Source organism: Polypterus senegalus, chromosome 3 (assembly GCF_016835505.1).
Source record: "Polypterus senegalus isolate Bchr_013 chromosome 3, ASM1683550v1, whole genome shotgun sequence".
In the NCBI taxonomy this organism is placed as follows: Eukaryota; Metazoa; Chordata; class Cladistia; order Polypteriformes; family Polypteridae; genus Polypterus; species Polypterus senegalus.
The window spans coordinates 302,335,020-302,479,198 of NC_053156.1; the positions used below are offsets into that span (position 1 = coordinate 302,335,020).

At 39.4% G+C, this 144,179-nt stretch overlaps 1 protein-coding gene and 1 pseudogene across 1 annotated transcript; both read left to right on the plus strand.

Annotated features, from left to right (window-relative positions):
- Window positions 1-23,243: 23,243 nt before the first annotated feature.
- Window positions 23,244-24,220, plus strand: LOC120526722 (annotated as a pseudogene).
- Window positions 24,221-45,568: 21,348 nt separating this feature from the next.
- LOC120526376 (cytosolic phospholipase A2 zeta-like) lies at window positions 45,569-114,880 on the plus strand. Its single transcript, XM_039749509.1, has 17 exons — window positions 45,569-45,696; window positions 71,737-71,928; window positions 74,586-74,624; window positions 76,530-76,650; window positions 79,359-79,495; window positions 87,278-87,503; window positions 90,370-90,490; window positions 94,181-94,321; window positions 94,548-94,601; window positions 96,067-96,165; window positions 98,702-98,743; window positions 99,075-99,110; window positions 101,760-101,789; window positions 104,385-104,492; window positions 107,473-107,663; window positions 110,198-110,354; window positions 114,488-114,880. Exons 2-17 carry the CDS (start codon window positions 71,885-71,887, stop codon window positions 114,631-114,633), a joined length of 1,692 nt encoding a protein of 563 aa, XP_039605443.1. The 5' UTR covers window positions 45,569-45,696; window positions 71,737-71,884; the 3' UTR covers window positions 114,634-114,880.
- Window positions 114,881-144,179: the final 29,299 nt, after the last annotated feature.

Consider the following 144,179-nt stretch of genomic DNA (forward strand, 5'->3'; position numbering starts at 1 on the left):
GGGGCATGACATAGCAACATAAAATATGTAAAAAGTGAAGACGGCTGCATATCTTCTGAAGGTGCTCTATATTGTCACGCTTGGGTCACAAAGTTGCACAGGAGAGCAGAGAACATTTTCCAAGGAATAAAAACTTTATTGCTGCGCTGGCAGTTACAAACAAGTCCTTTTCAGAAGCGCTTTGGCCCAACAGGAAACAGCTGTCAAATCTGACCACCCAATCCTGGATCAAAAGAACACAAAGTCTTCCTCTCCAAGTGGGTACAGCGGATCGGAAGCAGCGGCCAGAGCAGAGAGGGTCTTGGGGAGAGAGGACAGGAGAGTGAGATATTAAGATGGCCATGGCTCGCTTTTAAATGTTCAAAGCCCCATGCAGATCCCGCACAGAGGAGGGGGAAGATTGTGCAAGAGTGTATTTATTTCATTGTTTAAGAGGGAGTTTCTGAAGAGAGGCCATGTTCCCAAGTGGCAGTGTTCACAATAAATATCTTATATATAAACATCTATGCGTGGAAGTGTGTGTGTCTGTCTGTCTGGTACCAGAAATGCGAGGTGGCCCAGAAGTGTGAGGCTACAGCATGAAGCTGAAAGAGTCAGCAAGTCAGCCCCAAGTTAACGAGTGGGAAGAAGAAAGACGTATAAAGCTACAGCATGAAGCTGAAAGAAAGTGACTCAGTCCCCAAAGTGAAACCGTCAATGAAAGAGAAATGAGAGATAAACTCCTTAGCCGCTGAAAGACAAGAGGGGGCGAGAGCATCCACAAAACAAAACTGCCGATTCTGCATTTCAATTTTTTTTCTGACAACTTCAATAGTTTCTATGATCCCGGGCTTTTTACAGCATATATATATATATATATATATATATATATGTATCCATCCATCCATTATCCAACCCACTATATCCTAACACAGGGTCATGGGGGTCTGCTGGAGCCAATCTCACCCAACACAGGGCACAAGGCAGGAAACAAACCCGGGTAGGGTGCCAACCCACCGCAGATCATAGATATATATATTATATATATATATATGTTTGTGCTGTGGGCGGAGAAAAGGCTTCCTCTGCATCACTCTCGCATACAGCATCTCCTTGTGTAAAGTGCGCCGAATGGTTGAACGATGCACAGTGACTCCATCTGTTGCAAGATGATGTTGTAGGTCTTTGGTGCTGGTCTGTGGGTTGACTCTGACTGTTCTCACCATTCGTCGCTTCTGTCTATCCGAAATCTTTCTTGGTCTGCCACTTCGAGCCTTAACTTGAACTGAGCCTGTGGTCTTCCATTTCCTTAATATGTTCCTAACTATGGAAACAGACAGTTTAAATCTCTGGGACAGCTTTCTGTATCCTTCCCCTAAACCATGATGGTGAACAATCTTTGTCTTCAGGTCATTTGAGAGTTGTTTAGTGACCCCCATGTTGCTACTCTTCAGAGAAAATTAAAGGAGGAGGGAAACTTACAATTGACCCCCTTAAATACTCTTTCTCATTATAGGATTCACCTGCGTATGTAGGTCAGGGGTCACTGAGCTTACCAAGCCAATTTGAGTTCCAATAATTAGTTCTAAAAGTTTTGGAATCAATAAAATGACAACGGTGCCCAAATTAATGCACCTGCCTGATTTTGTTTGAACAATTATTGCACACTCTCTGTAAATCCAATAAACTTCACTTCACTTCTCAAATATCACTGTGTGTGTCTCCTATATGATATATTTAACTGACATTTTTTATCGTTAACAACCAACAATTTATACAGGAAAATAATGACTATTAACAAGGTTGCCCAAACTTTTGCATCCCACTGTATATAATATATTTATCTATATTCTGTATACATATATATATTGTGGAATGTACTAAAAAACAAGACAGACACACTCATAAAGTTTTGGGGTGGTAGCCCTGTATACTGTAAATATGTTTCAGTCAGTTCCTTTTTCCATAAAACATAAAAGACATTGAAGGTAGGGAAGACGGACAGTTTATAGGGGAGGACCGGAAATTAGAATGTGGGATGCTGAGTAAATCATGATGTATTTTGGTAGTCTAACATCATCGATGGGGAAGCAGAGGGAAGAATGGGACCCGGAAGTGTTGTCACTTTTCGAGTCGTCTGGGCAGTTTTATGGCGGTGGTGTGTCTGTCTTTCTGAAGAAACAAAGAAAGAAAGGTTGGTACGCTGCTGTTGTCCCCCAACAGGACTTGTTGTGATGCAAATCGGGTCCTTAAGCTGCTCCCCAAGCACTCGTGCGTGACAATATATACATATAAAATCTTACCCTGAAAGACTAACAACCATGACACTTCTGACATCACTTCTGGTTTCTACCCACCTGGACCCGCCTCTTCCTGCTAAGAACCTTATTCACTAGAAGCAACACCATCTTAATCAGTCTACTTTGGAGACTTGCATTCTCACAACATTTTTCTTTTTCAAAGCTCTATACCTTGTGTCTTGTTTGAATAAATGGGGTTAGCGTTTTAGCGATTTATCATCTCCCTTTGTCTTTTTCTACACCATACACACACACAGTACCAGTTATTTGATAGGTTATGGTCATTTTAGCAATGTCCTTCTGATATCTTGTAAGACATAATCATTTTCCTGTTGTTTCAGTGCAGCTGAACTACTTTCACCAGCAGATTGCACCTGGTAGTCCAAGTAACATGACAGCCGTATTGTTTGTTTTCTCCATTCACTTTCCTGATGTGACTACTACCAGACAGCAGTGTACGTGAATCGATTATTTTTATTCATTTGATTAATTTTATTGATTAATAGGATTTGAGGCCGTGGCTCATATGGAAACTCTGAGAGTGGTTGTTCTCCTGAATCAGGCACTCAAGGACATCGGTGGAAATTAAGGGGAAGTGCATTTAATACTAAAACAAACTACCGACACATGGAGTTGAAGCAGAAACCTTGGGAACCTTTAAGAAGAATCTGGAGGAGATATTGGGAAAGCTTAGCTATCAACTAAACAAACGAGTGACAAATGGACCGAAGAAGGTGAATCATAGGGCGTATGAGAAAATGAGGGCAACCATTAAGAAGGATATTAGGGAGGCTAAAGGCAGTTAAAAAGAAATATAGCAGATAAAGTAAAAGATGACCCAAAGAGATTCTTTCAGATTTTAGTAGTAAAAGAAAAGTCATGTAGGAGGTGAAGTACATCAGGAATAGTAAAAAGGGAATTAAAAATACAGACGGTGAAATTGCAGATGCTCTACACTTGAAATTTTTCTGAGGTCTTCACATGTAAGGAAATGGATAACCTCCCACTGGTAAATGTGACTACTAAGAAGGTACTGAGGGATTTGGAAAGAGTAGAGGGAGAAGTGCTGCTCAGATTAAATAGGCTGAAATCAAACAAATTACCAGGACAAGATAATATTTAAGCTTAAGGAGGCTAAAGAGTACATATATGAACACATATTTTTTTATGAAATTCAAAGGACTGGAAAATGGCGATGGGACGATGCGGTTCGCTCCATGCTCCCCCCCGACTTCCAGGAGCTCTTGAACCCGACACTGTCGGTAATGTCACCGAGATGAGCTGACAAATGAGGACAATTCTCAAATGAAGCCAGGGGATAGTGCAAAAAGTGCCAAGGTGCTTTTGTTAAAACAAGCAGTTGTTTCCAAACAAAGTTCAGTGTTCTAAAACTAAGTACATATATAAATCCATAAAATCCAAAGCAGTGAAACTAAAAATCAATAAATAAATCTTTTAAAATCCGAGGTTAGAATCAGAAGTTAAAATGCAGTCTCTCTCATTACTCTCTCAGCCCACCTCCGTCACTCATTCTCCCCGGCTCACCCATTGCTCCCGTAGCCGGCGGAGACCCAATAGCCACAGGCTCCTTTAGGCCAATCTCCATCTTGGCTGCCTCCAGGCATCACGGCCAGACCGTCCGAGGTCAGCTCTCCTCCCTTCTTCCTTCACGCTCACGTAGTCGCTCCTCAGATCCATTGGGAGGACACCTGCCTTGCTCACCCCACTTCACCAGAACATTCAGTGGATTGGACTAGCCCCTAGAGCGCCACAGCCAAACGCTCCTTCACGGGGCCGCAGTTCGTGCTATCTCTTCCTTCCAGGTGGCCAGATCATAACTTCCATTCATGTCCTTTAACCTCCTGCTTTCTTCTTTTCCTCGATCCATCCCTGATTCTTTTCGTCCTGGTGCCAACCCATATATATACCCCCGCGTCTCCGTGGGTGCAGCACCTTAATCACACACTGCAGAAGGCCAATGAAGTAATTGAGAACGATCACACCCACACATGCAGGTGCAACTTGCTCCAACTACCTCATTAACTCCTCACAGTCGTGTAATCGTACCCACGAAGAGCAACATGGCTCTATGGATTTAAAGCTTGGAGTGTTTTTTTTTTAAAGCCGCGGACCCACTATACCATAGGTGAATGTTTTTGTTTATGTATAAAAAGGGTTACCAGACAGATCCAAGCAACTATAAGCCAGTAAGCTTAGCATGCATTACAGAAAAATTAATGGAAAGAATTAAGGATAATTAATGATTGAGCAGCACATGGCAATAACAGGTGTTTTATTTAACAGTCAGCATGGGTTCAAAAGAGGGAGGTTGTGTTTTACCAACATGCTGTCATTCTATGAGGAAGCTAAAAAAGGATAAGACCATAGTGGAGCATATGATATTATTATTCATCTGGACTTTCGGAAAGCATTTGATAAAATGCCACATGAGAGGTGGGGTATCAAGCTAATAGAAGTGGTAGTTCAATGTGTGGTTTGAAGATGGATGCAAAATTGGATGCAAAAAGTACAGGGTGATGGTGCAAGGAACCTCATCAGAATTGGCCAAGAGTGGTGTCCAGCAGGGGTCAGTGCTGGGGCTGGTATATATTTTTAATATATACTGCATATAAATGATTTGGATAGGAATATTAATAACATGCTGGTTAAACTTCCAGATGATACCAAGTTAGAAGGATTGTCAGGTTATTTGGAATCAATTATATCATTACAGAGGAACTTAGACAGTTTACAGGCTTGATCTGTGAACTTTAATATACAGTAAGTAAAAGTATTACATGTAGGAAGTAAAAATGTTAGGTTCGAATACACAATTATAGGTCTTAAAATGAAAAGTACAGCTTACCAGAAGGATTTAGGAGTTGTAGTGGACTCAACACTATCAACTGGCAGACAGAATTCAGAAGCCATTAAGAAGACTAACAGACTGTCAGATTATATAGCGCCCTGATGTGTGGAGTACAAGTCACAGGAGGTTCTGCTGAAGCTTTATAACACACTGGTGGGGCCTCATGAGGAGTACTGTATGCAGTTTTGGTCTCCAGGCTACAAAAAGGACATAGCAGTGCTAGACAAAGGTCCAGAGAAGAATGGCATGGCTGATTCTAGGGCTACAGGGGGTGAATTATGAGGGAATTTAGAAAGAGCTAAAACTTTTCAGTTGAACCAAAAAAAGATAAAGAGGAGTCACAATTCAAGTGTTTAAAATTATGAAGTGAATTAGTCCAGTGGATCAAACTGTGACTTTAAAATGAGTTCATCAAGAACACAGGGACACGATTGGAAACCTGTTAAGGGTGAATTTCACACAAACATTAGAAGTTTTTCTTCACATAGAGAACCACAGACATATGGAATAAGTGACCACGTAGTGTGGTAGACGGTAAGACTTCAAAACTCAACTTGATGTCGAATCAAGTGGATAGGACTGGCAAGCTTTGTTAGGCTGAATGGCCTGCTCTCGTCCAGTTTGCTCTAATGTTCAAATGAATGGTCACCTCTCGTTTGTCAAACTGCTTATGTTTCTTATGTTCTTCTGCTCGCATCACAAATATATCATTTAATAATTTATACCTTATTGTGTTTACAAGTTACTTGTGAATGTTTTGAAATCTCTTCTGTTTATTTTTTGTCCAGTACCTCGAGATTCACTGTGTGAAGGAAACTTAAAATCCGATATACCATTCAACTCATCTTGATGTCTAGTTATGCAAGATGATGAACTTTTTCAGATTCCTCCCTGTTTTTGTACAGTACCTCTAGACCTGAAAAGTCCTCATTTCTAGACCATATGTTGTGCAGGAAATTAAACCTTTATGATAAAGAATAAACCAACAACTGTCTACAGCAAAAGTGATCAGAAGGATTTGCAGTTGTGCAGGCCACACCAACCATGCAACAGGGGTTCACACCCCAAAGGGATACAAGGGGTCAAAGTTAAAGAACAAAGTGAGCTGTAATACAGGCATGTGGGGTGTTGTATGCTATTTTGAGGTTCAAAATATGATCATATTTTTGATATTCACTTCTTTAGTAGTGGTCCAAGCCCTCCAAGGGCCTCTCCCAGAAGATTAAAAATGACAATTTAAAACATCAGCATTGGGGATACCATTTTAGACTATTTTAAGGACAGTGATTATGAATATGATGTGATTTTTGATTTTTTTTTTATCTAGCAATCTGTGAGCCACAATCAGAAGGTAACACATGACAAATTTCTATTAAAATGGTGAACATTTAAACTGAAATACACATTTTAACATTGCAAATATTTGATGCAACTGTTTTTGGTGATTATGTATTCCTATCTCATGAAGTTAATCAATACATTTCCTACAAAGACTCCAAATTAGGGCAGCTTATGATATATAGAGCGAGAAAGAAAAGAGTCAAATGCAAGAAATGGTTTGGGGTACGCCCGTGTCCCCATATAATGGAAATAAATTAAAGCAAAATTATCCTTTTTACAAAGGTGACAATGATATCTTTTCAATATAGAACTCTTTTAAAATGGCTGAACTTATAAGGATATAAGGATTCCAGGCAGGAAGGGGTGGGTTCAGGAAAGCAGGCAATTGAAATGATGTCAGCGTTAGAATGGCCGTCATTCTTATGTTCTGCAGAGGGAGGAAAAAAGAAGGGGTAAGAACACAGCGCCAACCCCTGGTTCAGTGTGTAATTACCATGACCAAAGTCCTTAAGCAGCTCCCAAGTGTGCATGGTAGACAACTTGAGGGCTTGTCTAGTGCTCATTCAAAACTGAGTTGAGGGTTGGCGTTGTTGCCTAATGCTTCTCTTCCTTTTTCCCTACAGATCAGATGACCAGCAGTCCCAGTGATGTCACTTCTGGGCCAAGGTTACCCCACCCCACCTCTTCCGGTCTGCCTTCTTCTTAAAGGGTTCCATAGCCGCTTTCTATCTGTTGCCTCCTGTCTGAAAAGACCTCCTGCAATTTTCAACCTTTTTGATATTTTTTCATTAATTGTATGGGATTCACCTGCAAATATAATTGATTATAAATTTAACATGATGCTGAGGGACACAAAATTGTCCCGTTTAGTACAAAAAGCAAGACAAGGTATAATTAAAATAAGACAAAACATGAATAAGAATTGTGCAATTCTTTTGCAGGTAGTGATTTGTTCACAAATTTTGGCTTATCGTTCACAAATGAATCAGAATTGTGCAACTCGTTTATTCAGGTGTAATGATTCAGTTTGAACCCAAAAGAATCAATAAATGACACATACAAAGAGCAATCAGTGAGCCGTCAGAAAGTGGGCTCTGAAGTAAAGCTGAAAACAAAGGATTGTTAGAAATTCAAATTTTGTTTATTTTAAGGATTAGTTTTGTGTCATTCATTCATCCATCCATCCATCCATCCATTATCCAACCCGCTATATCCTAACTACAGGGTCACGGGGGTCTGCTGGAGCCAATCCCAGACAGCACAGGGCGCAAGGCAGGAAACAAACCCCGGACAGGGCGCCAGCCCACCGCAGGACACACACACACACCAAGCACACACTAGGGACAATTTAAGATCGCCAATGCACCTAACCTGCATGCCTTTGGACTGTGGGAGGAAACCGGAGCACCCGGAGGAAACTCATTCATTCATACCTCACCCCACATATTCCATTTCAAGGTCGCATGTCTTTGTAAGTCCACCGGAAGTGACCACCGCCATTTTGTAAACCAGCAGGGCTTCCTTTTAACCCCACAGGCTGGACTGCTTGAACGAATGGTCAGGTTCTGTTGGACCTCAAGGTTTAGGGCTGTGGTGTGCAGTCGTGCTGATTTCCAAGAAGCAGTACAGTAAGTGAAATGAAAGTGAGTATTTACAGGAATACGCCTCAACACTGAGAGAATGCAGCAAAAGGAATGAGGGAGGGGAGTGCAATGAAACTGAAATGAGTTTACAGGAGTCATCGCTGGAGGCGCACAGTAAATATTTGAATTCTTTTTAAAGCCACCTGAGCTGCAGAGCAGGTTTGTCAGGAGCAGTGCAAGCAGATGGAAGAGGTGGTTTAAACTTGAGCAGCCTGAGGCGTGATGACTGTTTGATGATGGCGTTTAAAGCTGGTGTGCTACAGGGCCCTGAATGAGGTGGGCATTTACATTTAGTACTTTTTGCACATTTTGTAACCTTTGATAATAGAAAATTCTTTCATCGTTTGACAGAGGCCAGTCAGTCATTCTGTGGTGGCCACTTGTAATGGAAAGGTGGCTGTTTTATTGACACACTCAATTTTCCTACAAGAGTGAGAAGGACCTTAAATGTGATATCAAGGCAAGAACCACCACTGAAAGAGATGCCAGCCTATCACAGGGCACAACTCCATACTTACTCAGCTTAGAGGCAGTAACTCCCCTAACATGTATGGCCTTCTGTTATATAGTGTCTTTCCAAGTAAGCACCTTTGTTAGATTTTATACCACACAGATCTGTGAAAATATGGGGATTGGGGGCTTGGTGTTGGGAACTTGTTCCCTCAATAAATCAAATGATCATTTTTGAGAGTGTGAGTAGAGTATCCCACTGTCCCTCCAACAAATCTGGCACATCCATGCCCTTCAATACATGTGCTTCTGGCTTTTGGGTGTGGAATTTGTACAACATTTAGAATTTGTTTCATTTTCTAGGCTTTACCGTTCTTTCCATTTTAGGCTTTGACTTTCAGATTTTATTTGGGTTTGGTCAATTCTTTTAGTTTATTATCTTCATCACTTTGATGTCAAAACTCCTTAAATTCCTTTGCACCTTATTCATTTTACTCTGATGGAGATATTCTTTCCATTCCTTTTTTTACTTTCATTTTTAACTATTTTTAATTAGATGTAATTGTTGTCCATCCATCCATTATCCAACCCGCTATATCCCAACTACAGGGGTCACAGGGGTCTGCTGGAGCCAATCCCAGCCAACACAGGGCGCCAGCCCACCAGAGTTAATTGTTATTACTTTTTCAATTTAATGACAGCATTTTTTGATTTTTTTTTTAAGTCTTGGCTTTCCTGTTTTGGATTCCAGAATACAAATCAGGGCTGTCATCCTAAGAGAAGAGGAGATCAAAAGCTGGAGGGAAGGAATGCGGTCAGCACCAGTCATCCCATTAGGCAACATACACATTTAAACATCCTGGTACTTTACTGGCACTTACTACGGTTCTTTAATGGGTTGTGTGGTTCCATTGCTTGACAAAGCACCGTCTTATTCTGGGAAGTGTTGGCTGAGGTCTCCAGAACTCTGACTGTGTTTGTTGGACAGATGTGATTGTTTTTCATTATGTTGATTGGTTTCTACATGTTAGTAGAGTATTGGGATACACAAAATAACATGTAAGGCATTTCTCAGTAGTTGTCTGTATTCTGAAAGAGCAAACACATCTTTCCTGGAGGGGTTTGAATTGGTTTTTGGGTGTGATGTAATTTCCAATTCAAACATCTGACTTCCGAAGCAAATCAAATTCAGCCATTGTTCTAGTAATAGTGAAATGACAAAGGTGATGATTATGCATAAAAACTTCATTCTGGGGCCACTTTTAAATGAGTATAATGTAACAAAAGCCTTGTGGAAACGTTTAAAGCGGCCATTCAATGGTCTTGTGAGTGAAAGGCTGATGTATTACATACAAATGATTCCTTACAGAATTTCAATCTGTTCATAAATGACGGCAGTTCGATGTAATTATGGCTGAGCTAAAAAGACATACACAGAAACCATCCATACATTTACTGTATATCAGAGTTGACTTTTTTACTGTTAAATACAATCTTCTGTATTTGCTTATAAATTGATTATATCAAATGGCTTACATTCTTCTGCCTTTAGTACTATTAGAAAGCATTTCAATTAAAGCCTCTTGATCTCCAACCCAGTCCCGTTGCTACTTCTCTGGCAGGACAAGTATGGATGAGTGAACCAGTATAACTGAGTGTAGCAGAACTCAGACTCTGAGATTCTGTTTATCAGTAACTTGGAAGGACATGAGAAATGCCCACTGATCCCATACTATTTGTAATTAACGGTGTATTTAAGAAGTGTAATCAACAGCTGTAATTCTGTCATCTCCTTCCTGGTACTGGATAACTCCATGCATCTTTCAATAATGGCTTTCTTCCCATCCTGAAATGACTTCATGAATTTGACTTTGACGCTTATTACATACTCAGATACTACTTGCTGCTCCAGTGTAGCATCTTTTCAAGCTTAGGCGACTTGTAAGCTTTGACATTATCAATGGTTCTATTAGTGAGGGGGTTGTGCCCTCATTTTTTAAACCTGTTGCGGTGCGTCCCTGTCTAAAAAAGGCAGAATTAGATCCTGGAGTTTTAGCCAATTTTCACCCGATTTAACAATTGCCATTTCTGGCTAAAATATTAGAAAGAATTATTTATAATCAATTGGTTGATCATCTTAACTCCAATAATTTATTTGAGATCTACCAATCTGGCTTTAGGCGTTATCATGGTGTTGAGACGGCCCTCCTGAAAGTATTCAATGACATCTCTATTATTACTGACTCCTTCTCCTCCTTGGCCTGTCCGCTGCCTTTGACATCATTGACCATGAGATATTGCTGTTGCAGCTTGACTTTTAATTCCTCTTTTTCGTCTACTTCTCCTCTTAAATGTGGTGTTGCTCAGGGATCAATTTTGGGTCTTATCTTATTCTCTATATACCTTCACCTTATTTGAGGTATTTTTAGGAAATTTAACATTTCTTTTCACTGCTATGCTGATGATACTCAGGTTTATATTCCCGTCTCCAACTCTGCAATGAATCAACTCCACAACTGTCTGTCTGAACTAAGATCCTAGATGGCTAATAATTTTCTTAAACTGAATCAAAATAAAACGGAGGTGCTTATAGCAGGTCCATCAGCTAAAGCCCAAATTGGCCTTGGACTTCTTGGCTATTTCTCTGTCTTTTGCAAACCTCAAGTCCGCAATCTTGGTGTTATCTTTGACAGTAACCTCTCTTTTGAAAAACAGATTAATTCTGTAGTCAAGAGTTGCTTTTTCCAGCTTTGTCTTTTAGGTAAGATCAAGACTTTTTTTTATCTTCTAGGGATCTTGAGAAAGCTACTCATGCTTTTATCTTCTCTCACCTCAATTACTGCAACTCGCTGTATTCTGGGATTAGCAAATCCCTGATATGCAGGTTATAGTTGGTCCAGAATGGTGCCTCTTGCTTTCTGGTTGGAACAAGAAAGTATGACTCTGTTTCTCCAATATTAGCTTCTTTACACTGGCTGCTGCCTGTCAGTTTTCTAATTGATTTTAAAATCTTGTTGCTACTTTTTAAATCTTTACATGGGCTCGCTTCTGCCTATTTATCTGAATTGTGAACGGTTTAGGGGCCCTGTAACTAAAAGCTCGACCTCCCACTATTATTTTATTAATCCTTGGAATCATCTCATCTTGAGATCTTAATGTGCGCTCTGGTTTTTAAGTCATGATAAATTCAGACAAGTAAGCCAGACCTCGGCCATTTAATGCTTTATATGTTAAAAGGAGGATTTTGAAATCTGCCCTAAACTTAACCAGCATCCAGTGTAAGGATTTAAGAACTGGAATTATGTGTTCATATTTTCTTGATCTTGTAATAATTGTAATAAACCAGTGGCCAGTAATTACAAATTCAATGACTCACAAAATAAATGCTAAGAACAAAACCCCTCAGGCAAAGCTGGCAGAAAAAGGAACGCTCATTTATGTAAAAAGCAAACCCTTGGAGGCCATGTAAACAGAAAATAAAATCAGAATGACACTGGTGTGTGAGGAACGAGTGGGCAAACAAAGCACACGTCAGCAAGCACACTATGATAATAATAATAAATATTATGGTAAGTAGTAGTAATGGTGGCAAGAACAGTAATAATAATAATAATCCTTTTGAAGGAATGATGACTTGCCTATGTTTGCATCCACTGTGGCCAGGACAGGCTCCACCACAATCTTGAAATTGATTAACTGGCTTCAAAGACGTATGCATGTCTAGGGCCTTCAGAATGTAGTCAGACCCCTTCTCTTCTTCACATCCTTTTGTTAAAAACCTTGTGCTAAAATGATTTAAATTAATTCTTCCCTACATCAAGCCACATTCAATACCTCACAAAGAAAATTAAAAGAACGCTTTGGTGTTCATGAAATTAACAACAGGTGCACTAGAGGGGCAACAATGAGATGACCCCCAAAACAGGAATGAATGGTTTAACAGGTGGAGGCCACTGACATTTTTCCATCCTCAACTGTTTTTTCACTCATTTTGCATTTGGCTACGGTCAGTGTCACTAATGGTAGCATGAGATGATACCTGGACCCTCTAGAGCTGCCACAGGTAGTTCAACTTCTCCAGGATGGCACATCAATATGTGCCATTTTCAGAAGGTATGCTGTGTCTCCCAGCACAGTCTCAAGGGCATGGAGGAGATTCCAGGAGACAGACAGGCAGTTACTCTGGGAGAGCTGGACAGAACCCCTCATAGAAGGTTCTTAACCCATGAGCAGGACCCACCAGTATCTGGTCCTTTGGGCAAGGAGGAACAGGACGAGCACTGCCAGAGCCCTACAAAATAACCTCCAGCAGGCAGGCCACTGGTGTGAATGTCGCTGACCAAACAATCAGAAACAGACTTCATGAGGGTGGTCTGAAAGCCCGACGTCCTCTACTTGTCACCGTGGAGCTCGATTGGTATTTGCCATAAAATACCAGAATTGGCAGGTCCACCAGTGGCACCCTGTGACTTTCACAGATGAGAGCAGGTTCTCCCTGAGCACATGTGACAGACGTGAAAGGGTCTGGAGAAGCCATGGAGAACATTATGCTGCCTGTAACATTATTCAGCATGAATGGCTTGGTGGTAGCTCAGTGATGGTCTGGGGAGGCATATCCATGGAGGGACGCACAGACCTCTGCAAGCTAGACAACAGCACCTTGGCTGCCATTAGGAATCAGGATGAAATCCTTGGACCCATTGTCAGACCTATCCTGGTGCAGTGGGTCCTGGGTTCCTCCTGGTGCACAACAATGTCCTATGTCATGTAGCGAGAGTATGCAGGCAGTTCCTAGAGGATGAAGGAATTGATACCATTGACTGGCCTCCACGCTTGCCTGACCTCAATCCAATAGAACACCTCTGGATGGGACATTATGTTTCAGTACATCCGACACCTCAGACTGTCCAATAGCTCAGTGATGCCCTGGTCCAGAGCTGGGAGTTGCTGCAATGATATTTTGGCAAAATGGACTAGCCTGCCATATCATTTTTTTACTTTGATTTCCGGGGTATCGTTGAATTCAGCCCTCTTTAAGTTGATAATTGTCATTTCCATCAAATGATGTGGCATCCTTTCATTCCTAATATGTTACCCAGTCCATATCAGCAGAGATAGCCAGCAGAACTTTTTTTCAATTGAGATCTGATGTGTTTTCAAAGTGTTCCTTTAATTTTTTTGAGCAGTTTATATTCATCATAACTCATAGTGATGGGCTTTTCAAATCATTTCACTGATTCCATTCATTCAAACTACCTGTGTAAGCGAATCAATTCTTTTGATTCATTCATTTGATTACTTAATAGGATTAAAGAAATTCATACATTATTATATATATATATAAAAACTATATATATATATATACAGTGGAACCTCGGTTTACGAGTAACTTGGTTTACGAGTATTTTGCAAGATGAGCAAAACTTTTTAATAAATTTTGACTTGATAAACGAGTGATGTCTTGCAATACGAGTAGTATGGATACACTCTGTCTGCTGAGCGTTATGTGATCACATCTGAGCTGATGGTTCTTCTCTCTCTCTCTCCTTATGAATGATCCGAATGATCCTTTATTGTCATTGTCACAAGTACAACGAAATTAAAAAGATGTCTCCGGTCAGTGACTTATCACATATATAACAATAAAGAAAACAGGTAGAACTAAACAAACAATATAAACAACATACAGTAGTGCGATTTACATAAATTAGTGCATACATAAGTACGTAACTCATATAGCTATTTGTGACCATTTCTACTTTTAGTGGCATTAAGATGTGCTATTGCAATTGGGTAAAAGCTATGTTTGAGTCTGTTTGTCCTTGCGTGTATTGCTCTGTACCGTTTTCCTGACGGCAGCAGTTCAAAAAGGGAATGACCAGGGTGTGAGGTGTCCTTTATGATGTCATTGGCTTTCTTGAGGCAGCGGGAGCCATGTAGATCTTCTAGTGTAAGGAGAGGGCAGCCGATAATCCTTTGGGCAACGTTGATGACTCCCTGAAGTGCTCTCCTCTGAGCCACTGTGCAGCTAGCATACCATATGCATATGCAGTATGTTAGGATGCTTTCTATGGAAGCTCTATAAAAGCACACCAGCAGTCTCTGTGTGATGTTATTCCTCCTGAGTACCCTCAGGAAGAACAGTCTCTGTTGGGTCTTTTTCAGCAACTCAGAAGTGTTCACGCTCCTGGATAGGCTTTCCTCTATGTTGACTCCCAAGAATCGAAAGTCTGCCACCCTCTCCACACAGTCACCGCTGATGCTAAGTGGTTGAACTTCTGTCTTCTTTCTCCTAAAATCTATTATGAGTTCTTTTGCCTTTTTAGTATTTAAGAGGAGGTTGTTATCCTTGCACCAAGAAGACAGCTGCTCCACCTCATCTCTGTAGGCAGACTCATCTCCCCCAGATATGAGCCCCACCACAGTAGTGTCATCTGCAAATTTCACAATAATGTTGCTCTGGTGGGCGGGGGTGCAATCATATGTGTAGAGAGAGTAGAGCAGCGGACTAAGCATACAGCCCTGAGGTGACCCAGTGCTGAGGCTTAGAGTTGGTGATGTGTGACGGCCCACTCTCAATAGTATTGAATGCAGAGCTATAATCTACAAACAGCATGCGTACATAGGTTCCTTGCTTCTCCAGATGTGTTGTAGCAGCATGGAGTGCTATGGCTATGGCGTCCTCAGTAGATCGATTTGCTCTGTAAGCAAACTGATACGAGTCAAGGCCACGGGGTAGGGCTGCTGTAATGTGATGACGAACCAACTTCTCAAAACATTTCATTGCCACTGGGGTGAGTGCCACTGGTCGACAGTCATTAAGGCTAGAGATCTGAGGTTTCTTGGGCAAAGGTATTATAGTGGAGGTCTTGAGGCAGGGTGGAACCGTCGACTGTGCGAGGGATTGGTTGAAGATCCTGGTGAAGATCTCAGCCAGCTGGTCTGCGCAATCCCTTAGTACATATCCTGGTATGCCATCAGGGCCAGCCGCCTTCCTCGGGTTTACGTCCCGCAGCGTACGCCTCACTTCATGTTCCTCCAAGGTGGTGATGATATCATCATGGGTTGTGTGGTATTTCCTTGCCTCTAAAGCATCCGGTGTAGTGTCCTCAAAACAAGTGAAGAAGATGTTTAGCTCCTCCGCCAATGCTAGGTCACCTTCAGCAGCGCCTAGGTTGGTCTTGTAATTCGTCAGCTTCTGGATACCCTGCCACATCAGCCAGCTGTTCTTGCTTTCCAGGTGGCACTCGATTTTCCTCCTATAATCCGCCTTGGCCACTCTGATGCCTCAGGTTGGCTCTTGCCATACTATAGTGGACACTGTTCCTGGACCTGAAGGCGTTATTCCTCTCCTTTGAAAGCTGTCGAACTTCCCAGGTCATCCAGGGCTTTTGGTTAGGGTAAACCCGGATGTATTTGTCCACTGTGACAGTATCTATGCAGTGTTTAATGTAGCAAAGGACACTGTCCGTGAATATTTCCAGGTCTTGATGTATGAAGATGTTCCAGTTGGTTTTATCAAAACAATCCTGCAGCTGTTGAGAGGCACCCTACGGCCATGAAGTAACAGTCTTTGTGCTGACCGACGCAGTTTTCCTGATGGCGGCATGAACAGGAATTAGGAGCAGGGACAAATGGTCAGACTGGCCCAGGTGGGGTAAAGGTCTGGGCCTGTAGCCATTCTTGATGTTAGAATAAACTTTGTCCAGAGTATTACCGCCCCTAGTGGCACACTTTACATGCTGATGGAAATTAGGGATTACTATTTTTAAATCTACATGATTAAAATCCCCAGCTATAATGTGTACAGCGTCCGGGTATTTACTCAGTTTGTTACTAACAGTTGCATGCAGAAGCGCTAACGCCGCATTAGCATTCGCATCTGGTGGTATGTATACAGCTGTTATTATAATGACGGTAAATTCCCTTGGCAGGTAAATAGGCCTGCATTTAACAGTCAGATATTCTATTATCTTGCGCGCTCGCCCAGCACGTCTCTCTCTCTCTCTCTCTCTCTCCTTATCTCGCTCGCTCAGCCCGTCTCTCTCTCTCTCTCTCTCTCTCTCTCCTTATCTCGCTTGCCCAGTGCGTCTCTCTCTCTCTCTCTCTCCTTATCTCGCTCGCTTGCTCGCCCAGAGCGTCTCTCTCTCTCTCCTTATCTATCTCGCTCGCCCACCCAGCGCGTCTTTCTCTCTCTCTCTCTCTCTCTGGCAATTGTCTCCTATTCTCCATCTGAGTCTGTGTGCCTTACTCATATAGTCAACATCTGTTTACTACAGCATTGTGACTGTGTGCGCTGTGAAGTGCGAGTCCCCATCTTGCTCCCCAAAACACGAAGCTGAGTCTCAGTACTTTAACACCAGCTTTATTCAGCTTGAAACAGCAACAGCGCTGTTATTTATTGTACCGGGATCTTTATAATATTCCTTGTATGACCCATTGACGACAGGCGCTTATAGCATGTCTGCAATCTTTTTAAATGCGCTTATACAGCGAACTGCTACAGCGCTGGGAGACTGTGATTGCTTTGGGGTGCTCTTCCCCGTGTTGTCCCGTTGGGTGGAATCCCAAATGAGTTTAGAAACTCACACCAGCCATGATTCTTTATAAAGGTAAAGTGCAGGTTAATTTGTATTATGTATTTTACTTTATATTTTATATTAATCATTTTTATATGAATAGTTTTGGGTTGTGGACCGAATTATCTGAGTTTCCATTATTTCTTATGGGGAAATTCGCTTTGATATACGAGTGCTTTGAATTGCGAGCACGTTTCCGGGACGAATTATGCTCGCAAACCGAGGTTCCACTGTATATATATATATTGTCACAGGAGGCTGGGGCCAGACCCAGCCAGGATGCCTGGAAGGAGGGGGAGGCAGTCAGTATGTCCCCCAGGCCACGAGGGGGCAATCGCCCTGGATAAGCAGGGTACCACGGGGATGGAACAAGGAGGCCCAAGTCTCCTAAAGTTGCATTTCCACCACACCTGTGAAGGTGGGGGAAGATCCTTCCAGCAACACCCGGAGTGGTTCCGGGTGCTCATGCAGCACTTCAGCCACACCAGGAAGTACCACCAGAAGATCGTTATCAAGCACCTGCAGCACATCCGGGTGAATATAAAAGGGGACGCCTTCCTACAGTCGGGGACCTAGAGTCGGGAGCTGGAGCAGGACGAAGCTACAGTGACATGAGAGAGAAAGGCGGCCTGAAGAAGACACTGGGAGAGGCCCGTGTTGGGAGTGACTGGTGTGGGAGCACCGTGTGTTGTGTCGTACTGTGTTTAATAAATGTGTGTTTTTGTAAAGTGCTGGTGTTTGTCTGATGATGTTCAGACCCATGCTCACAACATATATTCTGTATATATATATATATATATATATATATATATATAATCTTCATTTAGATCTCGATCTTTGTTTGTCCGTGAATTCATGTTCAACCGACACGGTATCCTTCAATAAGGGAACGCACAAAAAGGGCTGACCTCAATTGGCATCGAATAAAGGGAAACGCAACAAAATTATTACACAAAATTTATTAACCAAAGGCAATGATTGAACATATAAAAAGGCGAAAGTAAGAATATCAAAATATCTAATTAATTAACACTAGAATTACCAGAGCCTACGAAAAAACTCGTAATTCCGTCCCACCTTAAACTGCTTCTTAAATCCCTTCACACCTCTCCGCCAGCGCCCTTTGTCTTCTAAATGTGCTGATAAAGAGAAGCTGGAGCAGCCGGCTATTCCATCCCCACCAATTTAGAACGTGCACGAACTTCTCTCAGCTCAGGCCTTGATTGAGTATCTGGGAGTGAAGTGGAGTTTTAGAGTGAAATAATAGATCGTTGTTTGGAACACACGCATTTCATGTCTGTTCGTTTCTACAGTAATCTGTGTCAACACATTGTTAAAACAGAAACTTTTTTTATATTCTAGTAGTAGATGACAAAATGTAGGCATAAACTATATAATGTATGAAGCCTGAAGTCCAAATAGCAAAGAAACATGTTCACAAGAATAACACAATTGCACTTTTATTCAAACATATAACTGCAGAAAGAAAAAGCCGCCTTAACATGCGACATTGACACCAGTTTACTATAACTGACTCCGTGGTTCAATAGATACAGCCCCGCTTGAATCAAGGGTCACGGGTTCGATCCTCGCCCTCCCTTTTGAGAAGTAAACTGTTCTTAGTCTTACTGTTTTAGAATAAAACCATACATTTGATTTCAGTCTGTAACAGCCGGTGCAATGTATGATCTTTGTAAAGGTTAGCTTTTTTTTTTTATTCACTTTTCATCTCTCAGTCGCGTTCAGAATCAATCCATACAACCCCATCTGACACGGCTGTTTTCACTAAAGACGCGCTATAGCTCTGCAGTGTACCACGATGCATACTAACGCTACCCCGGTTCTGACACACAAGCGCTGGCGAAGCTGCCTTCTTCGTATCTCACCGTCACTTGCTTTTCTTTTTATTCAGTTTTATTGAGTGTTCCTGCCAGTCCCGCATGTTGCTGTATGCTTTTCTTTTGCACCCAGGACATGCAGAGGAAAGAATGGTAAAGACCAGTAACTTCGGCGCTATATGCAATCATCAGACACTCCCCATCTGCCCGTGTCGTTCAAACACAGGAACATATATTGGTGTAAAAGTATAACAAAAGTGCACTTTTATTCAAGTGCACTTTTTCCATCGCCTTTTCCTGTAAGAAGCAGTGTACACACTTCTCTCTATGCTGTGGTTTCTATTACACACCTGAAAGAAAGACAATATATGTGAAAATATAATCGCACTAATGCAATATTATTTGAAAACGAACAGCGTCAGATCGGGTGTGAATTTATGCAGGAACTGGAAATTCTCTGATGCGGACCTTCCCCCAGGGAAGAAAGTACAGTGTCAGGTGCTCATTCAGTGTAATAGAAACCATAGCACAGAGAGGTGTGTACACGGCAACAAGTACACGTGTCGTAAATGTAGGAAGGACGGTCCTTGGGTGTGTGGGAACTGTTAATATTTGAATGTGATGATTTTATATAGCACGGAATGAAAATCTGCAGTTCTTAGCATTGCACCATGCAAGATGTCATATCAATCGCCTACTGTAACTTGCTTTCTTTTTTCTTCGGTTATACAGGTAGTTTTGAATAAAAGTGCACTTGTTTTGTTTGCGAAATGAAGTGTCTGCGTGCACTTTTCGTGGCATTACACGTGTATTTTTTGAGCATGCCCGTTTGAGCAGTATAAAAGTATTGAAAAGTATAACAAAACAACGGGCAGATGGGGAGTGTCTGATGATTGCATATAGCGCCGAACTTACTGCTCTTTACTATTCTCTCCTCTGCGTGCCCTGGAGTACAAAAGAAACAGAATACAGGCGCTATAGCTCTGCTGTACCACGATGCATACTAACGCCCCCACCGGTTCTGACACACAGGCGCTGGCGAAGCTGCCTTCTTCGTATCTCACCGTCACTTGATTTTCTTTTTATTCAGTTTTATTGAGTGTTCCTGCCAGTCCCCGCATGTTGCTGTATGCTGGATATGTTCACATGTATTGTCTCTTTCTTTCAGGTGTGTAATAGAAACCACAGCATAGAGAGAAGTGTGTACACTGCTTCTTACAGGAAAAGGCGATGGAAAAAGTGCACTTGAATAAAAGTGCACTTTTGTTATACTTTTACACCAATATATGTTCCTGTGTTTGAGCGACACGGGCAGATGGGGAGTGTCTGATGATTGCATATAGCGCCGAAGTTGGTCTTTACCATTCTTTCTTCTGCATGTCCTGGGTGCAAAAGAAAAGCATACAGCAACATGCGGGGACTGGCAGGAACACTCAATAAAACTGAATAAAAAGAAAAGCAAGTGACGGTGAGATACGAAGAAGGCAGCTTCGCCAGCGTTTGTGTGTCAGAACCGGGGGGGCGTTAGTATGCATCGTGGTACACTGCAGAGCTATAGCGCGTCTTTAGTGAAAACAGCCGTGTCAGATGGGGTTGTATGGATTGATTCTGAACGCGACTGAGAGAGTGAAAAGTGAATAAAAAAAAAAAAAAGCTAACCTTTACAAAGATCATAAATTGCACCGGCTGTTACAGACTGAATCAAATGTATGTTTTATTCTAAAACAGTAAGACTAAGAACAGTTTACTTCTCAAAAGGAGGGGCAGGATCGAACCCGTGACCCTTGATTCCCAAGCGGGGCTGTATCTATTGAACCACGAGTCAGTTACAGTAAACTGGTGTCAATGTCGCATGTTAAGGCAGCTTTTTCTTTCTGCAGTTATATGTTTGAATAAAAGTGCAATTGTGTTATTCTTGTGAAAATGTTTCTTTGCTATTTGGACTTCAGGCTTCATACATTATATAGTTTATGCCTACATTTTGTCATCTACTACTAGAATATAAAAAAAGTTTCTGTTTTAACAATGTGTTGACACAGATTACTGTAGAAACGGAACAGACATGAAATGCGTGTGTTCCAAACAACGATCTATTATTTCCACTCTAAAACTCCACTTCACTCCCAGATACTCAATCAAGGCATGAGCTGAGAGAAGTTCGTGCACGTTCTAAATTGGTGGGGGATGGATTAGCCGGCTGCTCCTAGCTTCTCTTTATCAGCACATTTAGAGACAAAGGCGCTGGCGGAGAGGTGTGAAGGGATTTAAGAAGCAGTTTAAGGTGGGACGGAATTACGAGTTTTTTCGTAGGCTCTGGTAATTCTAGTGTTAATGCATGAACTTCTAAGCGAGACAAATATTTTCCAATCCTATATTCATTGCATTTCCAAATGTGTTTCCCGTTGATAGTTTTATTCTTTCTGAATGTGTAGCCTTCGACTACGAGTAGATCTGCACCTTTGTTGCTCATATTACATATATATTACATATTCCAGAGCCATTTGAGCTAAATTATCTACGAACGCATTTATTCACCGTGCTCAATTGAGGTCGCCATTTTGAAGCTCGCCTTTATTTACCCGCGCCTTTATTCGCTGCGCCCAATTGAGGTCGCCCTTTTGAAGCTCGCCTTTTTGTGCGCGCCCTTATTAAATACAACATATAAGTTGGACACACGTCTGTGATTTTCTATCAGTCAGCGTTTGGAGTTCAAGAAAGAAGCATTGGTTCTTCCTTACTCTTTCGATTGCCACAAAGCAACCTGCGAGATTGGACGTGTGGTGGAACTACTGTCGACATGAGCATCTGTGTTCAAATCACTGGTGACACCAATTCTAAAAGGAACTGCACTTTTCAGTGCAAACAACCCAACTACCCTTCTCAGGGCAACAAAAACTTCAAAGTCCACCTTGAGTGGCAAACAAAGACTACCTTGAGTAGCAATCTTGCCTCGAGTAGAAAAAATGAAAATGAAAAGAAACGAACTTGATGAGGAGAGAGAAGAAAGGTTGAGAAGAGATCCTGAGAGGAAACGACAGCGGCGTGAAAATGAGACGGACTGTGAACAGAGTCAGAGACTCTCAAAGCAAGGTCAAAGACCACCAGTTGGCAGAGGAGACCAAGAGTCACCGTGAACAAAGGCTGGCGAGGCAACATGAAATAAGTCAGCGAAATATTGCCAGAGAAAGCGAAAACCGACGTCTACAAAGGATGGAATGACAAAATCGTAGACGTAGACAAGAGTCAGACAGTAAATGGCAACAGCAATTAACAATGCAACGTGAAAGTGACCAACGACGTTTAGCTAACAAAACCGACCAGGAGAGAAATATTAATTAATTATTTAATATTATTATTAAATAGGCTTCAAATTCGACGTTCTATGTACCAAATGTCAAGACAACCACAACCTGAACTTGAAGGAACTGCACTTCGCCCATTCAACGAAACTGATGTTCCTGAACATTATTGCGGAGCAATGACAGAAATATGTCAATATTGTCAATCAACTAACTGTAAATCCGAAAGACCAAGTGATGGCAAATTTACATCTTGCTGCCATAAAGGAAAAGTCCAACTTCCACCATTGCATGATTATCCAGAACTGACGAAACAATTGATAACAAATACCCATGAACATTCCAAAAATTTCAAAGACAACATACGTTCATACAACATTGCTCTTGCTTTTGCATCAATGAGAGCTCAAGTTGAACACGTAGCGGGACGGGGACCGTACTGCTACAAAATACATGGACAAATCTATCATAAAACCTCGACTTTGCACCCACCTAACTGTAAACCAAGAAAATTTGCTCAGAAATATATTTTGATTGTGGAACAAGCACTGCAACAACGCATAAGAATTTTAGAGAACGCTGGCTGTTTACCATCTGTAATGGAAAGTCTTGGTAACATTTTGAACGAAATAAATCCGTATGCGAAAGCATACAAAATGATGAGAGATTTTGAGCAGGAAGAGATTAACAGAGCCAGGGAGGAAAGGAGACCAGAACGAGAAGTTTACATGTGGATCCACCGAGATAAGGCAAATGATCAAAGACGTTACAACGCTCCTACAGCAAATGAGATAGCAATTGTATTTCGAAGCGGCTATGGTGAACCCCCATTTGAAAGAGATATTTATGTCCACCCAAAGAATGACCAATGCAAAATATATCAATCTTAAGTCAGCACTGTGATCCCATGACTTACCCGATTTTGTTTCCATATGGGGACAAAGGATGGATAAGCGGAACGAAATTGGTAGGTGCTGTCAAGCGAGAAAACTTGACGCACCTCCAATATTATGCTTACCAATTGGCGATTCGAAATAAGTTCAAACCTATCTTCAGTGGTGGAAAACTATTCCAACAGTAGGTGGTGGATGCGTATTGCAAGATAGAAGCTAATCGAAATTACTTCCATAGATCAAATCAACCTCAACTCAGGAGCGATAAATAATCTACAGAGAACAAAGATGTAAAGCCTCGTACTATCTGTATTTTGCCTTCAACATTTCAAGGAAGCCCTAGAGCTCATCAGCAGAAATTCCAAGAGGCTATGGCCATCGTACGCAAGCACTGTGGACCTGATGTATTTATAACTATGACCATGAATCCAAAGTGTCGTGAAGTAATAGAAAACTTGAAGCCTGGAGAAAGACCAGAGGATAGACCTGATCTGGTTGCAAGTAGTTTCAAGGAGAAACTTACAGCACTACTGCATGACTTATTCATGAACAAAGAACTTGGAGCGGTGATCGCTCATGTTTATGTAATAGAATTTCAAAAAAGTGGCTTACCACATTGCCACCTCCTGTTTTTTCTCAGACCTGACGATAAACCAAGAACTGTTGAAAACAGACCCGGTCGAAAACCCGAGATTGTATGAAATCGTCAAGGCGACTATGGTTCATGGCCCTTGTGGACACTTGAACATGACAAGCCCACGCATGAATGAGGAAAAAATATGTTCCAAACAATATCCGAAAGATTTCAGTGAGGAAACCAAGCCGAACGTTGATGGTTACCCAGTGTATCGCAGGAGAAACAATGGGAGAAAAATTAAAGTTGGAAAGTTCACAGTGGATAACCACTGGATCGTTCCATATAATAGGTACCTAACCCTAAAGTACAACGCACATAATAATGTAGAAATTAGTGCAAGCATTAAAAGTGTGAAATACTTATTCAAATATGTTTACAAAGGACATGATTGAACTAAACTAAAATTCGATTCAAAGGAAACACAACTTCACTGGGATGAACCTTCAAGGTTCCTCGACAGTACAGTAGATACATAAGTGCATCTGAAGCTATGTGGAGAATACGAGAAAATAAAATGCACCAACAGTCACACACAGTAATTTGACTTGCAGTACATCTGCCAAACCAACAAAGAGTAGTATTTCATGAAGGTAAAGAAGTTGAAACTCTTGAAAGAGAGGCCGGATGCAGAACCACATTGACAGCATGGTTTGAATTGAATCAAACAAATGAGTCTGCACGGCAATATCTATACCAAGACATACCAAGTCACTTTGTGTTCAATATAAAAACAACTTCATGGACTCCAAGAAAGAGGGGCCACAACAATGTTATTAGCAGATAGTACTCTGTCAGTCCTTCTGATATGGAGAGATACTACTTATGGCTGCTCCTTCTGCATGTAAGAGGTGCCCAGAACTTTGATGATGTAAAAAGTGTTGACGGATTTGTTTTCAAATACGTTCAAAGAAGCAGCCCAAGCGAGAAGCCTGTTAAGAGACAATGCTGAATGGGAAAGATGTTTGACGGAAGCCGAACTCTTCCATATGCCAAGCAAGCTGAGAGAGCTGTTTGGAATTATACGTGCATTGTGTCATCCAGCAGACCCAGCGACATTATGGGAAAAGCACAAAGATGCAATGACAGAAGACTTCATGCGAAGTCATCCTGCACCTGAAAGCGAACAGCTTGCTCTAATTGAGATTGAAAGTATTCTCAAACTTCATAACACAAGTTGTGCTGACAAAGGATTACCTGTACCAACTATGGTGTCGACACCTGAGATTCCAATCTTTCACATTCATGAAGAGGCCTGGTTAGCCGAAGAACTGCTTTTCCAGTTAAACCCAGAACAACTTAACGCATACCAACAAATTATGACTGCTGTTGAAAACCCACAATTACGTGAAAGGTGCTTCTTCCTTGAAGGTCTTGGAGGAAGTGGAAAGTCGTTCACATACAACGCTTTGGTACGTGTCTTGAGAGGAAAAGGAATCAACTACAAATGTGTAGCTTTGACTGGTATCACAGCGGAACACTTGCATGATGGAGCTACCACATACTCTACATTTGGGGTGCCATTTAAAATCACTGAGACTTCGACCTCAAATATAACAGCAAGATCGTTCAAAGGACGAAGCCTTATTAACACTCAAGTGATTATATGGGACAAGTGCTCAATGGGGTCGACACATTTGTTAGCACTGATCGATAGATTGCTCAAAGACTTGATAAACACAACTGAAACTCCATTTGGAGGAAAGGTAGTGGTTTTGGGTGGACATTTGTGCCAGACACTTCCTGTTGTAAAAAGAGGCGACAGAGCTGCAATTATTGGAGCCTGTATTAAAAGTAGCCCATTATGGCAATATTTCAAAAAAATTTCATTTCATACAAATATGCGAACGGATCCTGACTAACAGGCCTTTGCTGATTGGCTTCTAAAACTTGGAAACGGTGAACTGTTGAACAGTGACAACTTAAGTACTGAAACTGTCGAAATTCCTGAACAATGTGTAGTTACGGGAGACTTAATTGACAAAGTATTTGGAAAGACAATTAAGTTAGAACAACCAGAAAGATTCAAGCACACAGCTATTCTATGTCCTAAGAATAAAGACACCTTGATGTTGAACGATCAAGCACTTAGACGTTTAGAAGGCGAAGCCAAAACATACTTCAGCGTAGATGAAATAAAACTCACACAGAGTGGCGATGACGTTAACTACCCAATTGAATTTTTAACTTGTCTAACTGCGTCAGGATTGCCACCACACAAGTTGACACTGAAAGTTGGAGCAATTCTTATGTTGCTTAGAAACCTGAAGACGAAAAAAGGACTGTGCAATGGAACACGTTTAATAATAACTACAATGCTTCAGCATGTGCTTGAAGCAAAAATTGTTACCGGAAAACATGCAGGTGAAACTGTACTAATTCCAAAAATTGGCCTCGATATGATGGACAACTGTGAAATGCCATTTCACATGCACAGACGATAGTTTCCCATACGACTAGCGTATGTGATAACTATCAACAAGTCACAAGGACAAACCCTCGAGGTTGTTGGAATATGTCTTTCAGAACCAGTGTTTTCACATGGTCAATTGTATGTTGCCTTCTCCAGAGGCAAAGGCTTTAACAAAGTAAAGGTAAAGATTTTGAGCACACAGACACAAGGCAAACTGCTTCCTGATGCACACAAATATTTCACACAAAATATTGTATATCATGAGATTCTGGACACAGAACCTATGGAGATGTACCTTACTGACAACTTAGCCGACATTGATTGGGACAGTATTGATGACATATGTCAGGGATGCCAGGGGCAACGACCCAGCCGGGACGCCGTGAGGCCAGCCGGGACGCCGTGAGGGACCGGATGTGGGTCTGCGCCCACCCTGGATCATGTGCAGGCCGCCGCCCTGGTTGCTTTGGGGGCCACGGGTTGAGGGCATGGAAGCCCCACCCTGCAGGGGCCCGTGGTCACCGCCAGGAGGCGCCCCAATGCTTTGGGGACCTGTTACCTCAGCACTTCCGCCACATCTGGAAATCCTGGGGGGATGATTTAAAAGGACGCCCGGTGAGCTGCCGGAAGAACAGCCAGCACTTCCGCCACGCTGGGGCGTGGCCAATGGGGGAGTGTCAGGAACACCTGGAGCTCATCCAGGACATGGATAAAAGGGGGCCGTCACCCTTCATTCAAGGCTGGAGTCGGGTAGAAGAAGGACGAGGCACGAGAGGAGTGTGGAGGCGGCCCAAAGAAAGGCATTTAGTGTTGGCCAAGACTTTGAGAACTGTATTGGGGTTTGGGATGTGCACGGACTGTGTCTGAGTGACATTCAATTTGTAAATATTGTAAGTAATAAACACGTGTGGTGATGGAAATCAACATGTCCGCCTTTCTGTGTCCCGGCCGGGTTCACACATAGTAGATGTCATACAACATTTTGAAAATCAAGAAGAACCTAGCATCCCAACATGGCAAGACTATAATTTTGAAGGTCTCGAAGACGATGCAGAAGACGCCGCTTATGATTAACCATCCATAAGTCGTGCGAAGACAACCAGAAATGTTCCTCCACCACCACATAATTACTGTGCGACGAAAGGCCCAGTTCACGACTGACAGCCGCGTTTAAACAGGGAGCCCTTCACAGACAACTTTGACATGCGCAACGTATTTGGGCGCACATGGCTACTGTATATATATATATATATATATATATATATATATCCATCCATCCATTATCCAACCTGCTACAGTAAACCCTCATTTATCACGGTTAATCCGTTCCAGACTCTACCGTGATAAATGCATTTCTGCGAAGTAGGATTCTTTATTTATAAATCAAATATTTTCGCAGTTAGAGGATAGAAAACCTGCTTACGACCTTCTAAATATGTTTTTTAACATTATTAGAGCCCTCTAGACATGAAATAAAACCCTTTAGTCAAAAGTTTAAACTGTGCTCCATGACAAGACAGAGATGATAGTTCTTTCTCACAATTAAAAGAATGCAAACATATCTTCCTCTTCAAAGAAGTGCACTTCAGGAGCAGAGAATATCAGAGAGAGAGAGAGACACACAAAGAGAGATAAGCAAACAATCAAAAATCAATAGGGCTGTTCGGGCTTTTAAGTATGCGAAGCACCGGCGGAAAAAACAGCTGCAAGGAAGGGAGCAATGTGAAGGTAGTCTTTCAGCATTTTTTACAAGAGCATCTGTATCCTCTAGGCCAGTGTGCGAACACCCCCTCTGCTCACACCCCCTCCATCAGAAGCAGAGAATGTCAGAGAGAGTGAGAGAGACAGAGAAAAGCAAACAATCAAAAATCAATACGTGCTGTTCGAGCTTTCAAGTATGTGAAGCACCGCATGTGAAGCATATCGTGTATCATTGAGTTTTATTTAATACGTAATACGTGCTCTGATTGGGTAGCTTACTCATCCGCCAAAAGCATCCCTTGTATGAAATCAACTGGGCAAACCAACTGAGGAAGCATGTACCATAAATTAAAAGACCCATTGTCCGCAGAAATCCGCGAACCAGCAAAAAATCCGTGATATATATTTTGATATGCTTACATTTAAAATCTGCAATGGAGTGAAGCTGCGAAAGTTGAAGCGCGATAAAGCGAAGGATCACTTTATATCCTAACTACAGGGTCACGGGGGTCTGCTGGAGCCAATCCCAGCCAACACATGGCGCAGGGCAGGAAACAAACCCCCGGGCAGGCCGCCAGCCCACCACAGTATAAATATATATATATATATATATAGAGAGAGAGAGAGAGAGAGAGAGAGAGAGAGAGAGAATTATATATTTAACATGAGAGATTTTAACAAAGGAGGTCTTTAATAGCATTTATGTTAATCCAGAACATTAAACTTCTAAATACCAATTAAAGCAGTCTCCAGTTTTTTTTATAGTTTGGTAATCATTACCCCCCACTCTTGCCATTCCATAAATAAATGTCAACATGCTTTCTTCATACCAATAAGAGTTAGCTCTTGTCTGGTGACCCTAAGCTAGCAAGCATTAATCACTTTTATCACTTACATAGATCATTAATTGTCTTATCAGTAACTTCCTGTCCTTGAAGCTCCAACATATTCTGTACCTATAAAGGTACAGATTTGGTTATCACTTAAAGAAAATAACTAGTATGAAACTATTTAATATACATAAAACACTGTTCATTATCTATTGTTAAAGAACAACATGTATTTACCTACAGATAGGATTTAAAGTTAACAGATAACATAATACAATAATAACTTAGTGTGTAATAGTAATCAATTATTAAATAAATAACTTAATAACTTAGTATTAGAGAGTTAACTAAACAGCATCATGTCCTTCTAGAAACTTTCTTTATTCAAGGTGCAGATGAACTGTGGATAGAAGCTCCTCCTCAGTTGCTCTGAAATAGACTTCATGCACCCATAGAGTTCACTTGGCTGCAGAACAGAGAAGAGGCCATTGTTGGGATGCCTGGTAATAATAGTTTTTTTGCCCAGATCTGACATGGGTTGGTGTAGATGTCCAGAAAATTAGGGAGCACATACCTAGTTACTGTATATGTTCAACTGACCACACCACTCCTTGTGGTCTTGTTGTAAGTTATTCCCAAACCAGACAGTAATATTACTTATCAGGATACTTTTGTTGGTGGGTGATGTATAAGTTCTTTAATATCTGGGAATGCATTCTAAAGTCCCTGAAGAGTCTGAAGTGATAAAGACATTGTTGTACTTTCTTCACCAAGTTGCCGATATGTTTGGACCAGGTCAGGCCCTCTGTGATGTGGACACAGAGGCATCTAAAACGGTCCACCTTCTCTTACTGAATGCTGTTAATTCTGAAGGTTTGGTAAAGCCTCGCTGTTTTCACCTACTGTACACAGTCAACTTCTTTGTCTTGTTGACATACGTGAGTAAAGTGTTGCCTCAACTACAGTGTGACAGACTCTCCACTTCATTCAGGCAAGCCTGTTCATTGTTGTTAGATTTCAGGCCAGCCCCAGCTGTGTCATCAGCAAACTTCACAATGATGTTAGAGCTGTGCGCAGCCATGCAGTGATATAACAGAGGTCTCAGCACACAACCCTGTGGAGCCCCTGTGCTGGGTGAGGGATGATGAAGTGTGGCCACTTACTTGAAACACCTGGGGTCTGCCTGTCAGGAAGTTAAAGATCCAACTGCACAATGAAATGCTTAGATGCAGGTTTCTGAGCTTGGTAGTAGAGGGGACTATTGTGATAAATAAAGAACTATAGTCTATAAATAGCATTTATTTGTAATTTCCTCTCTTTTTGTCCTGATGGGCCAGTACTGTATAAATGATCAAAGTGATAGCATCCTTTGTGGATCTCCTGGAGTGATATACAAACTGTAACAGATCCAGTTCTTTTTGGCAGAGAAGGTCATGTGTGATTCTTGACTAACCTCTCAAAATACTTCATTGCTTTAGGTGTTAGTGTGAAGGGATGATAGAAAAAGGTTAGTTATGATTTCTTAAGCACAGGGAAATGGTGGATGTTTTAAAGTAAGTTTGTATGATAGAGAATCCATCCATCCATTATCCAACCTGCTATATCCTAACTACAGGGCTGAAGCCAATCCCAGCCAACACAGAGCGCAAGTCAATAAACAAACCATGGGCATGGCACCAGCACACTGCAGGGCACACACACACACACCCACACACCAAGCACAATTTTGGATTGCCAATGCACCTAACCTGCATTTGGACTGTGGAAGGAAACCGGAGCACCCAAAGGAAACCCAGGCAGACACGGGGAGAACATGCAAACTCCACGCAGGGAGGACCTGGGAAGCGAACCCAGGTCTTCTAACTGCGAGGCAGCAGTGGTACCAGTGCACCACCCTTGACAGAGAATCCGTGACAAGTAAATAAACCTGTAAATGCATCATCATCAGGTGTTAGGGCTAGAGACCTGGAAAAGCAGGGTGAACTGTAAGGGCCTTAAGGGTATCATTGTGTAGAGATGTCTCACCCTTTAACTTGGATGTCCACCAAAACCTACCTCTAGATATAATTAAAGCAGAATTGTCATATGAGTGACTTAAATATTTGTTTTGTTACTCCTCATCATTTCAGGTATGGTGTGCAAAGTGAACTGCCAGTGCTGTATGCCATTAGAAGAAGCCTTTGATTTCAGTCTGTAACACCCAATGTAAAGTTTTGCTACCTGTAAAAGATATTTCTGAAGGTGATATAAGCAGACACACAAATGCTAGTGAATCATGTCTTCTTGGTATCATGTTGTCACTTGAATTTTTCATTATTCAGTTTTATTCTTGAATAAAAGCATTCTTGTTTAATTATACCTTTGCGAAAGTGTTTATTTTATATTCCAGTAACCACTTGAATGAGATCAAAACTGTCTCTGCCTCTCTCACACATGCACACACACATTCATACAAGAAAATGTCACATTTTGAAAACGCTATGCCATTTGAGCATGAGTTGTCATTTGAACATGACCTTTTTTCAGTCTTGCCTGTACTCCGCGCTATGGTACATGATACTAAAAAGAATTCTTCTGTTTGGGCGCATACACCATCAGCAATGGCACTGCCATATCTAAACACTAGCATGGCAAATTACTTGCGTACTAAAGTGACTTTAGCTGCAGATGGAAGTCCCATTTTACTTTATGGTGCCTGGCAGAGTTGCATTGAGGTGCGGAGCAGTCTACTAGCCAGGGAAAGCACTGTGAAGAAGCTGTCTGTTGTTACTGTTCTACCTTTGTCCAGTCTGATAGCGGTTATGGGACATCGTATCTTTGATTGCCGGTACAACAAATAGTTCTGAGCAAGCATCAGCCACAGCTCCATTTGTGGTCATCACTGCTCTTATGAAAAGAATGGAGAGAAACGGCATCAACTAAGATAGGGAGAGGCAAGTTGTTGTACCACGTGAACGTCACTGAGAGAATAAAACTGAATAATAATAAAAAAAAAACTAACTTTTACAAGTAGCCAAAATTTACACCGGGTGTTATAGACTCCAATCAAATGTATGTTTTTATTATACTATAATAATAATAATAATAGCAGCTCACTACTCAAACCCACAACGTTTTGGTTATAAAGCAGCAGTTCTTACATTTGCACCATCCAAGAATACGTATGAACTTTCTGTTGATTGACATTTCAGCTTGGGTTTGTAATTTTTTTTGGGTTATATTCTTGAATAAAAGCGCACAAGTTTTTTTGATATTTAGACTAAAGTCTTCACTAATTATACACTTCACGTCATTATTAGTATAACATAGAAAAAGTTTCTGTTTTAGGTATGTGTTCAGAATTTCTTGTCTCACATTTTCTTTCATCCTACACTTACACAGATCTTTGTAGACATGGAACACGCGTGAAATGCATGTATTCCAAATAACGATATACTGTATTATTTACCCTATACAACTCCAGGCACCTCACACTACGATAAAGAGACTTGAGCTGGGAGAAGTTTGCTACTGACTTCAGCTCCATCAGGTGTGGGGTGGGATAGCAGGCTGCTTGCTGCTTGTTCTGATCAACACATTTGCAAAACAAAAGACGCTGATGAGGAGAGGTGCGAAGGAATTTAAGGTGGCCCGGAATTACAAGTTATTTTGTGGGCTTCAGGGATTCTAGTGCTAAACACTCATTGACCACAGATAACACCACTGATGATGTGCCATAGCTTAGCATCAGTAGATGCATCTCCAAGATACACAAGCTAACCATTCAACATCATGAAGGCAGAGTGGTGGTTTTGTGTCTAAGAATCTGCGCCAGAATCTGGAAGGTTGTTGGTTCAAATCCCGCTTCTGACAGAAGAGATCGAACTCTGTTGGGCCCTTGAGCAGAGCCCTTAACCTGAAAACTGGTCCAGGGGCAATGTATAATGGCTGATGCTCTACTCTCTAACCACAAAAAGTCATGCAAAAAGACCATCAAAGTGTATCAAATCAAAATCAAAATAAATAGTGCAGCCTCTGAAAGTCATCAGTCAGTCATTCTCCAACCCGCTGTATCCTAACACAGGGTCATGGGGGTCTGCTGGAGCTAATCCCAGCCAACACAGGGCACAGGGCAGTAACCAATTCCAGGCAGGGCACCAACCCACTGCAGGCCTCTGAAAGTGATATTCAAAAATAAGATCTGCAAAATATTGGAATATTGTATGTATAACATTTGGAGCTGACAACAGCCAAGTGCCTGCATTTCAGAACAGGTAATCCACCTGACGCTAAGTATATTCACGCACGGCCAGTACTTGGATGGCAGACTATTAAGAAAATGCTTGGGTGGCTGCTGAACCCCTGTGTTGGGATCACAATGTCCACTGCAGTTTTGAGGACACGGTGCTGTGTCTCTCTATGACTCTCTATGGTCATTAAAGATCTCTGGAAATCCTTCATAAAGCACAGGGTGTATCCCATATGCTCACCACGGCTTGGTCATTCTGGCCCCCTAATCACCACTGTCTCTAACTGGCTAACTGTCTCTCTCATCCATTTACCAGCGCTTTGAGCAGTGAGAAAAGCGCTATATACTGCAAATGTAATGTCTTCTTCTTTTTCTTGAATAATGTAATGCTTAAGATAGTGCAAGGAAAAAGAAGCATTTATCTAATCCTTTTCAATTTAAACAAGTAGAAAGTACAGATAAAATGATTGAAGTGTTTACAATTATCTATGGAAAAACAGGTGGAGCTTTAAAATTACTTTTACAACAAGAACATGGTATGGAAGAAAAAAAAAGAATATATTAGCATAAATAACATATTAGCATAAATAGCCATAAAAGTAATTAATAGCTTCTAAAACATTAGATTTAACATAAATTAGAATGTCAAGCAAATAAGATATGTCAAATCAAATAGTTAAATAAAAAATATTAGTCATATTGCATTTTTTAGTTAGGCTTGAAGCAGAATTACCAATTTGGGAAAGGAAGGACAGAATAGAAAGAGAATGACACACAGAAACTATCGAGGACGGAAGAAGGGGGAACATGGACACCTATCGTTCAAAGGTTAGGAAGCTGAGAAATGATACCAATGATATAATATAGAAAAATGGTCCTGGTAGGCACGTGAGAAGCCAGCTGGAATAGTGAATCAACAGAAACAGCAAAAGGCATTGCTACTAACAAGGTCAAGATGATTTAATCCATGAAAAATAAAATTAGTATATTCATGTACTAGTAAAAATAAATATAGAAAACTATATTAGCATAAACCTTTGTGCACAAATTAATGCGAGTCAGGCATGCCAAGCAAATGATTAAATAAAGGTGCATGCCATATTTCTTTTTAATTAAAGCTTAGCTTCAGCCACCAAATATGAAATAGCTTGAAAACCAAGGAAGGGGAAATGATAAGAGAAAGCCCAAAAAAGGAAGAAGAGAACATCTGCTCAGCCTAGGCCAATCATAATAAGCAAAACAGAAACTAAAGATGGACAATAGACAGTAAAATACCGGAGGCCAGCTGCAGGGGGAAGTCAAGAGATAATAATGATTCCCATGAGAACTCGAGGTATCGGCTGGCAAGGTGCAGAGGGGAGCCAGAGAGAACAGCAAATGAGCTAATTTGAGCGAGGTTGGAGTGATAAGAAATTACTATATAAGTTTTGAGTTCTGAACTGTTCGGGGCTCAATCTGATTTGGCCGAATTGGGTTGAGTCCGTGTTATTGTTTTATTGCAATAAAGCTATAAACTCATCATCCAGGAGGATTCAACAAATGGTTGGTTGAAGTGGCTCCTCAATCCCTATGTAAAGAGATTTGAGCAGTGAGAAAAGCACTATATAAATGTAATGTCTTCGTCTTCTTCTTGAGTAATGTAATGCTAAAGATAAAAATATATTTATGCTATATTTATATATATAAATAAGCAATTATCTAATCCTTTTCAATTTAAACAAGTAGAAAGTACAGGTAAAATGATTGAAGTATTTAAAATTATGTATGGAAAAACAGGTGGAGCTTTACAATTACTTCTGTAACAAGAACATGGGGACACAGCTGGAAACTTGTCGAGGGTGGATTTCGCACAAAACTCAGCAAGCTAGCTCACTGTTGTGCTGTGAAATAACCAAATGTATTAAATAATGAAAACAACTTTTTATGGCATTGAATGCAAAATCAGCATTTCAAGCTGTTTTTCTTCACACATAGAACCATAAACACTTGAAATAAGTGGCCAAGTAGTGTGATGATCACTAGGACTTGGAGTCCTTCCCATCTTGAAAATGTTATTTTGGAGAAATTAAGTGAATACTGGTGATGAGCTGGTGGGGCTGAATGGCCTGTTCTCATTTTATGTTTTTAGTTCTTCCGTGTGGCCTGTTGATTAAACAGAGGATGTGGATGAGGAAACACTGCCTCCTGGTGTTCAGAAAACAAAAAAAAGATTACCACATTTGGCATATGCAGATAGTGTTGGCTATGCCTGACCCTGTTCACCTGCCAAGGCTGGAACATCCATGGAGGCTTTGCAACAAGAAAGTGGTGCTGTTTCATAGTTCCACTTTAGAAACAAATAATGAAACTACAGTCGTGGCTTGAAGTTTGGAGAATAACACAAATATTAATTTTCACAAAGTTTGCTGCCTCTGTTTTTATGATGCCAATTTGCATTTACTCCAGAAAGTTATGAAGAGGGATCAGATGAATTGCAATAAATTGCAAAGTCCCTCTTTGCCACAGAAAAATCCAGATGCAGGAATCTGTGCGTACTCCAACTTCCACGTTCTTCCGCTCCATAAATCCCCCTCAGTGTGAAAACTAACGCACGTGCACGCACTTGCTGTCCCGCCCCAATTCCTCCCAGAGTTATGCCTCTTTGAATATGCAAATCAATATAAATAGCCCTTAAGCTCAGCGTTCTGTGAAAAGACAATGGGAAAAGCGCAGGGGAAAATATAAGAATTTCAGCGACTACCAAGTGGAGGCAAAGGAAAAACGTACTATTTGTTGATTTAAACAATGGTATAAACAACAAAAGGAAGCCGATCGCGTCTTGGAAAAACTCGAAGGCTCAAGTTCACAAAGTCGCACAGTGCCCGAAATAAAAATGAAGTTGTCAGATATCAAAGTCGCTGTGAAAAGGCGAGTCGTAGCCCAATGTCTAAGTGTCATATGAAAGCTTATTAGGGTACAGAGAAAAAAAAGGCACACGGTGGGGAAAAAGCACGAAACGTCAACTTCAATCTCGAAATTTCCACTTTAATTATGTAGTTTAGTTTATCATTAAAGTAGATCATCATAAACTTCATCTTCAAATTATTTAATTAAACAGTTTCTCAAATCACATTGTAATTAAAGCAGTAAGTTAAATGCTTTGTTTTGTATTTGATCTTGTGCTCTATGTGTGTGAATCACTACACGCTTCCGCTTTCTCTTTCTCCGACAGGACACAGAATCCAATACATTCGTGATATTACAGCTCTCCGAATAAATAAAATACTGAGATGTATACATGATATCTTTTTCATGATGATAGGATTTAAATCATGTTATTAAACAGGGGAACACGGTGCATGATTGTGCACAACCTTCGTTGAAATTATTGTAGCAGTACTGTCTCTTTCAAACGTACTAGCCTCCAATTCATGTCCTTACTTTTCTTTCTCCAAATACCCAATCGCCACACAATCAGCTCTGCAATAGATGTTAAGCCATTTGTAAGCTTACAGCGACGATTCTTGAAAACTTTTAAGGAACATCGAAATATCTTTGCAGTACATGTTTAATTATTCTATCCATCTATCCTTCCAGTGTCGCGTCAGCCCCAGTAAGAATGCAGCACAAGGTAGGATCAATCTGTGAACTAGCTAGCACTGTGGAACCGTGTCCTCACATGTTTAATTATTAACAATACAGATTAGTTTAATGAACTTAAAGTTTCATCTAAATAATATAATCAATATATTTTGCTGCATTTCATCTTGAAAATGATATCGTCATCATATGTAAATATGCGCTTTATAAAGTGGCGCAGGTTGTGCGATATTATAACTATAGTGTAAGTTTACAGTGGGGTGATTGTACTTATAAGTACAAACCGTTCTACAACGAGCACTTGATTGGCTGCATTTAAAGTTTTTGGGATTAAACTGTTTTGAACCGCGAGGTCCATACAGGAAAGGCTTTGAAACATTTTGCCGTGGCTGAGACAGCGTATGTTTGATGCTGTTTACCAATAATTCTCTTTCCGATAAGCTGCTGCTGTGATTCCCAACTCAGAAAACAGTGATATAAATACTCCAAGTGGTGCAGTGAAAGTAATATGGAAAAAGATGATCTGCTGTGGCAACTCTTAACACTAGAATTACCAGAGCCAACGAAAAAACTCGTAATTCCGTCCCACCTTAAACTGCTTCTTAAATCCCTTCACACCTCTCCATGCGCCCTTTGTCTTCTAAATGTGCTGATAAAGAGAAGCTCGGAGCAGCCGGCTATTCCATCCCCCCACCAATTTAGAACGTGCACGAACTTCTCTCAGCTCATGCCTTGATTGAGTATCTGGGAGTGAAGTGGAGTTTTAGAGTGGAAATAATAGATCGTTGTTTGGAACACCGCATTTCATGTCTGTTCCGTTGCTACAGTAATCTGTGTCAACACATTGTTAAAACAAAAACGTTTTTTATATTCTAGTAGTAGATGACAAAATGTAGGCATAAACTATATAATGTATGAAGCCTGAAGTCCAAATAGCAAAGAAACATTTTCACAAGAATAACACAATTGCGCTTTTATTCAAAATATAACTGCAGAAACAAAAAGCGCTAAACCGCGACATTGCCACCACTTTATTGTAACTGCCTCCGTGGTTTAATTGACTCAGCCCCGCTTGGAATCAAAAGATCACGAGTTGATCCTCGCCCCTCCGTTTTGAAGTAAACTGCTCTTAGTCTTACTGTTTTAAAATAAAAGCATACATTTGATTTCAGTCTAACAACCGGTGCAATTTATGATCCTTGTAAAGGCTAGCTGTTTTTTTTTAATTCACATTTTTATTCTCTCAGTCGCGTTCAAAATCAATCCATACAACCCCATCTGACACAGCTGTTTTCACTAAAGGCGCTATAGCTCTGCAGTGTACCACGATGCATACTAACATAAACACCCCGGGTTCTGACACACAAACGCTGGCATAGAGAGACATTGCTTCTTACCGGAAAAGGCGATGGAAAAAGTGCACTTTTGTTATACTTTTAAACCAATATATGTTCCTGTGTTTGAACAACACGGGCAGATGGGGAGTGTCTGATGATTGCATATAGCGCCGAAGTTACTGGTCTTTACCATTCGAAGAAAGCAGCTTCGCCAGCGTTTGTGTGTCAGAACCCGGGGGGGTGTTTGGCGTTAGTATGCATCGTGGTACACTGCAGAGCTATAGCGCGTCTTTAGTGAAAACAGCTGTGTCAGATGGGGTTGTATGGATTGATTCTGAACGCGACTGAGAGAATAAAAATGTGAATTAAAAAAAACAGCTAGCCTTTACAAGGATCATAAATTGCACCGGTTGTTAGACTGAAATCAAATGTATGCTTTTATTTTAAAACAGTAAGACTAAGAGCAGTTTACTTCTCAAAACGGAGGGGCGCAGGATCGAACTCGTGACCTTTTGATTCCCAAGCGGGGGCTGAGTCAATTAAACCACGGAGGCAGTTACAATAAAGTGGTGGCAATGTCGCGTGTTTAGGCGGCTTTTTGTTTCTGCAGTTATATTTTTGAATAAAAGCGCAATTGTGTTATTCTTGTGAAAATGTTTCTTTGCTATTTGGACTTCAGGCTTCATACATTATATAGTTTATGCCTACATTTTGTCATCTACTACTAGAATATAAAAAACGTTTCTGTTTTAACAATGTGTTGACACAGATTACTGTAGAAACGGAACAGACATGAAATGCGTGTGTTCCAAACAACGATCTATTATTTCCACTCTAAAACTCCACTTCACTCCCAGATACTCAATCAAGGCATGAGCTGAGAGAAGTTCGTGCACGTTCTAAATTGGTGGGGGGATGGAATAGCCGGCTGCTCCGAGCTTCTCTTTATCAGCACATTTAGAAGACAAAGGGCGCTGGCGGAGAGGTGTGAAGGGATTTAAGAAGCAGTTTAAGGTGGGACGGAATTACGAGTTTTTTCGTTGGCTCTGGTAATTCTAGTGTTAAAGGAGGCAGCTGAAAGAAAAAGAAAAAGGTGCAGTGAGAGTAACAACGCTAAAGCAGTTATGGTATTTGGAATACTATGGCTGTTCCCTGGACCATTATATTGATGCAAGTTAATTACAATCAGATGCATTACACTAATAAACAATATGCAGTTAGTTTCAGTGTATTTATAAAGCCTTGGCAGGAATGTGGATTTAAGAAATAAAGGATAACCACACAGGAACAGTAGCACTGCTTTGACGCTGGGTGCCGCCAGTCTGCAAAACTGAGTGGAGAATTTGCATATGACAGGGTATGAGGTACCATGGAAAAGTGCGTGGCTTTACGCCAAGTCTAGGTTTTATACATCGTGATTTGAACGTGGAAAAGTTCTTATGCAACATTTCTGTGCGTACGCACCATTCATACATGATACCCCAGGGATTGTGGAATACCCTTTGGATTTACAGAGCAGAGGACAGATCCTGGCAGTGATTGGCAGGTGGCCCTGCCTCTTGGGGGACCACCCAGAAAAGACATGGGACAACACAATCAACTTAGAGACAAGATCAAAAAACAATGAACCATTGACCTAATCAACAAACGCAACATTAACATAAATAAATGGTACAAATTAAATGAACACAAAAGACTTTGAACTCCAAGCTGAAACATGACATGCAGAAAAGCAGTGGAACTCAGCCCTGTAGAGATTATACTTGAGTTTGCCAGGCATTCCAAGGTGTTTCAATGATTATGTTTATCTCATTTAAAATTGTCCAAAAGTGTACCCGGGTCAAGAATCGTACTCCAGTATCACTTGGTCATGTGTTCTGGGAACGCATTAAATTATGGGCTAAAATCTTTCTGCTCCTAACCCATTAACGGTTATGTGGCAATGTGCGACCACTAAATTTAAGTTAAGGAAACCTTAAACTGAACAGCATTACTTATAAGGGTAAAGGTTTGGCAGCGTAAATGATGGGCGCTTACCATTTGTGTGTTAGAAGCACTGCCACATGAGCGAGGGGCCGTCTAGCGCTGTGAGGTGCGGTGAGTCTGGGTACATGTGGAGCTGGTATAATGGCCAGTACGGGCACCTCCTCACGTGTTCAGTTTAACACGCCAGTGTCCTCACAGCCTGCCCAGCGCAGGCGGTTTAAGGTGTGGCATGTCTGAAAGAAAAGCCAGCATTGGCTTTTGTAACCAAGGTTGAGGCAGAGATGGGGATCCCATATAGTAAATAATTGAGATTTATTTACAGTCGGCATGAGATGTGCATGCTTTTTTTTTTTGTAAATACACCATACTTTCATTTTTTGTTTTTATTTACTTTTTGAAGGAGTGTCAGTGCTGAAGGACTGTGAAACCAAAGCCCTCCTGACACTACTGTGTTTTTGTTGTACAGCACCTTTCACCCTTCATTTTTGTTTATGTCTCTTCTCTCCTATCAGATGTTCAGAGTGTAGGCTGGGACCACTTTCCCACTACACAGGATATCACAGGCTATATCTGATGAACTTTTGGATGACATTAGAGTGCATAAGATAAATTCATTGTAATAACCTGTAGCACACAGCTAACACACAGATTTCTCTACTGGAAAAATCCCAGCCCACCTTCTGTACCTCATTTGGTAAGCGATGTTCTGCATCATCTAAAATTATATATTTTTTTTCCAAAATACTAATACAAAAAGTCAAAAACCCATTCATAGTAGAAAAATGCAACAGTAAAGCTGATTTTATAATGTCCACTTCTTCTTAATTAGTCCTGGGGGGGGGTCCCCCAGTTACCACATTGGGTGGCTCCTCCCCCTTGAAACTCAGTCTTAAGAGCGTGTGGGGCAGAAGAAAAATAACACTAATCGATATCTTTTTACTACAAATCAAAATTGAAACAAAAATAATTCCTAAAAGCCATAATATTACATAAATACAAATAAAAAACTAAACAGAATTAATAACAGAATCTAAAAAGGTAGAATTAAATAACAACATAAAGACTAAATACAAATAATAATAATAATAATAATAATAATAATAATAATAAGCTAGAGCCAGGGCAGCCCATAACCATTATAAATGGAATTATGGTTCATGGACTTTGTAATCCCTGGCAGACATTAACTCCTGGGGCACTAGCTCTGTGGTCACCCTGGTCCATTTCAGGTTTGTTTGTGTGTCCTTTTGTACCTTTATTTGAGATGTTGCCCAAAGTCAAATCCACCAATTTGCCTGCAGTTTCATGATGTCTGCTGGATGTTCTATTCAAAGTTTGTCTTTACTCTGATCACCATCTTATTAAATATACTCAGTAAATATAAAAAAGGAAATCAAAACCGGTTATTTGTAAGAGACAGTAGAGCTTGGCAAACATTTCTGTTGACAACTCTCTGTTGATTGTCAGCCACATTTGTTATTTTAATTTGTGACTGTGAGCAGAAACTCCTCGTCTTCAGGAACGGTAGATATAAAATAATCTTGATAAACCATGGGAAAGCACCTGAAGAAGCTTACCTGTACATCTGGGTGAATGGCAGAATTTAACTTTAAAATTATGTGTACCACAAGTGTGGACTGTTCCAGCTGGGGGGGTAGAGTGGCCCCACCTTCCTACCAGGATAACATTGACCATAACTGACCTCCCAAGCAACATCCTGAAAATCATCCTCAAACCATCAAACCAAACTATTCCACACAACCGATTGCCATTAGCAAACCAAGACCATCCTCCACAAAAAAAAAATCACCCTCAAGGAAACCATCCTCTGCAACCAAAATGCACAAGGGAAATCATCCCTGAAATCAACCACCTGAGGCACAGGGAAAATACCCAAATGAGGGGCAAAACCCCTCTGCACCCCCAGGGTACAATCAACAACCACCAACCTGTGAAGCTCCATTTCTCCATAACTTAAATATCAGCAGAAATGATCCTTTACAATGGACCTCACATGCATCTGCACACCAACATACCTCTCCAAAACCATCCTACAGAACTTAAACACAACCCTCTCTTTCCCCAGATATCGTCCTTCTGTAACTGAAAAGCCCCTCTCTCCTAAAACCATCCATGAAAAAAGAGTCCATTTTCTGCAAATGACCGATCCAACCCACTTCAGAAACTTTCATCTGCAACAGAAATGAACAAGTGGAAACATCCCTACAAATGATAACCTGATACAAAGAGAAACTACTCAGATGAGGGGCCCAATGGATACCATCAACCGCAACCAACCTCTCAAGCTCCTTCCAATAAAAACCAAGATACCAGTGGAAAACCCATTCACTACAATCAACCTCACAAACATCCACAACCCACCCACCTGCCAGATACCATCCTCCCTTAACCGAACAGCAGCTCCCCACATGGAACCCATCCACATAAACTGGCCTCCTTCATTAAACAAACCTAACCAACACAAATGATCGCCTTTAGCAAGATGAGACCACAAACCTCAAATGATCAATCAACTGCCATCTCAGAAACCATCCTCAACAATGGAAACACACAAGAGAAACCATCCCCAGAAATGACCACCTGGGCCAAAGGGAAACCACACAAGTGAGGGAAGGAGGATGAGATAGATAGATAGATAGATAGATAGATAGATAGATAGATAGATAGATAGATAGATAGATAGGAAATGAGAGAAGACAGACAAAGAAATACTACTACCTCTGCAGCTTCACCAACGCTTCTCCATCTAAAAATTGTGCAGGCAAAGGAAAAAGCACATTGGAGAGCAGTAATAGAGCAGCCATGAAGGGAGAGTTTCAAAGCTGAGATCCAGACCTGGAATGGTGTTTTCAGCGTTACTTCAGTGCAGAAAGACAGACTAGGGATTGGTACATCTGCAGCTGCACACAATGAGGTTCTCCTGCTCACTTTTTATCATAAGAACATAACACAAGAAACGTAAGAAAATTGACAAAGGGGAAGAGACCATTCAGTCCATTAAGCCCGCATCCTGATCAACAGATAACTCCACTGAAGTGCAGGGTTTAACACCTCTGCTGTACTTCATAGAATTCAAAATCCCAGTGGCACCACCAAACAGTGAATCACACAAGACCCCTACCAATGTGCTTTTGTCACCGGCCACAGAAACCGAAACAGAAATGATGACCACCTTGCTGTTTTTAAGTGTTATGTGTTGTTTCAAGAAGTTGGAAGTGGTGGCTGGGGACTACAGCTTTGAAGGGAAGGCAATGTAACGGTGCTGACAGGCTTCATCAGCCAGAGATGAGTCACCAATTGCATGAGCTGGAAACCCATTACCAGCGCCAGGTTTGCCCATTAAAATGTCAAGCTTGCAAAGTTGCAAACAGAATACCATCCAGTGTGGCAACAGCGTAGCAGCACTATTAAGAATAGTAAGCCACTTAAGAGGGATATGTAATGGGCAGAGAGAATCCATTCTGGCACTTGGCACTGGTGCCACAATATATACAATATACTGTATACAGTATATGTAAGTACAGTACATGTTTATATATGTAAATATACTGTATGTGTCTATATACACACATAGTGTTTGATATTTTACAATATTTGTTCTTATGATTTTGTTTTCAGTAACCTTATGACCTGATGTGGGTAGAACCCATCCCTGAAGCTACTGGTGTGAATGCCAATGAGGAGGAGTAAGAAAAGTGGCCATGAAGGATGGCTGAGCTCTTCACTAGTCCTGTTTACAAGTGTTGTGTATGTCAAGAACAGCACAGTGCCAATTATATTCTGTGCTACCTTCACAACCCACTGTAGTGCCCCACAACCCTGGACTGAGCAGGTGTTGTACCAGGATGTGACTCCACTGTGTACCTATAGATGTGTGTGGGAACAGATGGAAAAATGTCAATAGATGCCTGAGAAAATGGAGACAAGGGTGAACATTTTTGACAATAGATGAAACGCCCAATTCAGTTTATCAGTGATGGTCAACAACAGCAGCCCCCCTCCTTGCCACCCCATATCCCGATGTTGATGGCAGTGTGGTCTTCCTTCTGAGGTTTCTATCCAGCCTCTTGCTTTTGCTGGGCAGATTATTGTCCTGGCACCAATGAGTTAACAGACAGGACTCTTCTCTTTAAGCTGTTTGTGATGGTAATGTAGGGTGGGGTCTGAGTAGACAGCTCAGCTGATGTCACCAGGACATGGCATATAGAAGCAGTCTCTCTGCATGGCCAAGACCAGGGGTCTCATTTAGCTAAGAAGAAGCTGCTTCTAAGGACCCCTCTAATCTGGACGACATGTGTTCGTGGATGACCACTGGCAGTTACCACACTGCAAAGCTAAAAAACTGACCTGGCTTGTGTTGGAAGCTAACAGCAATACACCATCTCACCATTGTTGGTAATCAGATCTATGATGGTGGTGACATCAGCTGATTTAATGATTGAGTCACACAGTCATAGCAGGGGGCTTAATGCACTACCGGTGGAGGACCCCTGCTGAGGGTCAGTCTGTGCATGTTGAAGTCTATTTGCTAGAAAATAACACAGGGTGACGTGAAGTCCTAATCTAAAAAGTTTGGTGGACTGCATTTCACTCCAAAAGTGTAGATTATAAACAGGGCTTTATTGTAAGAGTATTTATTACCCAGATGTGCCAGGATAGCATGAAGTGCAAGGGATATGGCTTCCTCTGTCGACTTGTTCAGATAATATGCAACCTGGAGGTGGTCTGGACATTCTGGAATATTCTGTTTAATGTGTCCCAGTATCAGTGTGTCAAAGCACTTCATCACACAAGGCTAATGTAGCAATGCTATTTAACTTAACCCAGACAGTAATGGGGAAAAATGGAGTAGTTTGGCTCACTCAGACAAAACCAGTCTCCATAGTCATATAGTGGGTAACACTGCTGCCCCACAGATACTGTAACTTGGGTTCAGTTTCTTACACCTGCTGGCTGCATGTTTGTAGTTTGTGAGTTTTCTTTCTTTAAACCCAAACACCCACAGATCAGGTTAACTGGGCATGTCCAAATCAGCCCCAGTGTAAGTATTATCATGGGTGGGACCCTGAAATGAACTGGTCCAGCTGAGGCCTTTGAACTGGGTTAGTCCTTATGCAAACTTAATTAAGCAGGTTTTAGAAGGTTTTCTTTATATTGATGTTATGGCAGTATTGTGTCACAATAAAGAGTCTCAATCAGGACACCATCAGTGTGGAGCCCCCATGTTCTCCCCGTGTCTGATTGACTGAAGTCTGCTATAAGGATATTTTCCTATTAAAATCCACACAGCCAGAAGCCCTCAGTTGTCACATTACCAATTTATAAACTTTTACATCTCGTCTGTTTTCCCTCATGTTGGATGTTTGCATTTCTGTCAGCTTCTCCAAACCAAACTGCACATGTTTGGCATTGTGATGGATATGAGCTTTTTACCATAATCGCTCAAAATACACATTATGATAATTAAATTGAGGGCGACCTCTCGACTTTTTCTTTGAAAAATTTGTCCTGCTTAAAAATTGGAGACAGCACCCTACCTTGGAGGCAAAGTGCCAATTTTGTTTTCATTATGTTTTATATCATATTGGCAGAGAGTCAATATTCAGAAGCAGCAAGAGCCTGAGGGCCAACGCGACCAGGAAGCTCCTGAACTGCCCTCTCCATCGGGCGTTCTATAAAATGGACTTTCACTCAAAGAGGCAGAGAGCAAGCAGACCTGACTGCCGATGCTGGAGAGACTCCGGACCTGAGGAACCTGAAGAACCCGAGATCAAAGGTCCATAAGATTATTTTATTACTTTTGACATTGGGAAATTATGGCCCTGGCATTGTTGTGGTGACATATATTAGCTTATTCATTGGGGGTTCAGCTTGATATACCTGTGAAACACCTGATTAGCTCTGATACTTTTATTTTTTAGATGCTCTGTGAGCTATAAGCTGTTCATCTGTGCTGCTGTGTTGTAGTTGTGTGTCTCCTCTTTAACTTGTAGTTGAATTTGATGAGTTATAATGTAATTAGGGTTAGGGTTAGGGCAGCCCAGGCAGAGTGGTGGCTCTGAGGCTAGGGATATGCACTGGCAATCGGAAGGTTGCTGGTTTGAATTCCGTAAATGCCAAAAGGGACTCTGCTCTCTTGGACCCTTAACCTGCAATTGCTGAGCACTTTGAGTAGTGAGAAAAGTGCTATATAAATGCAAAGAATTATTATTATTATTAATTGAGGACCACCTTGCAGCTACTGTTGTCAGCCCTGCATTACTGAATGTTCACACTCTAATAGTATAGCATAGTATTGGATAGTATAGTATAATAAACCAATAGTATAGTATACAGTAGAGTAATTCAGCATAGCATAGCTTAGTGTAGTACGTGTATATAATATTGTAATACAGCAGAGCAGTGGTTCTCAACCTGTGAGGCGGGCCCCCCAAGGGGGGCGGGAAGTAACAAAAAGGGGGGCGTGAAGATGTGAAAAAAAAGAAAACAAGAATCAAAAATATAAAAAAAAATCTGTTGAAACCAAAACAAATTAACTTAAACTAATTCTGATACTAGAACAATAAATATAGAGTTAGATAAAAGTTAAGAAGGTATAATAAAATATACATCTACATCTCCATGTGTGTGTGTATTTTAGATATTTCAGCTCTCCTCACAAATTTCAAAGACATTCAGATTGCAGATAATTGGTGTCTTTGATTGTACAGTAGGCTGTGATTGGCTCGTGTTCCACCAACGTTTGGTCCTTTGCTTGCACCCAATGCTGCTGGAATAGCCTCTGTCCTTTCCCTCTTCATCTTAAATTGGAATAAGCTAAATTTAGCTAAATGAGCGAATTTGTGTCCCTAGTGATGGACTCTTTCAGGGCTGCTTCCTGTCTTGCATTCAGCACTGGTGAGGCTGGTTGTGGTGCTCCAGGACCCTAACACTGAATTGAGCAGGTGTATGTAGTGGATGCCGAGATCTAAGGAGAAGAGAAAAATGTTAAGTTGTAAACATGATTTGTAGACACCATTGACATCACCACTCTCAAATGCAGGAGCTGCTCCTGGTGCGAACTGCAATCAATGATGGGAAAGAACAGTTCACCTGTTGGGTCCTCAGTGTAGGGTACAACATATTAATCCCAGCATCCAAAGAGAAGCTAACCGACAACACTGAACTGGTCCTGTGTGTGTGTGTGTGTGAGTGTGTGTGCAGGCAAGTCCAGGGGGCAAACTTACAGCGTCACTCCAAACACTTATTATTATTATTATTATTATTATTATTATAGCATCTTTATTAACTTCCATAAAATAAGACAAAAAGCTTAGCTAAAGCCAAAGCAAACAGGTGTATAAAAATCATTAATGCTTCCTCCTGGGCTTTCCATCTTTTATTCTAAGTGTACTTGGTATATTTGCAATATTCTTAAATTCCATCTTACTTTTTATGGCAGGGAGTGGCTACAGGTGTAACAAGAGCTCAGGACAGGGCACAGAGGCACATTTACAGTTTCTATTTAACTCAGCCTGGGCTACACGAACATCAGGAGCGTACCTTGCAGCTGAAGACTCTTATTTCATATCCTCAGTTACCCTCACTTCTCCCACACTAGTGACATGAGTACAGCACCAACAGCAGACATTAAATCCAATATCACATCACACATACAGTCTCCTTGTGTGTGGGGGGTTTTGTAGATATTTCAGCTCTCCTCCCCGATTTCAAAGACATGCAGGCTGCAGATAAATGATGACTTTATTTATGTGTATGTGTGTTCAGGCAAGGTCCACCACTCACAGGTCTACCACTCTAGTATTTGTTAGGATGCCCATAACATGAGAAACACATAGAAATGCTATCAACAGATGGTGACACACTGGTTACTGTTGTTCAAGTACGTGGATATCAAAGCAAATCTCTTTGCAAATGTTTCATTCATTAGAAATTTGCAATAAAAGACACTTTGTTACATTCTTCTGACTTTGGGTTGCATCCTTTTCAGTTTTGTTGCAGAGTAATTTGTTTTCCTGCGTGTTTAAGATTTTGGGTTCATCTCCTGATTTTTTCACTTGCTTTTGTGGGTTGCCATATTCTTTTCCACTCTGTCAGAACATTCACATCCATAAGAATGGACTTTGCTGGGCGCCTGTAGAACTTTGTGTAGTGCAGATGAGATGTCCAGGCTTCCCTCAGATGTTGGTGGAAGTAAAGGCATTGATGAGGATATTTGACGATAGCCAAGATTTGTTTGTGGTCATCAGTGAAGATCATCAGTACTGATGAGTGAAGTGATTTGTGGATAATTAAATCTGCAGTAAAAATCAGTGCTGCAATTCACAAAAAACAAATCACTTAACCATCCATCCATCCATCCTCTTCCGCTTATCCGAGGTTGGGTCGCGGGGGCAGCAGCTTGAGCAGAGAGGCGCAGACTTCCCTCTCCCTGGCCACTTCTTCCAGCTCTTCCGGGAGAATCCCAAGGCATTCCCAGGCCAGCCGGGAGACATAGTCCCTCCAGCGTGTCCCGGGTCTTCCCCGGGGCCTCCTCCCGGTTGGACGTGCACGGAACACCTCACCAGGGAGGCGTCCAGGAGGCATCCTGATCAGATGCCCGAGCCACCTCATCTGACTCCTCTCGATGCGGAGGAGCAGCGGCTCTACTCTGAGCTTCTCACCCTATCTTTAAGGGATTGCCCAGACACCCTCATTTCAGCCGCTTGTATTTGCGATCTCGTTCTTTCGGTCACTACCCATAGCTCATGACCATAGGTGATGGTAGGAGCATAGATCGACTGGTAAATTGAGAGCTTTGTCTTACGGCTCAACTCCTTTTTCACCACGACAGAACGATGCAGAGCCCGCATCACTGCGGATGCCGCACCAATCTGCCCGTCGATCTCACGCTCCATTCTTCCATCACTCGTGAACAAGACCCCGAGATACTTGAACTCCTCCACTTGAGGCAGGATCTCACCCCCAACCCTGAGAGGGCACTCCTCTCTTTTCCAGCTGAGGACCATGCTCTCGGATTTGGAGGTGCTGATTCTCATCCCAGCCGCTTCACACTCAGCTGCGAACCGATCCAGAGAGCTGAAGATCACGGCCTGATGAAGCAAACAGGACAACATCATCTGCAAAAAGCAGTGACCCAATCCTGAGTCCACCAAACCGGACCCCTTCAACACCCTGGCTGCACCTAGAAATTCTGTCCATAAAAGTTATGAACAGAATTGGTGACAAAGGGCAGCCCTGGCGGAGTCCAACTCTCACTGGAAACGGGCTCAACTTACTGCGGCAATGCGGACCAGGCTCTGACACCGGTTGTACAGGGACCGAACAGCCCTTATCAGGGGGTCCGGTACCCCATACTCCCGGAGCACCCCCCACAGGATTACCCGAGGGACATGGTCGAACGCCTTTTCCAAGTCCACAAAACACATGTAGACTGGTTGGGAAAACTCCCATGCACCCTCCAGGACTCTGCTAAGGGTGAAGAGCTGGTCCACTGTTCCGCGACCAGGACGAAAACCACACTGTTCCTCCTGAATCCGAGGTTCGACTATCCGACGGACCCTCATCTCCAGAACCCTCGAATAGACTTTTCCAGGGAGGCTGAGGAGTGTGATCCCTCTGTAGTTGGAACACACCCTCCGGTCCCCCTTTTTAAAGAGGGGGACCACCACCCCCGGTATGCCAATCCAGAGGCACTGTTCCCGATGTCCATGCGATGTTGCAGAGACGTGTCAACCAAGACAGTCCTACAACATCAAGAGCCTTAAGGAACTCCGGGTGTATCTCATCCACCCCCGGGGCCCTGCCACCAAGAAGTTTTTTGACCACCTCGGTGACTTCAGTCCCAGAGATGGAAGAGCCCACCTCAGAGTCTCCAGGCTCTGCTTCCTCATTGAAAGGCATGTTAGTGGGATTGAGGAGGTCTTCGAAGTACTCCTCCCACCGACCCACAACGTCCCGAGTCGAGGTCAGCAGCGCACCATCCCCACCATATACGGTGTTGACACTGCACTGCTTCCCCCTCCTGAGACGCCGGACGGTGGACCGGAATCTCCTCGAAGCCGTCAGCCTCAGCAACAACCGAAGCCGCATTCCGCTTGGCCTTTACTATATTGACAGAAAAATCACGAGTGAGTAACGTTTCAGTTTATTTCTAAGGTGCCTGCTTTTTGTTAACAGTAATTCACCTGCCACTTCACACACAAAATATGGAGAAAGTATAGTAATTATGAAAAAATTTTGACTTCGAGATTTTGATGAATCTTGACGTTTTAGACCTCCCCAAGTCCGAAAATACAGTTTTTGGAATCATGTGTGTGTGTGCTGTGGTGGGCTGGCGCCCTGGCTCCAGTAGACGTGATTCTGTGTTATGATATAGCGGATTGGACAATGGATGGATGGATGTGTGTGTGTATAAACATGATAACTCAAAAAATCGCTACTAGAGAGAAGAATGAAATTTGGCATGTGGTTATCACAACAAAATTGTAGATCTGTATTAACTTTTGGGCCCAATCCATCAACCAGAAGTTTTACTTTACCTGAACAAATACTTCATTTTTTTTATATTCATGCAGCTGCAGAGTCTGATTTATTCAACTTTACATTTATAATGATTGTTCAATATATTATTAATTTGATTTGATTTGTTGTTGATAGTTCTTTAATATACAGTATATAATCATTGTTCTGCGGTTTATTCCTCAAATATCTATCCCCATATCCGAGTACACGAGAAAGTCTAGGGGAGATCACTCCCGATTTTTGTAAATAAAACGGTACTGATTGTGAGAATGACTAGGTCATCATTCAAGATCAGCATATTGTTACTGACCAATCATTTATGCTTTAAAAATGTCGTTTTAACAACGAAGCAATACAAACCATTGTTAAATTCCTCAGTTGGCAACGTCTCTACTGAACTCCAGGCAGGTAGGCTAAGAGAGTCTGCCAAGTGATGAAAAGCTAAACATACTAATGTGTTTTTGTGTTTATGCTATATTTATTAATTTATCTTTTTTAGTTAATATTCATCATTCTTAATACCAGATATTGTGAAAATAATCCAATAGCAGAATTATGTTTTAAAATATCTGTCCCCATTTTTTCAATGTTTGTCTCTTTCTCAAAATAGATAGTTGAAATCATTGTATTCTTTTTGTTCTTAACATCTGCATATCATACATTAGAACATTAGAACACTCTAGACGGCCATTCAGCCCAAGAAAGCTTGCCAGTCCAAGCCACTTATTTCTTCCAAGAAAACATCAAGTCGAGTTTTGAAAGTCCCTAACATCTTACTGTCTACCACATTACTTGGTAGCTTACTACAAGAGTCTATTTGTGTAAAGAAAAACTTCCTAATGTTTGTGAGAAATTTACCCTTCACAAGTTTCCAATTGTGTCCCCGTGTTCTTAATGAACTCATTTTAAAATACAAGTCTCGATCCACTGGACTAATTCCCTTCATAATTTTAAACACTTCAATCATGTCACCTCTTAATCTTCTTTTGCTTAAACTGTAAAGGCTCAGCTCTTTTAATCTTTCCTCATAATTTAACCCCTGTAGCCGTGGAATCAGCCTAGTCGCTCTTCTCTGGACCTTTTCAAGTGCTGCTATGTCCTTTTTGTAGCCTGGAGACCAAAACTGCACACAGTACTCAAGATGAGGCCTCACCAGTGTGTTATAAAGCTTGAGCAGAACCTCCTGTGACTTGTACTCCACACATCAAGGCGCTATATAACCTGACATTCTGTTAGCCTTCTTAATGGCTTCTGAACACTGTTGGAAAGTCGATAGCTTAGAGTCCACTACGACTCCTAAATCCTTCTCATAAGGTGTACTCAATTTTCCGACCGCCCATTGTGTATTCAAACCTAATATTTTTACTTCCTATGTGTAATTCTTTACATTTACTGACATTAAATTTCATCTGCCACAAATCTGCCCAAGCCTGTATGCTATCCAAGTCCTTCTGTAATGATATAACAGATTCCAAATTATCTGCTAATCCACCTATCTTGGTATTATCTGTAAATTTAACCAGCTTGTTCCTTATATTCCTATCTAAATCATTTATAGATATTAAAAATAGCAGCAGCCCTAGCACTGCCCCCTGCTGGTCACCACTCTTAACATCGGCCAGTTCTGATGAGGTTCCTCACACCATCACCCTCTGCTTCCTGTGTTTGAGCCAATTCTGCACCCATCTAAAAACATCACCCTGAACTCCCACTTCTTTTAATTTGATGCCCAACCTCTCATGTGGCACCTTATCAAATGCTTTCTGAAAGTCCAGATAAATAATATTATCTGCTCCACTTTGATCATATCCTTTGTTGTCTCCTCATAAAACACGACCTCCCTCTTCTGAACCCATGCTGACTGTTCAGAATAACTCATGTCCTTGCTAGGTGTTGCTCAATCTTATCTTATATATTGCATACCAGGGATTTTTCCTTCCTCCCTGCGTGGAGTTTGCATGTTTTCCCCGTGTCTGCGTGAGTTTCCTCCGGGTACTCCGGTTTGCTCCCACAGTCCAAAGACATGCAGGTTAGGTGCATTGGCGATTCTAAATTGTCCCTTGTGTGTGTGCCCTATGGTGGGCTGGCGCCGTGCCCGGGGTTTGCCTCCTGCCTTGTGCCCTGTGTTGGCTGGGATTGGCTCCAGCAGACCCCCGCGACTCTGTAGTTAGGATATAGTGGGTTGGATAATTGATGGAAGGATGAATTTTTCCTGCCTTGCAAAGCCCCCTAGTATTAAAAATGATAAAATTGTGTAAAATTGTTCATATTCAGTACCTGGTTTTGATTATGCTTGTTTTTATCAGACAAAAACAAAACCAAATAGTAAATTCCTTTAAGCCGACTGAATGGCTTCTGTGCATAATGGATTAATGCTTAATGGCTTCTGTGCCAGTTTATTTTAAATTAACAACATGATAAGGACCTGGGCATCATAATGGACTTATCACCATCAACATACAGACAGTGAATAGAAGTGATTGAGAAAGTTAACAACAACATTTATTTCTATAGCACATTTTCATACAAAGAATGCGCTCAAAGTGCTTTACAAAATGTGCAAAAAATAATTACAAAAATAAAAAACAAGGTAAACTTTGACAAGAATAACAATGAATAAATAACATACAAAAAATAAATAGTACACACTTATTTAAGACAGATATACAGGTAACCGCTTCACATTCATGACAGTTAGGGATGTACGACCTCTTTGAATTTAAATTTGTTTTAAGCAAGTTGAACTTCAATTCTTTTTCAATTTATTGCATTGCAGATAACCTTCACAATTCTTAATACTGTAACCAAGATGAGAAGCTTCACAAGCCCAGGATGAGTCGTCCATTGTAGTCTAACATGATGAGAGGCAGAGGTTCCTATGAATACAGCAAACCTGCAATGGCAAGCAGCCCATTTAGAGATAGCGAGCCACCTAAATGAGCCGTTTAAACAGTAAAGGATCAATTCTGGCACTCAGCGATCCAAGAGGGGACATGATTGAAAGTAATGAAAGTAATTCCTACCCTGGAACCCACTTGTTACTTTAAACGAAATTCTGCAACAAGAACTGGTTAAGAGCAGTTGTCACATAAATGTTAGAATGTTTGTCTTCATGGAAAGAACAACAGAGAGGAGAGAGAGAGGGAGAGATTAGGAGCAAGCGCTGATACAGTGCATTGTCACACCAACCACATGACAAACCAACTCAGGATCCAGATTAGGACCTGAGTGCAGCCATGCAACGGGTGACACCTCAGCACCACACCAGTTCAGATGGAGTGGAACAGTGTGAGGTTTTTTATGGTGGCTGAAGTGCCAATTCTGCCACCAACCCCCAATTTTTTGCCTGCAGGTTGGAGGGCCTACATGTTGGGATGGATGCAGATTAACATCATACCAAGGAATCAACAATTGCAGGTTAAGGGTCTTGCTCAAGAGTCACTTTGGCATTTACGGGATTCCAATTGCCAGTGCAAATCCCTAGCCTCACAGCCAACACTCCACCCAAAAACCACAGACAAATGGAAAAATTAACAAGAAGTGTGGTGGAGAGAAGAATGTTAGAAACCTTTAAATCTCAGCATGATGTTGTTTTAGACCATCAAAGTGAATAGGAAGGTTAAGTGTGATGCAGGGCCAATTCTTGTCACAATTTTTCCAATACTATAACATTCAGTCCATCATGACACCTAAACTCCTCTTATAACATAATAATAATAATAATAATAATAATAATAATAATAATAATAATAATTAATTACACTGGTCTACAAAAAAATATTTTTTCTTTGCTTCCAGGAACTTCAGAGCATCTCTTTATTAAGTTTTTTTATACTGATTTCATACTGTATTTGAAATCAGAATTAAGCTGGCACATCAGGTTTTTGAAATACACATCATTGATGTTTTGACACTTTTGAATATCAATATAATATATCAACATGATATCTGGAGTTTGGACTCTGTCCCACCAAACTTGTTTTGATATGTTTATTCTAAAAACAAACCAGAAGACGATACCAGAGACACGTTAAAGCATATTTATGTCGATTTACCTCCATATAAAAGTGAGGTTAGCATGCCCAAAAATGTAGGAAGCACTCACTTTTGTGCTTGTACTGCACATCCATCTCTCTTTGCAAGAACCAACAGTAGTCACCCATCATGCTCGGAGTGAATTTTCCTCCGATATCAGTTTTCCATCACCTTTATATCTTGATGAAATCTTTCCCCATGCTCATCTCTGACATCGCTTAGATTTGGTGGAAAAAAGTCGAGATGAGAATATAAAAAATGCGTCTTCAGTGACATTCTGGCTCCCGTAACCTAATATACTTTCAGCATATTCTCCACAAGCTCAGTATAATTCTCTGCTCTGTGACAGTCAAGAAAATTCTGGACAACCTGCACGAATGAGGGTGCTGATTCAGTTGGCTTCAGTTTCCTTTTGAACTCCTCGTCAAGCATCAGCTCACAGATTTCAGCGCCAACAAAAACACCTTCCTTAATTTTGGCTTCACTCTTCTCGAGACCAAAATTATTTCTTAAATGATGAAACGCATCACCTTTACTGTCCAGTCACCCTAGTTGTCCAAGACCTGGAACACCATAACTATAAAATGGGACATGCTGGATGAAAACATGTTTCATATTTGGAGTCAGCAAGTGAAATTTGTTAAAGTACAGATGTCACAGAGGAGTACACAAGTACTGAGGAGTCAGAATCCCAGTAGCAAAATGCTTGTTGACCAGTGTTATAGTTATTTAGTGATGTTCTCACTGCTCAAAGCACTTTTCCTAGACAGTGAAGAGCCATATCAAACACCACCAATGTGTAGCACTCACCAGGATGATGCAATACCAGCCATTAGTGCACCAGTACATTCATCACACATTAGCTATTAGGTGGTGAAGCAGCGAGAGGTAATTAGCCGAATAGACACAGGGGATTATTAGAGGCCCAGAATGGCCAAGCCATGGTGACTAATCTAGCCAGGACTAGCTACTCTAGCTACTCATTTTGAAAGATGCCCAGGGATCGTTTATAGCCACAGAGAGTTAGGACCTCAGTTTTACATCACATCCAAAAGGAAGTGCCATATTTACAGCACAGTGTCCCCATCACTGCAATGGGGCATTGGGATCAACACACAGACCACAGGGCAAGACCCCACCCCCCATATGGTCTTCTCAGCAGCTTTTCCATCAGCAACCAAAGCTTTTTCTAGATGGTCTCCCATCTATGTACTGGCTAAGCTCAAACATGCTTAGCTTCAGGTGAATGATCTGCTCTAAAGCACACATGGTGTGGCTGCTGAGAGATTTTCACAATTCAAACCTCGCATTGTGTATTCATATCAAATATTTGTATTTCCTGCATGTAATACATTACATTTACTTACATTAAATTTCATCATCTGCAAAGTTCTGCTGTAACAATTTTGCTGATTCTTCATTTTTGGCCCTTCCTCCTAGTATCATCTGCAAAATGAACCAGCTTCTTGATTATATTCGTATCCAGATCATTTATGTATATTAATAAAAGGTAAAGTACCACTTCCGGCTATCGGAAATAACCCAAAAGTTGATAGAAATTTTTTTTTTTTTACCTTATATTTGTATGCAAAATTTGGTTGACCTAAGTGAAAGTGTACTCAAGTTATCGTGTTTATATATTGACACACACGTGCACATGAGAGGCAGCTTAAGGGCTTGAGTAAGGGCAGCGCCGAGTCATACCGGGATGTGGCAGAGTGCACTGACTCTTTTTCTCCCTTTCCTGCAGACCATTCACGGGAGATTCCACCTAGTCCTCTTGACGTCACTTCCGAGACCGAGCCTATGGAAGGAGTCCTTGCTGGCTCCGGCTCCTGTGATGTCACGTCCGGGCTCGAACCTATGGCTGAAGACCTTCATAAGCCTGGCCCCTTTGATCTCACTTCCTGTCTTCCCCTTTCAAAGCCTCCACCTTTTCCCTATTCCCTCAGTTCTGTTTTGGACTCGGTTTTGTGCACATCAGTGCTGTATACATTTTTACGACTTTGCAGCCAGGATACCAATTACACAGGTGAAAACTTTCTATGTCTCTGAGTCAAGTTTGTGACAATACACATACACACACAGACAGACACACAAATATAATTCCAAAATGGTATTTTCAGACTCAGGGAGGTTGAAAATGTCAAGATTCATCAAAATCTCAAAATGGAATTTTTGGAGGATTCCAATACTTTCCCAATACCTCGTATACGAGAAGGTAAAAAGAGGAGACCTGAGGGTCACCACTTTTAACATCACTTAATTCTGATATGGCTCCACTCACTATAACCCTTTTCTGATTGTGTTTTTTACATACCTACAGAACACGCCCTGAATTCACTCTTCTTTTTATTTGTCCACTAACCTTCCATGTCAGACATTCTCAAAAACCTTCTGAATATAAAGATAAATAATCTTATATTCACCTTTCTGATCATCTTCTTGTGTTGCTTCTTCATATTATGGCAGCATATTCGTGAAACACAACCTCACCCTGTGGCTTGTTCTTGGTTGTTAGAATATGAAATTATTCTTTTGAATTACCTGTACAGTTATATAAATAATGCAGATAGTTTTGTAGCCAGATGTGCTTTGGGAGACTTGATATGTTTAACTTTCCCTTTAAGCAAACTCATAGCAGCCAAAATAAGCAGTGTTATGTAAAATGCCCAACAGCCTTATTTAGATTAGATTTAGATTAGATTAGATAAGCTTTATTAATTCCAAGGGGAAATTTAAACACATACAGCAGCAGAAACATAAAAAGTAAAGATACAGACTCATAGGACAGATAATACAATCAATCAGTTAATCAAGTAATTAAACAAACAGTAAATGTATATTGTGCAAAAATTGCAAAGTCAACATAAAGATCATTTAGTCTGGGATGTTGGGAGTAAGCATTGAATTGTCTGATAGCAATGGACAGAACAGACAAAATGGACAGGCACTTCTTAACATATCATTGTGAATGCGTCGGGGGCTAAAAGTGATCCTAGAGAGAACGTAGAGAGGATTTTCATGATAGCACAGCTGCAGAGTACACTACAGAGCTTCCTGTGTTTAAGCGACACAGGCATGCTCAAAAAATACATGTGTAATGCCGCGAAAAGTGCATTAATACACTTCAGTTCATAAGCATTGGTACGAGAATGCAGTCACAAATATAGTGCGGACACTGTGTACTTGTGACTTTAGGCTGTAGGAAGTAAGTAACTAAGTCCAAATAAATAACATTTGATCTAGGGTAGCGTGTTGTTTTTCTGCAGTTATATTTTTGAATAAAAGCGCACTTGTTCTGTTATATCTGTACCTTTTGTAAAAGTGTTTCCTTGATATTTGGACTTCAGGCTTCACACATTATAAACTTTATGTCTACATTTTGTCAATTATTACTAAAACATGAAAAACGTTTCTTTTTTAACAATGTGTTTACATAGATCAGGGGTGCCCAATGCGTTGATTGCGATCAACTGGTAGATTGGAAAGGTAGTGCAGGTAGATCGCGTTGCATTCAAAAAAAATTTTTTTTAAATGTTAGTCTATCATATGTCCTCCCTATGGCATTTGCCACTTGATTGACATACAGGGCGGCCAGTCTGAGATCTCTTTTCTTCTAACACACTGGTCATCCCGCATACACGATCAAACACGTGAGCTACTGCAAAACTCCGGCAGTCTAAGTGATCTAGTTAGCCTTCCAATTTATATCTACTAAAGAAGGGATTTAAAATAAAATGTTGTTTATGGGCTTGATGTGGAATTGGAAGAGGATTTTTTTCTCTCACAATGTCACAATCGAAGTGCGTTTGTCTGATCTGTCAATCTATCATTGCTATTCCAAAGAAGGAAAATGTGGAAAGGCACTTTCAAAATGTTGATAAAAACTACGTAACTGACTTCCTTCCGTAAAGCGATATGAGAAAGAGAAAGGAGAGGGAACTAAAATCGCAGTTGAGATGCAATGGAAGGCGTGTGTGCAACTTGACAGCATACGCTACAGAGCAGATTGAAAATAGTCTGTCAGACTTTATCTAATGGAATAAAAGTAACGATTCGAGTGTTGCCCAATGTAGCGGAGTAAGAGTAGTGTTTCTTCTTCACAAATGTACTTAAGTAAAAGTAAAAAGTATGATACAGTAAAACTTCTCTTACTGTAGAAGTACAATTTTTTTAAAAAAGTCACTGAAGTAAATGTAACGGAGTAAATGTAACTCTTTACTACCCACCTCTGGTACTCAGTATATATACTGAGTATATACAGAATATACAATATTATATAAATATATATATATATATATATATATATATATATATACAGTGATCCTCGCTATATCACGCTTCGACTTTTGCGTTTTTTTTTCTCATACACGCTAACGTCACTACGCATGCGCTTTCTGAGAACTTTTATCTAAGCCCTACGATGGCTCCTAAACGTGCTGCTTTTTCTAAGCCTTCTGACAATAAAACTAAGCGCCGGAGGAAGATGCTTACTATCCAGGAGAAGGTGAAACTCTTGGATATGATTAACAATTGCAATACCCTATAAAAGCCTCCTCACGCATATGAAAAAACAGTGCCAGCAACTGCCTATCAAGATGTTCTTCAGCCGTGCACCCAGACACCCACTGCCTAGTACTTCTTCACTGAAGACAACAACGCATCTGCTGAAGATACTACACCACCTCTGAAGACTCTCCTACTGAGGTCGTGCCTTCATAGGTTAGTGGTTGTGTGCAATTAAATGCACAGTACAATAATCTACTATATAAAAGCGTTCGGGATTGTCCTTCCGTCCCGTGAGTGCAAAGCGTAGCGGTATTCCGCTTATTACAGACTTACTACTTGCGGCTTGAGGTACGAAGCGACGTGATGTGAGCAGAGTTCTAGTGCTCTCATCGTTCCCTTGCTTTTGTGCGCGATGCGCTGGAAAAATAGACAAGATTATTTCTCTGGAAATAATTAATGTTGATGGAGTACAAATGCCTCACCGCGTAGTAAATATCAGGGGAGATGGTGCTTGCTTATTCTCATCTATAGCTTATTTAGTGCATGAAACTCCGTCTTTAGCGGTACAGATTCGGGCTGACATTGTATTTGGACAGGCACTTGAGGGGATAAAAAAAAACTTTTCGGGAGATGTTATGAATAGGCACTTTGATGTTCTCATTCTCTACACTTACATGCCTGATGTACACATGGAGCGCACAAAAATTGAGGATAAAAGTCGGTCGCCTTAAAAGGCGAGTGCGCCTAGTAATATGATATTTGTAACGTCTAATATGTCTTATTTTCTCTTATTTTGTCTAATATATTGGGTAATACGAGTGTAATGGTGACTAAAGGGTGTTATTTCATGTCTAGAGGGCTCTAATAATGTTAAAAAAAACGTGTTTAGAAGGTCGTAAACAGGTTTTCTATACTCTGTGAAAATATTCGATTTATAAATAAAGAATCCTACTTCGCGAAAATTCATTTATCATGGTAGAGTCTAGAATGGATTAACCGTGATAAACGAGGGTTGACTGTATATATATATATATATATATATATATAAAATATAGCATTTTTAATGTTGGTAGATCATTTTGACCTTGTCATCTTAAAAGTAGCTCACAAACCAAAGTGTGGGGACTCCTGACATAGATCATTGTAGACACGGAACACACATGGTAAGCAAGTGTTCCAAATAACGATATAGTATTTATAAAAGGTGTGATTTTGCTTAACTTCTCACTCTATACAACTCCAAGCAACTGACATGCAGGTAAACAGACTTGAGCTGAGAAAACTGTGCGCCGGTAGGGGATGTGATAGCAGACTGCTTGCTGCTTATCAAGATATTTAAAGGACAAAAGCCACTTACAGAGAGGTGAGAAGTGATTTAAGGTAGGATGGATCTATGAGTTTTTTCATAGGCTCTGGTAATTTTAGTGTTAACACTAGAATTACCAGAGCCTACGAAAAAACTCGTAGGTCCGTCCCACCTTAAATCGCTTCTTAAAACTGTTCTCACCTCTCCGCCAGCGTCTTTTGTTAATCTAAATGTGCTGATAAAAGAAAAGCTGCAAGTAGCCGGCTATTCCATCCCCCCACCGACTTAGAACGTGTACAAACTTCTCCCAGCTCATGCCTTGATTGATTATCTTGGAGTGAAGTGGAGTTTTAGAGTGGAAATAATAGATCATTATTTGAAATACACGCATTTCACGTGTGTTCCGTTTCTATAGTAATCCGTGTAAACACATTTTTAAAACAGAAACGTTTTTCATATTGTAGTAGTAAATGACAAAATGTAAGCATAAACTATATAATGTATGAAGCCTGAAGTCCAAATATCAAACACTTTCACAAAAGGTACAAATATAACAGAACAAGTATACTTTTATTCAAAAATATAACTGCAGAAAAAAAGCCACCTTAGCATGCCACATTGACACCCACTTACTACAGCTGTCATGGTAGTTTAATGGTATCAGCAGCTGACTAGTATTCAAAAGGTCATGAGTTTGATCCCACACGATTCAGTCTTGAGAAGTAAACTGCTCTTATTCTTACTATTTTAGAATAAAAACATGCATTTGATTTCAGTGTGTAACATGTAATTTATTATACTTGTAAAGGTTAGGTTTTTTTTATTCACTTTTCATTCTCTCAGTCGTGTTCAGGATCCTTCCCTACCCCTCCCCCCATCTGAGAATGCTGTTTTCACATAAAGTGTACTTGTGACTGCATTCTCGTACCAATGCTTGCGAACTGAAGTGCCTGCGTGCACTTTTCGTGGCATTACACGTCTATTTTTTTGAGCATGCCCATGTCGCTCAAACACAGGAACATATGTTGGTGTACAAGAATAAAAAACAAGTGCACTTTTATTCTAGACTATAAGTGAAGAAAAAATAAAGCAAGTTACAGTAGGCGGTTGATATGACAGCTTGCGTGGTGCAATGCTAAGAACTGCTGATTTCCGATCCGTGCTATATAAAATCATCACATTCAAATATTAACAATTCCCACACACCCTTCCTACATTCACGACATGTATACTTGTTGCAGTGTACACATCTCTCTGTGCTATGGTTCCTATTACACTGAATGAGCACCTGACATTGTACTTTCTTCCCTATATAAATAACATTTGAGTATAGCGCGTCTCCAAATAAATCACATTTCAGCTATAGCGCGTCTTTATGTGAAAACAGCAGTATCAGATGGGGGGTGGGGGATCGTGAACGCGACTGAGAGAATGGAACTGAATTTAAAAAAAAAGCTAACCTTTACAATTATCATTCATTTACACTGGCTCTTACAGACTGACTGAAATCAAATGTATGTTTTTATTCTAAAATAGTTAAGTACATGCAATATTATTTGAAAACGAACAGCGTCAGATCTGAGAATTCCCTGTAATTTGCAGCTCTATTCATTATCTCAAAATACCACGCACATTCACAGTAATTCCCAGTTATGTCCACCACTCACACCCACGCCCACAACCATACAGAACTGATCCCACATCAGAGAATTTCCACTTCTTGCATAAATTCACACCCGCTCTGACGCTGTTCGTTTTCAAATAATATTGCATTAGTGCGATTATATTTTCACATGTATTGTCTCTTTCTTTCAGGTGTGTAATAGAAACCACAGCATAGAGAGAAGTGTGTACACTGCTTCTTACAGGAAAAGGCAATGAAAAAAGTACACTTGAATAAAAGTGCAATTTTGTTATACTTTTACACCAACATATGTTCCTGTGTTTGAGCGACACGGGCAGATGGGGAGTGTCTGATGATTGAATATAGCGCCGAAGTTACTGCTCTTTACCATTCTCTCCTCTGCATGTCCTGGAGTACAAAATAAACAGCATACAGCAACATGCGGGGACTGGCAGGAACACTGAAATAACTGAATAAAAAGAAAATCAAGTGACGGTGAGATACGAGGAAGGCAGCTTCACCAGTGTTTGTGTGTCAGAACCCTTTGGGGGTGGGGGGTGCGTTAGTATGCATCGTGGTACACGCAGAGCTATAGCGCGTCTTTAGTGAAAACAGCCGTGTCAGATGGGGTTGTATGGATTAATTCTGAACGCGACTGAGAGAATGAAAAGTGAATTAAAAAAAAAGCTAACCTTTACAAGGATCATAAATTACACCGGCTGTTACAGACTGAAATCAAATGTATGCTTTTATTCTAAAATAGTAAGACTAAGAGCAGTTTACTTCTCAAAACAGAATAGTGCAGAATCGAACTCGCGACCTTTCGATTCCCAGTCAGTAGCCGAATGTATTGCGCCACGGAGGCGATCATAATTAGTAGGTGTCAATGTCGCATGTTGTGTTATATTTGTACCTTTTGTGAAAATATTTCTTTGATATTTAGACTTCAAGATTTCATACATTATATAGTTTATGCCAACATTTTGTCATCTACTACTAGAATATAAAAAACGTTTCTGTTTTAACAATGTGTTGACACAGATTACTGTAGAAACGGAACAGACATGAAATGCGTGTGTTCCAAATAACAATCTATTATTTCCACTCTAAAACTCCACTTCACTCCCAGATACTCAATCAATACATGGGCTTGGAGAAGTTCGTACACGTTCTAAATTGGTGGGGGGATGGAATAGCCGGCTGCTTTTAGCTTCTCTTTATCAGCACATTTAGAAGACAAAGGACGCTGGCGGAGAGGTGTGAAGGGATTTAAGAAGCGATTTAAGGTGGGACGGATTTATGAGTTTTTTCGTAGGCTCTGGTAATTCTAGTGTTAATTCCCTGGATTTTTTGTTATCATTTGCTGGGCTTTTAAAGTAACAACTTCCTTTTAGTATCTGACATGCCTTATGGAAACAGTAGTATTTCAGCAGTGACATTAAGTTTATTGGATTAACAGAAAATATGTAATATGCATCATAATAAAATTAGTCAGGTGCATAAATTTGGGCACCCCAACAGAGATATGACATCAATACTTAGTTGAGCTTCCTTTTGCAAATATAACAGCCTTTAGGCACCTCCTATAGCCTTTGATGAGTGTCTGGATTCTGGATGGAGGTATTTTTGACCATTCTTCTATACAAAATCTTTCCAGTTCAGTTCACTTTGATGGCTACCAAGCATGGACAGCCTACTTGAAATCATCCCATAGTTTTTCAATGATATTCAAGTCAGGGGACTGTGACGGCCATTCCAGAACATTGTACTTCTCCCTCTGAATGAATGCCTTGGTAGATTTCGAACTGTGTTTTGGGTCATTGTCTTGTTGGAATATCCAACCCCTGCGCAACTTTTTGACTGATGCTTGAACATTATCCCGAAGAATTTGTTGATATTGGGTTGAATTCATTCGACCCTCGATTTTAACAAGGGCCCCAGTCCCTGAACTAGCCACACAGCCCCACAGCATGATAGAACCACCACCAAATTTGACAGTAAATAGCAGGTGTTTTTCTTGGAATACAGTATTCTTCTTCCGCCATGCAAAGCACTTTTTGTTATGACCATATAACTCAATTTCTGTCTCATCAGTACAAAGCACTTTGTTCCAAAATTAATCTGGCTTGTCTAAATGAGCATTGGCATACAACAAGCGACCCTGTTTGTGGTGTGAGTGCAGAAAGGGCTTCTTTCTCATCACCCTGCCATACAGATGTCCTTTGTGCAAAATGCACTGAACAGTAGAACGATGTACAGATACATCATCTGCAGTAAGATGTTCTTGCAGGTCTCTGGAGGCGATCTGTGGGTTGTTTGTAACCATTCTCACAATCCTGCTCATATGTTGCTCCTGTATTTTTCTTGGCCTGCCAGACCTGCTGTGTTGGTTTATCATCAACTGTGCCTGTGGCCTTCCATTTCCTGATTCCATTCCTTACAGTTGAAACTGACAGTTTAAACATCTAAAAGCTTTTTGTAGCCTTCCCCTAAACCATGAGACTGAACAATCTTTGTTTTCAGATCTTTGGAGAGTTGCTTTGAGGATCCCATGCTGTCACTGTTCAGAGAATAGTCAAAGGGAAGAAAGCACAACTTGCAATTGACCACCTTAAATACCTTTTACCACTCATGATTGGACACTCCTGTCTATGAAGTTCAAGACTTGATGAGCTCATCCAACCAAGTAATCAGCATTGAGCAGTGACAGGCATTCAAATCAGCAAAATTACAAGGGGACCCACATTTTTACATAGCTAGTTTTTCACATTTGATTTAATTTCATACAACTAAATGCTGCTTCACTAAAAATCTTTGTTCAGAAAACACAGCAGTACTCAGATGTTCCTAGGAAATGAAAGACATACCACTGTTATCTTTTTTGTTGAAAGTAAATTATTATGCAGACTGAGAGGGGTTCCCAAACTTTTTCATAAGACTGTATTAGGTGGTAAAGGGATAAGAGAAATAATGAGCCAGTTAGAGTCAGAGAATGATTAGGGGACCAGAATGGATGAGACTTTCATGCGCTAAATATTGGGATACACCATGCCCTTTATGAAGGATTCCCAGGTATCTTTAATGACCACAGAGAGTCAGAACCTTGGCTTTACGTCTCATCCGAAGGATGGCGCTGTATTTACAGCAGTGTCCCTGTCTCTGCACTGGGGAATTGGGATCCACACACAGATCACATGGTTGGCGTCCCATGCTGGCGTCACCAACACCTCTTCAGGCAGCAACCCAGAATTTTACTAGATGGTTCCCCATCTAAATGCTGGCCTGATCCAAGCACACTTAGCCACAGGTGGATGACCTGCTTTGAAGTGCAGGTGATATGACTGCTGTGTGTCACAGGGTAAACTCAAACACAAACACCAGAGCCAGTTCAACAACACCAATCCACCTCAGTCATCAAAGCAAAACGCTAATAATTTTTAATGAAGTGCTTTATCTTGACATTATCACTTCTCCTTTCACATTAAATGTATCTACCTTTCATTTTTGTTGGGCTTTTCCAACTAATTCACACATCTGTTGTGAAGACATGATGTTCAAAATAATATGAGAAGATATGTGAGCAACACATGTGACAAAATGAATGATGTACATCTGGACAGTGGCACAATGTGGCAGCATCAAGTATAAAAAGTAACTGAGATTGTGACTAAACACCCAGCCTGACCCTTTGTGGCAGGCTGCTGTAAGGACAGAGTCTGAATTCAGCCTCAACTCTGGGAATGTCTGAGACTGGTGTAAAAGAAGATAATAAAACAAGAAAAAGGCTTAGAGCACGTGATGGCAAATCTTGTTTAATGGGCAGCCAGTTGGGCCAAAAAGAAAACAAAATAAGAAATGAAAAGAATAAGATGGTTGCTTCATAGTGCTCCTGTTCCAGAACTCCATCGTTCACATATTTGGGTCCAAGACTGAACACTGGCTTCTGACATTGGAGGTTACCTGTCCTCATTGGAAAAATTTTGTAAGACAATGGGTGTCGATTATAGTGCTTCTGGTTAATTTGGGTAAATTACCAATGGTTAATATTATATTGGTTGGCAGTGTGGTGTAGTGGTAGAGGCTTTGCACATAGGATTTCAAACCGTGAGTTTCGGATCCCACTACCGACACCACTGTGTGACTGTAAGCAAGTCACTTCACCTGTCTGTGCTTCAATTGGAAAAACAAAAGAAACGGAACTAATCAAATCTCACATATGATAACCCACCTTGGTATGAAGTATCAGTGAGGTCACTGGAGCTCCTTAATGATGAACATGTGTTACACTATTGTCTATGAGGAAGACATTCCTGCATTACATCACTTCCTGCTGTTCCACATAACCTGCCTTTCATTGATGGTCATGGAAGTTTTACAGGAAAGTGTATTCTTTTGAATTGAAATGGGTAATCAATAGAAATAATATGAAATTTGAATAAATTAATATTATTATTTATAAATTAAGATTTTCTTTTATGTCGTTCACTCAAGTACAGAATTTCTTTTTATGTTTTTCATCAGTTGTTTATAATCCACCTTTAATGCAGATGATAGGTAGAGAAAACTTTATTTGACCTCTGGGGGAAATTTGGCGAATATATAATAAAAGTAGTATTTGAGCCGGATATACATAAATTGCCAGTAACCCAGTTTTCAGCACCATGGCTTGGGGCTGGAGGTGCATCTTTTATGAGTTTTACTGAACTTGCTCTTTCTATTTCACACCATGATCATGTCTCATTTTTCTGTTCAGGACACTGCTCCATCTTCAATCGCCCATCCACCCTCTGTTAGTGGTCTGTCAGTCATTTCTACTGTGTGCTTCTTTTGCATAAAGCTCCTTGAAAGTGCAGTGCAGAGCATGTACATTGGTATAATATTAATATGTATCAATAAAAAAAAATGTATAGACAATTAAAAAAATGTGTCAGCTATTTTTCTTTTTTCTATAACATCCCCAAATTTCATTCATATCATTTAAAATATTTTTGAGATTTTGGGGTATTTTATTTTTCTGAGGGTTGGAGTTCACCCTTAACTATTGTTATATCAAAATGTCCTTTCTTAATGGATACCTACAGGTGTAGATGTGCCATCCTGAAAATTTTTAACTTTTTAACTAAACAGGAAATAATGAGTGAGTAATTTAGTCAGTCAACTTTGCTTTATATTCTGTATAAAGGGACTGAAACATTTCACAGTGCATTTATTTATTTGTTCATTTAATTTTGAAATATGAAAAATTATTTGTTTATAGTGTAATTTATCTTTATAGAGTCCTTTTCAGGCCAGCCAGCACTAAGTGTTTCACATTGAACATACTGTATATACCAGAAAGAAAGAGGTCAACATAAATAACTTATTTTAAAGAAAATAAGACATAAAAGAGAATTCCAAATAACAATCTAGTATATTTAAATAAAGCTGGACAATTACAATAGGCCCTCAAATAAGATTTAAAAGCTGCCATTAAATCCTCTGATCTAATGCCCAGAGGTTACCTATTCTACAGAAAATTCTCTTATGAAAATTAAATACATTGGGATATTCCCAAAGAATATGTGGACACTTCTTTCAGTATAAGGTAACATATATGTAGTTCAAGTATATTTTAGTAAAACACAATATACAGTACTTAATATATAAATAAGATATATTTCTCTTAAATTACTGGAACATTGCATACTTTTTCATATAATATAACATATATGTAATTCCAATATATGTTGTTTAAATGACATTACAAAATTTAAGGAAATATTTGCATTAACTCTTTCAGGGCTGTTGTCGACTTTTGGCAAAGGGAGGCGCTGACGATAGTAATCAACTGTAAACTGTGACAAAACCAACCGTTATGTTTTAGTTGGACTCTTGTTGCTAGAAGGAAAGTTAGCTTTACTGGTTTGACCGAGATTTCCTGCAATTAGAGTGAGTAGCAAGATGCAAACAATGGCAAAAATGGCACTGATATCTGGTGAGAGATCAAAGCGAATGCTTAAAGAAATCTACTCCGTGGACAACATTTTGCCTATTAACTCTGAACCGGACTATGACTTGTCGGCCTCCGATTTTGATACAAGTGATCGAAAAATAAATGTGAGGTTCCAGCTCCAGCTGATTGGTCCCCAGCTATTCATGTTGTTGAACAGGTTCATGTAGCAGACACCCCTACGGCAATTTTTGCCAGGGAGAACTGCCACTTAACAATGATGAGGTAAAAACCAAACTGTAATGTAATGTACTGCGGCTGTGACCGCTGCTGCTGCCCCAGCCACACGAAAACAGCCGGCAGCAAGCCTGACGCATATTCTTGGATAGCATGCAGCAACAGACGTTTTATGTTGATTTCTGTGTGAAACAATTGCTTTTCAGAAACAATGTTTTTTGGAAATAAAATTCAATCCTCAAAGAGTTAATATATTGCAAAAATCACATTTCCATATATTGTTTATAGGACATACAATATACAGTATACAAGATAAAACATTTTTTACTTGGACAATACTTAGTCTTCCCGATGACTTAAATTTATTTGAACTCCTAATAACTCACTAAAAGCAGTTGAAGTAGGCAGCGTCTTTCACAAATGTATGGTTCAATTAACAACTGTGTTAATAATTGGTTTAGATACAATTTGTGTTGTGTCATAGTGCAGTTAAGTCTAGAATATGTATCAATACTGTAAGCATCATATGAGATGGATATTTCTGATTGCAGGTAAATATTCTTTTTAAAATCTACTGCAATTAAAAAAATGCCAGGTATGTTGAAATATAAACTAAGGTAACACTCTAGTTTAGGTACTACAAAAACAAATCATCAAATTCATTTACTGTTATGTTACAAGATCTTAGCTAAGTCTTCCTTTAGTCTTCATGACACTAAAATTTCAGTAGATTTGTTATTCATGTCTGTGCTTGTGGCGTATTGACATGCTGGTAAAATGGCTTATTAATGTAAAGGATTCCCAGGTCTTATACTAAATATGGAAGCCACCTCAGACCACTCAAAATTGATCTTTTGTTAGCAAGAAATATATTTTCATGTTTTGCAAAATATATTGCATTACACAAAAACACCAATAAGTTACACATTTTACATTATATTTCTTTATATATTACAATATCTTATAGATATTGTAATATATTTGTCCTTTAAGTGTATTGTAGCTTGTTGTATTTGTTATCACTGAATAGAAATGTGTTCAAATGTTTATGTTTAATTTCCATATAAAATATTATTCATTCAATTATTTGATTTAGTGGATTTGTGTCTCTATCCATGAGTGAGTGTGGGTCAGGCCAAGACTGGGTGCATTCCTGGAATCCCCACCTCATCAATGGTGTCAATCTGAGCAGCACCAGACCACTACAAACCTATCTTAAAATATGCAAATATTGGTGAAAAAATATATTTTTGGGTGGTGCAGTGATGCCTTGCAATAAGGCGACCAGGGTTCACATCCTGGGTCCTCCCTGTGCTGGATTGTGCACGTTCTCTCCATGTCCATGTGGTTTTCCTCCAGTTTCCTCCCACTGTCCAAACACATGAAGGTTAGGCGAAGTAGTGGTGCTAAATTGGCTCTACTGTGTCTTTGATGTGTACGCATGTGTGTGTGTGTGTGTGTATTCACCCTGTGAGGGACTGGAAGCCTGTCCAGGGTTTGTTCCTGCCTTGCGCCCCATGCTAGCTGGGATAGGCTCCAGCACACCCCCATGGCCCTGTTCTGAATGACAGGAACATATTTTTAAAAAATATATTTTACATGTATTTCATTTTTATAAAGGAGAATGCTTTATCACCTTTCGTCTTTAATGCAATCTTGTAATCTAATCTAATATTAGCGGTCTCACACTTTGATAAGGTATCAGTCATTCATTGACATGTGCAGGAGCTTAAATCATGCAGGCATTTATAAGTAATCAATACAATTTAAAAATGTATTTTAAAATGAATTGGAAGCAGGTGGCGGAATTACGCTTTGTTTGTTTTGTTAGTGTATTTCTCGAGCAGTGTAATTATAACTTCAGTGAAAACAACATTTAACTGGGAAGACCTATAACAGATTAGAATTCTATGCAGCAAGGAATTCGAAAACGAACACATTTTAAATGAGATCGTACATGCAGTGGGGTCTCCGTGGATTACAAAACCAGTCTTGAGACGCAGGAGGCAGCATAGAGAAAAGACGCAGAAACTGGGCTCCTAGCTGACGTACAGACAGGACTAAAGAACACTCCTCACAAGCCTGCGCTGCCTAGCATTTACTATACTAATTCCAGTTAGCTCATGAATAAAATGGAAGAATGTTGAATTATCAAAATAACTGAGACTTGGATGCATACGGGGATCCCTGATGAAGCTATCGTGCTAGAAGGCCGCATGCAAGACTGTGCTGACATGAGGAGTGGGGGGGCTGGTGCTGTGTATTTACTCTGATAATATGTGGTGCACTAATGCAACCATCATAGTCAGGCACTGCTCACCAGATTTAGAGTACATGACAGTAATATACCGCCTTTTTATCTATCATATATTTCATAGTCGTTATTATAGAGGCGGTGTATATTTCACCAATCGCTAACACCAAGACAGCATTAGATATCCTGCTAACAGCAAGCAACATGATACAAACTGTTCACTCTGATGGGATTTTTTATCATAGCAGGAGACTTTAACTAAGTAAATTTGAAGCAGTCCTCCTTAAATTCTACCAATATGTGACTTGTTCTATAAGAGGCCAAAACACATTGGACAAAGTTTACAACAAACTCCCTCACTTAGGTTAGTCCAACCACTTTTCTCTCACACCTGCATACAGACCTCTATTTAGCAAAAGAAAGCCAACGGTGAAAGTCATCCATACCTGGCCAGAAGGGGTTTCCATTTGACTCCTGGACTGCTTTGAGTGCACACACTGGGACCTATTTGCACAATAAAACATGGAGGAGTACTGTGCACATCCACTGTTCTGTTTTATATACGAGGTGAGTATAAAAAATAACCAGGCTGATGCCATAAAATATTTTATTATTTCCAAATTTTCTAAATTTACTTATTCCATTGCTCAAAGCAGTATTTAAAGCCTTCTTCTTTGAGTCCTTTCATGGCAACCATTGTGCCATTGCGTTGAATGAATATGTTGAAGATTCTGTTTTTTTTTTTATATTGTATGCACTATTTTGGAGACACAAAATTCTTTTTGTACATACAATACAATACAATACAGTTTATTTTTGTATAACCCAAAATCACACAAGAAGTGCCGCAATGGGCTTTAACAGGCCCTACCTCTTGACAGCCCCCAGCCTTGACTCTCTGAGAAGACAAGGAAAAACTCCCAAAAAAACCTTGTAGTGAAAAATGGAAGAAACCTTGGGAAAGGCAGTTCAAAGAGAGACCCCTTTCCAGGTAGGTTGGACGTGCAGTGGGTGTCAAAAGAAGGGGGTCAATACAATACAATACACAGAACAGAACAAATCCTCTTGGAAGAGTTAGGGAGTGGCAGCAGGCGTGTGCATGTGCATTACTTTCATGCTGACCGGGATTTATGTAGCGGAAGAACGTGGAAGTTAGCGTTTGCACAGATTTATGCATCTGGATTTTTTTGTGCGTACGAACATTTCCGCTTTTGTCCGTACGCCATGTTATAGTGTGATTTCTACACACGCCATTATACATGAGGCCCCAAGTATGGAGTGTTCATAAAGTTGTTTGTTTCGTAATTTGAGTAATAAAAAAGGATTTGAACAGTTTCTTAAAAAGTGATTTTTTCTTAAAAAACTGAATGCACTTTTGTATTGTTTCCATTTTAGGTACAGGCCAAGTGACTGAAGTTTCTAGAAACTGATACCTGCCTTGTTTCAGATTACTTTATTGAAAGCCTCTTTGTAAACTGACCAGTTGGCTGGAGGTCCCAATTGTTGATTTCTGCAATCAAAAAGAACCACCACAAGTCGACCAATGCAAGACATGATGTCCCAGTTCTTCTCCCTTATTATAGGAAGGTAAAGTTTCACTTAAGTGATTTTCAACCCAAGATGACTGTTAATGTAAAGCAAACATATGGCAAATAGGAAAATACTTTTTTTATTCATTAAGGAATACTAAAATACAAATGCAGTCCACTTGGGACATGTTACGAATTAATTTTTTTCCGTGAAGAATACATCTTATTTTAGACTTGCTAATTTTTTATTAGGTTTTAAAACGTATTTTTACTTTAATTTTGTTCTGTCATACAGTATTATTTAAATAAGCTTCTAGCTTCTGTTTTGTCTCTAAAGCATCTTTAGGATTACAATTACCTACATTGTCATCGTATTTGGCAAACTGGGTATCGTACTACCAGAACACTCCTGGCGGCTCAACAAAATTTATTCACATGACAGGTGTTTTGTCGTACAGAGTCATATGGTGACCCTATTCTCGCCTTTATATTCTTCATTGTGTAGACTTAATCAAAAATAAATAAAACCAGCGTTCCTAAAGCTTTTCAGCTACAAAAAAAATGGTTTGTTTATCTTCCTTGCTCTTTAATCATTATAACAAGTAAAATGCTAATTCCAAAAAATACAGACATACAAAATATTTTTTGTACTTACTGTATATAAAACATATAACTCAACCACAAGTAGAAACGTGTCTGCAGATTTTTTTTTTTTGTTGTTGTTTGTTTGGTTTTTTTCGCTAGATATAAATATAAGAAAAACACATGCAGGATTAATCCATGTATTCCAGCAAGGATGAAATGTCTTAAATCTTGTGGCAAAGACACAGACTTCACCAGAAGTGAAGCACAATTTGTTTGAACTTCTTTCCAAGTTCATAAACGATTTCACTCATCACTACTGATCACAACATCGCGTCACAACCAAGTCAGTAATGATTTTTAGGAAACACAAATGCAAAGTGATAGCAGAAATGGAACAAAAATTAAATAAAATTTAAAGCATGGAAAAATCACAACAGGGTCTATGGCATTAATGACCTTCATGAGATGAATTAACCTTTTCCTTTACTGTGTGTAAAGTGAATGTTAACACTTTCAAGGCAGGTGCTGACAAAAGTCGACATGAAGAGTAGAAGGCCGGTGTCAACAAAAGTCGATATCCGTGGGTAGAAGGATAAATGCTGAGGAAAGTCGCCTAGGATGAATTAATTAGTTTTACTCTTTATTGTGTTCATAAGATTTAATTTTTTGTTCAACATCTCCGACTAGAAAACCCTCACATATGTTATACTATTCGTCTTGTCATGATGTCCAATTATGTAAAACATCCATCTTTTTGCAGTTTCTCCTTGATTTGTTTTGCCCTATAGAGCTGAAAAATCCTAACTTTTAGGCCATTTAAGGACCATATTTTGTACAGGAAATTACACTCTTTTGATAAAGAATAAACTAATAGGTGTTTCAGCACAAATGATCAGAATGATTTCAAGTTGTGCATTCCACATCATCTGACCCCAGGGGGATATGAGAGGTCAAAAATTCCTCCTATTCAAAAAAGTGAGAAAACATTTGATTTGAAAATATAGGCATGTAGAGTGTAGAGCATGAAAATAATCACATTTGTCATATTTGATTTTTATTTTTGGTGGTCCTAGCCCTTGTTGAGCCACACTGAGAAGATTAAAAATGACAAGTTTCAGTCATAAGCATGTAGGGTATCATTTTATACTATTTCAAGTGAATACGAATGTAAGGTTATTTTAGACTTTTCTTCTTTTACTAGGGATCTGTCCCTCTATGGACTTCTATCAGAAAGTGAAAAAAGGACAATGGCGAGAGTATTTAGACCTCAAACATTTAAACTGAAGCGCACATTTTAAAATTTCAATTATTTGACATAGCTGTTCTTGTTTATTATATTCTTCTATGTGATGAAGTTAATTGTCTCATTTCTTATGAACACCCTGGATTAGGGCAGCATACACTAATTCAGACTATTTAAAATACCAAATGACAGACACACACATCATTTTGTTTGGTGTAGTTGCTCTGAAATGTTGAGCCTCAAGCAGAGGAATTTTTAACTATAGAAGGGGTCTTGTTCACAAGTGAAAGAAGAAGGGAGTTGGAGATTGACAGGCAGATCTGAGCGGCCTCCACAGTGATGCAGAGAAACCCTCTACTGGTCAGTCATGGTGAAAGGAGGATTTACTGGCCGATCTGCGTCCCTGTCCTCATCTTTGGTCATGAGCTCTTGGTAGTGAACAAAAAAATTGAATCACAGAAATCCAGAAATGACTTTTCTTTGCAGGGTATCTAAGCTCAGCCATAGAGATTGGATGAGGACCACAGACATTCAGGAGGAGCTCAAAGTAGAGCCACTTGATTCTGATTAGGAGCCCTCCTGGATGCTTCCCTGGGGAGGTGTTTCGAGCATGTCCAACCAAGAGGAAACCGCTGTGCAGACCCAGGACACACTTAACAGATTATATCTCCCAGCTGGCCTAGCGACACCTTGGTATCCTCCCTCAGAAGTTGGAGGAGGTGGTGGGGAAAAGGGATATCTGGGCATCTTTGCTTAAATTGTTGTCCCTGTGATCCAGACATGAATGACTCACATAAAATGAATGATTGGCATATGAGTGAATAAACAATGCACATTTTTTTGGATTTGTTAAATGCACCCTTTGCTTCCTTTGTTGTCATTTTTAGGAAAAAGAAAACTGATCCACAACCAAACTCTGATCAGAGGTGAGTACAAGTCCAAACTTTATTCTTTGTTTTATGTTTTGTAGAAGAGAGCGTATACTCCTTGACATCAACAAAACCTTTGATTTTCCTTTTACGTCTCTGTATCAGTGCCAGTTGAAGCCCACATGAAGCCCTAGGCACAGAGGACGTGCACCACTTTTGTTACCCAAACAGTACCCCTCATTATCTATAGTGTAGGAAGTGGAGGCAGTAAGGTCCAAAACACATGCCACTTGAGTTACATAAATGGCGTCACTCGATTTCCATCATGTGCTTTCAGTATTACTAGACTTTGATGACCAAGGTGGGGGTGTCCCACTTGCTGTTCATATCACATGCTCTGTGAAAAACACAACATAACAGCGTCACTCAGAGTCTGTAGCATGCTGTCTATATTATTAGTCATCGAGGGCTGGTGCGGAGTGTCCCCCTCGGTGTTTCTGTAGCAGTCGCAGTCTTCTTCTTCTTCTTCTTCTTCTTCTTCATCTTATTCTTATTCTTCTTATTCTTATTCTTATTCCTATTCCTGTTAGGGGTTGCCACAGCGGATAATCCTCTTCCATATCTTCTGTAGCATGCCACTTGATTTACCAAAATAGTATCCATTGGCTGTTCACAAAGCAGACGTAACAGAAGCAAACACCATTATATAAGCTGCACTGTAGGATCAGTTTATATACTTTAAGCTGTACACTCCACAAAGTGGGGTTTTTATGTTGCCAGCAAAAATGCCTTTGCTTGAAGAAGAAAAAATATGAAAACATGTTTTGAGTTTGCCCAACAGCATGTGGCGGACTTCCCAAACACATGGAAGAAAGGGTTTCTGGCCGGATGAGAATAAAACTTAACTTTTGGCCATCATGAGAAATACCATGTGTGGTGCAAACCCAAAACTTCACATCACCTTGAGAACACCATTCCTAAACTGTAGCATGATGGCAATAGCATCATTCTGTGGGAACAGGAAAACTAGCCAGGATTAAAGGAAAGATGGATGGTACTAAATACATGGGCTATTCTTGAGGAAAAACTTCTTAAGTCTGCCAGAGGTTGGAGACAGGAACGAAGATTCACTGTCCAGCAGGACAATGAATGACCCTAAAAATACTGCTAAAGCGACACTGGAGTGGTTTAAAGAGAAAAATTTCAAAGATGTGGAATGGCCTTGTCAAAGCCCAGACCTCAATCCAGCGAAGAATCCGTGGTATGATTTGAAGACCGCAACACAACCCACCAAACTTGAAGGAGTTGGAGCATTTTTGCCTTGAGGAATGGGTGAAAATGCCAGGGACACCAGATGTGCTAAGGTAATAGAGACGTTCAACAAGAGACTTACAGCTGGAATTGCAGCACAATGGGGCGCTACAAAGGAGAGACTTTTGCACCTGAATATCTATGCGCACTCAGAATTTCTGTTTATTTTTGTTTTAATTATTGTTTCTGTCACAATAAATAATATTATGCGCTTTCAGAGTGGTAGACATGTTGTGCAAATCAAATCATGCTAACCCACCAAAAAAATCCATTTTAATTCCAGGTTGTAATGCAACAAAACAGGACAAACTCCAAAGGGGATGAATACTTTTGTAAGGCACTGTATCTGCCAGTACTGTTTGAATGCAGATCTACTGATCACTTGTTCAAATACACTGAAAAAGTCAACAATTTCCAAAGCGGGGACATTACTTTTTCACATGACTATATAAGAAAAGGTGGACATTAATTTAATGCCATTGTTTGGTGCCTGAAGAAAACAGTTTCCTATATATTACCTGCTTCCTATAAATTGAATAACAAATATCTTAAACATGCCAAATCTTCCTTTTTCACATTTCCTCTTGAATTTGCAATAATTACACACCACTGTTGCTTCAAGATTCCTTATGAAGTCTTCTCCTATTTTAGCCAACAGGTGCGCTTCTCAAATCACCTTTCTGATGGAGAACTCTGTGCAGTAGACGCCCGAAAGACTCATGCCGCTCAAGCCCTGGGACGACTACTGGGAAGAAATGTCTCCAAAAGTGAGGTAAGAAGAGATGGACAACCTCCGGAAATATTTGAAGGCCTTTCCAAACCTCTCATGTAGTGTTTTTGGCCTTATTATGGACCTTAAATAATCTTCATATTTTTATTATGGGGTGGTTTTAAGGATTCAGCTTTCCGAGTTTGAATTGGCATATATTCCCCCATGACTCTGGGGGCTTTCCTCTTGGACACTTAGATGCCTCAAGAACAGTAAACAGTCGGCTAGGGCGAGTTTGCGTTTCACTAATATACTGGATTTCTATGATGAAGCAAAAAAAGGAGATGATCAGAGAACTGCATATAAGATCATTTGTCTTGATTTTCAGAAGGCTTTGAAAAAGGCCCCACATGAAAGGTCAGTAATCAAAAGAAAAAAAAAAGAAGTGGACAATCAAGACATTGTGTAAAGTTCATGCAAGTTGGTTTAAATGCGTGAAACAAAGGGTTGAGCTATAAAGAATTAGGTGACGTTAAAAATGATGTCCAGCAGTCATTTCTAGGGCCTCTGCTGTTTTTAATGAACAGAAAAAATCTTGACAAGAATATAAGTAACAAGCTGGTTAAGTCTGCAGATGACAATAAGAATTTGTAATCTGTGAAATCATCACAGAAGAATGTGGACAGCACACAAGCTTGGGCAAATTTGTAGCAGATGAAGTTTAATGTCAGTAAATGTCAAGTATGTAAAAAAATTTAAATATTACACATTGGAAGTAAAAAATTTTTGGTTTGAATACACAATAGGAGGTCTGAAAATCAACGGTCCGCTTTATGAGAATGATTTAGGAGTCACAGTGGACTCTACACTTTCAACATCCCGACAGTGTTCATAGGGATTTGTACTCCACACATCAGGGCGCTATATAACCCGACATTCTATTTGCCGTCTAAATGGCTTCTGAACGCTATGCACTAATACAAACATCACCCTGAACTCCCACTACTTTTAGTTTGATGTCTTTATCAAAATTTTTCTGAAAGTCCAGATAAATAATATCACATACCTCCACTTTGATCTTACACTTCTGTTTCTTCCTCATAAAATTCCAACATGTTAGTAAACATGACCTCCCTTGTCTGAACCCATGCCGACTGTCCAGAAAAAACTCCTGTACTTGCTATTTACTGCTCAATGTTATCCTTAATAATTCCTTCCATTAATTTTCCTGTGATGCATGTTAAGCTTACTAGGCTGCAGTTGCTTGGATCTGCCCAGTCACCCTGCTATTTTCCAGTCCTTCGGAATCTCTCCAGTGCGCAATGACTTCCTAAAAATGTGTCAATGGTTTATATCTATACTCGCTAGCCTCCTTAAAAACTCAAGGGTTAATATTATTTTGTCTTGGTGATTTGTTTGATTTCAGCCTATTTAATCGGAGCAGGACTTCTCCCTCTACAATTTCTAAATCACTCAGAAACTCCTTAGTAGCCCCTGTTACTGTTGGGAGGTTATCCAATACCTCAGTTTTGGAGACCTAAGAAAAATTCTTATTTTGAGCATCCACTATTTCACTGCTTGTACAGTATCTTTCCCCTTTCCCTATTTCTATTCCTGATGCACCTCACCTCCTCCTTGACTGTTCTTTTAATATTAAAATACTGAAAGAATTTACCAGCACTAAAAAAGTGCCAGTCTTTTGATCATCTGCCACTTACTAACCAAACTATGTCTTACTTTTACCACAATTGTTCTAATTATTGAGAAATTACCTTTAATTAACCCCCCTTGCCATGAAAGCAGCAATCTTCCCCACACTAGGTGCTCTCTTATTATTTCACTCACTCTAAATAAAAGACATTATATTAATGTATAAAAACACCAAATAAAAGAAAAGTATAACACATATAGCAAAGTCTGGATATAAAAAATCTTAAAAATGCTTACTGAAAATCAGAGATGTCAAGGTGTCGTCCTGGGTGGATTTTGGTTTAGCTGTTGTTGTTGTTCATAGATTATGTTCTCCTATGTTGAGATAAAATCTCTTCCATTGCTACCTCTGTCATTACCCTTCTGTCGTCACCTTCTATTGTCTCTTGGACATGCCATATTTATTTTAAAATATCATCCAGGACATGTGAAATTGCACTAATTTGATTGGCTGGCTGTCTTTATGATGGATGACTCTGCTCAAAGTCTGTTGACCTTTCTTCCGCACCTCATACTTCTTTCCTTCCCCAGGTTATGTGGCGTCTGGTACTTAAACTAATGAATAGAGATACAGTTTTAAACCAACTGAAACAAATGAACTGAAGTTATAATTTAATAATACAATAAAGGAAGAATGTATGAGAGAGATATTCTGTCATTGTGAATTGCCTCTGTAGCCAAGCCGCTTTTAAGAGTCCTGTAAATTCTCCATTCTGGTTTGTCTGTGCCAAAATGAAAACTTAATATAAGAAGTCTGAAATTCAAAAATGGATGATTTTCTACTCCAGGACAACTGCAAAATCTCTAAGGCATCCAATTATTATTTCCAAGACACTAGCACAGTCGTAAACAAATGTTTTTCATTGCATATTTTAATGAGGTGACAAATATGATCGTACAGTCAAAGCAACGGCCAAAGTAAAATTCTGTAAGAGAATCTGAAGAAATCCTGAAGGTTTGACTGCCATGAACATTTTTTCAGACTTTTGTTGTAGATGTCCTCTGATAAGCTAATCCCATTTATTTCAAGCACTTGAACCCTGTTTCCATTTTCTTGGCAGGTGCCCACCGTCGCAGTCCTGGGCTCTGGAGGGGGTCTCCGTGCCATGATTAGCTTTCTGGGCTCGATGTCAGGATTCCACGAGGCGGGATTACTGGACTGTGTGACGTACCTCTGCGGAGTGTCAGGATCCACATGGTGAGGGCGCTGGTGTGCTGCTAAAATTCCACATGTAGATTAGTGACGGGTAACACAATTCACTTTACTGATTTGATTTCCTTTTTTAACTTCCGTGTTAAGTGAATCAATTGCTTTGACTCTTTTGATTCATCAGTACAGTGGGTTTGGTGGGGCAAAGGAGAAACAACAAAATTTATTTCTATAGCACATTTTCATATAAATGATGTAGCTCAAAGTGCTTTACAAGATGAAGAAAATGTGATAAAAAATTAGGCAATACTAAATAACAAGGAATAAAATAAGGTCTGATGGCTGGGAGAACAAAAAAAAAACTCCAGAAAGCAGGAGAAATAAAAACAAAATCTGCAGGGGTTCAGAGGCCAAGAGACCATCCAGCCCCCACTTGGGCATTCTACCTAACATCAATGATCTCAATCAGTCCTCATGGTTTTCAGGCTTCACTTGGAAGAATTTGATGATGCTGGTCATGTGGACATCTGGGGCCTCATGTGTAAACTGTGCGTTCACACAGAAATGTTGCTTAAGAATGTTTCCACGTTCAAATCCACAATGTATAAAACCTAAACTTGGCGTAAAGCCACACACATTTCCACGGTAGCTCATACCCTGTCGTACGCAAATTCTGTGCTTGGTTTTGCAGACTGGCGGCACCCAGCGACAAAGCAGTGCTATTGTTCCTGTGTGGTTTCCCTTTCTTTTTCAGATCCACATCCCTGACGCGGCTTTATAAATACACTGAAATTAACTGCATATTGTTTATTAGTTTAATGCATCTTATTGTAATTAACCTGAAACAATATAATGATCCACAGAATAGTCAAACTACTCTAAATACAATAGCTGCTTTAGGGGTGTTACTCTCACTGCACCTTCTTCTTCTTCTTTCACGTGCTCCCGTTAGGGGTTGCCACTTTTTCCATATTACTCTCACTGCACCACCCGGAGTATTTATATCACTGTATCTGGGTGTAAATCACAGGAGTACAGCAGCTGATTAGAAAGAGAATCATCGGTATACAGCATCAAGCACACGCTGCCTCAGCCATTCGCTATTTGAAATGGTCTCATCCGACAAGCGCTTCAGAGCCTTTCCTGTTCGGACCTCACAGTTCACAAACAGTTTCATCCCAAGAACTATAAACACATTCAATCAGTCCATCAAGTGCTCCTTGTAGAATTGTTTGCACTTGCAAGTTTACAGTGAGGTAATTGTACTTATGATACAGTTATAATGTTTGACAACCTTAGCCACTTTATAAAGCACATATTTACATATGATGACAATATCATTTTTAAGATGAAATGCAGAAAAATACATTTATTATATTATACAGATAAAACTTTAACTTTAACTACACGGTTTGTTCCTGCATCGAGCTGTATTCTTGCTGTGGATAGCGTGACACTGGAAGGATAGATGGATAGAATAATTAAACATTATGAAGATATTTTAATGTTTCTTAAAAGTTATGAAGAATCGTCGTTGTAAGCTTACAGATGGCTTAACGTCTATTACAGAACTGATTGTGTGGTGATTGGGTATTTGGAGAAAGAAAAGTAAGGACAGGAATTAGAGGTTAGTAAGTTTGAAAGAGACAGTACTGCTGCAATAAAGCATTTCATCGACACAACGCAGCAAGCATCTTGTGTAAGACATGAACAATCACTACGCCACCATGTTCTCATGTTTAATAACATGCTTTAACTCCTATCATCATGAAAATGATATCACATATACTGTACATCTTAGTATTTTAATTATTCAGAGAGCTGTAATATAACGAATGTAATGGATTCTGTGTCCTGTAGGAGGAAGAGAAAGAATGGAAGCACATAGTGATTTACACACACAGAGCACATAGAAGATCCAATACAAAACAACGCATTTAACGTGCTACTTTAGTTACGATGGGATTTGAGAAACTAGTAAATTAAATGATTTTAAGATGAAGTTTATGATTTCTACTTTAATGACATAATAAACTACGTGATTAAAGTGGAAATTTTGAGATTAAAGTTGACATTTCTTGCTTTTTTCACACTCTGTGCCTTTTTTTTTCTCTGTACCCTAATAAGCTTTCATATGAAACTCAGACGGTGGGCTACGCCTCGCCTTTTCACAGCGACTTTGATATGTGACAACTTTTTTTATTTCACACACGGTGCGACTTTGTGAACTTGAGCTTTCGAGTTTCTCCGACACTCTATGTCACTCAATCAACTTCCTTTTGTTGTTTATGCCACTGTTTAAACCAACAAATAGTATTTTTTCTTTGCCTCCACTTGGTATTCACTGAAATTCTTCTATTTTTCCTTGTACTTTTGTCTTTTGCCTTCTCATAGAACACTGAGCTTAAGGGCTATTTATATTGATTTGCATATTGAAAGAGGCGTAATTCTGGGAGGAGTTGGGGCGGGGCAGCAGGCGCATGCACATGCGTTAATTTCCATGCTGACCGGGGTTTATGTAGCGGAAGAACGTGGAAGTTGGTGAACGTACAGATTTATACATCTGGATTTTTTTGTGCGTAAGTACATTTCCGCTTTTGTGCTTACGTCATGTTATAGTACAAGTTCTCCACACGGCGTTATACATGAGGCCCCTGGCCTTTAATCCATCAATGTTAAGATTGCATGGTGCCCTGATCAGGTGGTGATGGCGTAGATCGGCACCACAGAAAACTGGAAAATGAACAGCAGAGAAAGTATGGGTTAGTACGGATTGCAGAGCCATGAAAAAAACAATAATTAAATGCATATGCAGAATATCAGGGTTACACTAAAATGAAGCTATGAGAAAGCCATGTTAAACTAATGGGGTTTTAGCAGTTTTTTTAAAGTGCTTCACTGTATTAGCCTGGCGAATTTCTATCGGTAAACCCGTATTCAAGATTTTAGGTGTGTAACAGCAGAAGGCTGCCTCACCATTTCTTTTGAGTTTAGCTCTTGGAAGTTTAAGCAGACACTCATTTGAAGATCTAAGGTTATGATTTGGAGTGTAAGGTGACAGGCATTCCAAAATATAGGATGGAGTGAGATTATTGAAGGCTTTGTAAACCATAAGCTGTATTTTAAAGTCAAATCTAAATGGCACAGTTAACCAATGCAGTGACATCAAAACTGGAGAGATGTGTTCAGATTTGCTTCTGCCGCTACGCTCCAGTTCAAAGCACAAAAACAGTGAAGGACCAGTACAGCCTAGCAGCCCACTTTAAGCCCTGGGTGCAACACAAGCTGGGAGTGATGGCAGGCCTCGGTCAGTTTAAACACTTGCTCAGCTCAGTAAAGGAGACCCCCATGGACATAACATACAGGAGGTGGACACTGCAGTGCTTGTTAGTGGGCTGCTAACCCACAAGATTGAATGTTAGTCTAGCACGGCACTCCCACCACATCATCTGCTCGACTAATATGTCATGTAAAAGTAAAAACGAAAGTCGAGCAGAAGCAAGACGCTGACTAAACAGAGTACCGCCAGTAAAGTTCTATTCCAAGCACTGGGACATTGCATGTGATTCACAATATAATTATTTTTCACTTGTGCCTTTCTAAACAGAGTTTAAAATGTTCAATTCAGTGCAACCTGTAAAGGTCAATAATAGATTAAAGCAAACCACAAGTCAGTGTTGACTGCTTTTGAAATAAACCCTCCAAAACTTTGAGATGGCAGCAGATTGCAGATCAAAGCTAGACATTCAAATTTGACTGAAGCTAACATTTGCACCAGATGTGCTACAACATGAAATTATATTTATACCACAAATTCCTATTATTCCTTCTACCTGTTTGAATTGTGGGAAGCAGCGTGGACACAGACAGGCAGGTATCGTTTTAAGTACCACAACACATTTATTTACACAACTATTTACAAAGTTCACACACAACCCACTTCACCCCAAAGTCCAGGCCTCTTTACACAATGCCTCTCTTCACCACCTCCACTCCTCTCCACTGAGCTCTTGCCTTCTTCCTCCCGACTCCAGCCATCAAATGGAGAGAGGCAGCCCCTTTTATACACACCCGGATGTGCTCCAGGTGTCTCCTGATGAGCTTCTGTTGCCCCTTCCTGGTGTGGCGGAAGTACCGGCTGCACATCCGGAAGAACTCCAGGGTGTTCCTGGTCTTCTTCCCAGCCATACCCTTCCAGGTGTGGCGGAAGTGCTGAGGGCCAGGGCTCCATAGGTATTGGGGCACCCCCTGGCGGTGGCCATGGGTCCCTATAGGGTTGAGCTTCTAAGCTCCGTTCCCGTGGTCCCCAAAGCCACCAGTGCGGTCGCCCCCTCCTGGTCTGGAGGAAGTGTAAGCCATCCTCTGGTTCTCCTGGGCGTCCCGGCTGGGTTCCACCCTCAGTCACTCGCCACAGAATTCAAAAGAATACGGTTTCCTGTAAAATTGTATTTCCATCAGCCATCAACAAAAGCCATAGTCAGCCAGTAGGAGAAGCACAAATCGATCTACAGTGCAAGTGTTTTACTCCTGGGCAATTCTATGTAGCACGTTCAAGAGTTAACAGCTTCAGTGAACTGCTTATATTAACCTGGGTTAAAAAAATATGAAATTAACAAATATCTCAAACAGAAAAGCACTCAACTAGCTACATAATACCTGTGATACATTTGATTCACCGCACTATGACTGAGGCCATTCCCTGAGGAAATTTCCTGGGGAAAGCCAACTAGCACAGCAAGTGTAAAAATAAAATAGAACTTCAGAACTACAGAAATTCAACAGAAGACACAAATGAACTCACTGGCCGCCTCATTTTATACCCCTCATTCCATTAAATAGGAAAGACACTATATGATTGCTAGACAGAAAGACAGATAGATATGAAATGTACTATATAATAGATAAATAAATAGATATGTGAAAGGCACTATGTGAGATAGATAGATAGATAGATAGATAGATAGATAGATAGATAGATAGATAGATAGATAGATAGATAGATAGATACTATATAACAGGTAGCTAGGTCATATGAATTGTGTTACACAGGTGAAAACTAGACAGAGCAGAAAGGCACTATATAACAGACAATAAAATGTGTTGATCGCTAATGGCTATATAGACAAGAAAGGCACTATAGAATACATCAATATCTATTTGGTAATGCACTATATAACTGATAGATAAGAGCTAGATAGACCAGAAAGGCACTACATACTAGAAAAATAGACAGGAATTGCAATCTGAAATTCCCACTACTGACACTGAGTGACAATAAGTAAATCACTTAACCTGCCTGTTCTCCAATGTTGTATAACTGATCACAGATGATAACATAGACAGGAAAGGCACTATAGTTTATAAAGATAGGAAATGTATAATATAACTGACAGCATATACAGTATCTGGATAGACAGTAAAGAAATACTACATAGATAGCTAGATAGGCAGTGCACTACGTAACTGATAGATGCCTGACATAAGGGGCACTACATAACAGACTGGCAGATTGTATTGCGTAGGGTTAATATGATGACCTTAAATGCAGTGAATATATCTGAACAGAGAGAGACACACACACACACACACACACACACACACACACACACACGCGCGCGCACACGAGAGAGACAGACACACACACATGCAGGCCCGCGAGAGAGAGACAGATACACACACACAGGCGCACACATGCATTGTTGCATTGTTACTTTTCCTGGTTGTTTATTAAATTTTCAAATGTTCATTTTTTTCCCTGTGCTTAAAACTCATTAAAAAAAGTGTTTTTAACGAGCGGGTCGTAAGCCTATAGTGTGAACTCTTGCAGTGTTAGTTTTCTCTGTTGTTCAAGGTTTTCTTAGTGTTATTCAATGTTTTTACATTTAGTTTACTATTACGCTGTGCATTCAATGGTGTAGTTAACTATATTTGTGCTTAAAAACTTAAAAAAATATATATTTACATACAGTTCATACGGTCTGGAACGGATTAATTGTATTTAGATACAATCCTATGGGCGAAATTACTTCAGTTCACGACCAAATCGGGTTTCGATCAGAGTTTTGGAACAAATTATGGTCGTGAACAGAGTTTCAACTGTATTATTGTCAGACAAAATTACAGGCATTTTACGGAAATACAAACCAGTATTACTGAGAAAGAAAATTAAAGGCACACAATACAGTGACGCATATTACAGCCACATACGAGGTCCCTTGCCATTTAATAGAGACTGTTCATACAAATGTTTATGCACTACTGTTCTAGCGCCCATTATTTTAATGGGCTTAATATCTACACTGTGAGTGGAAAAAAACACACCAAAATGTTTTTCATCACATCTTCAACAATAGTCGGCCGATTTTGATAAAATTTGGAACAGTGTATAAACTTGTGAGTAATTAATACAACTGTTGTTGGAAAACATATTACATACACTTTGTATCAAACATTAAGTAAATCAGCCGATTATTGTTGAAGATGTGATGAAAAACATTTTGGTGTGTTTTTTTTCCACTCACAGTGTAGTACCAATATAATTATACAAAATGCCACAGAAATGGACTAAAACGACTAATCTTAGACAGAAATTTGTATATTGAGCAAAAAAAGAACCAAAATCACAACAGAAGTGATATCTAATTAATTGAAGTGAAATTGGGAATTACAGAAAAAACATCAGTGAAATGAGAATATTTGAGCCATTAAGACCAAAGACTTGACAAGTCCTACAATAGAACAGAACTTGTGTGAGGATCAGATTGATGGACAAGCTAAACCATTGAATTTTTTGGATAAACGAAGTTCAAGAGATAAAAGAGATTTTCTGTTTGGATAAGCAAACCAACAGTCAGCCTACTAGATATGGTTGCATACCAGAGAGTTGGCAAAACCAGTAAAGTAAATCAAGTCATTAAGTGGAAATTGTACCAAGATAAACAGAACAAAATGCAATAGTCAGACCAAAGTGGAGATCCTTATCCAAAATGAATAAATAAATAATGATGATCACACACAGCACACACACAGGCTTTGCATGTGTCTGATCGCTAGGACACCCAGCATACTGCACCAACATTTAAAATAGCTGATATACAATGGCATCACATTGATATCTGAGGTCTAGTAGCAGCCACCCACACAACAGGTAAACAGTATGGGCACCGCCATTATAGTTGAAACCAACTGGCACCAAGACAAGTGAAATGAATCTGACAAAAAGCATCAAAATGATGTTACCAAACATGACATGAAAGCAAACAATAACTCAAAAGTAATGTGTGAAAATCAAAAACACCCAATCAAACCACACTGATCTCTGATGGAGCCAACAGAAGCTAACTTCATGGTCAAACTTTGATCACACATTCCTCAAGGAGTCAATAACCAACTTCATCTTCACCAGTTCATGCCTATTCTTGTCTTCTGTGCCTGTGGCAAGGTGCTGCACAGGATGGTGAGGGTTGAGCAGGACTTGCCGTGTTCAGAACCAGTGACTGCTCGGGTAAACCCAGGAGATTCCTTTAGCTCAGCTGATAAGAAACAGCTTCTGAAGGCTGCCATAATCCAGATGTCATGGATTTACACCTGGCCACCATCTGTTACCGCAATGCAAATCAATGAACTGAGATGGCTCGTGGTGTGTGTGAGTCCACATCAATACAGCACTGTTCATCTTAGCAGCTTTATTCTCCTCTTTCTGTTTAGCCTGCATTTTGATTTACAATCATATGCCTAAAAAAGGCAAATCATGGTGTCTCCAACTTTCTTTGTCTGTTTTCATTGCACAGATATCTTTCACCTTTTCACTTTAATTTTTGTATTCTTCAGGGCAATCAGTTCATTGTACGAAAATGCGGAATGGTCCAGTGACTTTGCTGCCACAATTAGTCAAATATGTAGTAACCTTGAGGATGCAAATTTTGATTTTGATGATATCATCGATGTCCTCAAGAGAGAAGAGCATCTCCTGAAAAGGCTGGAGGCAGCTGCTTACAAGGAAGACTACTCAGCCACAGACCTCTGGGGAACGGTGGTTAGCAGAGTTCTTGGAAAGGTAACTTCTGCCATGAGCATGTTTGGTGTCTTCTTGAAATTTTGATCTTATCACATGTAGCAATTACTGAAACAACTAAATTACATTTCACATACAGTCTAGCAAAAATTGTTTTGTCCACCATTTCACTATTGGGCTATGCAAAACTTATTAAAATTAGTTTTATGGAGGCAAAAAGGAAGGAATATTCTCCCTAGGGGTTATTCACAATCAAAAGAGATATTTTTCTTACTGCCACCCACATCTTTCACAGTTACTTCCATATGACTTGACGATTTCTCATCTGCCTCGTGCACTGCCTATCTGCACATTCACAACACTGGTTTTGCCTCTCATTCCTTTTTTTTGGGATCAAAAGTAACATCCTTGGTGCTCCTGTACATTAATGCCATAAGCCAATCTAAGCAAGTTTCCTTCCAGATACTCGCAAATCGATCTTAGCACAGGGGAAGAGCCTCCAAAGTGCTTTCAAGTAGCTGTGTCCCCTATTTCTGAGCTCTGCACTAGATTAATTTTTGAGAAAACAAGGCCACAAACAAGCTAAAATGAATGTGCTAAGAATGCAAATTACAGTTGCTACGCAATTTAAAATAAGCTTTTTTTTTGAAGTGAAAATCAAACGTTTTACTGTGAATTCAGCTATCAGTACAGACTTATACTTCTGTACACTTGTGGTGGACCTGCTATCATTGATTTCTGCTGATCAGGGTTGTCATTCCAGGACAGGTGTTCCCTTTCAACCAATCAGTTTAACAGTTAGCCTGTGACATCATAAACTTGGAATGGAATGTGCTAAGGCATACGATTGTAATGGTTTCGTTATCATTATGATGTTGGTGTAAAGGATCTGTCATATAAACTGTAAGGTGCCCTTTGTAAACGAGAGGGGACCCAAAATTCTTAGAAATTATTAAATTAAAACTTATCATACAATTTACACCAATTCCATTTTAGCCACCACTTGAGACGCAACACAGTTGGCCCTGCACTTCTTCCAATTTCCTGTACTCATTTTTTGTTAAAGTGTCTAGAGCCTCCTGTGATTTGTTTCCAGATTTCTTTCATAGTGGCGAATATCCTTGATCAGTGAAATTCACCAAAGCATTTTTTGCAGCAAATGTGCTGTGTTCGCCAAGTAATTTCCTGTAAATTTGGTGTGTGGCTGCTTAGGTGAACATTTTTTTTTCCAAGCAAACCATGGAGCTTCACAAGCCCAGCATGACATCACACGCATGCACAACACTTTCATTCATACGTATTGTAATATTGTTGCCAACAACACGGCAATCACTGAGTCACAAGCACACAAGCTAGTGAAGCATTTGACAGCTTTGCACAATATTTTTGCTATCTCTAACTGTCTCTTCACCAAGGGGAAACCGAGTTCTTCCACTCACGGTCATTTCAAATCAACCCACTCTCCGGTTCTTCAATTGCTGTATGTGGGCCATCAGTAAACTTAACAAGATAAAAATGAGATACAAAGCTTCAAACATTTAGAAACACTGTCTAATTTCCATCCCACATGGATAAAAAATAAATAAATGAGAAGTATGCAGTGTTTTTATTTGAGGGGTACATTAGTTCAGGGGTTCTCAAACTTTTGGACGTCAAGTACCACCTGAGGTTAAGTGAGTTGCGTCGCGTACCACCCGCACCTTGTTGAAAGGGAGGGAGAGCTATAAGGAGGGGAGTTTGGGTCTAAACCGCCACAAAATCTGAATAAAAGTTAAAGAATTGTAAGAAATTATGCATAAAATTAATGAAAAAATGTATGCATGTACATAAATTGATAAATTCCGCCCCGAAACTAAATCCTGCCTTCGGCCTGTATGTGACGCAGTTACCGAAGACGAAATGGTATCTCTTTGTGCTTAGATCTAGTGACTACGATGCGATACAGCGGCAGTGCACGTATAACCAGCAGTTTCTGTGAGGCAGAGTTACCGAAGTCTAAATAGTGTCAGCGTTGTGCTTTCATCTAGTGACCAAAAGCTCAAACAGTGAAGAAGTAGAAGTTGACTTCCCGAAACGGAATTATGGTAGCGTTAAATGAACTAAATACTGATTCGAATAATAGGATTTATTTATTCAGATGACGAAATTTCACACCACACTAAATTTGGGAATCCACGTATTATTGTATTTAAACAGTTTCATTGTTTTTTGCTCACAACAGGCTTGTCACACAGGGTTTTGCACAGATAAATAAAATTTCAGGGACCGCGACGCGTACCACTGGTGGGAACCGCTGCATTAGTTGACCATAATGAGAATATTAGGAGTACTGCCTCCAGATATATAACACTGATCCCTGTGCGCTGACAGAGAATGCTGCGTGGCTAATTATGCATGCCAGCTACAATCCCCAAACAAGACTTAAAGGAATCACCCCATTAGAAAACATGGGGCATGCTGTGAAATAATAAAAACTAAAGATTTAATACTATTTACAAGGAATTTCATTCTGTATAGTACATAGAGCAACTAACTTGTAGCTAGAATAGAAACTGATTGTTTGAAATGGCTCCAACGCAAAAAGGTGAAAAGAAGGAGACATGCCACACTGCTGTAAAGACCTTTAGTGTTCTTGCAGGATGCCAGATATGACGTGTCAATGATTGAGATGCGGCTCGACACTTCCACTCACATTTTGAAGCCACACAGGTATCAGGACTACCCACCATTCCATGGCATACTGGGCTGCTGTCACCACTGAACACAATTCTTTTGTCTTTTCCGCTGACCTGATTATTGTAGAAAATGCAATTACATTTCCTCTCAAGTTAAATGTGATCGCTATCCCTCATGTGCAACAACGTGGACAGGTTGTAACAGAAGAATAAAACATCATGTTTATTTGCAGGAACACAATCAAAAACTTTCAAAGCAGCAAGAAGCCGTCAAGAATGGGCACAACCCCTACCCGGTGTACGCCGCCATCAATAAGGAGTACTTTGACTGTGACAAGAAGAATAAACACCCAGGTGATTCAATATACGTCATGAAGTATCCTAGCATGCAAATATTCCCATTATTTTAAATATGTACTAAATTATAACACAATTGTCAACATAGTCATAGAATCTGAATGAGAACATGGTGTGTTTTTTTATATTTATTACCTATTACTGCCGGCACGGTGGCGCAGTGGTAGCGCTGTTGCCTCGCAGTTAGGAGACCTGGGTTCGCTTCTCGGGTCCTCCCTGCATGGAGTTTGCATGTTCTCCCCGAGTCTGCGTGGGTTTCCTCCCACAGTCATTGGTGATCGAAATTTTCCTTAGTGTGTGTGTGTGTCCTCTGGTGGGTTGGCGCATTGCCCGGGATTTGTTCCTGCCTTGCATCCTGTGTTGGCTTGGATTGGCTCTAGCAGACCCCCGTGACCCTGTGTTAGAATATAATGGGTTGGACGATGACTGACTGATTTATTACTACATTGACTGTTAATTTTGGTTTATTGTGTTTGTGAAATGATTCTTGACTTGTCTCATGTTTTTCATTGTGAATAATTACAAGTATTAATTATTTTTCAAATAATTTGTTTGTTTCTTTTACCTACAAATGCAGTAATTTTGTCTCATGATAGCCAGGGAGTTACGTGTATCTATTTAAAAATTTGTGCAACAGAACCATAATTATCTGAGTTTGACAGATTCTGATAAAAACTCAATGCATCATTTCCTTATGTCTGTCATGCCCAGTGGACAAAAGATTTCAGAGGGCGACTGAACGAGAGGGACATAGTTCAAAAAGCAAAGTGAGAGTCAGAACCTGGAGAACAACTCTCAGTAATCAAAGCCATGAATCGCGAGAACAAAATTGAAGTCAATAAAGATCACATAGAGTTCAAAAACTGGAGAAAGAAAACAAAGACAAATTGTTAGAAAGGTTTGAAAGGTTTTGGAATCCATGTAGATAGATAAGGAAATATTCCCTTTGATTATCTTTAATCCTGTTGCGTCATTTTTGTCAGTCTCACGACATCTGAGGACGTGCCCACTCTGGAATGGTCCTGGCAAAAGGAATCAACAATAGCGGTGCAATAAGGGACAAAAGGACGACTGCAATATTGGGCTGTTAGTTGAATGCCTCAAAACATGTCACGCAAAGGACGTGACTGTGTGCATCAACACAGCAGTGAGCACTAGTCAGACATTCCTACTGATATGTTATGTTTTGGTGTTTCCATGTTTCTGTTACATTTAATAATGCTTTTTCTTGTTGAAAAAATTCAACATTTTTGGCTCGTTTTTCTGGAGGATAAACGTAACGCTAAGGAGGCTATAGATCAGAGCGACGGAACCATAGTTATCTGAGTTTAACAATCAATCAATCAACATTTATTTATTTAGCACATTTCCATACAAAAAAATGTAGCTCAAAGTGCTTTACAAAATGAAGAATAGAAAAATAGAAGACACAAAAAATAAACATAAGTCAACATTAATTAACATAGAATAAGTAAGGTTTCGTTTGCACATTTGCTGTCATTATTTCGTAATTTGACTTTGTAGCTCCTGATTTTTTGCTTTTGGATTATGGTTCTTGGATATAAATTAGTTTGAACATCAGTCTGTATAATTTGCAATGATAAAACTTCAGATCAGTATATATATGAACTACAAATGCTGAAGTCCTTTATTAACATATTACAGGTTGAGCCCCCTCATACCTGTGAAATGCATCATGGTAGACTGAAGAAATCTAACAGAAAGCTTCCTTGTGTCAGTTACTTTCATTTACATAAAAGGACTACAAAGCACTTCAAACACACCAATCAGCATTGAGATAAATGGTATGGTCCAGAAACACACCTCTGCTTTTAAGTATTATATAAAGTCCCAAAACAGTTAATTATTAGGAGTCAAGGGTGATACCTGACTTAAAGAAATAAAACGTCTTAAATATAAACTATTATCAAGAAAAATCAAAATGTAATGTGAAATATATAACTGATCTTATTAGTTTAAATGACACAGTAGAAATGTTAGGATGTCCCAGTTAAACAGGCAGGTCTGTTTTAAACACATTTTTCTCTTATATTCAGGCACTGTCTGTCTATAATGCATCAATTAGTAACATACGGTAACTGTAACAGAACCATGAACGTGGTCCCTTTAATAACACTTACAAAACATCTATAAAGCAGTGCGATGTGACTTACTAATAGAACTTCACTTTGTTACCTTAAGTGGGTTACAGTGTTGTATAAAGTACCTAACAATAAGGTTGGGAAAGTGCCTCAAGAAAAAGAAACACTTGCACATGAGAAAAACTACTCAAGTAGAAGTTTTAAAGTATCTCGTATTAAGTGTACTTAAGTGTTAAAAGTAAATTTGGAATCTCTCTTTAATCTACAGTAGTCCCCCCGTTTCCAAAGGGGATATGTTCCATGCTCCCCTGCAGATAAGTGTACCCTATATGTAGTCAATCCATGGTGGTTCTGTTCCTGAAAAACCACGCTCGGATATTAAAAAAGCGTTGATCCTATGGGAATAATGGGGTTAGCTTCTGGTGGCACGCTGTCTTGGGAGGAGGACTGGCGTGGGGAGATGAGGTCAAATGGACACATCAGCCCTTTGCTCTTGTTCCTCTCAAAACTTGGTAATGATCCTTGCGCAGGTTCACCTACAGAAAACTTGTTTCGACTTTTTAATTTCTGTATAGTCAAGTTTAATTGGCTTCTAGGCACTCCATGAGTGACAGCGGCAGTGCCAATCTGACAAGCTCAGTAAACCATCCAATCAGTAGTAATGACAGGTGGTGTATACAAAGGGTTGTGGCGTAATCACTGAACGTATTACCTACACTTACTGGGAATTACTTATTCGTAAGGAACACTTGCTAGCCCCTGCAACCATCGCGAATGGGGTTCAACAATTTACCCATACCCCATGTTGACTCCACAGATCTAAAGTCATCACAGACCTGCTATCGCTGCTGCTTGCAAGCCCTCTCTGAATTTTCTTTTCTACTATGCACAGCCACGAATTAGAACAAGAAAACTGTGGTTTTCACAAAATTGGTTACACTTGTATAGGCGTGGGTAAGGTTTTACTGTATTAAGAAAGTCACCTTGGATATTTAGATAAGACTAACAATGAGAGGGAGGCTGACTGGGTGGCTGGAGTAGTGACATCAAAAACTGCGGACATTGGCATCATTCATGTTAAATGCTGTACGACAGGTGGGTGTGCGGTTAATGTCTTGATTTTTTTTATGGAGTATTTTCAAAACATTGATAACTGAAATTGCAAGTGGACAATCCATGGTTAGGGGAACACTATATATTCAAGAAAAAGTTACCTACAACCCAAAAATAATTTGTTTTGCTTTCTTTTTGCTTGTAAGCCTCATTACCATCACTAAAGTACAAGCCAAGTAACTGCAGCCTGGAGAGGTGACATTTAGTGACTGCTCAGCTGAAAATTTTATAGTACAGTATCCTACACAACAAGGCACCATTGGAAGCTTTTCTTGAAGTATTTAAATATGGAATATCCAAGAGCATTAGACATAATTGGAAATAAAGTAATATTATTGGAGTAGAGGGAGCATCAAGCACCAATGACAAACTTCTGGGCAACACCAGTTAACAGAATCCTAATTAACCATCTAGTAACCATTTTTTCTGTTTTCTTCTTCTTCTTCTGTTTCTTTCTTTTCTCCTCTCTTAGAGATCTGGTTTGAATTTACACCATATGAATGCGGGTTCCCAAGTTATGGAGCATTTGTTGAAACCAAGTTGTTTGGGAGTAAATTTGAGGGGTCGGAAATGAAGGAGTATCATCCTGAACCAAGTGTGTATTTGCTGCAAGGTAAGATGTCAGCCTTTAATCATCTGAATAAGATACTCAGGAATCAATCTGTCCAACCTCAGTCTGCATAGCCAAATGAAATTTGTCAAAAGCAAAAAAGATGTGGGTGCATTGCTCTGATTCTGTCTGCTCGAGACCTGTTAACAAATAAAAAGTCGTTATATTGCAAAGGGAAATGAGTCCAGAAATCGTGATCTCCATTTTTTCCCCTTTTTTTCTGTTTCAGGTTTGTGGGGCAGTGCAATGGCAGACTTGAAAACCTTAGAGAAATATGTCATCGGTAAATGAAAGAATTTGAATGTCTCTTTTTATTGCTGGATGGGTTCATTCAAAACTGAACAAATGTCATCAGTGCTGCAGCATAACGACTTTCGAGATGGTTGTCGACAAAAGTCGACATCATGGTGTGAATGGCTGAACCTGTTTCTTGCATGTTGAATTAGCTTCGCTCTTAGAGTTGACCAACTTTGTTGGTCGACCATTCCTTAATAGGGAATTTGTACACAATCTACCTGAACTTGGACTGGTGGAGTCCAAACTTTTTAGAAATGGGTTTGAAACCTTCTCCAACCTGTGAGCATTAATATCCTTTTTAGAATTTTCTTAATTTCTGCATAGCTATGACTTCAAACGTATTCAGATTCCTGCAAACTACATAAAAAGAACCCAATGAAACAAATGACACAAACACATTATACATGTTCATTTATTTTTCTTAGGAAATAATTGTTGTGATGTATTTGTGTATGAATCTCTGCTTTCAACAACTGGTGTCACCCCTTGTGTAGCAATTACTTCAATTAGATGTTTCCAGTGATTGTTGGTCAGCCCTGCACATTGGCTTGGAGGAATTTCCTGCCATTCCTCCTTGTAGAACTGCATCGACTCAGGGAATGTTGCAGGCGTTCAGCAGTTACAAAAATACTGAGATCAGCCTGTCTGGCACCAACAGTCAGGTTACGGTCAAAATCACTGAGATCACATTCTGATGTATGATGTGAACATTCACTGAAGCTCCTGTCCTCAATCTGCAGGACTTGATGCATTGTACTACTGCAACATGATTGGCTGATTGGATAATTGCATGCATAAGCAGGTCTTCACAATAATTTCCTCAGTGAGTATTGTCAATGGGATTTGGGCAGGTGTACTGAGTGTAAGTGTTCATGAGTCAGTGCCGGCATTTTCTAATAATTTTGCTGCCCTTGGTGTCTCACCTAAATGGTAGAGCTTAAGAAGGTGTCGCATTATGTGATCAGGAGATATCAGCAACTGCAGTCATCAAGTTTGGTCTCATCACCAGAAGATGTCATATTATACGACTAAGAACCACAGAGCACAACAAATCAGGTGGCTTTCCAGCACAGTTTCACCTTTCCAAAGCATCACAAGGTCACAAACTGTTGACTAACTCACGTCATGACAGAGCCAGTGCAGCATGAATACAGTACATTTAGTAATTTAGTACAGACAAAAGCACACACGCATATGTACGCACAACCATACAGTAACAGACAGACCTTCTCAAACCTGCTTACGTCTATCAGTTGAATCAAAGAGTCTCAGGGCTGAGTGTCAGTTCTTCTGTAATTAATTACACCATTTAAATGTTTAAACTGGAATTCCCATTAATATCTTTTCTATGGCGCTTTTCTCATTTTGCTCTCTCTGTGCTCTGCAAAGAAAAAAGGAGAATTAAGAATAAACTTTTAATTGGTTTTCTCTCTTGTTTTTGTCACTTGCAGAGAAACTGCATCATTTATCACCATCGTCACCGCCATCGTCACCATCGTCACCGCCATCATCACCATCATCACCTTCATCTCCGTCATCACCATCTAAAAGTAAGTGAAATGAATTGCCAAATATGAACTTACATCTTAGAATTTTATTTAACATTAGTGACACAGTCAAGCATAGAATGAGCCAACTACTGTTTCTACTTTACAAAAATAAATACAAATATATTACAAATCACTCCAATCACAGCCCCTATATTTGTTCATGGGCTGGTATGGTGAAGCCACCTTACCTCCCCTAAGACCATCTTCCTCTTGTTCATCTTGTTCTCAAGGTAATCCTGTCCTGATTCCCGGCCTCCCCCCGTTTCATCAGAGAGCACCATGTAGTGAAAATCAAAGGCAGTTTAAGTGCTGCCACCTAGGGGTTCTCTTCCACCAGACCCAGGCTTGAAATAAAGCTGGCATCAGAATAGCTCTGCCCTGGGAGTATTTATATTACAACATTCATTAGTGGTCTCTTAAGATTCTCTGCAGTATCATCAGATCTCTTGTAACTCAACTAGAATTCTAGGAAAGAAATCTAGAAAAATCGTCTCAAATGTGTGCCTCCATGTTCTTTCTCATCTTGAATGTAGTTGTGTGTCTGCTTTTCTGTTAGGCAGTCCTTGATGCCTTTCTATTTGATGCCTGTCAGGGATTGGTTGGAGTCCCCTCAACCAAACACTTTTTGTTTTTGAACATTTAATCCTATGCCCCTCAGCCTCAGTCAGTCAGATAGATAGATAGATAGATAGATAGATAGATAGATAGATAGATAGATAGATGTGAAAGGCATTATATTATAGAGGGCAGCACAGTGGTGCAGTGGTAGCGCTGCTGCCTCACAGTAAGTAGACCCGGGTTTGCTTCCTGGGTCCTTCCTGTGTGCAGTTTGCATGTTCTCCCCATGTCTGCGTGGGTTTCCTCCCACAGTCCAAAGGCATGCAAGTTAGGTGTATTGGCGATCTTAAATTGTCCTTAGTAGTGTGTGTGTGTGTGTGTGTGTGTGTGTGTCCTGCGGTGGGCTGGCGCTCTGCCAGGGATTTGTTCCAGCTTTGCTCCCTATACTGGCTGGGATTGGCTCCAGTGGACCCCCATGACCCTGTGTTAGGATATAGCGGGTTGGGTAATGACTGACTATATTATATAGGAGAAAGTAGGGTGAAATGACACCTTTTACTGGCAAACTAAATAGATCACAAATGCAAGCTTTTGAGGCAGCTAAGGCCCCTTCATGGGTCTTGAAATTACCCATAAGCACAGTGACCCTCAGATCCTTTGTGCTGTGGCCATTACTGTTAAGGTGTCACTGTGCTTATGGGTAATTTCAAGACCCAACAGGAGCGGAGAGAATGGGAATACAAACTTATGGTTCATATACTCTACAAAATGGTCTGAATAGAGACAAGAGTTTTATGAGCAGATATGTGGACTAACAGACTGAATGGTCAGCTGACTACATCAGAGGCATATCTTACACACAATGCACTTCAAAAAAAACTTACAGAACTTTCTCTAGTGATGGTTATCTTATCTCTACATTTTATTAGTTCATTGTTTTGTAACTTTCAGGAGACAGACCTTCTCTAGGATGGCTATGCAGTTAGAGACCCCTAGTGGCACCTGAAGGAGCTACATATAGGGTAGTCCAGATCTAATTATGCAATTTTTCATTAGGCTATAACTTATTAAGTTTATTACATCGAAAATCACCCGAAAAATCCCAGAACATCGAGAAGTGTGCGAACTGACGACATGAAGAATCGTCATCGAACCGAACTGGAATCGTCCCCGCATAAATCTATCTATCTATCTAAATCAGTCATCCAGACAATCTGGATCTGCATAATTAGATCTGGACCACCCTGTACTCTTGAAGGCCCCAAGTCATTTCATCGTTTTTTTTTGCCAGTTTCTCATGGTTGATATTTCTTTTTTAGGTGCCATAGTGTTCTCCAAGTGCCAATGTGAACTTTACTCTGGTTCTGTGATCCCTGGTGGGCTTGCCATTCCCTCATAGTCAATCTCCTTTTCTTTTGTTGTTGGGTATTTCTGGGGTGCACACAATCTGGCATGTAGGCTAGTTCTCTGCTGTCTGGACCCTGGTGGGTTTTTTACCTGTCCTGTGGTACCCTGTTTCCATATCTGTACCTGGTAACTCCTTATCACCTGTGTAAGAGTGAGATTATTTAATATAAAGAATTAGCAGAACTCTTACTTCAAATCTAGGAATCTGATGCCTGATCTTCACATATAAATACTCTTTTGCTGCACTACACAGTGATCAGATAGAACGGGACCTCCACTGGTATGTTGCTCAAAGGTACCCTTCAGTGAGTTGAAAATCTACCCATCTTTCCATTGTTTGAACGCTATTCATCCTGGTTCTTTGGAGTTAATATCGGAAAAAAAAAAAAAAGTAAATGAGGCATGTAATTATGGAGAACATAAAGACCACTGGATTATAGAAAACCCTGTAGGGTTTCCTGGAGCTTAGAGGGGTCTCTCCATTTTAGATTTTTAATGGTGTCTTTGGCTTTGAAGGACACCACATCTCTGGTTTCACCTCATTCACTGCTGTACTTTCTCTTTATTTCAGAAGAGCCACAACAGCAGAGTGAGGGAGACATTAAATTTGAAGGTGAGCTTGTGTTCTTTTGTCTTTGCATGGTACAGTCAGGATAAACAAAATTAGTTAAGGGGCTCTAAACTGAAGAAAAACGCTGGTGACACACAGCCATGGTGGTGGGATTTATGGGGTCAGAATGATCTCCTCAGATCGCAGTGGCTAACCCGAGCACAATAGGCTCAATGTTATCAGCTCAGTCTCAAAATGCATTTATAAAGATTTAAAAAGAAGGAACAGGAGATCTGCTAATTTAACATGGCCATCCTATAATAGGGTGTTTAATGCTATGCAGCTATCATTTTTAATTTAAAGATGAGCCTGACACTTCTGTGTCTCCTCACAGATACGAATTGGCAAGAACAAAGTGAGCGGCCTTCAGGTAAGCATCTGTGTGAGTGTACTGAGCGACGAGTGTACATGAGTGTACTGTATGATCAAAAGAAGTGCAACTAAAAGAGGAAACAGACCTGAAAGCCATTATATAAGATAGAGGGGGCAATATAAGATAGGATGAATATACTGTATATACTCTATGTTAAAAGACCTATGATTGTGGTTGTGTGTACTGATGTAAACCATGAGATACACACTCTTTATACTGTTTGAATAGCAATTTAGTCAAACTCAAAATGAGATATTCAAATAATTTGAGATACTGGTTTTCTAATTTTCATGAGCTAATTGGCATAAGCATCCTCATTAAAATAACTTTCCATGTAATAAATATAGAATATATGAAGGTTTACCTTTTTGATAGGAACAACAATATGAAGAATAATATGTGAAATACACTATATTAGATAACGGAGGCATGATAGCATGGATATACAGGGGGGCTTTGGGTTACAACATAGTTCCGTTCTTACAACAGTGATGTAACCTGAATTTTGGTGTAAGTCGAAACACACCCTAGCCTAAGTCACTTACCTATCCGAACACATTTGCAAAATCATAATCTAGAACATAAAAACACAACTAAGCCACAGAAAAAGGAAAAGGACATAAAGTACTGTACACTGTACTGTAGTAACAGAAAAAATGACAAAAAATGAGTGTAAAAAATTCCTTACCGTTATTCCTTCTGATCTCTTTACAGTTTCTAATTTCACTTCCATCGTAATGGCTTTCCTCTTCTTCGAAGCACTACCATCTGAAGACTCTGACTTTCATTTAGGAACCATGATAAAGGGCCACAAAGTCGCCAAACAAAGCCACACAAACAGAACACTTCCTCTGCATGCAACAAAACTAGTTTGCCAACTCCCTCACTCATATGCTGCGTTACTGTTTATTCTTCCGCTGCGCGCAACTACAGTAAACTAGTTCGCCCACGTAGTCTGTAAATACGACGCTAATGGCGTAAGCCAAAACACTCATGTCTCAATCTTTTTAAGTTTTTATGGGAGTGAGCATTGTAAACTCGAAACATTGTATGTCAAAATGTTGTAACCCGAGGACTCCCTGTACAGGTGAAAAACATTATATTAGATAGAGAGAACACAATTGGAAGGCTAAATGGGAAGGGTACTATATAAGATGGACAGGATACTGTAAGAAAATATATACAGGCAGTCCCCGGATTACGTAGGAGATAGGGACTGTAGGTTTGCTCTTAAGTTGAATTTGTATGCAAGTCGGAACAGGTACATTATTTTAATAAATGCTATTGTAGATCGACTGTAACCAAGTGCTCTGCCAATGAATGATGGAGTTTCACCTCTCTCTGACCTTTTTATTATTTCTACTTTATTTTCCATGGTGATGGTTCTTCTCTTTTTTACTGTATCACAAAGCACTTGCATCAGATTTGTGTTTCAGAGACATTGTTGAAGGGTGAAGAAAAAAGGTTAAGATGAGCTCTTCTGCACAGTACTGTACACGCTATCACAGCAGGAAGGCACCCGTCGTCAACACGTCTGGTGTACTGAATGAGAGACAACTTCCAGATATGTACAAAAGTACAAGTAGGCTTGCTATTGAGAATGAATGGGGGCAGCGAGGGGCGGTTCACCACCCGCCCACCACACAGTCACCTCCAATACAGTATGCTGCCTGCAATGGCCGCCCACCGAGAATGACCAGGGTGCGGCCAAAGGCAGGTAGTGAATCGCCCACTATTGCCCCCATTCAACAGGCATCCACCCGAGGCACACTACAATGTTATTCCCAGCCGCCCCGTTCACTCTCAATTGCCACCATTCAGCTACAACTGGGTTACGGCTTGCAGCATCACCAGCCACCCAACGAGAACAAACGGGTACCTGGTTGTGGTGGGCGGATAGTGACACGCCATATCCAGCCTCCGTCCAGTCAGGAGCTGTAGCTGGGCGGCATGGTGAGCTGGCAGTGAACCGCCCCATCAAGCCTCTGTCCTGCACACGAGCGGTAGCTGTGGCCCTGGTGACTATGGACCCTGGGTCACCACTTGCCACACACTGAAAATGAATGGGGTGCGCCCGAGGGACACTACAAGCAACACTTTGCGCAAGCAGCAAAATCAACCCCCTCCAGCCACAGCTTGCAGCGTCCACATGCCGAAGATGACGGAGTGGCCGTTACTGAGGCGCATGCGTCACATCTCCCCAGACAAATGAAGGAGCAGCTGTGGCCCCATTCGTAAGTCATGTAGTGGATGTCCGTAACTTGGGGAAAAAAGGGGTATTATTGGATAAAGAGTGTAGAATAGGAAGAATATACATGTGAGCAGCAGTAAATGTGATATTGAGAGTGCAATAGGAAGGATATATATGTGAAAGGCACTATATTAGGTAGCAGGGGCAATGTAGCAAGTGTACGGATGTGATAGGTTCTATACTAGATATAGAGGGCACAATAGGAAGTATATATACGCATACTAAAAACACAAACATGAAACATCGGACTCAAGCAATGGTGGCAATTCGATTCACTTTACTGATAAGAGTTTTACAAACTGCCCATTTAATTCGTTTGAGATGCATTTCCTTCACAGTTTACAGTCAGATCCAGTGGTTATTTACTGTCATGTTCCTTTCTGTTTCTTTTTCAGATGAAGAAGAATGTCAAAGGGCCATACCAGGTATGTCTGTAGTCATAGTCTCCCACCTCTTACTTTTATCCCCTTTATGATAGAATGTGGCACGTGGGATTCTCACTCCTGCAGATTTATAGTGCCCTTCATCTCTGTAGGTGTTTGTGACCTGAAGCTAACTGCTGTGACTGTACAGACAGGGCCTCATCCCTGCCTCATGTCTGTTTTCTTTTAATTTCTTTATTTTATTGTTCTTTATGTATTCCTTGTGAATTCTTACATTTTCTAAAAATTATTTTGTCCTACTTCTTTTTGTATTTAACTTTTAAAATTAGCATGTTGTGGATTTCAGTTCATGAGTTTATTTTGTACCTCCCTTGATTTAATTGCTGTTCATTGTGCTGCCTTTTGTGTGCTGAGCCTAGGGGAGCAGACCCTCCTGATGCCCCAGCCTTAAATTGTCATCATTAGAATTTTTTATACAAATTTTTTTTATATATATATTTTTTATATTTCATTTTCACAGTCGCTTAGAAAAGTTAAAAGTTGACATTTATTACAATTGGATTTTATTTACATATTGCCGTCTTGAGTTTAGTCACATGATCATTTGTGAATTTCCCCTTGGGATTATTAAAGTATCTATCCATCTATCTATGATCATGTCCATCACGCTTGCAACACTACAAGCTGTGACATTACAAATTGGTGACAATCATACATCACTTAATGCCTCAGTGGACACTGTTAGCGCTTTGAGCATGGAAAACGTGCTATAGAAATAAAATGTAGGTTTTTTTTTTAATTCAAGGAGCCCCTAATGGTACATTTGATATTTTACATATATAACTTTGTTCCGACCTTGAACTTTTCTTTTTTTTATTTGGCTCTGGTCAGTCTGTTCTGATTGCTTTCCTGGTTTTAACCCTTCACTACCCTTTTGACCACATCTTGTGGCCTTCTTTTCATCTCCAGGACATTTTGTTCACAATACTCCTTGTGTCTTATTACATACTATGGAATCATTTAAACATAAGAATATTAGAACAATTCAGTGGAAGCCATTCAGCCCAAAATGCTTGCGATTCCTTTCAACTTAATTTTTCTATAAAAACATTAAGTTGAGTTTTGAAGATCCCTAAATTCAGACTGTCTACCACACTACATGGTTACTTATTCCATGTGTCTGTGGTTCTCTGTGTGAAGAAAACTTCCTAATGTGAAATTTACCCTTAACAAATTTCCAGCTGTGACACCGTGTTCTTGATGAACTCATTTAAACTTTTCATATTTCCTCATAACTCATATCTCCTGTAGTCCTGGAATCAGCCTAGTCGCTCTTCTCTGGACCTTTTCTTGTGCTGTTATGTCCTTTTATAGCTTGTAGACCAAAACTGCACCAAGTACTACAGATGAGGCCTCACCAGTATGTTAAAAAACTTGAGCAGAATCTCCTGTGACTTGTACTGCACATATCAAGGCGCTATATAACCTGACATTCTGTTAGACTTTTTAATGGATGAACACTATCTGGCAGTTGATAGTGTCGACTCCACTACGACTCCTAAATCCTTTAAGGTGTACTTTTGATTTTCAGATCTCCCACTGAAGAGGATCTGTCCTGTCACCTTTTTTTAATATAATGGGATAATATTTGCCATTTTCTGTCATTCAGAATTTTCCCAGTGTGCAGTGACTTCCTAAAAATATGCGTTAAGGGATTGTGCAGTATCTGTACTTACTAACTTCCATAAGCACTGTGTGATAAATATTATCTGATTCTGGTGATTTGTTTGATTTCAGCCTATTTAATCAGAGCAGCACTTCTCTCTCTACACTTTCAAAATCCCTCAGTACCACCTTAGTAGTCCCTTTTACCACTGGCAGGTTATGTACTTTCTCCTATGTGAAGACTTTAGAAAAATGCAGAGAGATGTCAATACTTTAGTTGGCACAGGAGCCAGCAATTCACATGGAATTCCATCTGTGCCAGGGAGCATTTTGTTTTGGATGTTGGGTCACTGCCCAAATTACTTCAACGTATGAAATGTCCAAGATCCAGCTGACTAACAATCTTTCCAAAGAGTACTTTCCTTTTCAGTTCCTGTTTAAATGCTCACCATTGAGTATGATGCTAATCTCTCCTGAGTTCTGTATTCTTTTTTTTTATGCCAGCCTCTTATTTATTCACACAGCTGGGATGGTTAGGTGCAGGTAGGTGTCGTGAGGTGGGTGGGGGTCTTTATGAGATGTTATATGATATGTGATGGGAATTTAAATCGAATAGTGGCCACCCGCAGATTTGTAAATGCATTTCATATTTGGTTTGGGTGACAGTCAGCAAGACAGCAAGCCAAGCTAAATGAGTGATGTAAAGAGTAGAGAATCCATTGTTGTTTATAAATAATTTTTCATATTATGTTATTAATTCACTTTTTGTTATTGTCTTTTTGCAATTTTATGATTTTATTTGTTATTTTGTTTCTATATAATTCTGAATTATGAAATTATATCAAGTTCTGCCTTGAGTGCCCTTTTCCAATGTCTAGAAAAATCAAAATATAAAGTCTGTCATTCTTGGCATTATTCCGAGTATGGAGTGCTCTTTCTTTTTGCTGAACATGTGTATCTAAATTTTTTTAGGTACTAAATTTATCCATATGGTAGCTAAGACAGCTGAAGTCATCACACGTTGGAAATTTGGAACGAAATTCAATTACCTTTACCAGTGTGAACAGTTCAAGAAACAAGGTAAGAAAACCACAAGGTCCTTGGTTATCCATCCATCCATCGTCCAACCCGCTGAATCTGAACACAGGGTCATGGGGGTCTGCTGGAGCCAATCCAAGCCAACACAGGGCACAAGGCAGGGATCCAATCCCAGGCAGGGTGCCAACCCAACGCAGGACACACACAAACACACCCACACACCAAGCATACACTAGGGCCAATGCACCTAACCTGCATGTCTTTGGACTGTGGGAGGAAACCGGAGTACCCGGAGGAAACCCACACAGACATGGGGAGAACATGCAAACAATATGCAGGGAGGACCCAGGAAGCGAATTCGGGTCTCCTAACTGCGAGGCAGCAGTGCTACCACTGCGCCACCATGCCGCCTTCCTTGGTTATACAAATCTAATAAAAATGCTTCACCACTTTTCTATTGATGTTTTCCTCAGTTTAGTTTGGGTCTGCCATCCTCACCTTTCATTTCTGCTTTCTGATCTTTGTACTGGTGAAATGCTGAGGAAGACCTCAGGGTACACTCCCTACTCCTCCATTCCCTCCTCCAGACAGACATTAACACCCCTGCTCATGTCAGTGAGCCCCATCTGTTACTCCCTTAGAAGAACCTCAGCTCTGCTTCTCAGTCCTGCTCTGCCAGAAAAGCCTCCACTTAGACATGCGACCATCTTATTCTGTCAGTGAGAGGACGTTCATGTGCTGCCTGACTTGGTAATGCTCTGTTCTGTTCTTGAGTCTGTCATTGACGAGTCGAGAGCAGTTTGCAGCATTTGATTAATATCATGCCTGATTGATATGATATGATATGCATTAAACCTGCAGCACCCGGCATGGTCTTCGAAATCTGCAATGTGTTTATTGGCTGATTGCTTTCTTTGTTTTAGTGGTCTCTTCTTGATGCTGCTCTTTAGTTAACTCTAGAGGGAGATGACAGAGCAAGTGGTTTGTTCTGTTGGTGTGCAGTCATTTGCTGCTCAGAGTGGCACTGACCTCTGGTTACAAATTATTTCTTCAAACTAGTGCTCCATTAATTAGCCTGACAGCATCTATACTGTTTATTAAATTTTCAATATATTGTTAAAATAGTCTAAAAAGACTCATTTTATTTTAAATTGTAAATTCATATGAATCAGTGCCCTCCCACAGAAATGCAAATGCCCACCTTAAGATTTGGTCTGAGTGATTGATCTGCTTCTAAGGACAATGAGCAAACCTAAAAGAACAAAGTAAAGAGTAATGAATCCATTGGCACTCATTGGTGTCAGCAGTGGGATATATAAAAGATCTAGAGTCTGAATAGCCAAGTGCCACAAAGACCAAGAGATTGGTGAGTGCAAAGGGCACACAGCCCATGCAGAACATCCTGTATGTTCCGAATGGCCTTTTACCGTCCTTGGTTTTCCACAGGAGAAGTGCTGCTAGTGATCGGGTGGGCCCGGTCAGGCCAGCTTGGCATGTGCCACAGCAACCTCAACAGGAAAACTGAACACGAATGGGTGAATTAATGAATGGCACAGAGAATGGATTAATGAATAAATGTGTGAAAATGAATGAATGAACCAGTGAATGAAAAATTAATACATGAAAATAAATGAATATATGATTGAATGGAAATTAAAATTAGCATTTGGATAAATAAAAGTGAATGAATGAACAAATGGAAAAAATGAATTAATGAATGAGAGAGTGAGGGTGGATTAATGAATGGATGTATGCAAACGAATAACCAAACAACAAGAGAAAAATCAATAAATGAGTGCAAAGGCATAAACTGATGAAGGAATTAGTGGGTGAACTCAAATGAAGGAACAGGTAAATTAAAAATGAAGGAAGGAACTAAATGAATGAACAGAACAGTAAGTGAGAATATACTAATAAACGAATGTTTGAAAAATAAACAAATGAACCAATGAGTGAAAAATAATAAGTACAAATGAATGAAAATATGTATGAATGAATGAAAACAAACCTATGAATGGGAGAGTAACTGAGAACGGATTAATGAGTGAATGTGTGTTAATGAATATTTGAAACTGAGTGAAAATTATCATACAAATAAGTGAGAATGAATTCATGAATTAGTAAAAAATGAATGAATGAATACATCAGTAAGAGTCAATGAAAGAAACACAATCAAAATTAGTAAATGAAAAATAATTAATAAATGATAAATGAGAGGATGGATTGAATGAATGAATGAATTAATTAATTAATTGAATTGTGTGAGTAAATAAAATTGGATTAATTAATGAATGTGTGAAGGTGAATAAATGAAAACAAACTAAAGAATAATTGAAAATGTATATATGAATGAAAAAATTAATGAATGAAAAAATAGTGAAATTGAGTGCCTGAATGAATTAGTAAAAATAAAAAAAAATATATGTCAAAATGAATGAATTAATGAATTAATCAGAAAGTAAGTGAATGAGTAAGTGGAAGTGAATGAATGAACAATATTACACCATTGGTCCCATCTATGATTTTTGTCCAAATGTCCAATAAGAGTGTTGATTCCCATCGTAACTCAAGACATACAAACACAGATGTGACTCTCTATTCCAGTGTCACACCTGCAGGCCAGTCTAGCAAAGCCCCCTCACGTGACGGGACTTCAATGGGCCAAACTTGATGTTTCTGTCTTGAAGACCTCGGTTCAGATCTCAATATGGAGAGACTGTCTTTCTTCCAAGGGTCTGTGTCAGTTTTCTTGGCCTGTCCTAAAGCATTTCAGATTCAGTTTATCTGCAACTCCAAATATTCTCTTGGTGAAGGTGGGTGAGAACAGAAATGGGAGCGCCTTCACGGTTAGTTCTTGCCAGTGCTGCCAGGATAGGCTCTGGGACCTTGAATTACATGAAGTATGGTTTCAATTATGTTTTAGTACATTACTGTTTCCACTAGGTGGCAGCCATTCTCCATTTTGAGTCCCTAACTGCAGGAGACCAGGATTTAAACTGATTTTTTTTTTCAATTTTGCTAGAGAAGAAAAAGATTTTTGCCTTCATAGGCAACACTTCTAGTCAAGACCCGAAGCATGTGGGACATAATCCTTTTGTTTCTCTGGTGGATGCTGGTCTGGAGATAAACACCGCCTACCCACTGATGCTGCGTGCAGAACGCAAAGTGGATGTCATCATTTCTCTAGACTTTAGTGAAGGCGACTTGTTCGAGGTATTCATATATTTACAGATTTCAGCAAAATTCCTGATGGGTTATTCTGGTGTTATTATGGTTTATCTCTCTTTTTGATGTTATATTGCCTCCCTGATCTATGACACAGATTCGGCAGAGTCAGCCATGCCACCCTGCACAAAACAAAAATATTCATTAGAGATTAATTAAATAAACACTTGAGGGTGCAGTGACTTAAATAAAAGCAATCATCTGCAAAATTGCCCTCACAATGGTTTCTCTAAAAGCCAGGCTTTGGTGAGCTCTGCGCTGGATGTTGCTCTGGTTGAAAAACTGTGTTCACCTTTTCAGGGGCATCCATTTTTTGTTATGCCTGGCTTGAAAGGTTTGGGGCTTCTCGGTCTCAATTGCCCTTAATGAGTGTTAGCAAAAGCACACCCCGTTTGTCCTGCTGGGGTATCACATACGTCAGATGAGCCCTGAAAGTGATCCTCTGACAGTCCTTTATTGATTGGATTTCTCTGTTGCCATTTCAGTTTCAATTAAATGATTACATTAATTTAAAAAGAACAAATGAAAAGTGCAAAAAAAAGCACCAAGGCAAAAATGCAAAGACAGAAAGAGAAAAAGGCAACCCACAGAAGCCCCAGTGCAGTGATCAAAGTCAAAGAACGGAAGCCATAAAATCAATACTTAGAAAGATCAGCACAATCCAAACGATAACCGATGAACCAGTGAAGGATCAGCTTCCTCACCTCACAATATCTAAAGGCTGAGGGTGTGATGTAAGGGTGATCCCGCCTCCTGGGGCTCCACCCACAAAACACAAGGAACACAAGAGAACATCTGATACACAAACAGCACGTAATGAACAAACAGAACAATGGTTATACAGTAAGTATAATACATCGAGTCTAGTTGTGGAGCATGCACTGGTACAGTGTGTTGCCACCCCCACCACATGACGAAACAACTCGGGATCCAGCCTCCCAGAAAGACACGCGGTCCAGTCCCACCCTCCGGAAATGCCGCAGCCAGGTGTTATGTGAATGACTTCTTGGCCTGGTCCAGCCACTTGGGTCCCCAAATATATATATATATATATATGTCACTACAGTATGTAAGTATAAGTAACACTTTAAAATAAACAAAGATCACACCAAAAACAAGAATAAACACAAACCACGGAACATGTTTGGTGAAACGTGACACAATCTACAATACAGCACCATTTGATATTTATCTTTCAATTATATAGTGCCATGCATATGTATCTAATAGACAGGCATATTGTAATCTTTTTAATTAGTCAATAAAAGGTGTAATTTTGCTTGACTTCTCATTATGTCTATCTAATAGATAAGCACTTTAGATATAAAAAGCGCTAATTAACAGAATGATATGAATAGCACTAAGAAACAGGTAATTTAGATCTGGAATACACTTAAAAGGTGCTACCTATCTATCTATCTATCTATCACATAACGCCCTTCATCCATCCATCTAATTAGCATAATCATAACAGATAATTTTATATTTGTTTAATAGTGCCCTTCATATCTACAGTCTGTATGTTTCTATAAAATGTATTATTATTATTATTATTATTATTATATCTTGATCTATCTACTATATAGCACCTTTAGAGAGACAGGGTGGACTATAGGGGGCAATCATGCTTCATGCCCAAACCCAAATGGATGACCAAAGTACAAGAGAAGAGAAAACATAAAAGCGTTGTATTATCTGAAGTATGAAAACATTCAAAATGTTGCCCCATAAACACAAAGGGGCTGCTTAGTCACTTAACAATGGCTTACGCACAATTCCAAGGTCCCTTTGTATACTGACTGCACGGGTCTTTTATGCCCAGGACTGGAAACCCATTTGGGTAAGCCCTCATTACTCTTTCCAGTTTATCTAGCCAGTGCACAAAAGGTCTGCTAGTACCCCTGTGGAGCTCCCCCTAGTGGCACTTGGTTTTCCTGCAGGCTTCTCCCTCCACCGTGTGTAGTTAGGGTGGGCCTGCCTGTCTGTCACCCCCAATACTCATGTGATTTTAATCTGCGGTGCTCTCTGGCGGCCTGGGAGACTAAAACAAGTAACAAATTTGGTTGTTCCTCATACCTCTTTCACAATAGATAGATGGATATGAACTGTAGACTTCATCCTTAACCCAGAAAAAGGTCTTCTGAGTTTCTCTCCTGGTATCCTGGTTTCATCATGCATTACAAAGATGCATTTTATGTTAAATGGTGCCTTTTAATTTTGCATCTATATGTGTGTGACCACTGGTGTACGGGGACCCCATCTAAAGCTGGTTCTATACCTGACGCTACTAAAAGCCCAGCACCTCCACAGCCTTGGAATGGACTAAACCTTGAGATTAAATTTTTTTTTTTTTTTTTGCTTTATCTTATTTTGTGGGTCTTGTCAAGGTTTTCTCATTTTCACCTGTTAGGATGAGATGTTTGAGCCATTATATTAGTGAACCACATTACATTTGATTTTAAACAATGTGACTGTATTTCATACTAGCTAACTGTCTGCTACATTTTTTGCTGTATTTTTAGACCCTGATCCATGCCACAGAATATGCAAAAGTCAATTGTCTCCGTTTCCCTCCTGTGAATATTAATAAGAATCTTCCAACTGACTGCTGCGTGTACAGCGACCCAGTGACTCCAACAGTTATTCATATGCCACTGGCAAATTCCGCAAATGTAAACGGTAAGGAGAAATTAAAGCTCGATCATGTGACGTCCTTAAGAACATATTTAATTTGTTCATTATGTATGAAAATGAAAAGTGCTTCATAAAGCAGAAATAAAAAATCAAGAGCAAAAATACAAAATGCGACCTTTTTAACCTTCACTTATTCGTTCATTTACATTACAGATAAAAAGCACTTCAAGCAGATTATAGAATCTTTGTAGCACATCAGACATGGTTGTTTTTAGCTAATGACGGACAGTTAAATTATTTCCATTTCTATTATTTGCTTAACAGACACTTTCATCCAAAGAGACTTACAAAACAGGTCAACATAGTCAAGTAAGCATCAGTTGGGGCACTGCTTGGGAACAAGTGTGACAGGACAAGGGGACAAAATTGATCATCACAAGTGCAGAGCTTATCCAGGGCTACTGTTTAACATCATTTCCTGAGTTTATTCTCTTAAGACTGTTTAAGATTAAATTTTATGTTTATAGTATTTGGACTGTACTGTCAATAGATACAGTATGTCTATTTTAATCCCTATACGTTGCTGCTAGGGGGCTTGTTTTGTTTTCGAAGTGCTCTGTCTCTAGGTATATCAAAAGACTGGGACTTTGTGAAGTGTGGTCTAGCTTCATGCAGGAAGGCAAAATAGGGGGCAGGGGAGTTGGGGGGGAAGAGGGAAAGAGAGCAAGCTATTTATAATCTATCCTTTTAATCCTTATAATTGTAAATGCCAAAGTAACAATAGGCTTCTTGGTAATAATTCCTGTAAAAACTGAATATTAAGGTCAAAGCTGTCTTATGTGATAATGTACTATCTTAAATTAAGACTACAAAATGTCAACAAAAGCTCAGAAGCAATGTCTCCATGAACAAACAGTTAATTTTGTGAGCTGGAATGTTAAAGGTCTCAAACATGAATTAAAGAGAAATAAATTATTCTCTCGCCTCACAGGTCTAAACGGTAAATCAGTATTTTTACAAGATTCCCACTTATTAAGCAAGGATCAGTTTCGGCTGCACAAAGACTAGACTGGCCAAATATTTCATTCCAGCTTTACAAAGAAAACTGTAGGTTTGAGAAATCTTACAGAACAATCTTATTTGTAGTTATTTTGGAGTAATTTGATGGAGAATATGTGATTGTCATGGGTAATTTATTTAAACTGTAAAGAGATTTTGGTAAATATCTACACACCAAATGTGTATGATAGGGACTGCAACCAGAACGTATCTGCATCAATTCCCAACCAATCACAACTCATCAGACCGCTGGAGATATCTAAACCCAAACCCAAGAACATATTCCTTCTACTCACCAGTGCATCACTATTACTCAAGAATTGATTATTTCTTTATAGATAACAATTTCTTGCCTACAATCAAATCTTGTAAGTATGGTGCTGTTGTAATCTCCGACTATGCCCCCTTGATCATTGAGATAAAATCATTATGCCCCACATTCTCATCTTGCAACTGGCATCTTAACCCACTTTTATTAGCAGATGAGAACTGTACAGAATTTACATCTAAGCAAATCGATTTTTTTAGAGATAAACTTATCCTCAGAGGTCTCTTAAGAGAACAGATTATTTTATATCCTTTCCACAAAAATAAATCAGAAATCAAGTAGGTTAGTTTTGTAAAATTTGACTTGCTAGTAATGTTATTTGCTTTTAATACATTCAATAAAATGCTTTAAAAAAATCTAACCACTAATATCACCAAACAAAAGAGTCTCCAAATATGTCTTAAACATGCTGAGAAGGAAGGATGTGGGTTGCTCTTTCCACCAGCTAGGAGCTATGCATGAAGAGAATCTGGATTGAGATTTGATACTACGTAGAGATGTTATCACCAGGCACCTTTCATCAGCAGACCTGAGCGGTCAAGAACGAACAGAGGAACTCAAGTGTCTCTATAGGTGCTCTCCTATTGGCTGCTCTACTGACAAGCATCAAGGATTTGAACTTAATATGTGATGCGATAGAGAGTCAATGTAGTGATCTGCATGTGATCTGCATCTGTGGTGACATGAGGCTGTATTGGTTGGTTGAACACCAGATGTGCTGCTGCATTTTATGAATCATCATGCAACAATTGCCAGACTGGTGCGTGTGCAACTATCAGTGTCTCAACGTGGACAAGAACAAACAGATGATTGTTGACTTCAGAAAGACCTGGACCTGATGGGATCTTATCAATTGTACTGAAAGAAATGGAAGATGTCATCTATAACCTTTAATGGTGAGCAAACACTTGAAAAGAGAGAAGTACTGCAGGACTAGAAAGTTGCAAATATGACTCCAGTCATCAAGAAGGGAGACAAAATGGAAACTGGTGATTACAGACCAATACGTCTTACATCTGTACCATGCAAAATTATGGAAACTATAATAAGAAATGCATCAGAAAAGTACTTATATGAAAATGATATACTAAGTAGTAGCCAGCATGGACTTTGAGAAGAATAAATCCTGCCAAACCATGCCAAACAGCTGACAAAAGCAAATCATGCAACAGAATTTCCTGGATTTTCAAAGAACATTTGACTCAATCGTTCCACAACAAAGATTAATTGATTAATAGAAGATACAGGCATCAGAGGTAACCTGTAAAACTGGAGACAAAAAATACAGACAAGAGGAAAATGGGTCATCAGTGGAGTCTCTTGTCAGTCTGTTCTGGGACTGTAACTTTTTCTGATTTATATTAAAGATATTAATTCGGTAAAGATAGCAAACTTGTGCAGATAGCAGATGACAATATAATTGAAGTACTGTGAGACACTGAGGAGGCAGCAAAAAGAACTCAAAAAGACCTGGTCAAGCTTCAGAACTGAGAGATCACATGGAAAATACAGTTTAATGTAAAACAATGCAACGTGCTACACGTGGGCAAAATGAACATCGATTATAAATTTAAGGTGGGGGACACTGAGCTACTGGAAGCAATCTCTGAAAAGGATTTAGGGTTTATACTGACAAATTGTTCATCATCAGAACTATGTGCAAATGTGATTAAGAAGGCAAATAAAATGTTAGATCATATTGTAAAAACTGTTGAATATACAGTAAATCAAAAGGACGTTACTTTAAGGCTATAGAACACACTACTACAATGATATCTGGAGTTTTCTGTGTAGTTCTGGTCACTAAGGCACAATAATGACATAGCAACACTTGAAGCTGTGCAAAGGAGAGCAACCAAGTGCACCCCGAGACTTCAGGAGATGTCATAATGGGACAGACTTTGAGAATTCAACCTGTTTTGTCTGAGCAGAGGAGACTGCATATTGACCTAATCCTGCTACTTTAAATCCTCAAAGACATTGAAAAAGTAGATTAAGCAGAAGTCTTTAGTCGATAGGGTGAATCATGAACTCGAGTAGATCAAGGAGAAATTAAAGGGAAGTGAACTTAAGACTGAAGCTTGGAAGCACTTCTTAACACAAAGAGATGTGAAAATATAGGGCAAATTACCGAGACATGGAGTTGAAGCAGAAACCTTAACAACTTTTAAGCAGAATCTGAATGATATAATGAGACAACATAGCTATTAGCTAAACAAACGAATGACAAATGGACTGAATGGTCTCCTCTCGTTTGTCATATTTCTTATGTTCTTAGTTTTGTGCCCTGATATTGGTCACCCCTTCCACCTCCTTCTTCGTCTTTCAGCTGCTCCTGCTAGGGGTTGCCACAGCGGATCATCTTTTTCCATATTTTTCTGTCCTCTGCATCTTGTTCTGTTACACCCATCACCTGCATGTCCTCTCTCACCACATCCATAAAGCTTCTCTTAGACCTTCCTCTTTTCCTCTTCCCTGGAGCTCTATCCTTAGCATCCTTCTCCCAATATTCCCAGCATCTCTCCTCTGCACATGTCCAAACCAATGCAATCTCGCCTCTCTAACTTTGTCTCCCATCCATCCAACTATGGCTGCAAAATTCCTCTGATCGGCTGCCTCCCTCCCAGTTACCCAAGAAGGATGCCATATTAAGTGATCAGACTGTATTGTATATAATTTTATTGAAAATGAATTGATTGTTACAAACTCTAACCCCATGATCGTTCATTTTCAAAATAAAAGGTGCAAGAATTTTACTTTTGCTCTAATTTCTGTTCTTTTTGTTTTACAGAAATGAACATGTCTGAATTTCCCACCAAGAAAATGAAATATAACAAAGCAGAAATTGCCAAGCTGTACAAGGAGGCTAAAAATAACATCACCCGGAACAAAACTAAAATACTGGAGGAAATCAAGAAGAAGATGCATTCTTTATAATTTAAAAAGGCAAAATAGAGACAATAACTGTAAATGAACTCATGTCAAGTCACTGTGTAACGTACCACACTGCACCCTGAATTAACCTAGAAAGTGATCGTCTTATGGAACTCAGCAGAAATAATCAAAGAGCGTACAACCAACACCACTTCTCTACTTACCACTAGTTTCACAGAATTATCCATCCATCCATTATCTAACCCGCTATATCCTAACTACAGGGTCACGGGGGTCTGCTGGAGCCAATCCCAGCTAACACAGGGCGCAAGGCAGGAAACAAACCCCGGGCAGGGTGCCAGCCCACCGCAGGGTTCACAGAATTAACCAAAAAAAAAAAAAAATTCCAAAAATAGAAATATATTAATTATAAGGAAAAATGCCCAAATTACGATCTATTTAATAACCCCTGCCCCTCCTCCCACATTGCAATGTGTTTTTCCAAATTACTTGTATAGAAAATAAACACAGCACAAAACACACAAATTGCAACAATAAACAGGTGCAAATTGGACTTGTCCTATATAACGTCCAGGCAAAAAATATATATATATATATATATATATATATATATTTGCTGAGTAAATAATGATGGAAAGACTGAAGCAGATTACAAGATAAACTGATAGCCTTTTCGACACTAGTAGTCCTACACCTGGCCTAGTTAAAAAAAAGTAATTGTTCCAGCTGTGGAAAAACAGGACAGGTGAGTGTATCCAGCAGGACAGAATTTAGAATTTTAGAAAAGTAGTAATACTCGAGATGGGGGGCAAAAGTAGGGGGGCTGCAGAGGATGTGTTGAATTAGCAGTGGTGTCACATAAGGAGCCTCATTTCAGATTTTTGCCAATGCGCCATCAAGGTGGACCAACTGCCCATATTGCTTAAATGCGCATTCCTATTAGAACAATTAGAACAATCTAGACGAGAACAGGCCATTCAGCCCAACAAAGCTCGCCAGTCCTATTCACTTGCTTCCTCCAAGAAAACATCAAGTCGAGTTTTGAAAGTCCCTAACGTCTTACTGTCCTACTGTATTAAAGTACATTGTTAAGGGCCAAAAAACATATGTGGCATACCCATTTCAAAATGACTTGTTGTGTCCCTGCTTGAGAATACATAACAGTACTATAGATATAAAAAGACACAATATCAAGAACAAAGAAAAAGGATATACATGATTGACTTAATTTTAAATCCTAGAAAGAAACAATAGAAGTAGCATAAAAAATATAGGGAAGTATTTCAGATAAAATTAAATTGATAAATATACAAACAAATGTGACTATAAATAAACTATAACAAAATGATATACAATACAATACAATGTATTTTTTTGTATAGCCCAAAATCACATAAGAAGTGCCGCAATGGGCACTTACCGGAATAGTCACAAAAATGTACGGTTTGTTGTTGCTTATTTCTTTATGGTTTTACTTAAGTATTTCTTCACTTATTTATTTGTGTGACCCAACAAACAACTGTTAGGATCAAGTGGACACAAAATAGCCAAGTATGCGAGGCCTCAATAAAGAGAGTTGTCAATGGCTTGGCTAAAGATAGGCCTCACCGCAAACTCTACTGGCAGGCTTTGGCTTGTCCAGGCACCAAAAATGGAGAAAATGACTTTTAAAGTTCAAAATACTTTAAATGTCCCAAAATATACTAAACTGCCTCTCAAGAGAAAGAGAAACACCAAACCTCTGTCTTGAGGATAAATCCACCAAAAAATCTTTATTAAGAAAAGAATTTATTTGAATATGATCAAATAAGGCAAATATGATTAAAAATCATATTAAAAATCATAAAAATGATCAAAAGGCAACTCACAACAAAGAAATGCTAATCCAAAATCCAGCAATTATAAATCCAGGAAAAGGTAATACAAACTACTCTTTAATGCTCAAAATTAATGACAGTAAACCATGTAAGATCCACTGTCCTGCCTTATCATTACATAGAAGTTGAGGGTGTTTTTCTTCAGCAAGTCACATCAGAGTGGCCCCTTCTATTGTTGGTTATACCCATCAAACACATGGACCATAAGAGAACACATCATAAATGCATACTAAATAAAAAAGAAACAAAACTACTGCAACAAATTAGTTCACGTCTGGGAAAAATTTTCATTTTCTTCAAATGACTTATTTAACAATATTTTAGCAAAATATGTGTTTGCAACATTATGAGCACTGGAATATTTGACATATGGATTATGTGACACGTGAGGATTTGTTCAATAATAAGTTAGTAGTTAGGCATTACAATAATTTGTAATCCTTAATGTAAACTCAACCTGCTTGCATTAAAAACCATTAGTCTCACAGGAAATTGTGGGACTAAGTCCATCTTATGCAAGTTTCAATTAAGCTTCAAGTCAGGCTTTACATTATAAGAACAAATTTCCACCGGGGAGAAATTAAGTTCTCTCTATATCTGTATTATCGTGAAATTTTGCCTTAACTATAGCTGCTCTATAGTGCCCCACGTGTACAGTCTTACATGCACGTGGACAGCTGCTTCAAGCAAAGAGATTTACGAGATTAGCATAAGCAGATCAAATGGTGAAGCTACACCTGTGCCAATCACCAAAGCAGGTGCCCACTCACCGTGCTGCTACTATTGGCAAACATTTTTTCCTCAGCTGTTAAACCTTGGATGAATATCGCCAGTACCCACACCATGTGCTCTTATCACTACACCTTGAACCAATCAAACTGTATGAAATAATTATTATTAAAGCAACTTTAATAAAAAGACAGTAAAAATGATGGTAGCAAAAGTAGGAAATATATTTTAAAGAGGTTAAAAAATGCTTTTTAAAAAGAGTCTTCAAAATTCAAAATTACTAGTGCAGAAAATTAAATTGATGGAAAATGAGTCTTTTAAAGTATGGGTGCAGTGTTTCCTCAGATTGGTGTTCAATCCCTAGAGGTCCTTGTTAATTTCTTTGGGCTCTTCTTCTCAGCCCTCCTTGATTTTCTCTCTTCTGTTCTGCCTGCTGTTCTTCCTTCCCTCTCTTCGGATGTGCCCAGCATGCACCCAAATTTAAAGGCCTAACTTCACCTCAGATTAACAAGGATTACAAGAATAATCAAACAGTGTTTGCCTTTCTCATGCTGTCTGTCCATTCTGATCATAATTACCCCAGGTCTAATAAATAAATTATTTGTTTAAAATTCTAAAAGAATTATCTAAAGGTTATAAGGTTCAAGCAAAATTAAAGAATTTTAAATCAGTCTATGGCATTTGTTTAAAAATATACACAAACTGTGTTAAACATGGGATGAAACAGTTCAGAGTTGAAAAGTCCAAGGAAACTCCAGTTAAATAAGGTCAAAGGGTGCAGGTTTTCTAATTGTGGTGGACTTTAGGCGTGTCAAGAAGCCTCTGAGACGTGTCACCATCCAGGTGTGGTGAATTGGTAATCCTGTTCAACCATACCCAATGCTTTTTCTGCATCCAAAGATAATAAATTCTCCAGGGTGTTAGAATTTATGGGTGAATATATTATATTAGACAAAATTGGGAGCGAAGTATCTGCCTTTAATAAATCTGCTTTGGTCTTGTGAAATTACAGAAGACAGCACTTTCTCAATGCTTCCTGCTAGAACTTTGGAGAGTATCTTAACATTGTTATTCATTTTTTTTTTTAAGTTTTATTAATTTTATTGCAATCATTCCATACAAATAAATCAATTTTTACAAAAAGTAAAATTGAATTAAGAACAAGTAGAACATTGTTATTCAGAAGTGAGATTGGTCTGTATAATGCAGATTGTAATAAGTTCTTATTTTTCTAGGCAATAAAGCTTGGTGAAAGGTTTGTGGTACATTTTTTACTATCTCTGACTTATATAAATATTAATAATAATAATATGGGAGCTAACGTAATTGAAATTCTTTCATAAAATTCAAATTATTTTTATAAAATTCATCAGGGTGGCCATCGGGGCCTGCTGCATTCCTACTTTAAAGTGAGTTTATAGCATCTAATAATTCTGAGACTATCAGAGGTTTATGCAGTTCCTCTGCACTGAGAATATTTAGCTGTGGTACCTGCAATGCATCAAAAAACTCATTAGATTGTGTCTTGTCTTCTCTAAACTGAGTAGAACATAAGGACTTATAGTACACTCTAAATGTGTGCATTATGTTTTTGTAGTCAATGATTTTATCTCCGTCTGTGTTGGCAATTACTGATATTGCATTGCAAACTTCCTGCTGCTGGATTTGTTGGGCTAAGATCTTATTAGCCTTCTCTCTGTGTTCATAATAATGATGTTGCAATTTAAAAACGAGCCTTTCAGTTTCTTTTGTTGTCTAGAGTTTGAATTATGATTGCAAAGTCTGCCTTTTCTTATAAAGTGCCTCAATTGGAGACCTGGCATATTTTTGATCTATTCTAGTAATTTCACTGATAAATGCGGATGCCTTCCTGGTTTACGTTTTATTTTTGTGGGAGAATATGATATAATGCCTCCAGAGTTTCCCAGAGTATTCCTGCAGACACTTCTGAGGATGCATTTGTCTCTAAAAAATAATCAATTTGCTTGGATATAAATTCTCTACAATTCTTGTCAGCTAATAACAGGCTGTTAAGATACCAGCTGTTAAATGTGTATCTGGGGCATAGTGGTATGAGCTCCATGATCAGAGGAGCATGGTCACACTTGCAAGATTTGTTCATGGGCAAAAAATTATTATTTATAAAGAAATAATCAGTTCTTGAGTAACAGTGATGTACTGGTGAGAAGAAGGAATCCTTCTATATAAAAGCGGTCGGGATTGTCCTTCCGTCCCTTGAGTGCTACGCAGGCGCAGAGTTTCACACACGCCCCGTCCGTTTTGCAATGCACAATGGGATTTGTAGTTTCGTTTTTCCAAGTAAAAGATGATTTTCTACTCCAGACTGTGCAATATCTTCTTCTTTTTTCTTACTATATAAAAGCAGTCAGGTTTGTCCTTCCGTCCCGTGAGTGGAAAGCGTAGCGGTATTCCGCTTATCACAGACTTACTACTAGCAGGTTGTGGTACGAAGCGATATGATGTGAGCAGAGTTCTGGTGCTCCCATCGTTCCCTTGCTTTTGTGCGCGATGCGCTGGAAAAATAGACAAAATTATGTCTCTGAAAATAATTAATGTTGATGGAGTACAAATGCCTCACCGTGTAGTAAATATCAGGGGGGTTCAAAAGGGTAACCTCAATATAGAAAAAAAGTTTAGATTTCATCACAAAAATAACAGAAACTACGAGTATTAAAGTAATACCGCTCAAATGCAATATAACCAAGTTAATGAGTTTGTATAAAATATCAAATTGATCTACATATTGAATTGCCTTAAGAAGTGGTCAACTTAAAAGTCGGTCGTCTTAAAAGGCGGGTCAGCCTAGTATGCTATTAAATTTGGATTTAGAAATCACTATCTACAAATTGTGTAATTATTTTTTCAGTGTTAGATGTTGTCACAATTGTGGCTGAAGACCCATTTAGGTCTGGCTTTAAAACACAAGGCTCTGGCCATTGTAATTTTATTAGTGTTCACATTAGAAAAGGATGCAAATACGTTTTGGATGAAGTCTTTGTAATCCTTATTTGGTGTGTATTTATCAGGATCACAAATTGCCCATAAATATCACATACTAGCAAAATACCCGCGCTTCGCAGTGGCGAAGTACTGCATTAAAATTTTTATTAAGAAGAAAATTAAACCTTTTTAAACTGAGGGAAAATATGCCAATAATTATTTGTTAAGGATCTCTTTGTATACCACGTTGTCAGTTCGGCCCTCCGGTTGTAATATGACCAAGCTGTGCGCTGAGCTTACTCTTGAGCATGTAACGTACAGTTGGCCATGTGAACAGTAATCTTGTCTCAAATCTCACAGCTTGGATTGCTGCTGTCATAATCGGTTTGAGTTTCATGGTTTGTTTCAATTACAACAGTATTTGCAGGATTTGTTGTGTTGAAGTGACATTCGGCATCTGTCAAGCACACAACCAGTTTCATCGATAAAATCACATCCAGCTTTTGAGAGTTTAAACATTCATAAACATCAAAGTGTCCACTACTGAAATCGTCACCTGTGAATCCAAGATGTTTAGGAGGCATTGGCGGTTGTCGAAAGGTGTAAAATATTTGACTATTTCGGTAGACTTGAAAACGACAACTGAACAATTCAGTGGCAGCCATCAACTCACATGCAGAACCATAGGTGAAGGGCTTAAGCATTTCACTCTTCTAGTGCTCCTGTGTAGAATAATTATCTCCTGTACCGTCATCAGTCCACACCTTGAACCTGTCCCAGTCATTCAATACATAAGACACAATGTTCCTCCGGATATCAAGAGTGAGCCTGATATGGCCGTGCAATATGTAACAAAAAGAATGGAAAAGGTAGGTGGTATCTCCGGGCATGGAAACCACTCGGTAAGTGACAGTTCTTTGATCGATAGAATTTCTTGAAGATGGGCCCATAAGTAACAAAGACTGTTGAAAAGTTCAATATGGCAGCCGACAGTGGCATCATACCATTGAAATAAGTACGTACATTGGTTTCAGTTAGTGCAGGGAAGTCACCTACCAAATTTCGTGAAGATGGGGCCGTAAATAAGAAAGTTCAACATGGCGGACGTTGTTGACCGTTATGACCGTTACACGTAGAATTTTGAAATGAAACCTGCTTAATTGTTGTAAGTAAGCTTTAAGGAATGAGCCTGCCAAATTTCAGCCTTCTACCTACAAGGGAAGTTGGAGAATTAGTGATGTTGGAAAGGTCAATATGGCGGCCGACAGTGGCGTCATACCACCGAAATAAGTACGTACATTGGTTTCGGTTAGCGCAGGGAAGCCGCCTACCAAATTTCGTGAAGATAGGGTCATGAATAAGAAAGTTCAAAATGGCGGACGTTGTCGACCGTTATGACCGTTACGCGTAGAATTTCAAAATGAAACCTGCTGAACTTTTGTAAGTAAGCTGTAAGGAATGGGCCTGCCAAATTTCAGCCTTCTACCTACACGGGAAGTTGGAGAATTAGTGACGTGTGGAAAATTCAATATGGCAGCCGACAATGGCGTCATACCACCGAAATAAGAACGTACATCGGTTTTGGCTAGCGCCGGGAAGCCACCTACCAAATTTCGTGAAGTTGGGGTCATAAATAAGTAAGTTCAACATGGCGGACTTTGTCAACCGTTATGACCGTTACGCGTAGAATTTTGAAATGAAACCTGCTTAATTGTTGTAAGTAAGCTTTAAGGAATGAGCCTGCCAAATTTCAGCCTTCTACCTACACAGGAAGTTGGAGAATTAGTGATAAGTGAGTGAGTGAGTGAGTGAGTGAGTCAGTGAGGGCTTTGCCTTTTATTAGTATAGATTGCCATTCCGAATCAGATACTACATCTGTTGCAACAAATGATATGGTTCTATGTATTAAAATTCCCACAGTTCTAGTTTTCTTTGTACTGTTGGAGTGGAATATTTGGCCAATCCAATATCTTTGGTTCTTGCTTATTAAGGGAGTCTCCTGTAAAAATACTATCTTGGTGTTTAAACCTGTTAAGTGAGAGAATACTTTCTTTCTCTTTAATTTATGATTGAGGCCTTTGACATTCCAGTTCATAAAGTTCACTGTTTGGTCATGGAGACATTGCTTCTGAACTTTTCTTGACATTTTATAGTCTTAAATTTAGGTAATACATTATTACATATGATAGTTTTAACCTTAATTTCCAGTTTTGCCAGGACTGGCAAGCGGGCAGTGAGAGTGGAGATAAAGAGGCTAGATAGATTGTATACAACAGGCAAAAATAGCGACCACTTGATAACAGTATTAGCTATAATGAATGAAAGCATGAATTAATCAACAGAAATAACCGCGATTGACATTTTAAACTTAACGATTTACTTAAGAAAAAAGAAAAAAAAAACCTCCCCAGCACACAGAAAGGAAATGCTTGCAGGCATGCAGAGCGGCAAAGGTTAAAAAGAAAAAAAAAAATAACATTTCTTCCCCAACGGGGAATCGAACTCGTGTCTCTGAGACACGGTAAGCATGCCGGGGTCTGAAAAATGCAAATCTTAGCGATACACCACAGAAGATATTATAGCTTTTTTGAACCTTTTGTGAAAGTGTTTTTTTGATCTTTGGAAATCAGGCTTCATACATTCTATAGTTTATGCCTACATTTTGTAACATTTATTATTAAAATATGAAAAAGTTTCTGTTTTAACAATGTACCTGTATTTACACAGATTACTGTAGAAACGGAACACACATGAAATGCGTGTATTCCAAATAACGATCTATTATTTCCACTCTAAAACTCCAGCAGTTGCGTCACTCCCAGATAATCAAACAAGGCATGAGCTGGGAAAACTTAGTGAGCGTTCTGCGACGGTTGTGGATGGAATAGCCGGCTACTTGCTGCTCATCTTATTCGGCACATTTAGAAGACAAAAGACGGTGGCAGAGAAGTGAGAACGATTTTAAGGTGGGCCAGATCTACGAGTTTTTTTGTAGACTCTGGTAATTCTAGTGTTAATATTAATTCAGATCATTAAAAATCACATATGTAATTGTTTTACTTATAGGCATCTAATGGAAAATGAGGAAAAAAATATTATTGAATATATATGAACTTATAGACCACAATGCATTGCAATACAAGAAAAAAAATTAAAAAATCGTAGAGCAGAATATATGAACATATAATATCATTGGTTTAATAGATACCTTTGTGCATTCTCAGAGTTGCTTTATTTAATTCTGGAACCCAGTGGGCCAAGGCTTATGCAACTATGCCAGCAGCACTGGGCTCGTTGTGCCAGGTTATTGGAGAGTCCAAGCACAGTCATACCCCACATTCGGCTAATTTGGATTCATTAATCAGCTGAACATGCCCAACCTTATGGATCTGAGAGGAAAATTACGCAGGAAACAACCAGATTTAAACCCAGGACTCAGTGGAGTAGTAGTGCTAATCACTGCACTATCAAGTGGTTTAAATTATAATAACACTGCCATCCATTCCAGGAATGAAAAAGAAGAAGAAGACATTGCATTAATATAGAGCTTTCTCACTACTCAAAAGCACTTTACATAGGGAGTGGGGAGCCACTTCAGCCGCCATCACCTGGATGATGCGACTGCTGCCATTTTGTACCAGTACACTCACCGCAAATTAGTTATTAGGTGGTAAAGAGGTGAGACAGATTCATGCGGGATGGGTCTAATTATAAAAAATATATATCTTGATGGCTGGGAGTCCATGGCATTTGTTAAATTAGTTAAAGGGTTTGAAGAGTAGTACTTGCTCGGCTAACAATACATTAAACACTAAAAGCGTTCATATTCTATGCAAACAAAGGCAACAGTATTTCAATTGGACTCCACTGTTGACCCTTTACAGTAAATTACATTAGTGGGCACCAAGGAGGTCTTTTCAATTCCATGCTCCACTTGAGCAATTCAGTTGTACTGATTGTGCTAAGATACGTCACTTTGGTTGATGGCATCTGCCACGTAAATATTCTTTTAATAAAATCGGTGAAAATTTTAAATGAATGAAAATGTGACAATTGGTGGCAGAGGATAAAAGCTCACTGCTGGGACCATTTTGTACCCCAAACATGAAAAGAGACTCATTATTGGGGTAACAACTATATATTTACTTTACATATCTTACTGTTTTATTAATAATTCCTGTAGAGAGTGACAGGCCCTCGAACCCTAAGAAACAAAATAAAGATGATGTGATTGGTATACTGCCCGGTTATTTTTATTTTGGTTCCATCCCTAATCTTAAAAAGATATTTGTTTGTTTAACCAGAGTCCCTGTGTGTGTGAGTGTGTCAAACAGTAGACTGGCATCTGGTCTCACCTTTCTGCTAGAAATTGCTCAGATTGGCATCAACCTCTGTACCCTGTGTTGGGTTACAAAATGAGAAGACTTTTTTTTTATATTTTAAATCAGTCATGCAAAACTACAAACAAAAAAAAAATATTGTTAGATATTTGCTTTTACAATCATTGATTAATGTCATTGAAGCAAAGTGTTGCATTTATTATTTTTTGTCTTTTTCTTGTTTAGCAATTGATTCAAGCTAGAGATTACACAGAGGCCAACCATCTTCCAGCCTCCACATTGTATGCATTTAAACAACAAAAAATTAAGTTGATTGGAACATTAGCTGACCATAAAGAGAATATTATGAGTACAGGTATCCATCGACTTGCGTATGGATTACGGGTTGGCACTGTGGACGCAAGTCATTATGGGCATATGTCAATAATTATAGGGGAGAAGTTAAATGTGCTCTGCAGCTTAAAATCCAATAATATCACACTCATATTTAAGTAAGTAAACCTCCTTGTTTTTCAAAACTGTCATCGTAGAGCGGGACAAGCCAAAGTCATGTGTGATAGCATTCACTGCTTTGCCACTTTTATCCATCCATCCATTATCCAACCCGCTATATCATAACTACAGGGTCACTTTTATATTTTTTGATAACTTTTAACTTTGTGTAGCGACTCGACCCATGGTAGGTGTGAGTCTCTGCAGGGGGAGAGTCGTGGGGTTGTGAAAACTCGTGAGAACGTTGACACGCCTTGAAGACAAAGAGGATGAGCAGTGGACTGACACACCAAGATAAGCAGCTGTTTAATGGTCCTTTTTGATTAAGAAAGGACTCTGATCAGTTGCTCTCCTTGGGAAACACCACTCCTCCTCTTCATCTTCAAGGGGGATTGCTGTCCTTACGAGTCTTCATTCTGACTTTTTCCTTTGCCGACCTGCTGTATTGTTCATTAAACCACATTTTAAGCTTGAGGCGTTTAAGGACTATGATGGACTTTCCTTTATGTAGCAGCTACAAAATATGAAACAGACACAGGAGATGTGAGTGAACAAAGTTGGACCTGGTGCAAGATAGACATACAATATAAATCTGTTAAATTTAAAGGTAAATCTGTTAGCCGTTAAACACAAATATGATTTATATGTACTGCACCCTTCTACGGCAGGTGCATTAAGGCAAAAATAAGATAAGACGTGAACTACAGACGACTGACATAAGTATGACTGGACGTTATTAAATAAGACGTTCATCGATGGATGCCTGTACTGCCACGAGATATACTGTATAATACTGATTTCTGGTTGCTTAGCTCCATATGGCAAATTAGCCCCGATCCAAAAAAAGCCTTAAAGGTGCCCATCCCGGTCCCCCTCCCCTCATCGGAAAACACAGGACATGCTAGGAACTAAAAAAAAAACAAATGAGTTATTACTGATTACTTATTTCTTTCTTCTTCATAGAATTGCGAAGCATCTACGCAGGTAACCTGTGAAACAAAAAAGATGTACTTGCTGCACTGGAGCCGTTTTTGAACTATGGAATGAGTCAGTCCCACCCCAGCAGTGGTAAGACCAAAGCTCCACTATCCTTCTCTTCTGAACAAAATGGTACAAGACAGGCAACAAGATCATAAACCATCTGTACATTGATGACTTGAAATTGTAATGAACAGAAAGGCCTACTTACCATTGCTAAAGATTTTAGTGATGACATCCGCATGGAGTTTGGCAATGACAAATGTACCAATGCAACTCTTAAAAGAGGCAGGTTAATAAATGTTGAAAAAACTGAGCTTGATCTAGATATGGTCATCCAAGATTTAAAGCAAGAGGGCACATACAAATATCTTGGTATGAATGAAACAGATGGAATACAACACTCAAGAATGAAAGAGAAAATCCAAAAAGAATATTACAGACGAATACAACTGGTTCTTAAATAAGAACTGAAAGCTATCAACAGAACTGATGCAATCAACACTCTTGCAGTCCCTGTTGCCACCTACAGTTTCAACATCATTAACTGGAACATAGAAAAACTAAAGAAACTAGACAAGAAAACTGCTTACAATGGAAAAGATGCAGCAACCAAAAGCAGATGTGGGTATGCTGTACCTCCCAAGAATATCAGGTGGAGGAGGCCTTACCCAAAATGAGACAACATATAAAATAACAACAGTTGGTCTGGATACATACCTTGAAAACAAAGAAGACAATCTCCTTAAGCTAGCCAGAGACCAGGAAAGAGCTAAGAAAATATCAACAATACACCAGGAAGTTACCCGATTCAGAAGAGTGTCCAACATGCTAGAGATCCAAATAGCGTAAAATTATCCAATTATTAACTGTGCTGAAAAAAACAAAAATGGAAGCAAACATTAAGCCCTAGAACAACTAAAGAGCAAATGGGAAGAAAAACCTTTACCTGGATAGTATCCAAAACGAATAAGTTACAAAGATGTGGACTAAGCCCAAGCAAACCATTGGCTAAAAACAGCAGGCCTGAAGTCAGAAACTGAAGGACTCATCATTGCTGCTCAAGACCAATGCATCAAGACACCAACTATTACCAAAACAAGGTGTTGAAAGATGCCGCCAACCCCATGTGGAGGATATGCAACAACCAAAAATAAACAATCGATCATCAAGTCTCTGGCTGCTCAGAAATGGCCAAAATGAAATACATACAAAGGTATAACAAAGCAGCAGCCTACCTCCATTGGGCAATATGCAAACAATAGACTGTAATGTCAATTTTTTTTTTCAAATTTTTACAAACACAAGCCATCAATGGTAACTGAAAATGATGAGGTGGCTATAATATGGGATAAGCCAATAGAAAACTGATAAAGAAATCAAGACTAACGGACCTGATATAGTAGTGAAGGACAAGAAGGTGAGATCTTGTCTGCTTACTGGCATGTCTGTCCCCACCAAAGAAAAACCTCCTTAAAAATGACAGCAAAACTCTCCAAACAGAAATTGAGAAGATGTGGGGTATGAAAACCACAATAATACCAGTGGTAATAGGTACTCTCAGGCTGGTCAAGAAAGGGCTGCACCAACAAAATCACTAGTAAGATCAAGATACAGGAGGTCCAGAAGATTTGTCCTCCTTGGCACTGCTCATATAATGAGGAGGACTTTATCCATCAAGTGAGCCATCACACCCTCATCGTAGCCCTAAGCTCAAGGGATGGACTTGGCTTCATGATGGAATAGAGAAGAAAGATAATAATAATAATTAATAATTAAAATAAAAAGAGAAGGAAAACATAATAATGTAGGATATTGCCCTAAGTTGCACATTTTTGTCTGCCATTCCTTTTTATATTAAGTTTTATTTCTATATTATTTCTGAACTTACTTGGAAATTCAGTTTAGTTTTAGTTTTTTGTTCATTGTGTATTTTTAGTTTAATTTAGTTTTTATTTCACAAAGACATTTCTATTTTATTTTTATATCTATTAGTTTCAGCTTTAGTTTTAGTAATTATGGTAAAGAGCCACTATGGAGTTTAGTTTTGTGTCACAATCACAGAACTGTACACTTAACGGGTTATCAGTTTAACATCAGTTAGTTAGTGGAAGCTTACTACATGGTTTACTGTCTGGTTTTGTTTTTGCCTGATAGAAACAAGCATAGTCAAAGCCAGATACTGAATATGAACTGTTTCATACAATTTTATAATTTTTAAAACAATTTCTATGTCATTCGTGCTGAACAAATGTGCACACTTTTCTTCTTTTCCTTTTCTTACCCAGAATGGGCCAATTTGTGATGAACTTTAGGTGAATTCTAAGGATTGAGGGGTTTTTTTCCACTCCAAGACAATGTACTTATAATTAATGCCTTCAATATTGTATTCAAAAATCTCCCATACTGGGCTTTGTTATTTTCTACCAGCACATAAAATTTCTAGACAGAATGTTGCCACCTGCAGACCAGAAAAAATATCAAAAATCAGGAAATTGATTCTACCTTGTTCTGACAGGTGTGATCATGAAAATCATAGGGGCTTAGGAATAATAACAAGGCTCTTAGGCTTGAATCAGTATGCAGATCACACCTTGCTGTATTGAGGAAATCAAAGAAAAACAAGCATTTAGGGTAAGTGTTAGGGGTGGTGAGATTTGAAGAGCCCATGCATAAGAACGGTAAACCCTTAATGAGAAGAGAAAGAGCAGGAGATAGGGGTATGGAGAGCCACAAAATGATGGACACAGCAGTTGAAAATAGGTGAAATATATACATTTTCAAAACCCACTTATCCAGATCAGGATCGCAGCAATTCTGGAGCCTATCTCAGCAGCTTTGGATACAAGGTGGGAAAAAGCCCTGGTATGCGATATGTACGATGTGGCTGATGTTAAGAACAAAAGGAGTATGATATTTCAACTATCTGTTTTGAGAGAGAAAAAGAAAGACTGAAAAGAGAGGGACAAATATTTCAAAACATAATTCTGCCACTGGATTATTTTCACAATATCATGTATTTTGATGCAAAACTAAAAAAAGATAAATTAATAAATACAGAATAAATACAAAAACAAATTTGTATGTTTAGTTTTTCACCACCTGTCTACCTGTAGTTTAGTAGAGACTTTGCCAACTTAAAGGAATTTTACAAGGTTTGTATTGTATTGTTAAACTACCCTTTTAAAGCAAAAGTGATTGGTCAGCAACAATATGCTGATCTTATATGCTGACCTAGTCAGTCTCTCGATCAGTGCCATTTTATTTTCAAAAAGGATTTCTCCTGTGAAGTGGCAGGTGAATTATTGTCAACAAAATGCAGACACCTGAGAAATAGACGGAAACATTACTCGGAATTTTTCTGTTCATATGGTAAAAGTTTTGTTGACCAGCACATTCCGACTTTAGGCGTTTGAGTTACATTACAATATATGTAGCTCAATATATAGCTCATCATAACAGATATTAGACTCATATGCAGCCTGGAATTTGGCTTAGTGTGTGCTGCTGTTTTAGCTGCTGTGTACATAGCGTATCTTGGGCTCTTTCAGAATTGGAGTTAACATGCCATTATTTATGAACAGACCAAAATTCTGTAAGGGATTATCTGTATCTAATACTTGTCTCTTGAGCCCTGGAGATCCTGCAAATGAAAGCTACTTAGCGCATTCAAAGCAAAATCATCACCTTAGTATGCTTCACTAACACTTGAACAAGAACCTATCATGCTGTCACTATCAGCTCCTGAAGAACTGTTTCTGTTATCACACAGCAAATCGTTTTCTTCTTCACACCTTTTAAACGCCCGTATTCAGTTTACACTGTCACCAAAATTGCTGTGTCAACGGCCTCCCTCCGTCACCAGCCTCCCATTAACTGGATGAATACAGTATATGTGGGCGGCTCATGGTGGATGACTTTCTGTTTCAGAGTTAAAACTTACAAGGGTTAAAGACTAATAGCAGAAATATTTATTCAAAAGCAAAATTTGAAATTCTTATTAAATATTTTGAAGCCCATGTTAGCCCATGTGTAAGTCTGACGAAAACTAAAAATATTTTTAGCAAATTATTATTTCATTTGCATTAGTCTTTCCAGCTACTTTAAAGTTTCATTTAGTTTTAGTTTTTCATTTTGGTTTTGTTAATTATTTTATTTTGGTTAATGGAAATGTTATTTTATTAATAGTTTCAGGTTTCATTTTAGTTTTTGTTAACTATAATAACCTTTGCTGTACATAATGGTTGCCAATTTGCAACAACATAAAGAATAATAGTATAATGAACACCAAGATGCACAGACTGAGACACCTGAATGGGGTAACATTTTTTTTTGTTTTTGTTCTTTTATTTTGCCTTATACAGTTTCTTGTATTAGGAATTTGTTAGTTTTCCTATACCCCTTGGGGTCAGAGCACAGGGTTAGCCATTGTATAGTGCCCCTGGAGCAATTACATGTTCTCTTACAGGATCTCTTTTGGCAGTGACGGGGATTCGAACCAGCAACCTTCTGGATACCAGCACAGAGCCTTAGCCTCAGAGCCATGAATCCACCCCAGAATTTAACAATGAATGTTCCTGCCTTGTGCCCTACGCTTGCAGGTATAGGCTTCTGCTTCCCCACAACCCTATTCAGGATAAAGCGGGTTTAGGAAATGGATGGATGGACGGGTGATTCACAGCCGTACTTTCAGATGAATCACCTCCCTGTTGTTAAGGCCATTGGAAACATTTTGTAAAATAACAATTACTGACACTAGCCACAGGTATTCTTGCACACTTTCTGAAATCACGTTCACTCATCTAGTGTACCAAACAATGTTGATTGGGAATGAAGACGTCTGGTGGCTGTGTGAGAACAAATCGACTAACTCTTGAAGATACCCAAAGAAAATGTTACAAGAAACAAGAGCAAAATATTTAAAGAAATCATGAAGAAGTTGAAATTCATGGCAGATGAAGAGAGAGATCTGCTATCCAGTTTGAAAGCCCCTCACACCCCCTGACAGCCACATAGTCGCACTCATGCTTATTTCTTTCAGCATTGGAAACCCTTTGTGTAACAAGTGGTGGGCTAGAATAGTGCAACCTTGGGATGATTTTCCTAATAAAATAAAAATTGGTGGATAATGGAAATATAACCAGCAAAGTTGTCTCACAAATATAATTAAAGGCTTTGAATGATTGTTTTCTTTGTTTAATTTCCTGCTCTTGATTCATTTTAGAATTAGCATTACCCATCCGTCTGTATCTCTCTCACCTCTTTACCACATAAAAACTAATGTGTAGTAAGTGTACTGGTGCAAAATACCTGCAGTCACATCATCCTGGTGGTGTTTACTGAAATGGCTCTCCATTCCCTTAATAAAGTATCTATCTATCTATCTATCTATGTAAAGTGCTTTGAGCAGTGAGAAAAGCTCTATATTAATGCAATGTCTTCTTCTTCTTGTTCATTCCTGGACTGGGTGCCGGTGTTATTATAATTTAAACCACTTGATAGTGCAATGCTTAGCATTACTACCCCACTGATCAAATGTCCTGAGTTGGAATCTTGCATGTGGTTATGTCCTGCATAATTTTCCTTTCATATATGTAAAGTTGTGAATGTTCGGCCGATTTATGATTCCAGATTAGCCACATGTGGGGTATGACTGTGCTTGGACTATCCAATAACCTGGCAGCATAAGCCCAGTGCTGCTGGTATAGTTGCATAGGGCTCGGCCCACTGGGTCCCTGAATAAAGCAGGTTTGAGAATGCATGAAGGTATCAGTTAAACCAATGATATCAGATGTTCATGTATTCTGTTCTAAGATTTTGTATTTTTTTTATCCATGTATTGCTATACATTGTGGTCTGTAATTTCATACATAATCATTAATATTTTTTCTTGATCCTTTTTCCTACAGGTGGATATAAGTAAAACAATTAAATATGTGATTTCTAATTATCTGAACCAATATTGAACATGAATGTTATCAAATTCAAACAGCATCATGTTTAATTTTTTGAACAGTTCATGTGTTGTTTTAATTATAATTTCTCCGTATCTATATATACAGTGAGAATTTCCTTAAGTTCAAATTCAAGGTATGATGTGCCAGTGACTGACCTGGAACAGATAAGTGGAATAGCAGATCTCCTGGGAACTGCCAATGTAGCATTGGCTCTATCCCAGAGTGAAAGTGGGAGTCATGCCTTACTATCCGCACTGTCAACTACCCTATCATGAGCGAGCGACACCAACTCCAGATGAACTTGTTACTTCACCCACAGTGCATGGAGAAGACCACAATAAATAGTCTCAGCTGAAGGTAACGATCACCACAAAGATTACCGCAATAGCTACCACACTCTGGGGGGATATAAATGAGATAAAGAATAATTTAAAGAAGGTTACAAAGGATATAAGGAAAGATATAAAGAGCATAAACTTGACAAACGAGAAGCTACTTCAGGATTTTAAAGACCAAGACAAATGTTTTAAGTAAATGCTTTGAGGCAAACTTTAAACACATGCTAGAAAAAATTGAGGAAAATGCAAGTAAAGCTGAGAATAAAATCAGAGGACTTGATGCTCAGCTTGTAGACGTTAAGTGAACGTTCACAACTTGTATTGAAATAGTTGAACAAATGGCATCTGCCACTGACAAAAAAGCAAATCTGAATGCAGAGTGGTTGGAGACAGACTAGCTGCGTCGGAAGATGGATACAGAAGAAATAATATCAGAATCGAAGGTATCTCTGAAAATCATGAAAGTCCAATAATTCAAAGCTGAACTATTCTCTAAAATAATCTGAGAGGACTTTAAATCAGACACTGAGATATCAACAACAATAACCTTTAACAGCTGCTAAATGTGCTGCATTTTACAGCATTAAACACTGTTTACGCAACGCTAAAATCAGATACAGCCTCCTGTATCCTACTACTGTAAACTGAGAGTGGATATTCAAGGCAAGTTCCACATTTTTAGTCTTCTAGACAAGCAGAAAAAGAGTTAAGAAAAGTGATTTCGACAATCTTTGAAATATGATAGTCAGTCACATACAGTCCTGGCAAGGCAAAGAAGATTCTACCTGTAATTTGGTCCATTCGCGACAAGACTTTTGTCATAATTATGCAGTCTATTTCTTTGACTTTTTAATTACAATTATAATTATAACATCCCACTCTCTTTCACTGAATATATGATTATTTTTATTTTCATTTTTTTTTTTTTTTTTCATTTATTTCTTTTTCTTGTTTTTCTAAAGGGAACTGTTTAACATCACATCCTTGGTTTATTGTATTAGGATTGTACTATCATACATTATCTGCTTCTCCATGGGTACTGTTTAACATCATTCCCTGGTTTTATTCTTTCAGCACTGCTTAAGATTATATTCCAGGTTTATATTATTTGGACAGTATTACCAATAGATACTGTAATCTTCCTACACTGCTACTGGGGCCTTGTTTTGTTTTGCATGTGCTGTGACTCTAGACATGGGGAAGAAAAATGTGGGGATATGAAGGGAGGAGAAAAAGAGCAAGGTATTTCTAATTTATCCTTTTTACCCACACAATTGTAAATGGCAACACAACAATAGGCTTCATAGCCATAACTCAAAATTGGATATTAAGGGTAAAAGCTGCCTTATGTAATAATGTATTATCTTAATTTAAGACTATAAAATGTCAAGAAAAGGTCAGAAGCAGTGCCCCTATGACCAAACAGTGAACTTTGTGAGCTGGAATGTCAAAAGTCTCAATCACGAATTAAAGAGAAAGTATTCTCTCACCTAACAGATCTAAACGTCAAGATAGTATTTTTAACGGAGACTCACTTAATAAGCAAGGACCAGTTTCAGTTTCAAGAGATTGGATTGGCCAAATATTCCACTCCAGTTATACAAAGAAAACTATAGGTGTGGGAATCTTAATACATAGAACAATTTCATTTGTAGTATCAGATGTAGTATATGATTCTGAAGGGGTGATATGTGGGTAATTTATTTAATTGTAAAGTGATTTTGATAAATATTTACACACCCAATGTGGATGACAGAGACTTCATCCAAAACATATTTGCATCCATTCCTAAGGTGAAAACTCATAAAATTACAATAACCAGAGGCTTTAATTGTGTTTTAAATCCAGACCTAGATAGGTCTTCAGCTACAGTGGTGATAACATCTAACTCTGTAAAAACAATTACACAGTTTGTAATCGATCATTACTTATCAGGCCCATAGAGAGTTCTAAATTCAAATTTAAGAGCATATTCCTTTTTTTCACCAGTACATCACTGTTACTCAATAACCGATTATTTCCTTATAGATATAAATTTTTTGCCCACAATTAAATCTTGCAAGTACGACTCTATTGTTATCTCCAACCATGCCCCTGTGATCATGGAGCTCAGATCTGTATGCCCCACATACTCATCTCGCAGCTGGCATCTTAATCCCCTGTTATTAGCTGATGAAAACTGTACAGAATTTATATCCAAGCAAACTGATTTTTTTTTTACAGACAAATGCATTATCAGAGGTCTATGCAGGAATACTCTTGGAAACTCTGAAGGCATTTTCAAGAATAGAGATTATTTAATATCTCTCTCACAAAAATAAATTAGAAACCAAGAAGGCATCCGAGTTAATCAGTGAAATTACCAGAACAGCAGGTCTCCAAATAAGGCACTATATAAGAAAGGACAGGCTTTGCAATCAGAATTCAACCTTTTGTCAACAAAGGAAACGGAGCAACTCATTTTTAAATCACGACATCACTACTATGAACAAGGAGAGAAGGCTAATAAGATTTTAGCTGAACAAATCCACAAGTAGGACGTTTGCAATACAATATCAATAATTATCAACACAGAAAGAGATAAAATCATTGACCATTTCTCATTTAGAGAGTACTATAAGTCCTTAAATTCTACTCAGTTACAGAAGACAAGACATAATCTAATGATGCATTGCAGTAGTAGGGTGTTGTGCCATGTTAGCCATTATGGATGCAATGAGAAGTCAAGCAAAATGGGACTTTTTTTGGCTAACTAAAAAGATTACAATATTAGAACATTAGAACAATCTAGAGGAGAACAGGCCATTCAACCCAACAAAGCTCACCAGTCCTATCCATTTATTTCTTCCAAACAAACGTTGAGTTTTGAGAGTCCCTAAAGTCTTACTGTCTACCACATTACTTGGTAGCTTATTCCAAGTGTCTATCATTCTTTGTGTAAAGAAAAACTTCCTATAGTTTGTGCGAAATTTACCCTTAACAAGTTTCCAACCAGTTGTCCCCGTGTTCTTGATTAACTCATTTCAAAATTCAGTCTCAATTCACTAGACTAAATCCCTTCATAATTTTAAATACTTCTATCATGTCACCTCTTAATCTTTTTTGCTTAAATGCATGCTTTCTAGGCGGCTTGGGCCCCTTCTTCAGGCAAGAAATGTTCTTTCGTGAAGCTTTCTCCCTCCAATTAGCAGAGATGAAATTTGGGAAAATTCACTCACAGGTGAGTACCACATTCACTTCTACCTTCATTTCTTGAATCAATAATGATATACAGACCTGAAAATATCAGGAAGTTTTTGCGAACTGTTGAATAAGATTTGCTGAACAAAAATCATCCACAGAGAACAAATTCAAAAGTCTATGTGAACAGACTTTTGGATCTCCCATATTCAACAGCATCCCTACATACATCAAAACATCTTTCTTCAAGAAATCGGACCCTATAATATCATAATTCATCTGAAATTCAGTATGTCAATGCATCCAAATGATGACTGCAAAAATCTAAAGCAGAAGGTGTCATGGCACTACCTAATCTATAATTAAACCAGCGAGCAGGTAGTGTGTAACTTTAGTGGAATATGACTTGTCTAATTTTATTTGTGCAAAATTTTCTAGTATGCCATCAGAAGTTCATTTTCAATTGATATATATTAGGTCTGTGATTCAATTAGTTGTTTGCTCCAGAACACTTTAAAATGCAGTGCTCTTGTCAAAAACTATGACACAATATTATTCTGTTCTGCAGATTCCAGCCTTTCACATGCTGTGTTTTGTCTGACTGCCACATAAGTGCCCCGCTGTTCTTCCTTCCACACTGTCACATAGGTGCTGTAATGGAGCATGTTCGAAGCTCGAGGTGAGACACAGTTTTCTAACCCCTCTCTCTTCTTCCAGCAATACAGTGAAGGTGGACAACTCCAAAGAGCTGTAATGATTCTCATGGTCAACCCGGGATACCCCGCCCCTTCCACTCATCCCACAATATGAGAAGTTGGCGTTCTTTCATCAATCTGTATCTGGTGGGGCCAGACTGCCTGTGGAAGCAACCTAAGCTAGATAGCTGAATATGATCCTATACAACTTTGTTTTGTTATTCCTGCTGCTATTAAATGGGGAATCTACTGGGGACCACAAAACGTTATTTTGTCCTGATTCCTTTTATTCCACTACACAAAGTATGTATTTTTTTCAGTACTAAAGTTAAATTTAAATTAAATTAAAGTTAATCATCAGCGTGGGATGAAATCTCGAAGCCCTTTAAAACCACAAATGATCAGGCAGACTTTCTCTGGTGCTTGTTTTTCATGTTATACCCACCTGATTCCTAAGAATTATATTTTTCAGGAAGGTAGTTATACCTTTTCCTTATTTACAATCCATCTCCTATTAACTTTGTGAGCTAGCAAAACACAGTTAAAATAACATACCGTATTCAAATCTGGGAAAGCATCCCGCTACCTTGACACTGGGCCATGACCTAAGGAAGGGCTGTGTTTGTATTTTTGTGGCAGCACCTGAAATGTTTATCATCTGTTTTTCCAGGTAAATGCAAATTGGCCCTGGCTGTGAATCATGTTAGGGATGGAGAAGAAAGCATTAGTGAAATCAGTCATAACATGACCCTAATCTGCATCATCCATGATATTTGTTTTGATAGTTAAAATGTTGGACACTGCAGCAGTATGCTGGGGTGCTATAGCATTCAGACACCTGTAATCTTGTGTTCTTCTCCAACAACATGGCCATACAGAGGAATTGAAGGGATTGGTTATCTGCAATTGTTCCTCTGCTGGCTCAGTCTTTCTTTAAGACACTCTGACAAGCAGTGTTGCTTCAACTTCACATGGTTTTCAGGTTCTGACATTTTTAAAGGTGTCTATTTTGTCTCTCCTTTTGCAACCTTACACATTGCATTTCTTTTTTCCAAATGAGAACTCTGGCAACTCTGTTTCCACCATCATTCCAATTAAACTGTCTATTCCCATTTATGACAAGGTCATGTCACAAGGCAGTCATTTGAAGAAATTCATAAACTTTTTATACTGTAGATCAGGGGTGCCCAATATGTTGATCACGATCGACCGGTAGATCGGAAAAGTAGTGCAGGTAGATCGCGTTGCATTAAAAAAAAAAATTTTAAACGTTTGTCTATCATATGTCCTCCCTATGGCATTTGCCACTTGATTGACATACAGGGTGGCCAGTCTGAGATCTCCTTTCTTCAAACACACTGGTCATCCTGCACGCACGATCAACCACGCAAGCTACTGCAAAACTCTGGCTATCTAAGTGATCTAGTTAGCCTTCCAATTTATATCGACTAAAGAGGGGATTTAAAAAAAATCTTGTTTATGGGCTGGATGTAGAATTGGAAGAAGATTTTTTTTCTCTCACAATGTCACAATCGAAGTGCGCTTCTCTGATCTGTCAGTCTATCATTGCTATTCCAAAGAAGGAAAATGTGGAAAGGCACTTTCAAACTGTTCATAAAAACTACGAAACTGACTTCCTTCCGAAAAGCGATCTAAAATCGCAGTTAATCGGACAGCCGTCATTTTTCACTCAGCTGAATTCAAAAGTAAAGGTAGACACACCGAAACATCGTTCCAGGTGAGTCACGTTATCATTAAGCATAAGAAGTCCTTCCAAGATGGAGAGATGATAAAAGATGCCTTCGTTGAGGCAGATATCTAGGGAGAAATTCCTGCTGAGAATTCAAGTTTCTCCTCGTCATTAAACATGCAGAATACAAGCAACTTAATAATGATCAATGGCCACTAGACTTGGCATTTTTTTTCTGATCTGACCAACATATTGAATGTGCTTAATTTACAGCTGCAAGGAAAAGAGAAAACCATGTGGTCAGTATGATTAGCTCAGTTAATGCTTTCAAATGAAAAATGCAACATCTGTCCACAAAGCTGCAGAGCCTTGATTTGGGGAACATCCAAAACCTCACGTCAGAGCTGGAGACGCAATGGAAGGTGTGTGCGCAACTTGACAGCATACGCTACACACAGCAGATTGAAAATCGTCTGTCAGACTTTATTTAATGGAAAAAAAGTAACGATTCAAGTGTTGCCCAATGTAGCGGAGTAAGAGTAGTGTTTCTTCTTCACAAATGTACTCAAGTAAAAGTAAAAAGTATGGTGCAGTAACACTACTCTTAGAAGTACAATTTTTAAATAAAGTTACTCAAGTAAATGTAACCGAGTAAATGTAACTTGTTACTACCCAAACTCTGATACTCAGTATATATATATATATATATATATATATATATATATATATATATATATATATTGGAGAGAATTAATCTCGAAGAAAAAATACTGCACAAAACAGATAAAGATTTGGGGACCGTTCCTGTATATTGTCGTCCAGACAATAAAGAAAAAAACTGATTAAATGACTTTTTGAGTACAAAGAACCTTTTACTGTTCTCAAGATGGCGTTTATATAACACAAAGTATTATGAGACCGGAAATGGTTGGCAGGGTGTGATGTTAGAGACAGGAAGCGGAATCAACGTTATCAGGAGTCGACGGAAGTGAAGAGATCTTGTGGAGCTGGAAGTGACGTCATCGTGGCTGACCAGAAATGATGTCATCACTGCCATTTTGAACCCGGAAGTGGAGGTAATTATTTTTCCTCTGATTTTCTGTTGATGAAAAGAGATTCAGGTAAGTACCATGTGATGACCCTCTGTCTTGCGATATTTCACTCACCTTTAGGCTCTTTGACTACCTCCAAATCGCACGTGTGTAACTATATATATATATGTATATATATATATATATAGAGAGAGAGAGAGAGAGCATTTTTAATGTAGGTAGATCACTTTGACCTGGTCATTTTAAAAGTAGCTCGCAAGCCGAAAAAGTGTGGGCACCCCTGCTGTAGATCATATACTGGATGAACAGAGATTTTCTAGCTTACTTGTCTTGTCTGAAGCAGTGCAAAATAGGATGCAAAGCATCTGCACTGAGTTGTGCTCCAAGTCCTACACCTGTGGAAGTTCAAACAGCTGCAGAGTTTTGCGCATGAATGAAAGTGGTGGAAGCTGTCATTGTAGAGTTACCACAGAGAAGCTAGGAACGAAAAAGAATGTGAGCTGTCGGCAGAGAGAAAAGGTCTGAGTCAGCTGTGGACCCCGATATTGTGTACAGGAAAGACAGGTTATCTATATGAGGTTCATGGGTCTCACTGCACAGATTCAAGTATGAGAATATGTACACAACAAAAACAAACAGGAAAATATGTATATTGGAAAAAAAATTGATTTATAAACACAATTTACTCCTTATATAAATCACAATCACCTTCTAAATGTGCTTGCGTGAAAAGTTCTCGGACATCACCCTGAAAAATCCATATATAGAGCATGCTAATCAACCTCATACAAATGCAGTCACGATGCTGCAGAACTTCATTGGCTGGTAGAGCAGCATCCCACCTGACACATCAGGTCCCGCCACCTGCATTTAAGAGTAGTAAGCTGTGCGTGGCATTATAGCACCTCTCCTCTGTGTTCTGGAGGTCAGGGAAAGACATAAGGTGCCAAAGTCTGAGTGGGTAGCTACTATTATCTTACACATGTAATGACATAATTGATGTTACCATGAATAGTACAGATCATATTAAAAACTGAGGGTTTTATATACAGTATATATATATATATATATATATATATATATATATATATATATATATATATAATATAGTTTTACTGTCAACGCAAAGAGTACGCGACACGTGTTTCGCCCTTATTTGGGCTCATCAGGCATACACACTGCACTGCACCCCCTTGTGGGGATCGAACCTCGGACGTCAGCGGCGAAGCCCCTTTAAGTTGCACCACAGCATGTGGTTCATTTATTTGACAGCCTGGAGATCGGAGTAATTACATTCATAGCATTTGTAGTCTAAAACACGATCTAATTATATGGGTGTTTACCTACCAGGTTGGTCTGCAAGTCGGCAAACGTCCGCCATGCCCTCTCAGTCACGAGAAGCAGATCATAGAATGTTATATAGTTTTACTGTCAAATAATGCAAAGAGTACGCGACACGTGTTTCACCCTTATTTGAGCTCATCAGGTGTACACACTCCACTGCATCCCCCAAAACAATTAAAGGAACACTTTTTACACTCCATACATTTTTAAAGAAACAACCCAGTCGCCATACAGATTCTCTGGAGCTTACTAAGAGTGATAATTGGGTTCTCGGTCACCTCTGTTACCAAGAACCTTCTTCCCTTATTGCTCAATTTGGCTGGGTGACCACCTTTAAGAAAAGATGTAATTGTTTCAAACATATTCCAGTTGAGAATTTCAGAAAGCATTTGATAAGCTGCTACATGAGAGGTTGGGCATCAAACTAAAAGGAATGGTAGTTGTAGAATGGTGTGGTGTGTAGATGGGTGCAGACACAGGAAACACAGGGTGCAAGGAACCTCATCAGAATTGGCAGATGTTAAGAGTGGTGTTCCACAGGGTACAGTGCAAAGGCTGCTGCTGTTTTTAATATATATACTGCTCCAAACAATTAAAGGAACACTTTTTAATCAGAGTATAGCATCAAGTCAATGAAACGTCTGGGCTATTCATCTGGTCAGTTAAGTAGCAGAGGGTCTTGATTAATCAGTTTGAGCTGCTTTGGTGCTAATGAAATTAACAACAGCTGCACTAGAGGGACAACAATGAGATGACCCCCAAAACAGGAATGGTTTAACAAGTGGAGGCCACTGACATTTTCCCTCCTCATCTGTTTTTTCACTCGTTTTGCTTTTGGATACAGTCAGTGTCACTACTGGTAGCATGAGGTGATACCTGGACCCTTCAGAGGTGGCACAGATATTCCAACTTCTCCAGGATGGCACATCAATATGTGCCATTGCCAGAAGGTTTGCTGTGTCTCCCAGGACAGACTCAAAGGCATGGAGGAGATTCCAGGAGACAGGCAGCTACTCAAGGAGAGCTGGACAGGGTAATAGGAGGTCCTTATCCCATCAGCTGGACCAGTATCTGCTTCTTTGGGCAAGGAGGAACAGGATGAGCATTGCCAGGTCAGAGGATGGCCTGAGGGCCCGATGTCCTCTAGTGGGCCCTGTGCTCACTGCCCAGCTGGCACCGTGGAGCTTGATTGGCCTTTGCCATAGAATATCTGAATTGGCAGGTTCACCCTGAGCACATGTGACTGACGTGAAAGGGTCTGGAGAAGCTATGGAGAACATTATGCTGCCTGTAACATCGCTCAGCATGAGCGGTTTGGTGGTGGGTCAGTGATGGTATGGGGAGGCATATCCATGGAGGGACGCACAGACCTGTACAGGCTAGACAAAGGCACCTTGACTGCCATTAGGTATCAGGATGAAATCCTTGGACCCATTGTCCAGCTACACTGGGGTTAAACTTGTGACTCTGCTTAATCAAACAATAAATATAGCAGTTGATTTAAAGATCACAAACACTGGCTTGTGTGTTCTGTTTCTATCATCTCAGTATTCTTTACAATATAATTTGAATATTTATTTGACTATGAATACAATATACGCCTTTCCGTGATGATTTTATTAAGTTAGTTCAGTTTTCAATTACCTATTAGTCTGTTTATACAGTATTCCAAAAGAATGTTAAAGTTGTTACATCCTTCCCTTGTTTAGATGAAACCAGTAACCTCTGTTTAGAGCTGTTCAGTAGATAAGAGATGCAAATGTGACCTGTTCCTGCCATTTACTGATGATTGAACTTTACCAGCCAAGACTGTAGCCTACATATATGCATAAGTAGTGAGGTGATCCAAGGGCATTCTAGTGGTGCAGAAGTTAGCCCAGGTGACTAATAGGTCTAGCATTAAGGGTTTGAATCTCACACCCTCGTTCTATTTTAAACAATTTATTTGAATGGAAAAGTAACAGAAAATATGACAAAATTCTCTCTCTCTCTATGTATGTATATATATATATATATATATATATATATATATATATAGATATATATGGTGTTTTCCGAACAAAGATTTTTAGTGAAGCAGAATTTAGTTGTATGAAATTAAACCAAATCTGAAAAACTGGCTGTGCAAAAATGTGGGTCCCCTTGTAATTTTGCTGATTTGAATGCATGTAACTGCTCAATACTGATTACTTGCAACACCAAATTGGCTGGATTAGCTCGTTAAGCCTTGGACTTCATAGACAGGTGTGTCCAATCATGAGAAAAGGTATTTAAGGTGGTCAATTGCAAATTGTGCTTCCCTTTGACTCTCCTCTGAAGAGTGACAGACAGCATGGGATCCTCAAAGCAACTCTCAAAAGATCTGAAAACAAAGATTGTTGAGTATCCTGGTTTAGGGGAATGCTACAAAAAGCTATCTCAGAGGTTTAAGCTGTCACTTTCAACTGTAAGGAATGGAATCAGGAAATGGAAGGCCACAGGCACAGTTGCTGTTAAACCAACTCAGAGCTGGTAGGCCAAGAAAAAATACAGGAGCAGCATATGCACAGGATTGTGAGAATGGTTACAGACAACCCACAGATAACCTCCAAAGACCTGCAAGAACATCTTGATGCAGATGTTGTATCTGTACATCGTTCTACAATTCAGCACAATTTCCACAAAAAACATCTGTATGGCAAGGTGATGAGAAAGAAGCCCTTTCTGCACTCACGCCACAAACAGAGTCGCTTGTTGTATGCGAATGCTCATTTAGACAAGCAAGATTCATTTTGGAACAACATGCTTTGGACTAATGATACAAAAATTGAGTTATTTGGTCATAACAAAAAGCACTTTGCATGGATGAAGAAGAACACCGCATTCCAATATATATACTGTCAAATTTGGTGGAGGTTCCATCATGCTGTGGGGCTGTGTGGCTACTTCAGGGACTGGGGACCTTGTTAAAGTCGAGTTTTGGATGAATTCAACCCAATATCAGCACATTCTTCAGGATAATGTTCAAGCATCAGTCACAAAGTTGAAGTTACGCAGGGGTTGGATATTCCAACAAGACAATGACCCAAAACACAGTTGGAAATCTAGAAAGGTATTCATGCAGAGGGAAAAGTAGAATGTTCTGGAATGGCCGTCACAGTGCCCTGACTTGAATATCATCGAAAATCTATGGGATGACTTGAAGCAGGCTGTCCATGCTCAGCAGCTATCAAATTGAATTGAACTGGAGAGATTTAGTATGAAGAACAGTCAGAAATACCTCCATCCAGAATCTGACACTCATCAAAGGCTATAGGAGGCATCTAGAGGCTGTTATATTTGCAAAAGGAGGCTCAAATATGTATTGATGTCATATCTCTGTTGGGGTGCCCACATTTATGCACCTGTCTAATTTTATTATGATGCACATTGCATATTTTTTTATTTTATATTTTTTTTAATCCAATAAACGTAATGTCTCTGCTGAAATACTACTGTTTCCATAAGGCATGTCACATATTAAAAAGAAGTTGCTATTTTGAAAGCTCAGCCAATGATAAACAAAAATCCAAAGAATTAAGAGGGGTTCCCAAACTTTTTCATATGACTGTATATATACTGTATATATACTATGTGTGTATATATATATATATATATATATACACTGTATATGTATGTATATATACGTATGTACTGTATATATATATATATACAGTATATATATATATATATATATATATATATATATATATATATATATATATATATATATCCATCCATCCATCCATCTTCTAACCCGCTGAATCGAATAGGGTCACGGGGTCTGCTGGAGCCAATCCCAGCCAACACAGGGCACAAGGCAGGAACCAATCCTGGGCAGGGTGCCAACCCACCGCATATATATATATATATATATATATATATATATATATATATATATATACTAGACATTAAGCCCGTCACAATAACGGGTGCT

What these genes read in the sequence shown, in the direction of transcription:
- LOC120526376 (XM_039749509.1), top strand. Translation starts at nt 71,885, where the DNA reads ATGCAAGACATGATGTCCCAGTTCTTCTCCCTTATTATAGGAAG. An exon ending in CAACCAAACTCTGATCAGAG is followed by an intron (nt 74,625 to 76,529) that starts GTGAGTACAAGT and finishes CTCCTATTTTAG; the next exon opens with CCAACAGGTGCGCTTCTCAA. An exon ending in GAAATGTCTCCAAAAGTGAG is followed by an intron (nt 76,651 to 79,358) that starts GTAAGAAGAGAT and finishes TTTTCTTGGCAG; the next exon opens with GTGCCCACCGTCGCAGTCCT.